Genomic DNA, 102924 nt, shown 5'->3' with positions numbered 1-102924 from the left:
AAGAGATTGATTGGTTTTTGTCATTAAAAACCTTAAATGAAAAAAACTTTCTCAGAATAGTTTTCAAAAGACACACCAAAAAAATCTAGCATAAGCGGTTTTTTTTCTTTTTCCTTTCAAAAGGAGGAGAGATGGGATCTGGGGAACTACTTTGGGTCCAGTAAAATATACAGGGCAAGCATTGGCTGAAACATTCTGGTCTCTAGGGTTTTGCTTGGTCTCTTTCTTGAAATTTTGGGAAAACTTTGACTGAGGTAAAAGATTTTGTTTGAGTTGGGTTAAAACCCCTTTTCACACACACCTCTTCCCTTCCCCGAGAGGAGGAGAAGCAGACTTGATAACTGCAGGTCAACTGGCACTGTTGAAGAGCTGTAGGCCTTGGGTCTGCTGCTGGTAGTTAGCCATTGCAGCCTAGGACACTGACTTGCTGCCCTGTAAGTGTTGCTGGATGCTCTTCTTTTTGCCCCACAGGGTAAGGAGCCATCAGGCACCGGATTCAGTCACTCTATGCTGGTGTTGGCATGCCAAGTCCTTCATCTCACAGTCTTGCCCCCCAGGAGGTTGCTTTTGGCCCCACTGAGACTGTTCACAGCCTTTTCAGGTGAGATGACAGACCAGTGTCTCAAGCCTGCCAAAAGAGAGTTACTTTCTTCTTGAAACTGGCCTCAGCATGCCTCAGCTTCAGCTAGTATCACAGCCCTGAGTGATCAGTTGCTCTTGCTGCTGAGGCATGGCATGGATAATGTACTAGAAGGGCTATAGTTCCCTCCATACTGTTGTTTTAACAAAAGCTATAATCTAGTCTTCCACAGAAAACGGCATTGCTAAGGGTTCTTCACATGGAGATGTGGGGAGGGCATGCTTGTGGCTTTGTTGTGGGAGGAGGAGTATCGTTGTGCAAGGAGTGCACGTGACGTGGAACATGGGGCACTGTCACCTTTCCTGCCCTGATGCCTCAATGTTAACTAGAAGAGCTGCTCCAAAGCAGGGTACTGCACATGCTGGGACTTGTAAGGAGGTGTCAGGCCAAAGAGAGTCGGCAAAGAGTGTTACAGACCAGGAGCCAGGATGCTGGTTGACTCTGTCAGTATCTGTATCGGTCCATGGTGGGGAGAGAGTGGAAAGGAGTCTTTGTCTCCTGTGGTAGGCCCTGGACTCAACCAGTGCCACCTACCTGGAGACACAGTTGATCCTGACAGCAAGAGTAGAGGTTCACATGGTGGGAGGCAATTCAAGGAGCAACGCATTGAATAACAGGTAGAGCAGGATTTCAGGGACTGATGGAAGTCCAAAAGAAAGGATGCTGCTGAGTAAGTAGTACAAAGCTTGAGTCCTTTAGCTGATACTTATTAGGTCTCCTCCAGCTGGGTAATGTGAGCTGGCCTCCTGGAAAATATCTTTGATGATGGGTTTTCTTTAGAAAGTGTGGGAAAGAGGAGAACTTCAGACTTCTGGCCAGGATGCAAATGCTGCAAAGACAAAACCTTTCTGTTGTGGGTGAGCCCAAATTAGCCTTGGTTTGAATTTGGAAGAGCAGAAATGTATGGAAAATCAAGCAACACTGGGGAATGAGGGGAGGAGAAGAGACTGAGATTTGGCCAAAGCTTTCCAAAACTCCAAGGAAAGTTAGGTTCAAGACAGGCAGGGGTGAAAGCTAGCAAGTTCCTGTGCTTACTGGACCTGCTGGCTGAGCTCTGCTTCAACCCATAGCCTGGCCCTCCCCCGTGCTAGGAAGAGCAGGAAGAGCTGCATTTGTGAGGCAGCTGTGACCATCTCTTCTCCCCCACCCCTCCTCCTACTGTGTTAGCCAAGGGGGGATCTCAGGGCCTCGCTGTCTGTCTCCACCCTCAGGGACCTGGGGAAGCACTGTCGCGCTTAGGCTGCGGCCTGCCTTTCTCGGGGCTGCTTATTTCTTTTTGAAGAGCTTGCGGAAGGAGCTCCGGAAACCCCCCTTGGGCTCGTGCCGCGGGTTGTGGTCGCTGAAGGATGTTTGCTCATTGTCATCCTTCTGGCAGAACCTGGTGTTGTCTTCTGCATGGAGCTCCTAAAAGGGAAAAGACAATTTAACCAGCGTTTGCAACCTCACGTCCTTGTCCCTTTTTCTTTCTCTCTGTCTCTCTCTCTCTCTCTGTGCTAGGAGAGCCCTGGTGAATGAGGAGATGCTGGTGAGGCTGGACACAACACATCAGTCGGGTCTCAGCAGCACTGGCACCTCTGCAGAGAGCTTGCTGCTGGCTTTGTGAAGCCAGGCATTGGCAGAAGAATGGAGAGGCACTGTTAGAGGGAACTGAAGCCTTTCTCACTAACCTTTCTGTGTAGAGAGGCCTTGCTAGCCCCTTCTTTGGTCAATGAAGGAGCAAGCCAGCATGAGGAGTTGAAGGAGCAGCTCCTTCCCGCCCCCTCTTCACTTGTGAACTCCATTTACCTTAGAAGAGGGAGGCATCCCTAGCTGATAGGATGGGAGAGACTCTTCTGTTGGCTCTGCTGCTCCCTGGTTGTATATCTGTGGAGCAAGAGGCTTTCGTTAGCACACACACCTTGTGGTAAATGTGCCACTGAAAGATCTCCTCTCCCCCTTTCAGGAAATGGCCAAGTCCCTCTCAGTGTGGCTCTGTACAGACCCCCTTTTCTCCAGTTCAGCCTACCACTGCTGCAGTGGTCTCCTTTAGGGGAGCCTGTGCCCTACACAAGTTGTAGCCAACACACAGCAGCTGTTCTGGACTAACTTCCCATCTGCACTCTGCTCTGTGCAGGCAGGTGCCAAGCAGCTGGCACGTTCTTTTTTTCAGGGTGGGCTGTGTCCCAACAGCTCTTTTCCCTATGCTTTACCTCCCCTGCTCAGCTCTCCACCACCTCTTCCAGTTGCTATGCTTTTCTCTTTCTTTTCTTTGAGATTTTCCTGCTGCCTTTTCAGTCAGGCTGTCAGGAACACTTCTCCCATCATCATCTGCAACCTCCGTATACCTTGCCTCATTTGAACAGGCAGGTGTTTCTCCAGGTTGCAGAGTGGAACTAGCCTAGCACCTAGGCCTCTTCCTAAGGAAGTGTAAAGGGCACAGGGACGTTCATTCATGCCTTCTCCCCTGACTACTCCTGGTCAAAGCTAACTCTGAGTTAGGCACTGCAAACTGCAAAAACACTGTTCCTGCAAGGCCTGGTGTCCCTGCAGGGCTGGAGTGCCACCTACCATGCCAGTAGTTCTTTAGGGGACAGGGATGCAGTTGCTGGGCTCTGTCTGTTTTCCCACAGACTTCAGCATGGCTCCAAGGGCCATAGAGCAAATGCAGGTGAAACAAAACCCGTAGACCAGATCCTTATTGGTGCAAATGAGTTGACTTGGCAGAGTCATGCTGGTTTACACCAGCTGAGGATCTGATCTTTCATTTCTGATCCCAGCACTCCTTCTCACAGCAGGTGGAAGGACACTTTTTTAACTGAGTGTCAACCTATAGCACTCATTTCAAACAGCTTTGCTCATACCTCATGGCCCTGATTAGAAACAACATTTACTTGTAAGGGGAGCTCAGTGACAGCTAAAGAAACATGAGAGGCTAGCTTGTCTCCAGGGTGATAGAGCCCTGCACTCAGCCAGCTGCATGTCTCAAGCCCATGTTTGTTTCTGGGGGAGAGATGTGTGAAAAGGAGCTGTCCTGCATCTTGTCCCTCCCTTGGATATGTGTATGCAGATGAGGGTTTTGAATGTGCAGACTTGGAAGCTATTTTGGCATGTTCTCGCCTAACTGTATCTCAGATCTCTCTCCTGCTGCTGCTTCTGCACCACCATGTGCCTTTCTTTTCTCCTCCTACTTTAGCCTCCTTACTTCCAAAAAGCTCTGTTTTTCACCCGCTCCTCTCTGTGGGGGGAAGTAGCTCCTTTGGGAGCTTCGAGATGAAGCTGAAATCATGTGAGGCTGGACATTTCTCTCCTGCTTCTGCTGCAGCCGGCTCCCACTGCTGCTCCTCGTGCTGTAGAGTCTGGTGCTCACGCCCTCAGCGCTCCTCGGCAGCTCCTTCAGGGACCTGCTCAGCTGCTTGCCTTTACTGTGGAACATCTCACGCTTGTAAGTACTGCTGCTTACAGGAGTACAGCTCTTAGGCAATGGCTGTAAGGCATGATCTGTCCTCTCCGGTTCTGATGTGAAGTTAACAGGCCTAAGGAAGCAAATGTCTAAGCTGGATTCAGAAGAGGCTGGGGAGCAATTCTCAAAGAGAGCAAGGTTTTGGAAGGCATCATCTTCATAGGGGCCTGGCAGGGTGAAAACTTCCCCAGGGTAATCAAACTCTTCATAGCTTGGCGCAAAGTTCCTCGCATCCTGCAGCAGCTCCACAGAGGTCCTGATGGCTCTCTCAGTGTTTCCCACCGCATCAGCTGGCGGTGCTTCATACTCCATTTCGGGGATAGATTGTAAGGGGGCTGTCAGAGCCTTGAGTTCCTGCTCCGTGAGCTGAGAGGATGCAAGGATGTTCTCTGGCCTCTCATGTTTTCTACTTTCCATTTCCCAGTCAGGGGGCTTTACAGCCTGGATGTTCTCCATCACAGCTGGCTGGGATTTCTTCATCTGGGGCATCAAATGCCTTAAAAATCAGAAACAAAACAAAAACCCAGAAGGAAGTGGAGTACAAAAGGATGACAGAGAGACAGCCTGGCAAGCCCCTCCCTCTCCCCCATCCTCTTGCTTTTAATACCCAAAGGTATTTTAGTATCTTGGAGAACAGTAACAGAGCTGCCTTTTATTGAAATTGTCTAGATGGATTAGCAGGAGCAAACCTGCAGGGATAGGACTGCTTGTCCAGTAGTTTTGGGTCACTTTTGAGCTCTACAACATTTAACAGATAGAAATCAAGAAAGATGCTGGCTGTTCCTTCTCCTTCATGTTCATCCCCATTCTGGATTTTCACCATCCTTCCCCTTTGTAATGTAGGGGCCTGTCTTGGGAGGTAATTCTGTCTGGAAAAATGTCGAGGGTGCCTGGAGAGTTGCTACCCTCCGTGTGTGCCAGAGAAGTCAGTGGAGAGTCCTGCATCAGGGGAGGCACTAGGTACGCACGTCCCCACACTTAAAAAGCCCTAGTTAAGAACGTAATGCTGCTATCCACTGGAGACACAATGGAATGGGAGAAAGAATGATTTTATGCTCACCACTGGCAGTCTGGGTAACCCTTCCCTTCTGAGTGAAAAAGGAGGGGATCTGGGGCTAGGCAGTAACGCTTTTCATACTCCAGTATACATGCTGTGCTGTGATCCTGACTTAATTTCAGGCTGCCCATGCAGGCATGCTGGCAGCAGCTCCTGCAGCAGCTGTGTCTTGTGTTGCTTAGAAATGCCAGTGCAGCATTCGAGTATTTGAAGATGACGCTAAGCTAGGGAGGTGACTGACATGACAAACAGCAGCCCTTCAGTCCAGAGGGACCTTAGTCAACTTGAGATCTGGTGCAAGAAAAGCCTTGTGTTGTTGAAGGAGGAGACATGGAGAGTTCTACCTCGGAGCAGGATAACGGCATGCGTTAGGCCAGACTGGGAGATTTGGGCTGAGCAGCAGCTCTTCTGTGAACTTGGGGTTACAATGAATGCCAGGGTGCAAAAGAGCCAGCAGTGTGCTCTCATCACAGACAAGACAAACACTGTCCTGGTTTGTTTTAGAAGCCCCATCACCAGCAGAGCCAGGGAAATTATTGTTCACCCTCTGTTCAGCACTGATGAGGCCCCACCTGGATCGTGTCCAGTGTTGGGTCCTCGAGTTCATGGGGGGGATCTGGAGAAACTGGAGAGGGGCTAGTGGGGGCTACCAAGCCAGTCAGGGCTCTGGAGCACACCACCAGTGAGAGAAGGGAGCTGGGCTTGCCTACTCTGATGAAAAAAAGGCTGGGAACTGATTTAATAACATTCAACAACTACTTTGGAAGGTCATTAAGAAAAAACGGTGAGGCCAAAATTTCTGTAATATCATGCAATATAATGAACTACAACAGCCACAAGTTTTGACTTTGGAGTTTCAGGTTGGACAGTAGCAGAAAAAAATTCATTAGGGGGATCGTGAGAGACGTGGGAGTCTCCAGAGTCTCCATCCTGAGCGGCTTTTCAAAACAGAGGCTGGATAAAGCCACAGTTCATCTAATGTTAGCAATAGTCCTGCTATGAGCAGGAGGTTGGATGGAGGCTTCAGTGGCCCCTTTCAACGAATATTTCTGTAATTCTGTGTGTGCATTTCAACTTTCTTAGGTGACAGACAATTGCCAAGTCTCAATAAATATTTCTAGTTCCCAGCTGGGAAAAAAGGGGGCAACTTCTCTTAATGAGCAGTTGCTGTACGTATCCAGGAACTCATGGGACAGTGCTGTAGGATCAGTGAACCCACATGTCTCCCTAGCCAACACCTGGCCTAGACAGTATTAAAAGTAAGAGTCATTCTGTCTGCAGGAACAGTTTCCAAAAGAGCAGCCCACAGGTTCATTCAGCCTTGTAGGCTGAAGTAAGAAATAAGGCAAGCCTAGCATGTTCTTTCTCTGATCATCTTCTTAGCTGGCACCTATCAATAAGTTAGAGATGGCCAGACACTGCAGTGTTACCTGTCTTCCTTAAATTAGTCCTGTCACTTTTTGAATCTGTATCCTGTGACATTGAGTCCCATAGTTTAATGACATGCTGTGCGGAAAACTCCTTTTTTTTTTGCTAGTTTGAAACCTCCTATTCAGTCCTGTTCCCTAGCTCTTGTAACATGCCAGTCAGTGAATTATTCAGAGCACTGCTGTGCACCCTGCTGCCAGCCTTGCACAAATGCATCCCTCCCTGGCACACTCCGTTAGGACAGCTAGCAGCTAATGATACCATTGGCATCCAGCTCTGAAGTGCTGCCTGCTCGTAAGCTAGTGATAGTGGATGGCAGGAAGGAGCCAGCCCCTCATCTCACTGTGTGTACCTGGGGGAGTAGCCTTGGTGGTGACCGTCTGTTACTGCCTAGCGTCACTGGCATAGTATGGGAGAGGAGAGAATTTTCAGCCTACTTTGACAGTCTTGTGCTAGGACAAGAGGCTTACGGGGTTGTCGTGCCAGAGGAAGGTGCTGGTGGAAACGACTGTATGGTTTCTTCAGAGTGGATCCCGCTGTCCCGGATAGAGGTCGCACTTGGTGTTGGAGAAACCTCTTGGCTCGTGCACTGGGAGGTGAGACCTTTGTACAGCTTCACCAGGGACGACCTGAGGGAGGAGAAATCCATCGTCGTGCTAAGAAATAAGGCAGGGAATGAGCACGAGTGTGTAGAATCACAGAAAAAAGGCCTGGGAGGGACCTTAATATTCCCCTTCACTTCTTCCCACCCAAGGAAAGACCTGTCCCACCTAGTCTGTCATAGGCAGTAGTCTTTCTATTCTGTTCTTAAAACCTCTCATGATAGCAGTCCCTCCCCAGCAGTCTTTTCCAGCTCTATGTTGGGAAACTTCCCTGAAATCTGATCTAAAGCAGCATGGCTGCAATTTTTCTCCCTTTGTCCTACTCCCCCAGTGAATTATCACAAGCAGCAAAGATAACTGGGATTTGATTAAAAAAAAAACTGATTTCAGGGAAGACTCCTGAACTAGAACTGAGGAGTCTAGGTTCAGTGTCTATGACTCATCTCAAACAAGTTATAGGAGGCTTTTGTTCCCCCCACCCCACTCCCCCAGTAAAATAAGGTAAAACCGTTCTCTCTTGATCTCTTGTGTAGCCTATAAGGGCTTCAGGCCACAGGCTTGGACTTCCCCAGGACCCTGAGCTGTTGAAGCAGCTAAACCCCGCTGTATTCTGCCAGCGGTGAGTGATTTTGCTATCAGGTTAAGGAATGAAATGTTCCAATAAAACATATGGCAGCTATGTTTAGGATTAAACTAAATTTCTCTTCACTCCCAGAGTTACAGGTAAGGGCCCAACGCAAGTCTGACCTCAGATTGGAGGATAGATGCCAACAGCTGGCCTTCTCCAGCATTCATAAGCAAGGGGCTGTGTTTCACTTCAATTAAGCCATGTACCTTTTTACCTTGCCTGGACCTACACCCCACATTTCTAGGCTGCCCTCACCCCCCTTTCCCTGTGTTAGAGAGAACGAGGGTGTTGTGCTTACTTCTTCAGTTTTTTGCGCTTCTGTATGAGCAGGTCCTCGTTGCATTGGAAGAGGAGGCTGTAGTGTGAGATGAAAACCCGGAGGCGCTGCACACACACCAGCAGCAGATAATAATCAGGATGCTCTTGCTCCGTAAACTTCAGGACATTCTGGGGCACAGAGGAAAGCAGGCTGTTTGGAGGATGTCCTAACCCTTTCTGGGGAGAAGGTACTATTGGGACCATGGACTGGCCCTATGGAGTGCACACAGCACTGCATAGGCCCTGGGGGAACTCTCCTGGGCAGCACCAGTTTCTGGGGGACTTGGACAGAGCCTGTCTGCTGCTCTTCCAGTACAAACACACCAGTAACCAGCATAAATGTAAGCTGGGGGTGTGGGAAGTGCAGTGGTGGAGTCTAGCACTGAATAAATCCAAAATTGGATAAACAGTTTCTTCTTTGCTCCTGTGTTGGTATTTGCCTTGTCTGCAATGCTTTAGTACAATTCAAATAACCTTCCTGCAAACCAGAACTCTGTTTATCAGGCAGCTCTCTATAGGAAAGGTCCTTCGCCCCTAGGAGCAGCTCTCTCTCAGCTCCCAGGCATGTGGATTGCTCCGCAGGGGGGGGGGCAGCTTGTTGCAAGAGCTCAGCTCACTGGAGACATGCCCCATCTCTGGCCTGCTGTTCTCTGAGCAGCAGGCAGCGCAGCTTTTGGTTTCCTGAGGGACAGGGGCTGGTGCCATCAGGCCCAGTGGGGAAACTGGCAAACAGAAACAAGTTGCAGATAAAAAATGAAAATCAAGGCACTCTCAGCTGACTTTCCCTTTCAAAGGTTTGTTCACAAAGCCCATTAAGTTAGCCAAAGGCCCTGTAGCTGGCCCAAAAGCCAGCTCTGAGATAAAAGACATGTGTTGTCATAAGAATTCAACAAGACAGTTTCCATTCTAGGGCCCTACCTGTAGATGAATAAGGTATTCAGGGATTCGCTGGACTATATGGAAGAACAGAATGTAGAGATCAGATTTGATTTCTTCTTCTACCTGAAACAGAGAAAACAAATCAGAGTCACTCCTACCCATAAAATATGTCTGCATCCAAATAGTTCTGGTGTTTATCGAGCACTTTGCCTTAAGTAGTTACAGCAATTCACAGGAGCAGGATAGTCAAGCAACAATTGTGCATGGCAATGCAAGAGTCCCCATCTTGCTTCTGGAAGGGGTAGTTGCAACTCCTTTCACCAGCAATGCTAGTCCCAGAGATTAAATTCTTCAGGTCTAGGGGTTATCTATGGGTCACACTCAGCCTAATTAAGTACGCGTGTATGTTTAAAGTGCACTGGTTAAGTTTCATTGAAATCCTGAGCAGACATTGCTTTTCAGAATGAAGGCCTTAGTTTAGGCCCAAAGTGAATTGGACAAAATAGGATAGACCCTTGAATGTCTTGAAAGAAAGTTAGTGTTGTTTTAGTTATTGCATTTTAAAACTACCCTTGCATTTAACTTTCCTGATTAAAACCAAGAATCAAGGATGTGAGACCAAATACGTAAAGCTGAACAATAGAGAATGTTGTCTCTCTGAGGAAACACTTTAGCACTTAAAACCTTGCTGCTCTTCTCCCTGTTTGAATGAGTCCTCTGTTTTCCAGCAAGCAGTCTTATTTTCCTAGGAGAGGTCTGGATAGGATTTGCATAGGAGAACTTTCCAGAAGATTTGATCTGAGATACTGTTTCCTGTCACAGCAGGGATATAGTTTTGTTTATGTGTAGTGGTGAACATGTTTAAAGCTGCCTTTAGTAGGTCCTAACCACCATGAGCCATGGCAGTGTTCTGGAAACTGGTATTTGATAACAGAACAAATGGATTCTCAGAATTGGCAGGGGTGTGCAGCTGTGGGAAGACACAACGGGAGGAGAGCCAAGCACGCACGCTGCCCTTGGGTGTCTGTGAAGCAAGGATGCAGAAGGAAGTTTACCTCCTTCAGGATCACCACGTGGATCAGAGAGATACATTCTGGCAAGTCCCTCAGGTAAGCAACATAGTAGTCCAGAAAATTGTTCTCGAAAGAAAGAAAGAAGGAAATTTAGGAGAGATTTTTTAGCCACAGAGTCAGCCAGAACAAGAAACTCTCTTTATTCCCCCGCATCGCTCTTGAGCTCAGCAGAGCTCCTAGCTGTGTAAAGTTTTCAAGGCTTGGGACTTCACGAGGAAGTATGTTTACTGAAATGGGTTCAGCTGTTGAATACAGTGTATAAAACTTTGTAGCAGATGGTTTGGAGGAGCTTGGAAAGGAGAAAACTTTACCGTTATGACACTCTTAAAATTCAAAAATGTGTGAAATCAGATATGAGGTGACATCCTTCCAGGAAAGGTCCCACACCTTACCAGGTGTTGGTCAGACCTTCAGCCTGGGAGGGAGGTGCTGGCACATTGGCAGATAAAAAAAGATGATAGGACTGTGAAGGTGCTGTTTTACTTGGGGGCTACAGAATTTGGTCCGACCACACCACTGCACATCACTTACTCTAGGCACAGCTTCACAGCACAGCCCCTCTGTTGCAAGCTGTTTCGGCCCTCCTGTGGGACATCCTGTTTTGCCTGACCCCAGCGCAATGTCATGCATCATAGCAGAACTGCCCAGAGAGGTCCATAACATACCTCATCATTTGTTAACTTCAAGAAGATATCTCCTAGAATCCCTTGGCGTGGCCAGCTCAAGACTCTTTCCTGTAGAGCATGAAGTAAATCGACGTGCTGCTGGACCAAGTACCGCAAAGAGTTGGGGAAGAAACTGAAGGGAGAGAATATCAGACATAAAGCAGAAACACTGAATTAAATCTCAAGGCCCTAGGCATGTACTGCTGAAGTTCATGCTCACAGGCAGTCAGCATGGGCTTGCTTTATACAGAGTTATTAACCATTTTTACTGGAGTCCTGGCTGGACCAGGAGGCCCTGTGGACATGCAGGTATCCTCTCTAGCGAGTTACTTGTGTTTTGAGGGTTTCTTAGGCTGACTTCTCCAGTGCTTTGTGTAGCCAACCAGAATCTCCACAACAACCCAGGCTACTTTGACTAATGGAGAAGGATCACGGTCCTTAGCAATCCCATGGAGTGCTTGGAGGAGTGCTCCTCAGCTTTGTATATTGGATTATTTGTTGGGCCCTTTAATGAACTACTTTGCTGATGCAGAGCTGATCAAAATGTGCCATTGCCTCTCTGTCACTTCATGCTGATTTTATCCAGAATCAGGATGAAAATATCAAATATCAAAATATTTTGCCAGATGGAAATTTCCCAGGGAAAAAAAGCAAAAGTGAAAACTCACTTGGCACTATCAAAATGTTTCAGTATGAACTGTGTCCATCGTGAAACTGTTTAGCTGAGTCCATATCTACCCATGTGCCAAATGTCCCACAATGTCCTTCTGTCAAATGACTCTAAGAATGCCTCTGGCCTGGGCACAGTGCATTGTGTGAAATGCAATATGGTCAGAGATCCCAGCATCTGCAGGCTCAGGGGCTGAGAAACTTGAAATGAAATCTCTCTATTCAGTTTAACAAATACATCAAATCCAGTTGAAATGACCTAAAACAAAATAATTGGTGTGATTTTTTTTCCTTGAAGTCTTTGTAAAGTACCTGCCAACCACATCAATCTGTCAGGAGGAAACTTCAGTATCTGTCTTGAATCATACAAATTTACAGCTTTTCAGGGATTTGCTACTTCAACAAACAGACAGGAATGTCTTTAATCCCTACAAAAACTTTCCAGTGCTTCCAATTTTCAATTAGAAATAAGCTTTAAATGTTTAAATATCTCTGTGTGCATGAACTGGGTGAGGTAATGAAACAGAAAGAATATTGACTAAAGAAAGTGCATACTAAGTCAAATACCTTCTCTCTTTGGTGCTCCTTTTCACATCTGGTCCTTGCAATGTGGCCTTGATTTTCAGGATTAGGGAAAGGTTGATGACATATTTCCTTTCTGACTCCAGCAGCTCCAAAGCAATGTTCTGCCTTTTAGCTTCCACCAAAAAAATGGTTAAGTTAAAAAAAAAATAAAAAAAAAAGGACAGCATCATGTTAGACTGCATTTGGCCTGATGATCCAACACTAAATCATAAAAGGAGTGTCATTCTAGCCTGATGCTATATCAAGATGTGTTTCACCTCATGGATTCCAGCTTTTTTCAAAGATCCTAGGAAAAACAAAACAAGCAACCAAGGGCAAAACAGCTCATACCATAGGTTCACATCCAGTTCCCTGCAAAATGAGAAGTTGTATTTTACACCCACTTCCCCAGCTGCACTCTCACAGCCCCACTAGCACTCTGAACCTGCTGGGTTGTGGAGTGGAGGATGGGTGTCCTGGGTGCAGAGTGTATTTGGTGTGACTTCTCTGGTGGCCTCAACCAGCAAATACAAAAGCCAGGAGTCCTGGGGACTCTGAGGCCCTGAGGGATTCCCTCCAGGCAGAGGAAACTGGCTTGTTTGTCTACAAAGAGTCATTACTAGCTCCCACCAGGTGCAGCCCTGAGCCTCTCTGGCTGCAGGTTTCCCCTCTGCCCTTACCAGCCAAAGAGGGTTCACATATAATGTTGTCTGCTGAGCTGTATCTGCTCTGGCCCATATCTTTCCCTCTCTCTGGTTGCTCTTTGGATATATATTCATCTCCCCACTCCTTGGTGTCCTTGGGCTGCTTCCACACTGTCGATGGCAGATGCACCTTTGCCTGACCGTCTGTTGTCAAGGAAGGCTTGAGGCCGTCGTCTGCCTCTATGGCTGCTCCTGCAATAGCAAACAGTGGTGTGGACTGTGACGTCTCTGTCAATAGGTATTCATCCTTCAGCAAGCAGCTAACGTATTATTTTCCCTATAATGAAAAGGGAGCTTGAAGCACTCTTGGTGCTTGACAAGTGGTATAGCCTCATAGAATTAATACACAACTCCAAACAGAAGTGCAGTTGATGAGCACTTAAGCAAAACGAGGTTCTGCACTCTTCCAGCATTTTTTCGAACTTGATTATTTTCTGACCAAATAAGGTTCAAAATTAGATATACATGCTAGAAAGAAAAAATACATATTCCAGGCATGGATGTACTACAAGATTTTAGGACATTTCAGGACTCAATAATATGACATTTATTGACAAGTATTGTAGAAATGGGAATTATGATTAGAATTAGGATTTAAATGTCACTCTCAGTGGATATAAACTGTCATAGATCTTAAAGTTTTTGTTAGTGTAATGTGATTATGCAGCAGGAGCAGGACAGGTAGTCTGAGGCTATTAAATCACAAGGCAGGGGAAGACACATTAGTGCCGTAGGGCTAGAATTGCTTTAACACAGGTAATTTGAATTTGGTTTGCAGTGAACCATCTTCTGTAGTTTTTGTCCTCTTTTTTTCTTCCAGTGGATTGAGATGAAAGAGCCATACTACTGGTGAGTATTGTAAACTTCTGGTGGTGGTTCTCATCTACCTTGTTTGTTTTTGTTTGTTTGTTTGTTTTCCTGTTCATTTGTTTGGCCAGGATCCTTAATGTGCGCTCACCACATCTTTCTCTTATTTCTTACACATTTTTATTTTGTCACAGAAAACTAACTGTTCTCTCTCTAGCTCTTCAGGCATGTCTGTGGAGGAGTCTGTCTGGAAGCTGGTGGACGAATAAAGCAGCTGACCACTTCTACCGATGGGCAGTCTCTGTAAAAGCCATCTCTTGCCTCGTGGCAGAATGGCTCAGGGATTAGTCTTCACTATATCAGTGAGCCTCAATTCTTCTTTCTGCAAAAGCTCTTGGAACCTACAAACGCAGGAGCAAAAGTGCTGTGCCTGCTGAATAGCAATGCTTCATATTGCCCATTGGTTACTCGACACTTCAGGAACCCGGACTTGCCTTGTATAAACAAGGCCTCAACAGCCGTATAAAAAGAGAGATGCACAGTGAAAAGTCATTGCTGTGAAATGCGTCCCTTGAAAGTATCTCTTCAGTGCCATAAAGCAGACACTGTAACTGAATCATTGTCCTACTGTTTTTTAACAGTTGGATATTTTCCTACCTGGACCTGCTATGACTTTCACGCTCCCTTCTCCCATTGGCATGATCCTGGTGTCAGACACTGTTGAAGAACAAGGGAAGACATAATGAGAGAAAATGGCAGTAGAGCAGGTTTCCTCCTGCCAAACCCCATCAGTATGGTCGAATCTTTTAGCCTTTCACATTTTTGGTCTGGGAAAACCCCTGTTAAATCCTCTGCTGAGGAAAAGGCTGCTTTTTACCATTGTGCCTCTCGTCTTTGTTTCAGTAGCACCTGCAGACAAGTGAATGAGGGCTCCCGTTGTGCTTGGTGCTGTACCACCTCAGAGGAGTATGAGCAGTCCTGGCTTGTCTGCTCAGGACATGCAAGTCAGCAGACAGTGAGAGAGTGGAGGCCTGCTGTTATTTTGGGTGAGGAGGAACTTAAGAGTGGAGGGGTCAGCCAACTGGAAAGAAAGAGCAGTGGGAGAAGCAGGTAAGAGGCAGGTGTGGGATGAGGGACATGTGCGAGCGGGCTGACGGCACCACCTCAGAGCAGGGCAGAGGAGGGGCAAATTCTGAGCAGAGCAGAATAGAAAATGGCACATTATTTTCATTCAACTTTTGTACCTTTGCTGACATTTTAAATGTGTATGTTTTTAGTATCTTGCTATCTGGACAGTAAGAGGGTGATAAACAAATTTAAACCCCCAGAAGTTAAACATAGAAAGAAAGACTCTGGAGCCATCAGCTTTGATTCTGACCTTCACAAGGAAGGACATTCAGAAGGGTTCCTCTGGGTCAAGGTGTAACCCTAACCCCATGTGGTTGCCTTCAACAGCTAGTAAGGGGAATGACAACCATCACAGGGTGGGTATCTCCAGCACCAGCCTGATGCTGCCATACACTGGCTAATGTACCAATTCCCATGGCCCGTTGTCAAATCAATTACTGGTACATCCTTTCAATGATGCCACACATTCCCTCTCAGCCCGGTCCCCTGTGATTCTTTCTCTGCCCTGTTCCCTTACACAAGAACACATCCACAAGTTGTAGTATTTCCATCAGGAGTTCCTACTCGGTCATGTGTGTACCACTAGCATTACAAGGGAGAAGATGAAGCCTGCTTCCCTTTTGCTGAAGGAGTCAAGGAATGGCTCTCAGGGCAAATTCACAGTCATCTGCATCCAGGCTAGCGCCAAGGTCATGCTTGCCTTCCTGAGACACAGTGCTGAGGTGTGCTCAGAGACCCAGGAGCAGTGCTGCTGGGGGCAGCACTGCCCTGTTCGCTTTCTGTGCTGTTGGCACCTGGGCAAAACCTAGTGTCCTTTTACCCTAGGGATCTTTTCTGCTCTTTTTTTCCTGAGGAAATCACTGCACTTGCCTACTCTGGCTGTCTCCTACCTTTTTCATAGGTCACGTTGTGCAAAAGACTAGTAAAATCTTCATTGATCAGCACAGGGTCTGGGAGGTTAATGGATCGAAATGGGCTGCCTTGGAGAGGCGTAGGTACTGTCTGTGACCCATGGTCATCCTTCTGCGCTCTTCTGTACAAATAAAAAGAATGAGACAAAAAGTGTGAATGCTACAGGGGAAGCTTCTAGCTACACTACAGCTGTGGCAGGCACCAGCATAAGCGCAGAGACAGAAGTAGGACAAGACAGCAGGAATGGAGTTTGCTTTGATGCAGTTTATGAACAATATTGTGGAAGTAACTTTCACTGGCTATAGAAGAAAGTTATTTCAGATCTGCTCTTTTGCAGAACATAGCTAATTAAATGGCTTAATTAGCTCACGGGTTAGCCTAGATTTGCATCAAGGCAGTTGTAATCCATCATCCAAACTCCATTTTCAAAGTGAGGCTAATCAGGGCCAAGGTGGACAAGCAGTCTGCCTCCTCACAGTAACAGTGTGGCCCAGCAGTGTGAAAACATGCTCCCACATGTCCCTACTCAGAGTAGAAAAGGCTGGTGACGAAGAAACGGAGCATGACTGCACCTTCGCGTGCCCATCGAGTCATGCACACTTGGCAATGGGAGAAGGGAAGGGAAACCTCACTGCTGTTGTCAGATAGCAACAGCTTTTAATGGTCACAAATATTCCTGCCCCAACATGTCTCCAGTAGGTCTGTTTATTGCAGCAGGCCTTGGTTTCCCCAAGAGCCGCTGGGACTTTTTTGCTGCTAGAATCCCACTGAGTGTTGGTGTTTTTCTGCTGTGTTTGCTCAGTGAGTATATATCTGAAAGCCTGGGGTGCACTGAAGGCTGGAGCTGCCGTTAATAACCAGGGTTTCTGCATACGCATAGGCAGGAAAAGATTGAGAAATTAAGCCATAAGGAAATGAACCAAAACGGACGTCAGTATTAATAAGCCCATCCAGAGCCCTGGAGTTCAGCCCCTTACTTCGCTTTCACTTTCCGTGATTCTCGCCGCTTCTCTTGCTGCAGCTGCTCGATTTTCTGTTGCATTTCCTCCTGCTTGGCACTGATTTCTTCAATCATTGACTTTGCATCACTGAGCTCCTCCTGAGAAACAAGCAAAAGCACAATGTTCCTGGTGTGCCAGCATAGGTATTCACACATTGCGCTTGTTGGTCCAGATCCCAGTGTGATCACTCACGTGTATAAGTTTTTGTCAATCAGGCCTTGAAACTCTCTTTGTAGCCCTGTTTCCCAAAGGAAGGAGGCCCAATGTAATCTCCCTATGCATGTGGCTCACTGTCAGTATGTCTTCCCTCAGCAGTCCTGAGGCAGTTTCAAGGAGACCTGGCATGGACGTAGAGATCTCTGACACATGAAATCTCTGCAGGTTTCATCAACATGATCAGCAGAATGGAGAAGAGGAACTCAAGAGTTTCTTGTAAATTGCAAGGGGGGGGGGGGTTCTCCCTAGCAAGGAAAAGGTTTCACCAGGAGCTCAACCAAACTGTTAGATGATGGACATGAGAATGAGGCAGAGGGAAAGTAGCCTTCACCCCACGTGCTGCTAGCATAACTCCTTCCATCTGGATTTTGAAACCTCTTTTCCCCCCATAATGACGTCTGAGATAACCCTGCCTCTGGCTGCTTTGTGAGCAGCACCATGTACCCTTATGCTTCTTGCCATCTTCCTTGTTCAGCTAGGACCATAGGACCACCTTCTGCCTAGTGCCAGCTGTCTCTTCCCTGCCACAGGGGCAATAACAGGCTTTTCCAGAAAGTAACCCTCTTTATCTTCACAAGGCATTATTGATTCAGCAAAACCTCTTGGGAAAAATTTACCGTAAAAACAATAAAGTAGTTCCTCTGCCAGCCTCTTTGCAGGCAATCATCCAGTTTCTGCAGGGAGCTGCTGGCTGGTTTGAAGTGCACATGAAGCCTACTTGCTAGGCTCTTTCTGCAGCCCTTTGTCTTTAGCCTCTTGGGCCACATCAAGCCAGGCAGTGCTTCCTCCCTGCCGCGTGGGAATGCAACTTCAAAAGGCTTTAGGATTTTGTATTTGTTCCCTGCCCACTAGCGGCTTTGGTTCCTGCAGGAAATGCCCCTACCTGACCCAGGGAGACATACAGCGCAGGGGCATAGCAGTCCTCAAGCATGCCGTCTGTCCGTAGCATGTCATGTGTGTAGCCCTCAACATGGACCCTTTGCACTTGAGGTGGCAGGTGGCACTGCCTTGTAGCCCCTCAAGAAGCCCGAACAGGCTAAGGCATGGGTTACATTTGAGTGAGAGTCTCAGGTCTCTTTCGTAGGGGGAACCTAAGGCCAAAGGAACTGCGCCGACTATATCTGCAAATAATTGCCAATTCATTTCCTTCTCAAGTAGGAGGGATTAATGGGGGAGAGCTGCCCCATGCCACCAGAGCAAATGTGGCAGGTAGGCATTCCTCCCACCAGTCGTGCTCCTACCTTGAACGTGTTGAGGGAGTTCTTCATCTCAGCCACTTTCTCCTCCATGGCACAGCGGCAGCTCTTGACCTTCTCCTCCAGGGCATACTCGCCATGCTGGATTCGTGACAGCTCCTGCATCGCTTCTGTGAAACCCGCCTTCAACTCAGAGGCTAATGCCTGCAACTAGAGGAACCACAAACACGGTGGGTTCAGTCCCTCCTCCCAGACACAGGTAGCTGTGTCCCCGAGGGTCACTCTTGGTGCAAAGACTGAGTGTAACCCGTCCTGTAAGGTGCTGTCCTCTTTCTCCTCTTCCTGTTGGGAGACTTCAGGGGGAGGTTCAGCTAGGTAGGTAGGTGTTGTTTGTCTCGGATAAATAATGTGCCCCTTTCCAGACCCAGAGTTTTTCCGTGCTCCCCGGCAGGTTGCAGCCTGTCCATCTCCAGCAGGAGAGGGCAGCCTGAAACACAGTGAGCAGGTTTGCAGTCACAGCAGCCAGATTATCGATCCCCAGAGCAGCTGAGCAACCCAGAACATGACCCCTCCAGAGCAAGGCCTCCTCCCCCGTGTGCTCACAGGGCTGGTGCTCTCCCTGCACAGGTCTAATGCCTCCTGGCTCTCAGAGGGCTACGGAGAAGTTGTGTCCTTTCTCAGTGGGCCCTTTCTAGGGAGGGAAGCAGCTCTTTCGCTTGTAGCAGGGAGGGAGAGGGGGCTTTCTTCTGGTGTACAAGACAGCATGCCCACCGTTGCTGTTTTCTGTCCTTAGAAGCCCTAGCCCTGCTGAAGAGCTCACAACCTAAGCTGGAGGCAGCTGGTTGATAGCTGGGTGAAGCAGGAGGCAGACTGGGCTGAGCCAGGCTGGCAGAGCAAACGGACAAGGCAGGTTTGGAGATAGGCACTAGGGAAGGAGGCAGCCTGCAGAGGGCTAAGCAGGGACACCCTCTTCGGGGGTAGCTCGGGCCGGCGACCCCAAATTCAGCGCCCACTGCCGTCAGCGAGGCTCTCGTTCCACCTGCACAAAGCCCACAGCTAGGTCGCGGCCCAAGGCGCTTCGGTACCAGTGGTTTTTACCTTTACAACAGAAATTCGGCCTAACATCTGGTTATAAACTGAGTCCAAAACTGGAGCACTGATGGTAAGAGGACAGCCACCCCGGGGAACTCAGGCGCTTGAGTCCTGTAAATGGAGCAGAGATGGCTTCCGATACCTCAGGGCAATGGCATATACCATCTTCCTCTGGTCAAGACAGCCTCGGTCACCGCTGCTGTGGAGCAGACCGGCAGTGTCTTTACAGAGGACGTCTGCCTGACATCCCCACTCCTGCCCCAGCACTTGCCCCATGGTCCCCCAGTCTGGTCTGGCTGGACACATGTTTCCAGAGCTGCGAAGGGCTCCATCACCTGACCTCCTCCCTCTCCCGTAGTGGCAGGCATCCAGCGAGAAGGGACGGGGAGCACATTAGGATGGAAAAACCTCAGCCTTGCCCAGCTATGGGAGCACCCAGGGATCGCATAGGACCAGAACACATCCAGCATTGAGGGTAGCTGAAAGGGGTAGAAGGGCTGTTCAGGCACTGTGCTAAGAGCAACTGCTGGAGCTGTGCTACTACAGAGGGCAATGACACACCATGTCTGATATCTTTACCTATTTATCAAAGCCCAGGGTGGTGAACTAGGTGGTCCTGGCATCATCAGACATCCTGATGGACAAGCTTGGAGAAATGGGAGGACAAAAAGTGCTGCAACTGTGTGAAATGTTAATATTCCCATGCTTCATCACTGGTACTTGCCAGTGCCTTACACAGTGTGGCTAGTTTCCCTAGCATCAGCATTGGGCATCCTGTACTTTCCTGTAAGTGAGAAGTTGTGATGCTTCAGGCCTGTTATAGAGATCTGCTTCGGGATGGAGGCATCACAGCCTTCAAGTCCTGCTAGCAGGGGAGTCAACCTGGAAGCTGGCCTTGGAAATGTTTACGTCTGAGGAGAATAAGCCCAAACTGAAAAGCCCCCACCAACAAGCCTGGCCGTATTCTCCTTGGATTCTTCCAGCATGGGGATAAACTAGACAGATCCTTTGTAAAAGTTACAGGCAACGCTGACCTTGAGGTTTTAGAGTCCAAAACTGCTGGGCATCATCAAAGTCAGAAAAAAAGCATTGATGTAGAGAAGTCACTGTCCATGTGTACTGAAACTCTCTTTGAAAACAGAATTTGAGCAGCTGAAGGAAAGATTTGGACTAGAGACTGGACTAAAGTACCTCTGTATCTCAGCAATGCATCTAAAGGCACACAGTCACTTGTTATTTTAGGGTTCACTGTTGGCGAGTCTCAGCTTTGCCAGTCACTGCTAGTTTGGTTTATCTGTCTACTCCTCAGGACAATGCTCCGGATCCCAGCCTGGGCTTGTTGTGCCCGGTATGCAGCTGGAGGTGGCAGTGGATATTTCAGACAACAAAATGCATCTTCTATTCTCATTTCCCTTTGTTGTTGTTCGATGGATGAAAGCAGCAGTGACCCCAGTCAGCCGCATCTGCCAGGATTTGTACAGCTGGACACAAAATGCTGAAACCCTGAGAGCTGGGCCCTGCCAGAACTCCCTCCTCTACTACCCTCAGTGTTACAAGCACAGAAAGGAAGCATAAACAGCCTTGTGGCATTGGATGTAGGTCTGACCCCAAATCAAATTGAATGGTTTAAAAGCAACAGATTATCTTTGAACTCCTGCCAAATGTGGTGTAGTGCTTGAGCACTGGATTTTAGTTTGAGCTCGTTTCTAATAACAAGCTGCAGAAAACAATCTTTTAAACCCCTTGAGTTTTTACAATGAATGGAAGCCTTCAAAGAGTCAGCTCATGCTTATGTCTTACAGGCCCATAGTGCTTATGCCTATGGGCCTGAAGAGACAACTCACTGGTTTGTGAGCTTCTGGAAAGTCATGGAAATTCAGTGTTTCTAAAACTGCTAAAGAGCAACATGTACCAAAAAAAAAAAAAAAAAAAAAAAAAAGATTTCATATTGCTGTGGAAACTTGGCAAGAGTTTAGCTGTAATGTGTTGTCCTGACTCACCTATTCATAGGAAGAAAGGAAGAAATACAGTTGAAGAGGAAGACACCTTAGTAAATTAATTTGATCTATCTAATGCCTTGGAGGTAAATGCATCTGTGTGGTCAGAAGGAATCCTTAGAACCTGTCCAAGAACTTGGAAAGACCTGTTCCAAAAGATCTTCTAGGAATCTAAATAATCTAGTATGAGATATACATTTCAGCACCCAACTGCCTTTGCAAGTGTGGCCCTCAAACCTGACAGCACTGCAGTGTAGGAACCAGCAGCATGCATCTGTAACAGGTCATATCTTTTTTGAGGGGGGCTAACTCTTACTTGCTACCCTGGTGTTTTTCAGCTCTGCGTGGAAAAGCCCTGCATATAAGACCTCTAGCAAAAGCAAGTTACTGCCCATTGGAAAATGAAGGATTCTCCTCCCCTCTATGCATGGCTGATCAAGAGGACAATGAGAAGCAATCACTTGTGACTCTCACTTGACCTCCATCCTACAGGAATATGAAGTCTGTGTAGACCTGGAGAGGGGAGCAAGCATTTCCCAACATGGAAGGGGGAACCATGACTGTATGAAGGAAGTAAGGGCTAGAGGGGATTAACCATGCACAGCCTGGGAGGGTGAGATCACAAGACATGCAAGAAGCTCACCTCAGCATGGTTTTGACTTTGCTTTGTAAGAGTGGAATGATAACAGCTATGAAATCTCCTGTACTGAGCTTCTACTCCTGTCTCATCTGCCATACTGTCCCTGGAGGGTGGGCAGGAGGCAGCAAAACTGCAGAGCCTCCTCCTCCAAGACAGATGATCTCAGCATGGAGGTGCAGCCCATAGACCCAAAGCTAGGATGGACGGCCAGACTTTGTTGCTTGGTGGCTTCTATGTGCAAAACATCATGACTGTCCCTGATGTTGAAAGCTTTGCTCTGAGACTTTGAGGCAGCCCAAGGAAGAGGATCGTAGCCAGGAGATGGGGATAGCCTGCGGAAGGATGGTCCTGAGATGGAAAGCAGAGGGGAGAGCCTTCATGAGCTGGGGATTACTGCCTCTGCTGTTGCTGAGAAGGTGAGGAGGAACCCTTATTGCCACAAGTAGCTGTGTTGCCACACATCTCCCCCAGCACCAGTCAACCAGGCTGTCCAGGGCTCTGCACCTCCAAATGGTACCTGTTCTGCACCTGCTGCCTATGATCCTTACGCTAGCATTGGGCCTGCTCTGTGATCTCAGATAGTCAGAATTTCCAGTTATGGAAATGTTCACTCAGAGTACAGCTCCAGATCAAACTGGACCAAGGTTTAAATGCTCAAACTCTTTCGAGTTTCCTGCAGACTGGAAATTCCCAGGAAACATCATTGTGGAGATGCTGAAACTCTACATCTCACAGGAAGGAGGCTCCCTGGGCCGTGACGTAGACAGTTTTTCACACTGATGGTGGCTAATTGCAGCACGAATGTCACATCAAAGAATGGCTGCAGAGCTCTGGAAGCCTTGAGCACCTTGAGCCACATGACGGATCAAGCTCAGGGTTTCCAAGCTCTTGGCTGGGGAGCCAGGCAGAGACATGCAGCAAGACGCAAAGCTCTGGCCTGCCCAGCTGCACCAGAGTATCAGGCAATAGCACCCCTCAGTCAAAGGAGCTGCAAAGCTGCCAGGATGATTCCAGAGCGCCTCAAGAGACTTGCTCCCTACTGGAGAAGACCCCCCAGGTCAATCAAGGCATCCTTGCTCCTGGGGCAGTTCATCCAGTTTGGTTGAAAGCTCATCAGAGCTCAGCCATGTAATCTCCCTCCGGCCCAATAAATTGACATTCTCTAATTGGTGCTAATGATGCCAGATAATTACTTAGCTGAATGCACAAATCACCTGTCTAACCAGTTGTGAGCAGAGAAATTTTACTGGAATGTCTTTTAAGATGAAGCCCAAGAGATGATATGTATGACATTTATTCATGCAGTGCGCACATTTTGGTTGGCATGTTCCTTGTGAGTGCCTACATTTTTTTCCCCACTGGATTAGCTTTGTAACCACTAGTTATCTATTAGTAACTCTTGAAACTCGTGGAGTTATTCAGGGCATTTTGCTCATTTTTACCTGGGATATCTGTGTTGCAGGGTTACTCACAGGCACACTTTCAGTCTCTCCTGTGGGAATAAAGAACTTCAGTCAATTAAAATGACTTATTATGGTTGCTATAAATAACTGGAACAGAGGTTTGAAATCCCTCTCGTGGTACAAATTATTTTTAAAGGACTCGAGTCTCACTTTAGGAGATGTGGACACCTTATCGGTTGTACAATAACTGCAGTTATAAAATGGGAATGGCTCAACTAAATCTGATCTTATATTCACCTCATTTGCTGCCTTTTTCCTGTCCAGAGCTGAACTACATGAGGAGATGAGAAATCCTATATGCACAATTATGAACAGATTGCCCCCTGAGAAATTCATTTCCATGTACCAGCTTTAGTAACAAGTTTTTACTCTGAAGCATTACAGTTCAGTCTCTCTTCTAAAATTGTGATTTTTTTAATCCTCTATTGTACATATTTTGACTATCTCTATAAATGGCTGATCCAGTCAGTGTATTTTAAGTTATATTTTGTCATAACAGGTCCCAAGCAGTAATCACGTTTTGTAACACCAAAAAATACACCCTTTTATGAGTTTAAATTCCTCTTTTTTTGTGGCATAGTGATCCCACCTGATCTTGTGTAATGAAGATGGGGTTAACATTTCCAAAACAGACTTGGCTCACAGAGGAGTTTAGATCTGTTTTGCAAAAGGGATATGAACACTGCAGAGACATTTTCTCTAGGCATTATTAGGGGCTTGATGGGAGAAAAAAATCTGTTTGCTTATTTCCTCTTCTAACATAGTCTCATTTGTGCAGAAACCTTCAATTACCCACCAGAAATTGTCACTGGGTGTGCTCCCCTGGCACGTGGAGGGAACTGCAGTCTGGTTGCCATTGATTTCCATGTTCTTCTCTACACCAGGCTCCCTACCTGGCCTTCACCTCTCTGAAAGCACTATGCCACCCAGTTCCTGGTCTGGGTCACCTCCCCTCAACAATGTCCCTTCACGATGTGGGTTTTCTGCTGCCTCCGGGAATTTGCATTACCTTTCTACACTGTCAGTCACCGGTCTGGCTAGTGGCCCGTTTTGGGGGCGGCTGAGCTCCTTCTGTCCGTGCTGGCTCCAGAGGCTCAGTGCCTTACCTTTAAGAGCACAGAAATTCAGGCCTGCAGAGGCCTGAGAAGGGTTTAAGGCCGACTTTGCCCCAGTTAACAAGTGGAAAGTTGAAGCCTGGAAGTCAGGGCTTTGCAAAACACAGCTCTGTGCTGATTACTCTGCCCCTGAGGCGAATATGGGTTACTGCCAAGGGCACCTACGAATTGGCCCTGTTCTGGTCTCTAGGATTTGTCCTGATTCAGAGGAATGTGAGCATATTCCCTAGTGACTCCTGGAAGTGAGAGGCAGAGGAGGGGAGGCTGGGTGCTCCATGTGCAGCCTTTGCAGCCGTGGGGATCGGCAGCAGGGTCAGGCGCTGACTCCCTGGGAAATATCCTCTGGGGTTTTTGCCAGGGGAAGCAAGGGACCACAGGCTGATTTGGAGAAGTAACCAAGATCAGCACTGCCAGCCATTAGTGCTTGAAACCCATCAGCCAGCCCTCACTAAAAGCCAAGGTGTGTTTTTTAAATCACAGATTGTTTTTATTTTCAGGTTTGGCCCTTCTGGGTTCATCTTCAGTTTTTCTGTGCAACTCCACAAACTGAAAATTGGGTTTTTTTGACCTGACTGATGAAACTTGCTCATGATTCCTGGAGCTGAGACTTGAGAAAACAGCCAGTGCACGAGATCCTCTGAAATCAAGACAGAATCCTTGAGGTATGTGTTTGTTCAGATGTAAATGACTTTTACTGTGGGATGGTAATGACTGACCCAAAAAGAGCAAGGGGGCATGTTCCTTGGTTAATAGCACAATACAAAATAGATTCTGGGAAGACAGGGAGATGGCGTTTTTGCAAAGTGCTAAAGGTATTGGATGCTGAGCTATGTGAAGTGCTAGAGATGTCAGACAGAAGCAAGACAGAGTGAGGAAGGGCCATGGCCTCTCTCTTCTCAGATTTCCTTTGGGTGGTTTTTCAAACTGATCTATAATGCAGAGGGCTGGAGCCAAGCCCTGCTGAAGTCTGCAGGGATCTTTCATTTGGGTTTGGATCCAGATCCGTCTGTAACATCCTCAGACACACTTAAAGGTAGGAACTGCCTCCAAGAAAGGGCAGAAGAGAGAGGCTCCCTGCTACTTTGATTTTACCCCACATTCCTGCACATGTGAGCAGATGTGCGCTCTGAACCCTGCGTGTACCCGGCCAAAACCCCAATCATCTCTGCAAAGTCACTGCTGAGCTGCGCTGTGGGAAGCAAGGGGCTTTGTGGTTACTTCCCAATTTCTGCAGTGAACATCTGCAGCCCGTGGGGGCATACCAATTAATTGGAAAAAAATCCTTAAGCTAATTTCCTTTTCAACCTGCTATTGTGCAGGGGCCTAGGTACACAGACCTAATTTAGTCAAATTAGAATAATAATAATATAGAAATTAACTCCTCCAGTTCTTGTGCCGTGACTGAACATTGGCATCACCAAGCATCTTCTAAGGGGGAAGGTAACAGTCCAAACAGGGAGGGTCTGTATTAAGCTGGTAGTCATGGGCAGTGGTAAAGGCTGCTCCCCCTACTCTTCATAGATTCAGGAGCTCCTCAGCATTCAAACGCAGACACCTCTGAGGTGGCAAGGCTGAGCACAATGATGTTGCGAGTGGTTTGGATGGAAAGCAAGTACCACCAGCCCCACATCCTTCTGCAAGAAGAACATCTAAAGCCGGTAACTGCTAAAGCCCTGGACCTGAAACTACTGAGCTTTGTAGACTTGGTAGAAGTCCTGCTGACTGTAGCAGGAGTCTGGATTGGGGCACTGACATGAGCCATAACCTCTTGTGAGAGTGCACGTAGGAGAGAGAAGCAGATCCTCACCGAGCCTTTCTGTAAGAATTACAGAACTGACAGCATGAATTCCCTGTAGATCCCAAGGAAGAGGGGGGGTCCAAAGCAAGAGAAGGAGAATGATTACATGTGCTACAGGATTATTTTCCAGAGGGGAAAAGAGAGGTCTTTCTTTTTTAAAAATAAAAAGTAAAAACTCTCAAACCCCAATACTTCTGCCAAACTAAAGGAAGGGAATGTTTGCACAGCCCTGCTGGCTTTGCCACAGCTCAGAGGTGCTCTCAGGGAGCTGACAGGTCATATGAGGGTGGCTTTCTTCCTCGCTCTATTTTGTACCATCAGCAAGTGAAATAAGAGGTTTTACCTTCTTGTTTGTTTGAGTCCATGGCTGCTATAGGATGTGCGTCCTTGCAGGGACTCCTGTCCTCACTCTGGAGGGCTCTGGCTGGTCACTGGGAACATCCCATGGTTTAGAGCTGCCCACATGTGAGCCCTGCGATGGGTCAGATGGCCTGAACCCTGAGTGCAGAAAGACGCAGAAAGGATTTACTGAACTGAAGGGCTCCAAGTGCAGAAAACAGATGGAGGAGGGATTTAAGAGGGAAGGAGGCATCCTAAAGATTCTTTTGGGTCCACAGTGCCCCCACAAGCAGAGCAGCCTGCAAGTACAAACACTTTCCTCCCAGTCCAGAGCCATTTGTCTTTATGAGGGCAGGTGAGTAAGAGGTAATACGTAGTCCCACAGAGACTCTTTCCTCATCAAGACACCTCTTGTTCGAACGCAGAAACAAAACAAGATGTATTTCGAACAGTCAGAAGTGTATAAGCGCCTTGCATGTCTGCTCTGGATCAAAGGCCTTTTGGTATGCAAATGGTCACCCAGACTGTCCTGCAAACTTTTGTATGGGTCAAAGACATCCTACCTCCTCAGTGCTGCTGTGCGATCCCGCTGGCACTTTCAGGGGCACTTGTACTGTCACGTCTGCTTTCTCTGTCCATTGTCTAATTTTTAGAGGCACAGGAGTGTTGTGAGGCACCCGGACGGGTAGAGACACTGGCCTCTCTGGAAACCAGGGCTGACAAAGTGTAATGCTGTGCCTAAGTCAGTCCCTTGGTAAAGTGTTTCATAAGTCTGGTAATGAAGTAGGACCTTGAGAACAATCTTAAGATAATGCCTCATTAATGATGCAGGAAGAGCCCCAGAAAAACAAGTTTGCACCAACTCACTTCTCTTACAAGCATGGGCACTGCCCCGCATCCACTCTTCCGCTCCCTAGGTTTTAATTCAAGTCTGCTTTTGTTCAGCCTTCCTAGGAAACCCGATGTGATTTAGGATTCTAAAATAGTCCCCTGCCTCCATTCCTATTTGATAGATATGCCCAAGGCTATGCTGATCGATGTAAGTTTTCAGTAGCTTTGCTAATGGGATCAGAGGGGCCAGTGTAATTATGCTGCAGAGCTCTGCTGACACAGCTCAGCCAAGAGGGCTGTGGTGGTTCAGAGAAGCCCAGGGCCATATCTGGGGGGAAGCAGGAACAGAGGAGGTCACCTAGTATTAAAGAGCTGCTTGCTGGAGAGATGCAAAAAAAAGCCCAGTGTAGGTTTAGGAAATGCTGCAAAAGTGGTTGTGTCAGGCACAGTCAGCGCTGCAGCTTGGGAACCAGCCACTTTCGGCCCAGCAGCTGACCTCCTCTTTCTGGTGTTTGCCATGAGCGAGGTACCCAGGGAGGCAGGCGGTGACACCATCAGCATCCCTGAGGTCGGGGCCTAGCTGAATGTTAGTGAGCAGCACGGAGGGGTGCCGCCGTTACAGTGTCAGCATATTCAGCTGATCGCTGTCTGGGGTATGACTTGGACTGATGGAGCCTTGCAGCATGGTGCTGGGGGGATTTAGAGTTTAGCAGAAAATGACTTTTGGCCAGAAATCTATTGAATTTTTTTCTTTTTAACAAAAATATATATTTTTTTTAACCAATTCTGCCTTTATCTAGACCAGTTATAGTAATTAGACCATTATATAATTAACTAATAATGTCAGCAGTCATCAGTTAGTATGAATTATATTCATGTACCATTAAATATACCAGCTGGGTAGCCTATCTTAAAGGCTGTTATAATTTTACTATCCAGATGATGAGTTGTTCTGGGGATCCCAAAATCTCCAGTGACAATGTGACATTCTCACCTCTGGCCTTCACAAGGCGGCATGCCCATATCCTGCAAGGGCGTCTGGTGTGGCAGTGAGCTGCAAGGAGGAGGACAACCACCCAGCAGCTCTGGAGCGAAGGCCACAATTTGTTGACTAGAATAGATAAACCTATTTTCAGCACATACGTTTCATGAAAGTTTAGACTCTGCAGAAAAATTAGGGCCAGGTCATGGAGTCCCCAAACTCATTTCTGCTTCTGAGGTTGAACTAGTGTGTTTGCGGATTCGACTGGTAAGAGGTCCAAGTAGATCATTTCAGATGCACCTTTAGACACCAGCCCCAGCAAGAGCCCCTGTTCCTGCCAGCATGCAGAGGCAGACTGGGCTGTGCTGGGAGGGCAGGGTTGTCTGAACTGGGAACAGCAGCTTCAACCCTCTATAGATGTATTTGGCCCCTTTGAAAACCAAGGTTGAATTCTTGCCAATATTTGACATAAGCTTTACATGCATAAATGTTTTTGAGCTGGATGAAGACCCCTTTCCAGAATCCGCAGGATACAGCTTCCCTCCTTCTGTTTGGGATTTCCTCTATTTCTTCTGCTATACCAGTGCTTAGTACTATGACACTTTTGGTTTCCAGCTGTGCCCTGCTGAGAACGCTAGCTGGGCACATCATCGCCAGGGCTATCATAGAGTCATAGAATCATAGAATCAGTAAGGTTGGAAGGGACCTCTGGAGATCACCTAGTCCAACCTCCCCGCTCAGCAGGGTCACCTAGAGCATGTTAGACAGGGTTGCATCCAGGTGGGCCTTGAAGATCTCCAGAGAAGGAGACTCCACAACCTCTCCGGGCCACCTGTTCCAGTGCTCCATCACTCTCACAGTGAAGAAATTCTCCCAATGCAGTTGGAAATTCCTCCCAATTCCCAACTGCTATAGTGACAGCAGTTTGTTTAGCGAGCGTCATCTGCATGTTCACACTCAATTGTCGGTGCTTTCATGGAAGGGAAGGGAAACTTTTTGGGGGGGGCTGAAGAGGGATGGAAAAGACTGGAACTGAGTGGAAGTATCTCCACTCAGAGGATTTTTTTTTCTTTTGCTCAGAAGACATTCAAAATCTTACAAACACACGAAAACAAGCAACTCCAACCCATACTGGTGTATGGCTTTAAATGAGGTAGTCAAGGGACTCTAACCCATAAAAAAACTATGTGGAAATAGGTTGCAATGTCAGGCACCCAAGGTGAAGAAAAGCCAGAATTAACATAACTCAGTTCTGCCAAGTGCTATCTACTTCCTCCCTTAGATCAGCTCTTCCCCGGTACCTGAGATCTCAAAATGCTCATGTCTTTGGCTAGGTCCCATTTGTGCAGGCACCCCGACCTGACACATCTCCCTGAGCTCTGCCATCAGCTTCACTGCAGGCAATTCAGAGTGCAGGTGACAACAGAGAGAGCATCAGCCGTGACCCTCCGGCCCCCCACGGAAACATGCAGTCCTCACGAGGGGCAGCGCAGCTAAGGAAGAGAAGCTTGCAGGTGGGCATCCTGCCCTCCGCTGTGCTACAGCTGATGCCGTGCGACCTCTCGGATCCAGCACGAAGGAAAGGGTTTGCTGCTTGCCTCCTAGAACACGGATGAATTTGTCCGATGAGGAGAAAAGTGACCTATGTGGGGTTTTAATGAGAGAGAAGTGATACTCATAGAAGGAGAGCCCTTACTTGTTCACGTCCTTGGTCTGTTTTCACGCACTGTTAACATAAGGCCACGGAGGACTGAAAGGGAACCCCTCGGCATTGCATGTTGCCTCCTGGGTTATGAAAACACCGGGTTCCTGATACCAGCAGTAACTTTCCCCCTTAGAGAGGGAACTCTAAGCAATACTCACAGGGCACACAGAGCCAAGCAAGGAGCTTCCATGTCCCACTTGTGCGGACACAGGTGACACAAGTGTGGTCTCTGTCCTCTGCAGAGCCTAGGAGCAAGGCTTTGGAACTGGGACACCGGGGATGCCCTGATCCCCTCCTGCTCCAGCACCATCAAGAGCTCTGCTATGTGTCCGTACCGCAAAGTAGGTTGACCTTGATTAAGTGGGTCCAGAAAATCTTCTTGTCATACCAGAGCAGCTGTCTTTCCTGTGTCCTTTAGCTGCAGCCTGCAATTTCCTGAGTCACCCTTCAGTTCTTCATTACATTAAATAATTGCATTATGCTGGCTTCTTGCCAGTGTTTAGGAATCCCAGCTGGACTGAGTGAATATGTGACAGTGTACCTGTCCCTGGTTCTTCTGAATTATCAAATATATGGAGCAGAATTAGTTGGTCCTTGCACAGCACTAAAACAAAACATGCAGCTCGCTGTGGTGTGGGACAGCTCAGAAGAGCTGCCACCAAGTGCTTGTCCTCTGTCCCCCTCACACACACCCCCCCCCCCGACTGCCAGTGGGGAAGCTGTTTGTTAACACTGTCCTCACCAAGGGCGAGTGTTTCAGTCAATTTGAGTTGGCTGACAAGTGTCTGGCTTGTTTCCAAAGGTTACAAAAATGGCTTGGAGAATAAGACTGGCATTTGGCCCTGAGGCCCCATACATGGGCTGCTGGTTCCAATGAGGTCTCTGATGGGAGCGAACAAAAGTCATAGGCTCACAGCAGCTCTAGGTGAGCAGGGATCCCTAGAGGTCTCTAGTCCGATTCCATGCTCAAAGCAGGGCTAAGCCAAAGCTAGTTCAAGGTTGCTCAGGGCTATAATCCAGGCAAGGTTTGAATATCTCCCGTGCAGGAGACATGATAGCCTCTCTGGGCCCTCCAGTGCTCTGAGGGTTGTTTATTTTCTCACTACTGAGCAAGCATCGTTCCCTAAACCCCTTCCCTTATGCACATACATAAATGCATGTGCACACTAGACCGCAGGAGCAAGCCCTGAGTGCCCTCTGTAAGGCTGCTTTCCTAAACCACCCACAGCAAATCCAGGTTTGCCTCACCTGCCAGCCTACCATGGGGTGGTTTCTTCAACAAGTAGCTCCAGAGATGTTATTGCTGTTCCTCTGCAAGCTCCCACAGTACAGGCTCAGCATGCAGTCGTCAGCAGACTGCCTGGACCTGCCACCGAAGCCCGCAGCCCCTCTGCTTTAGGGACAATGAGAAATGGAAGAGACATACTTGTTTCTTCCGAGCTGAGAATTAAAGCTTGGATTTGCCCTCCTGCAGCTGTCATCAAGCCAGCATGTTATCTCTGGAGCAAAGACCAGAGGATACCTTCAGCACATTAAAGCTACCAGGTTTCCTTCCTTGTGGCAAAAAGAAACATTTTCCCCCTTTGTCCCCATTCTTCCTTCTGTACCCAAATCTGACAAGCCCAAGAACCAGAGCAGAGTGACACTTCTTCATGACACTGGCCACCAGCATCCAGTGAAAAAATACTGCCTTGGCACCGTCCATGGGCAGCTGGCCCTGGAGTGTGGCCAAGAGGACCAGGAGAGGAGGCAGATCCCAAAGCCTGCGCAGTGCTTATGTGATGGTGTTCACCCTTCCAATGCTGCCCTCCGGACATGAAATGGCCCAACTTGCAGAAATAAACAACTTCTTACAGGATCACTTGTTAAAAAGACGAAATAACCCAAGCATCAGCATGGAAACAGGTAAAGTATTTACAGCCTAGCCTGGACGGACAACAGTTAATCTTTGTTGGTTTTCCATCCCCTTCTGTTTCTGAAATCATGAAATGGATATCAGTGCAGGGGAATCTGAATGCACTTTTGCTGCTTCAGTTGTTAAACATTGATAATTTTCCTAAATACATGCTCACAATCTTCCCGGAGATTGTCTCCCAACCCTGACGGCTGAGATATTGCTGTCTGTTATCCCACCTTGAGAACACCCCCAGTCCACAGACAGCAAAAAAATTGGGGATTTAGTCTTTATCAGTCTCATGCTTTGTCTCCAACTAATTCTAATGCATTATCATTCAAATACTTCAAGCAAGCATGAGACCTCAATTTATCTCTTAAATGGTAAGAGCAAAGAGGTCTTTTTAACCTGATATTTTAGAGACCTTACTATAAATGCAGCCTCACAAAATTCTTCAGCACATTGAGAAGATAGATCTCCATGCACAATCTTAGAAGAAATTAGCCAGAAATAACTATGGGCACTGAAGAAAGTAAATACTTTAAATACCATCTTATATGCTGTACATGCAACATTTAATAGCTACAGCTCTAGCTTCTCCTAATAATGTGAAAAATGGTATTATTAATCCCACTTTTCATGCTGAGAACATGTTAAACTTACCCCAGGCTAGTTGAAGATCCGTCAGCACTGGCAGTTGGCAGAGTTGGGAATTAGCACTGTGCAAGAGAGGAGAGAAAGGAGAGCAATAGTGGCTTGACGTTTCCCAGGATGGGACTGTCACATGCTAATCACTGATTTGAAATGCAGGCATAACAAATGCCTTCTAATTATGTAATCTTCGGGTCACATCCTTGCATCCCCATCCAAAAATCAGAACTGTGCACTCGGAAGAAGACGACACCGACTACTTTTCCTTTTTAATTAGACTTGCCCGTTGCTGCAAAGGGAAGCCTCGCAAAGCGATGGGCAGAGAGTGCCGTACGGCGCGAGCCGGCTCCTGGCGAGGGCTGCGCTCCTTTGCCGAGCTCAGTAGCTGTTAAGTACCTCCCGCGGCACCCATGCGAGGCAGCCTGCAGTTGGGGACAGGGACATGGGACCAGCTCTTCCCCGCCTTCTGCGGCACCCTTGGTCTCCTAGCTCTGCGGGGGCCAGGACGGCACCTTACCTATGATGTGCCTTCTCTCATTCAAGGGCCATGAGCAAGGTTGCCAAAGAAGCCAGGGAAGGGGAGCAACAACCACCAGCACTTGTCTATTTTCTGTTTCTGGTTGGATCATGAAGAATTGCCCTTGAGGGAAAAAAAGAGAGTTGAGGGAGGTGGGGGAGTGGGAGGCAGTATCCTTGAGCACCCGTTCGGGTTCTTTGCTAAGGTTCTGCAGGGCTTTTGCTCCAAAAAGTGTCAAAAAGATGTGGGGAGAAAGCAGGTAACCCAAGGCCAAGAGCATCAGAAAAAGGTTTGTGGCAGAGCAAGGAGCCATAGAGGAATAGGAAAAATAGCAGAAGGAAGAAGAATTTCTCACTGAAAGACAAAGACTTGCTTCAAAGACACCCGTCAGGCAGAAAACCTGAAATGTAAAACTGCGTAGCCTAATTCAGTATAACTACTGTGCAGCACAGATAAAAGGTGGGGATGCAGAGTTCTAGCTAAGGCACTGAAAGGACAGACTCCTGGATTAACAAAGCTCTGTGGAAGATGCTGCTGCCTCTGAAGTCAAGGACTAGAGACAGAGAATGCTGCTTCTTTGCCAGAGCTGGCTATTTCAGGATCAAAACAGAACTGAGCAAATTAAAATGATAATTCTGAAGAAGCAATTTGCTGGAAAATATTTTTTGGTAGATCAAAAATACCTGTGAATTCAACAAACTGTTCTGGCTAGAAAAGTATATATATATATTAGTTTCACCAGCTCAGGAAGAAAACATTTCAAATAGAGATTTTCCTACAGGCGGCTTTAATAAAAAGGGCTGAAAGGAATTATATTGCCAAATAATCAATGAGGTGCTTTGTTTCAGATGGCCCAGTACATTTCAGTGAGCTGATAGTGTGCTGTTTTCTCTTTTTGCTAAGAAACCTCCAGACCCTCTCAACTTTCAAAATAGTTTCTGATATCAGCAGAAGAGGATGCTTTCGTATGTCCAAGAAGCTTTTCTCTAAACAAAATATAAAGCCTCCTTTTTCTAAGGCTACAAGGAAACATGGATGAGAAGCCATAGCCTTAGACAAGCTTTCGGGTCGCAGAGGTATTGCTGGTGCGTGCCATTTTGCTCCGATGGCTTTCTCCGCACCCAGGCTACTGCCACAGCTAAGGACAGCAGCGGGCCAAGCCAGCAATGTCTGTTAGCAATGGGTGGCATCTGCCAGCTAAGCCTATTTAACGCTTTTCTTTCCTCAGTCTTCTGTGGTGGATTTAAGAGCCTGCTAATGTCACCTCCCACTGGCTGAGGATGGGCATGGAGGTGATTTTCTGACACTTTTGCCCCCATATCTTAGCAAAATAATAGGAATATTTGAAGGCATATGTGAAGGAATAGCATTTGTACATTGGATCTGCAAATGGAAGCAAGGACAGTTATTTCCTGAAACTGTTAAACATCTGCAAGCAAAGACTCAAGACCCACATTTTTTCCTGACAGCATTGTTGGTTTTTTTCTTTTCTTTTTACTTTTCTTTTTTCTTTTTTTTTCTTTTTTTTTTGTTACTAGAAGGCAATTTTCCTGTTTTGTTTGCAAAGCAAAGTATTTAGATATATAGAGCAGAGATTTTTGATGACCAAACCCAAACAAAAATAGAAACAGATTTGTCACTGTATTAGACCTTCTGATGGGGCAGTAGCAGTGATGAGCTGCCCATGTGTGCTCTGCCATCTGTTTCCCTCCCACAGAAAAGTAGCTTTGGTGCATGACAAAGGTAAATCTTTGAGTAGTCTGTTGCTGCAAACAGGGGTTTATGGGCTTGCCCAGGGAAGAGTAATTACAGTGCTACAGCTGCGCCTGCTCTCTGTGCTGACCCCACTAGGCCAAGCCTACCTTGCTGTAAATATGATCATGAGCACTGTGTTTGCAAAGGCTTCTGTGGGCAGAGAGGTTTGTTTTTCTGGGAAAGTTATACAAGTTGACCAGGGAGAAAGAAATTCCTTGGACAAATTAAAAAAAAAAAAAAAAAAGAATTCTAGTCATTAACTTCTCCCTCCACTTACAAATTCATGCCCATTTCTTAGAGGTTTTCACTTAGAAAACTTCAGCTGATGAAACTGAAAAGAAATATAACTGTTTATTCTAGTGCAAGTTTATTTTTAATAATATTATATATAATATAGTTTATTTTTAATAAATAAATGAAGAAATGAATGCCTGTTGAAATCTGGTCACAGCTGTTTGAGCCCAGAGTGCAATCAAAGAGCTGCCTTAAATCAATGCTACTGGCAGTGCCAAATAGCTACATTTTCAGCTTCTGCTTCAGTCCCACTGCTGCTGTGTGATGAAATGTGCCACTCCACTCCACTCCTTTTTCGTCTATAAATTCTCCTTCACCTTCCAGCCTGTAACAGCATAAATCCAGTCTCCAGTTAATGAAGAATGCAGTCTGTTTGTGCTAGCATGGTGATGTGTGCACAAGCTCGATACAAAAATTACCAGGAACCGGAAACTTCCCCATCTAGACTAAAGTACCTGCCTTACCTTTCTTCCCACATGGCAGCCTATAAAAGTTTTGATTTACAAAGCACACAGGTTAGACAGCCAAGTTACACATTCCTTCCTTTGCAGAAGTGTATTTATACCAACATTCTCCCAGCAGGTAGCCTGTGCAGGAATAGTGTTGTACTCCTGGTCACGATTTGAGCTCACTGAGGATCGTGTTGTGAAGGTTATCCTGACTTTCATTAGGAGCAGCCTAACAGCGTATACTTGTATGCAGCCATTTACCGTGTGATATTATTGCTGAAAAAAAATCACCTGCCCCATCACTAAGTGTTGTTATGACAAAGTGCAGGGATTTACAGCCTCCGGTGGGAAAAAAATGTAACTGCTATGTGATTTCACTTCTCATAAGGCATGTATCTCTGCTGATCTGTGAAAGCTGTGATCAAGCTCATAATAATACCTGAAAACTGCTACAAAGAAGAAATGTCTATATACCAATATCCCTTGCAAATGAGGAAAAAGTAACCTTTAAAAACAATCACTGGAGATTTGCTTCCCTTAAAAAATAAAGCCACCTAGCAGTCACAGCTAGTTGCCATGGTGCTGCCTCTATCATTCTCCCATAAAAACTGTAGTGATCTGGTGAACTGACACCTATCTTGGGCGAGTAGGTGGCAACTAGCAGACCTGAAACTTGGCTAAACAGCCTGCATTAGGATGTCAGAGTGCAGCATGTATTAACAATTACAAATCAATGTCAAACAAGAAAAAGTTTTAATTCCCTGGGGAAAATGGCATTGTAGGTAAAGATGGGTCTCTGATGCACAGCAGGGTGTGCCTACATCAGCATTTTAATTTAGATCACAAATCTGAATCAGTACCAGCTGTTTTGCTCTATGGATCAGATACTAGGACAAGCACTGTGTTGGCACTCCTGTGTTGGGCTGTTTTTCTCCCCATGAGAACAGAAACATCACCCTAACATTCTTGAGAGAAAATGCCTGTAATGCCAGATATGTGATCTCTTGATGAATACCCTCAGCAAAGTGACAGTTATTTGTAGTTCTAGTCCTCACGCAGAAGTCAGATGGCATTCATTCAATATGACAACAAAGACAGAAGCTCTTTAGCAGATTTTAACATGCCACTGTAATAGTGGCATAATTAAATTGAACTAGATCTGTTCTGAAGCATTGAAATAAATGTCTTTTTCCTCAAACAGTAGTTTGAGATTATACAGGTTTCTATTTTGTCTCCAACTACATTCTACTAACATGTATTGAATTTGGTGCCTGGTCATTTAAAAATAGCATTGGTCATGCTGCTAGTACTGCTAAGGGCTATTCAGCAGGGCAAGACAGGGCTGCTTTCTGATGAAAGACTAGCTACCACCAACACATACACCTTTTAGATTTATTTCAGATGTGGGACAAGGGAGGTACTTAAAAAAGAAAAATTAAACCTAAATTATACCTAGCAGGTTTGACAAGTCGTTTAATGAGAATAAAGATGAACACCTTGATGTCATTTTTTACAGTAAATTTTCTCATTAGATCTGCCTTGTGGATTATAATGTGGGTATCAGCTTTTTGTTTTAGGAGGAGGAGATATCTTAGCAATTCAAAACACACACACACACACACACTTATTCAACAGAAATTAACTTATTCAGCAGAAATGAACACACTTATTTAACACAAATGAACTGCTTTACATGAGCAGCCCTAAAACTTTTCTATTCTGTGTAATAAAAATAAACCTCCAAATTTTCCCATCTCTCTGGAATTTGTACTTTATCTCAAAAGTAAGTAAACAAAATACTTCACAAGCAGCTGTCAGCGCAAATCAGCACTCTATTTCGTTATGAATCTGTAGGCAGACAGCTTGAAACAGTAACTCTGAAATGGATCTGAACTGTTCTGTTCCTCTGAACTGTGTGCAAGCCCAGAGACTTGGTAACAAAATAAAAGGTGGGTGGATGAGGTAACTATCTTGAAAAGTTCCAGCTGGGAAAAAATCCTGGACTTTTGACTGATCTCATGAAAAACATACAACTGGGATCACTGTATTCAGAGACCAGTACAAATTTCCTGGTACCAAAAGAAATCTACTCCCATGCTGGGTCAATTTTAACTGGACTTTAAACCTTACAATTTGAAACTAATGGAAGAAACTATGTGACTTTTCAACTTTAAACCTACTTGTTTTCATTGAATGGTCCAATGTACTTTGCTCCATTTGGAAATGTGTAAGTTCCTACTCCATGAAACATGTTGTCTTTGAACTCGCCTTCATAAACTGCCCCAGAAGGATGTTCAAGCCTTCCTGTACCATTCATCTGCATTTAATGAGAGATGGAGGATAAAGAAAAGGGTTATTATTTATGTTTGCAGCATTACTTCCTTTCATTACAATATTCTTTCAGATAACTGAAACCTGAGGCTGCTAGCATACTCAGATAAATGGAGAGGACAGTGACTATTCTTTCAAGCTTAGTTCTTGCTTCTACAATGACTTCAGATGGAGCTTAGAAGTTTTTGGCCAACCTCAGTGTCCAGTAAACCCTTCCTCTGAAGGGAATTTCGCAGGCTCTTCAAAATCTATGCAGCCAGGGAACTGCTCTCTCCAGCCCTGCAAAGAACTCATCTGACAGCCTGAGGGATTAATTAAATTTTCCAGACTTTCCTTCTGTGGATCAAGGGAGAGTAAGTCTTTCATTTCTTCACCCTAGGCCACTAAGCCATCCCTCAGGATTTAGATCCTTTACAAATCATTTGTATCATTTGTACCATAATATCTTAACTCGTATTACTACACAAACATTTTTGTAAGTGACTGGGGGAAAAAAAAAATAAATAAATAAAAAGACAGACTACATCTGTCTAGCCATTGGAAACTGTTTCCTAATTTCAAACCTTTATTTGTCTCGTTTCAGGGCTATGTCTTCTGCAACATCAACAAAGTTTCCTGTACCTGCTAATTCCTGGAGAACCTAATAACCATGGGCTACCAAACAACGGCGTATCTCTTAATGACCAGAGCTCCCCTGCTGCTTTCTGAGAGGCGCGTGTGCGGTGTGTACACGTATGCAGTGAGGCCCTGCCAAACGCACTGCGCACGCTGCAGCCCACCCCAGCAGCGCTGGTGTGCCATGCTGGGCGCCACCGCCTCCGCGCTGCCTGGGGGCTTCGCTGGGGTCTGCCCGCCTGCAGGCACTGCCATATCTCCCGGGAGCCTTTGGAGGCTGCGGGACATCCCAAGACCCCAAACGCCTGCAGCCTTCGGGCTCGCTGCGACACCCCGTCCAGGCGGAAGACGTGCCCGTAGCGTTGATCTGTGCCTTCTCTCCTCTGGTAAGGGCTCGCCCTTCCTCCCATGCAGTGCTCCAGGCACGTACAGCACAGCGGGCTCTGCTCCCGGAGCCGAGGGCGTTTGCAGCGGGATAAAATCACCTTGTCGTTTTCCCAGTTGCCAGCATAGGTAACCCCGCCGGGGCTGGTGTGCACCCCGAAGCCGTTCCTCTTGAGGACGCCCTCGGCGGTCCTGGTGCACTCCCCCTCTAAGAAAGGGCAAGAAACAGCAGAGACCGAGGGGCGGAGGCGGTCAGCGCCGCTTCGCCTCCAAGTCGCTTCTGGGCGGGCTGCGCAGGGGCAGGCAGCAGGCGAGCGGCCTTTCGCCCTCCTTACCGTACGTGTCCTTGTTGGGGAAGACAAAAGACACTTTGAAAACCGCCGCGTCTGTGGGGAAAGACAAACGCGGGCGTCGCTTTCTTATGGCGCTTGCACTGCGCTGCTGGCGCCGAGGCCCTGGCGCCCGAGCGCGGCCGGGGGAGCCCGGGGGAGCCCTGCCGGGCCGGGCCCCGCCTCAGCCGCTGGTTTCCCCCGTTAATTCCCGCCCGGGCGGGCCGAGGTCGAGGGTGGGGGGGGGGGGGGGGGGGGGTGTTGTTACCGGCCATGGTTGCTAGGCGGAAGTGTGTGCCGTTGCTAGGGAGCCCGGCGGCCCGGAAGGGGAGCGCGGGCACTTCCGGGTCAGCCGGGCCGGTGCGAGCCGGCCTGAGAGGTAGGGGAGGGAGAGCGGGGTGTCGGCCGGGCCGGGCCGGGCCGGGCCGGGGCAGGCGCTGACCCCCGGCGGTGAGCGCAGGCTGCTGCGGGAAGAGGGGCGGCTTCTTTCCAAGGCCGGAGGCCCTGTCGGAGCTGCTGTTCGTGCTGGCTCGGGAGGTGCCGGGGGAGGTGCGGGTGCTGAGGCGTCCTGCTGTGGCCCGGCACTGACGGCCGCACACGAAGGGGCTCGTTGTGTCAGCGCAGGGGAAGGTCCCGCTGCGGGAAGGAGGGGAGGTGTCCAGTGTCCCGCATGAGGTCCCTAATTGCCGCCTCTGCCCCAGGCTGCACAGAGTGCTCGGCCCTCTGGGCAGCCTCCTGCAGAAGGGGAATGAGCCAGGAGCAGGCTGATGTGGAAACAGATCGGATTTTGGGCTTCAACTTCCCTTTGATGTTTCACTCTCAGCCCTGCAAATTCCAGAGTGGAAAACTCTCAGGACACAGACTGCTCTTCCCCTGTGAAGGTTCCCCCAGAGTTTTGTCCTTTGCTCACCTGTGTCCAAGGAAATCCCTTCAGTGAGACAGAACTGGAGTCCCAGGGCTGAACAGCATTGCTGCTAGGCTCCGTCTTTTTTCGGAGGCCCTGCACTTCTTGCTTAGGAAAGCTGTGAGGAAAAAATAGGATCCCTTTTGTTTTTTAAAGCTACTAAACTTGTTTAACGGTGTTCTGGAAGAATATACTTTACTTCAGGTGTGTACAAATATGAGAGCATATAGGTAGTTAACTGCAGTTTGAGAGGGGATGCCTTCTTACATATGGAAAAACAAGTATAGTAGTGTGTACCAACACCATTGTGGCATGCTAAATCATCCTCCTGACTGGGGGGTGTTTTTTTCTTCCTCAGCAAGAGAACATGAGTTCAGCAGGGAAGAAAAGAGGAAAGCCCAACAGAGGAGGAGGAAGAGGAAGAGGAGGAGGAGGGAGAGGAGGAGGGAGAGGAAGAAGCAGCAGCCGTTCAAACAAGTCTCAACTTGGTGGAAATAGGAAATGTTCAACAAAAATTTGGGATGACGGGGATGATTTTTGTCTCTTCGAGGAACCAAGGCTGGAATCCAGGTCCTTCTGTTAATTTGGGGATATTTGCTGCAAAGGTGTTTGGGATATTTTAGAGCTGCTTTGGGGGCATCTTCAAAAGTGCAGAAGTGCAAAGGGATGCTTAAATTTTCAAGCTAAAGCTGTTGCAGTATAATGCTACTTTTACATGTCTGTTCTAATTAGTGTTGTTAACTTCTTTTTTTTTAGCTATGAAAGGATTTTGATTTTTTTTTTTTTTTTTTTTTAAGATTTAGACCTCTCTGTTAATTTTCTTCCTGAAAGCTACTAAAAAGTAGCTTCAGAACATATTTGATCAGAAGACACTAATAAACACAGGATAATAATTTTTGTGTCTTACAAAGCAGAAGTTGGACCACAGAAAATAAGCAGTTTTGAATAGATTTGTTAATTTGAATGTCCTGTAGCCAGTCAGGCCCAGAAATACTTGGTTGTACTGTAGTCTGACCATACTTTTACCAAGTAAAGTATTTTGTAACTGAATTTGAGCTTGACTTGGGAAAAAAAGCATATGTGCCTGTGCACAGACATGCAAGCATCCTGATCATGTAAATATGAACCAAACTAAATGTTCTTTAGATGAAAGAAGAGTCTTACTTTGGTTTTCTTTTTTTGAAATACAGAACTGGTTTCTAAAGCTCAGCTTTGCATATCCAGTCAACATTATGTCAGCCAGGCAAATGAAAGTCATGGTTTTGTTTTATTTTTATTTTAATTTGTAGATCGACTGCCCCTACCAGAAGAGGAGGGCAAACAAGACAGAGAACTGAAGCCAGAATGCCTCTGCAGACCATTCACATGACATCAGAGAACCAGAGAAGAGTGAAAGAACTTCTTCGAGAGCTTCAAGGGCAGGAGCTGGCACCTGAGTCGGAGTTAGTTTAAATAGAGGCACTACTTCCAGCTCTTTTAGATGAGCATACTGTTAGAAATAAAACTAGTATTCTTTTTACCCTTAGCTTTTAATTTGATCTCAAATCCTCTGTTTTTTGAGTCTGCTTTTGTTTCCTGTACAGAATTAACTCAGGGAAAGAGACAGTAGAATTCTCTGTTTACATGAATAGCACTTTTTGTTGGGTCTAATCACCAATATATTTCTGTTTTATTTTAAAATTTAATAACTTTTTTTTTAATCAGAGTAGCTGGTTCTGGTGAAGATGATGATGAACCTGATTACCTTGATGATGAGCCATGCTGGTCGACAGATCAAGAAGTTTCTGACTTAACGCCAAGGTCTTCTGCTGAACCAGCTGAACGCAACATTGTGGAAAGTGAGGTGTCTCCGTTTGCTGTGCATAAACTGTCCAGGTGATACTTTTCACAGTGCATTGTTTGTATACAGAAGAGGTAAATCGCTTTAGGTTCGATGCTGTGAGCCCTTGGTGCCTGGAATTCCTCCTGACTCCAGGGAAGTTGTGTATGTAGAACTACTGGGATTGTATCTCCTATGAGTTTAATCTCAACTAGATGAATTTAAAATAATGGTTTTATGAAAAAAAGTCGTTCTAGCTGTTTTCAGTGAAGATTTCAATTCTTTCTCCAAGAAAATGAAACAGATATTATGAAAGCTCAGGCAGCATTGCTCGGTGATTTATGTTTCTTGCAGGTAGATACAATTTCGAAAATGTGAAAGCTTTCTTCATCTTATTTTCTCAAATACGAGTATTGATTAACTTTTTTTTTTTGTTAGAGGGCACTTTCTTTGTGAGAGGACTCAGCTTTTTTTGAAGAGTTGAGTTTATGGGTGCAACTGGAAAATCTAATTCTGTAGCTCTTAGGCGTTACATTCGGTGGTGTGAAACAGATGCCATGTAACCTCATTTGTCGTCTTCTAAACAACAGACTGGCGCTTTAGAAAGCAAAATTTGCTGCTGCCATACTCATTTAAAATAGCATAAACATTGGGGTTCTTGTGATAGACAGAATCTCATGATATATATGATTATTTTGCTTCCTACAAGTCTGTGTCTCTCACGTGTTGTCATGTTTGCTCTGTTTTGTTGCAGGTATGGTTTCGACAAGGAGCACTGTAGGACAGTGCTGAGATCCTGCAACGGTAATATTGGGGCATCACTGGAGTATTTGCTGTTGCAGTGCTTTGCAGAAAGATACGGAGAGAAGATGCAGGTTCCTGCAGCAGCTGCTCAGGCCAGTCGAGAAGAATGTTTAGAACAGAGACAAGAAGAGGCTTTTGTCCTCCGGTCAATCTACGGAGAAAAATTTGTAGAAAGAATTCAAAACCGAGTTTGGACTTTTGGTTTGGAACTGGAATACCTGACAGACAGACTCAGCAAATCTAAACGAAAGGGTAGCTCTACTAGAGACGCAACAAAGCATACTACACAAGAAATATGTAAATTCTATCTCCAAGGAGGCTGCAGGTTTGGTTCAAAATGCAAATTCAGACATGAAATTCCTCCAGATCACCCCCTAAGACTAGCCAAGAGCTGTGTAGATGATGCACATCTCAGACCTAACAGTGATGACTCTCCCATGTATGAACTTGAAATAAGATTTCCCGAAGAAAACAAATATCCACTCCAGGCACCTCTTGTGGCATTTTATTCCACTAATGAGAATCTGCCTCTTGCTTGTCGTTTACACATTGCTGAATTCCTCTTTGGAAAAGCCTTGATAGCTGCCGAGTCTAGCGAACCAGTGGTGTATGCATTAGTGACTTGCTTAGAAGATGAATCTGAAATAAGCGAGTTGCTTAAAAATACTCACCACAAGTATAGTGTTCCTCCTGTGTCCCTGCTGGCAAGGCCTTCAGTAAGACTGCACACAGACAGTTCATCTGGTTCAAATCAGATGTCGGAAGGTACACCAAATTTCCCTCTAGCACTTCTGGGCAGAGAGCAGTCAAGACATTAAAAAAACAGAGAAGGCAGAGAGCACAGTTCAGGCATCTGTTCCAAATCTGATTCCGTCAATTATGGTCATGCAGCGAGCCAGATCATTAATCTGTGCCTCAGGAAGTCCCTTCCTTAATAGAGGTACAGCAGAGAGGTTTTCCGTTTGCAAGAACTGAGTTAAAGGAGTGCAGTGTTAATGAGTTTTGGTTTATGGAGTGAACGAGGCCTGTTTCCACACAATTGCTAGAAATTGAGAGAGTGGATGCAAGTTCGCCAAAATACTACAGACCTGCTTTTGGAAGGGATTGGGGAAGATTCTCTGCAAGCTTTGGTACTTCTACTATTTGCCAATCTGAAACATCTAGAAACTTAAAAAAAATTACTAGCCTCTACCCTAAATTAGTTTTGTAAACGTGGAGTAAATGTTTCAAGGAGGCCTAGAATGTTTCCCTGTCTGCCATGGCGTCGTCATCTCTTTTTCACATGTGCTGCAACTAGGTTGATTTCACAAGGGGAGAGTTTGGACCCCTTGTCATTTATGGCAAAGTGTCAGCAACTGCATGGCATAGATGACCTCCTAGCTCTCAATTCCAAAGCTGTCTTATTGAAGGCCAGCTATATTGAAGAGAGTTTGCAAGAATAACTGCATCACGTTTTGGAGCACCTAAAGGGTGACAATCTAATTATTTTCTTTATAGTTCATTATAGTAAAACAATGGATATCTTTTTAAACATTCCACAGAAAGATAGCTTTGTTCCAGAAGTTGAAATTGAGTAGAGGTTTAAATAATCTTTTGTTATAAAATATCTTCTTGTTTTGATAAATACAGTCTCAAAACTTTTGAGGGCTGACTTGTGTGAGCAAATCCCACTTAAACTGATAGGAAATAGGCACTGAAGTACCTGGTCCACTTTCAGCCTTGGTTTAAAAGTATTTCACAGTGGCCTAAAAACGTTATGATGTAGTTTTACTTCATTTAAGCTGGCACAGCCATCAGTCTTGCGCTGCATTCAAGTAGTAATGTGGTAGTTTGGTCAGGGAAGTTAAGGCAGATAAAAAGTCTTCAGAAAGGGGAAGGGTTTTCCTGTTTAATGTTTTGTTTTGTCTCTGTTTCTGTCTTCTGGCCAAACCAGTTACTTAGTCTGGTTCACCAAATGGCCACCCAAACCATGGTACTGCAGAGCATAGAGCAGGTGCAGGGGTAGGAACGAGTGGGTTGGAGTTGGAGAAGTGGTGGCTTGATTGACATGGTCAGGAGAGGTCTCCTGGTAGTACTGAGCAAAACACAATTCAAAAACAGTCCTGCACATCCCCGGCTCTAATCGAACAAGAATCTCTATTGAGAATGCTGCTGGACCATGTGCCTCTTCAATTTTTCTACAGTGCTGAAATCAGTCCTCCTCTTTCGTGATACAAATAACTAACTGCATTCTCTGTCTTAAGTCTCTATAGTGTCAGAGGCTCAGGAGGAAGAGGAGGAGGTAGCAGAGGAGGAGGAGGAGGATGAGCCTGAACAAGTTGTTGTGGAGAAAGAGAGTTATGTAAACCTCAAAAAAAAGCTTTCCAAAAAGTATGATACGCAGGCAAAGTCACTGTATAATGAAAATGTTAAAATCTGCAAGCAATTTCGGCTGAAAAAGGTATGATATACAGAAAAGAGTATCTGTTTTCATGTTTGCTTTAGAAAAAAAAAATATATTTAAACAACAGACTGGCTGTCAAAACAGCTCTGTTCCACTCCAGTGATGTTCTTACTACCAAGCTGCTTGTCTTCCAGTAGTTCAGCAAACAATGCTTCTAACATCTGCCAACTGTTACACATTTCCTCTTGGTGAAGAATGAAATAGGCAGCGCAAGATGCTGTTTTGGAAGATTATAGGCTAATTCAAATTTTTTTAAATTAGTTTGTTGCAAGCAAAATGCATCTTGTTCTAGATGCAGAAGCCCCTAGCTCATGGGACAGGTGACTCCACTGTTTTTGAGCAACCTGCAGAGAACATTGGTCTTGCAAAGCTGAGTTTTGTTGCTGTTGGAGAGTTAGAAGAGCAAAATTAACTGCAATTTTTATCTGAGAGCTTTCATCTGAGTGTCACATTAGATATTTTAGCAGGAGATTGCTCAGACTACTTTTTGCTAAGATATATCAGAATAACAGCTGTAGTTCTGCAGCAAGATGAATCAGGGATGTATTAGGCATCTTAAAGAGATCTTGCAACTCTTGGATGAGTTCAGACTAAAAATAAATGCCAGGTTTTACCAGAATAATTGAATACAGGAACAACTTGCTAGGGGAATGTGACAAGTCATTGAAATTCACTTGAAGTTCAGTTGGCTTTCTAGAAAATACCCTTTTTGCTGTACTTTAGATAAGTTTGATGCAAGAAAACCGTTCTATAGCTTATTTTATGCAGGAAGTCAGGCCTGAGGCCAAAAGGACCATTTGCAACATCTAAAATTGATGAACTTAAGGCAGGACTAACCACAGATACCAATTTTTCTTAATTATTTTTGTTTATCAGTCTTCTAGGCACTTCCAGTCCATGTTGCAAGAAAGACAGAAGCTCCCTGCATGGCAGGAAAGAGAAACCATTCTTGATATGCTGAATAGCCACCAAGTTCTTGTTGTGAGCGGCATGACAGGGTAAGAGTAATTTGCCATGTAGAATTTATGTATCAAGATATACACAAAAGAATGTGCAACATAACAGTGTCTTGAAAAGATTAGAATTATGGTCTGTTTATGACCAGTGGCAACAATCCTGGATAAAGTTTGTGTGCAGTGTGGCAATAATGAAACAAGGAAATTTCAAGTGGGATCAGGTCATCTTAATTTACATGGATAGAAGTTTGGGGTTTTTTTTGTTTTTATTGATCCCTGTTTTTGTCATGCAGATGTGGGAAAACCACTCAAATTCCTCAGTTTATTTTGGATGCTTCGTTGCAAGGTTCTCCAAACAAAGTTGCAAACATCATTTGTACTCAGCCTCGCAGGATCTCTGCCATTTCTGTGGCTGAACGTGTAGCCAAAGAAAGAACAGAAAGGATCGGGGTCACTGTTGGATATCAGATTCGACTAGAAAGTGTAAAGGTGTGTGTGGTTTCCTTGTTGGGTTTCATTTAGTTCTATTAAAATGTGTTTAGTGCTTGTCCAGCACACGCAATCTCTGTCTTGTATCAATCATATAATGAGATCAGCAAGTCCATATTCTCCCTCTATTTTATCTCCTCCCAACTTGCACAGTCCACTTTACAGCATGAGAGCACAATACTGTACTGTGCTGTGCTGCTATTTCACTCTGCTGAGACAGTGGTTAAGGGTCTGAGAGTATTTGTAACAACTTCTGTCTTCTGGAAGGTTGCGCAAGTCGTTTCCATACATCTCCAGAGAGAGACAGCTTCAGTCAGCCGGAAGCAGAAGTTGAATTTAAACTGCTGTCCTGGAAGTTTTGTCTGCATTCCAGCTAATTGCTTTTTCCAAGGAATGTGTTTAAAAAAGAGATTCACTGAATCATTCCAGAGGCAGAGAATTGAGTTAACACACAGCCATTTCCATAGCAAAAAAAACTTAGGTCAGATTTTTTTGTTTACCCCTTACAATGATGCCCCTTGGTAAGGAACAGATGCTCTGAGTTTTAATCAAGACTAGTATGAAGAAAAAAAAAATCTTCAGCATTGTCTCCAGCAAGAATTGTTTGTTCCCTTTCTGTCAAACATAGCACTCAGATACTCAGCTGGAACTGAATGTTTTATAGCAACACATACTCTCTTTGTACTATGTTATATTGCGCAAAGTCCAACTGAATACTTTGTGCTTTTGTCTTGTTAATTTTATGTATCAAAACATATCATATGGTGATATGATTGTATTAATAACTATTATTAATACTTGAAACATTCAAGTCCTCAGCTACCAGACTGTTGTACTGCACTACTGGTGTGCTGCTGAGAAGGCTGGAAGGAGATCTGACTTTGCAGGGAGTCACACACGTTATTGTGGATGAAGTTCATGAAAGAACAGAAGAAAGGTAAATAATCCGTTATCTCATAAGCAAAATGAAGAGACGCAGTCAGCAGCACTGCAGATTCAGATTCAGATAACTGAAGTCAGACTTGGTGATCCTATGGCAGTAATCTGTATGTGAGAAGATGGAAGGAGTCAGGTTTTAGGTTCGTGTCTTTGGACAGTAGGGAGTTGTGTTGCAGCAGTTTGCAAAGAAAGCATTTCCTTCAAATATTCTGTGCTCATCTCATTGCAGTTGCATTGAAAAGAGATTTAAGGTGGGCTGTATGGGTTAAGAAGTAACTTTTTAACCACAATTATTATTCGTCCTTATTCCTCTCCTATTTCAGCTCTCACCAAATACCCTATTTCTTCACATATCCTTTGGGGAACTGTTTATCCTGACACAGATTTCAGTAGAGCACCTATAAAGGACAAGTGCTCACTTTATTTTCCAGTCTAGATTTTACCAGTTCTACATATTCCTCACCCTGTCCTGCTCCAGCCTCCTGCAGTTATACTCCACTTACCTGCTGATGCCAGGCAAACAACAATGTCTGCTGCTATCTCTGTAAAATGAGTAATACAAGAAGCCTTTTTCTTGGATGTTTTGCTTGTGGAGCACTGAAATGCAGTGGATTTTGAGGAGGCTTTATCTGTGACCTGTTATTCTACAGCTCAGATAATATTTTGGCCTTATAAAAGGACTTGTATCTCTTGAGGATTCTTCTTCCTCCTGGTCTAAAATTTTCTAGCCAATCTTCTAGGCATGACACAAAAACTATTAATATGTGGGGAAGATACAGTGAATTAGGAAGAGTGGGTAAGTTTGAATAACTCCTTCCAGAGGGGAAGTAGCAAAAAGAATTCATTTGCTGCTTTGAGTTGATTTGTTATCTACTGCTATTGTGTTGTCATTAGTATTAGTTAGGTAGCTGGTGCTTTTTGTTGTTTGAATAAAGTTGCCAAGTAATCCTGACACCCTAGGAGGGGACAGCCAAAGTAAGTGGATTGCTGTCCATTAGTTTACTGCATTATTAGCCGCCAACCATTCTCCAAAGCTAATGCTATTGATGTAAGAATGCTATTGTGGTATACCAGTGCTATCGGGAAAAGCACAAAAGTGGACAGGATGGGGAGAAAGAAGAGGCTCTGAAAGTTAACATTGAAGAAATTCAAATGTCTTTTGCTTGTTTTCTTCAGTGACTTCTTGCTGCTGGTTTTGAAGGATATAATGTTTCAGAGACCAGACCTGCGCATTATACTAATGAGTGCCACCTTGAATGCAGAGCTTTTTTCTCAGTACTTTCACTCCTGTCCAATTATTAACATACCAGGTGAAAAAAAAAAGTCATTTTCATTATCTGTCGCATTCATTGTTTTAGAGATTTGGTTTCAGTTTTACTGCTTGTGACGTTTTTCTCTATTCCTGTGTAAGTTACAGTGGTGAAAGAGGAAGAGATCTCTAACACAAGCTACAAATAAGAGCTAATTTGCAAAGGGGCAAGAGGAGGATTTACACAAGAGCTCTGATTCCAAGGACTTAGAAAGAAAGACTAATGAGCTTCATTGGAAAGGAGATGTGGGAATGGAGCCTTTTTGGTATCTCCCTTTACCAGCAGAATTTTCTTCCCCAAAAGCTGAAATGGCAAGAAACATATGACATAATTCTCTGAGCTAGTTTCGCCACAACTGAAAACTCTCCTCTATCCTAGTGAACAAGGAGCAGTGAGAGGATCTAGTTGAATGTGTACATATTTAGCCAAATGTACCTTTTAAATTGCTCCATCATTGCATGGAGCATCACAGAAGCACTTAGTCTGATGGATGTGTTCGCAAAAGCGTATCAGCCCTTCTCTTACAGGGCAAGTGCACATTGCCAAACCATGCTAGGAAAACATCCAGTGCTTTTCTAGACAGAAGTTGTGTGGAAGACTGCAGTATATATCCATCTCAGAGTTCCAGTTCCCTTTCAGGTTGCAGAGGTGGGTTAGGATTAAGGTTGTGAAACCAGGGAATGAAATAATAACGCCTCTTGTTTTATACCTCTTCCTGCATGTTGTGGGCATGTCAATTTATTATTCCCATGTTCCTCTTTAGGCCGAACGTTTCCTGTGGATCAGTTTTTTCTGGAAGATGTGATTGCAATGACAAGGTATGAAAGTGCCAAGCATGCTCAGATGTATTTGGTGTTTGAAATTGCACAGCTGACTTTGAGAATGTGCTAGTTCTGTGTGTGAATTTAAAAGTGAAATCCTCTCAAATCCCGTTTCCCTCCACCACCTGCAGTCTTGGGGGTCTGTTAAAACGCTGAATCTAAAGCATACTTCTCATACTGCAGTGGAGTCTAGGGCCTCAGTCCCAAACAAGCCTTTCTGCGTTAGATCCTGCATAATTACTCAAGAAGAGGTGACCTTTGCCTTGAAGAGTTTGGTGTTTGTGCTTTGACAAACTTTTCTCCCCAACACTTGTTTCGGTGATGCTTAGGTATTGGGAAGCAAAAGAAATGTGAAGATAGATTTCAGCGCAGAAGGTGAAAAATGCAGGATACCAAACAAATGCTTTTACATAAGCCCTACCTCCCAGCAGAAAGTGGGACAAAGATCCCTGTTGTCAGTTAAGTTACTGGAGAGTCAGAGCAGCTCAGGTATTTCAGATAGTGATCTGGTCAGCCGCTATAAATTACTTGTAGACAGTTGTTCTCAGTTGTCCATTGAACAGCTAGGATCAAGTTGGTAGTCTTAGTCTTTCTCACTACGGCTTTTAAAAGACTAGCATCCCAGAAAGGCAGGACGTCTCTCCCTCCACCAGCCAACCAGCAGATCTGGCTGTGAATTTCAGCACTAGTGACCTTTTTTTAGTGAAAGAGAGAGAGACTTTGACTGTGGGTGATGAGACTTCCTTGAGCATCAGTCTATTCCAGAAGTACCTTACCCCAAAGTTAGAGCTGCCCCTGGGGTGAAGAACCTGCTTTGTCATGGCTTTCCCCCAGTAAAACTGAATTAATTTCAGAAGTACTGCTTTGGCTGTCCTTGGGGTGGAGGGTAGAGCAGCAACATGAAGTGAAATAAGACTAACGTAAAATTCCCAGTCTCTTTACTGTCTGTGATTTTGCAAACCCCTTGATATAAGTCTGAGAAGAACTTAGTATAAATACTTTTGATATGCTATCTTCATAGCTCATTTTTAGGAGGAGACCATTAGGCTTCTTTCCACACCACTGAATGCTCTCCTGCCCTTCAGATACGTTCTAGAGGATAGCAGTCCCTACAGGCGCAAGACAAAGCAAGAGAACAAACTGAATGGAAGACACAAAAGAACTGCATTTGAAGAAGTAGAGGAGGACTTGAGACGTGCTGGCATCCTGGGAGAGACTGACACAGCTATCAGGGATTCAGACCCAGACCAAAAATTAACTCTAAAACAGCTCTTGGCACGATATAAAGGTGAGCACTCTCTTAAATGTAGTAAACTGGCATATTATTATCAGCCAGCCAGCATGATGCGCTAGCATATAATAGCATGCATTTAATGCATGTACGTCATTCAGAGTTTTGTGGTTGTGAAGCTAAGCAGGTCAGTACTTTCTAGATGAGATCAGAAACCTCCTGCCAACTTAAAAAAAAAAAAAAAAAAAAAAAAGGGGGTGGGGGGGCGGAAAAGAAAGAGAAGAAACTCATCATTCTCTTAAATTGGAACAAACATCTTGTATGCGGACAGTTTTTAGCATCTGAAGAGGGACAATTCCCAGCTTTTATCTATTTCCATCCTGTTTCAGATGCCTTGTTGACTTCTACATTCTTCTCTGTACTTGTTCTTGCTGGGGGCAGCTTTACATAAAGCACAGTGTCCATCTGCCCACATCAGGGAGGTTACTTCAGCATCAGAAGGCTTTCATAAGAAATTTAGTCATTCTGTGAAAAGCTTAGTAAGGCAGGCAGAGCTTTCTGTTAACTACCGACTCTGTCAACATTGAAGCCCTCCCTGTGCTTAGCCTGGATGAGTTCCTTCCTGCACCCCCTCATGGTAAACTCGCCAGTGACAATGAGCAAGAGACTTCGCTTAAAAGCCTCAGATGTAGGCTAGAAGGTGAACATCTCAGGTTCTGAAGGTGACTTTTGAGAGTGGTAACACCACTGCAAGATCAGCCCTGTCTTTTCATTGTGATTCTTTCATAGTAGTGCTGAAGTAGCCAAAGGAAAATGTATTTCCTAGAAGGGTGAGGAGATCTGTGTCTGTTCTTGATACGGTGTAAGAAACATTGGAAGGGAGAAAAAAGCTTGAGAAGGGAGTCCTGGAGGTATCTGTCAACGGCCACGTGAAGGCTTTCAGCTCCTCCTACTGCTAGTGTGTGTGTATGCCATTCTGCTGGGAGACAAACCCTGGTGTAGGTTCTGTACTGGCTAGGTGTGAGTCGTCGTGAGGCACGACAAAGGAAGGGAAGAGCTGGAGTGGGAGAAAGAATGGAATAGGGAAAAAGGCGCACTGGGTTACTTATGGGACTGTTTGGATCAAGGTGTGGCTGAGCAGCCAAACTGTGGCTCAGTATACCCAGAACATGCTTTTTTTTACAGGAGATGGACTTACTGTGTGTGTGTTTGATTTATTTTGTCCTCAGGAGTTAACAAGACAGTGTTGAAAACAATGTCTGTCATGGACTTGGACAAAGTTAATCTGGAATTAATTGAAGCCTTGCTGGAGTGGATAGTTACCGGCAGACATTCATACCCCCCAGGTAACTTCACTATCTTTGAAAGATAAACAAAAGTAGATTCATGAAGGCTGTGGCTTGAGCAGACAGCACCAAGCTAAAGTTTTGAATGCTGTGTCCATAGTTACTGACTACTACTAAAAAAAAAAAAAAAAAAAAAAAAAGAAAGAAAAAGAAAAGAAAGGGGTTCTATCTGAGTGACAAAGCCTCTGGTTTGCATGGGATGGGGAAGATGAGAGAATTGTCCACTTCTCTGGAAAGTCTTTGATGAGGGACTGTTACAGCCTGAGTGCTTTTCGTTAAAAAATTGCAAAATAGAACTGCAGTTTTGACAAGGGCCTTCTGCATATTAATAAAATATTTTCTGTCTTTTCAACTCAGTGAATTTTTTTTTATCTGTTGATCTAGGTGCTGTGTTGATATTTTTGCCTGGTCTAGCAGAAATCAAGATGCTTTATGAGCAGCTCCAGTCTAACGCTCTTTTCAATAATAGGCATAGCAAGAGGTAAGGCAGAAAAGCTCCAAAACTGTCAGTCTTTACCCATAAATTAAAAGTTGCTTTCTGCACATTACCTACTTTTATTTATGGATAAATTAAGGTTATTGAATGTGTGAGACAGTATGTGATAGAAAGATCCTGACTCCATTCAGGGTAATTCTTGTTCTCTTGCTACCTTATCGGATTGCTCTGTATTTTTTTTCTCAGCCCAGGAAGGTGAAAAGTGTCAAATTTTGTGACCAATTTAGTTGTCGTTCTCACAAACGCTAATGTTCTCCACTCAGTGCCCTGCATAATTCAGTGGATTGTAGAAAACTTGAACTCAGCCCTTGTTCTGTTTCAGAAGCTCTGCAGAGACGTGTGGCGGTTGTTGTTGTAGCTTTTGCATTCTGCCCCAAGATTGTTACATGGAGATGTAAATGGATCTCCTTGCCTAAACACTGCTTACACAGATGCCCTTGGCAAGGTTGCCTGGGGTGATTCTTTCTAGTTTGGCATTAAAAGTGCGATTCTCCAGACTCTTCAACAGAGACAGGATTCTATGCTCATTTTGATTCTGAGACATTTCCCTTCTGTAGACTTCTCCACCTTCCCCTAGAACATGCCTTGCACCTAACAGGGCAGAGGTTGGTTAATTTTACGTTCCTTTGAATGTCTGTATGCAGTGTCTAGTACTTCTTAGGGAAACATGCATGCAGACAGACTGTTACCAGGAGGAAAAAGGCTCACGATGCTCAGCACACTGTCTTGTTTTTCCCTCCAGGTGTGTTGTTTATCCACTTCATTCTTCACTGTCCAGTGAAGAACAGCAGTCTGTGTTCCTCAAGCCTCCTGTAGGAGTCATCAAAATCATCATCTCTACAAACATTGCAGAAACATCTGTCACCATTGATGATGTGGTCTATGTGATTGATTCTGGGAAAATGAAAGAGAAAAGGTACTGGTACTATTTGGGGCTTTTTAATCTTGGAAGCCACTCTGTCTTGAGCTGCAAACTTCTGTTTTCCAAAGAGCTGGGAAAAAGGTGGAGGAGCTTGACAGGCGAAAGCTACTGTGACGAGAGGGAAGCTGATCCGGACCAGTTCCCAAATCTCGTGGCAGGGTGGGAGTTGTGTCCATACGGAAGGTGGCAGCATCTGTCTACTTGAGCTGCAGTGTGTTCATTTGCACTTGTGAACATAAGCTTTTTGTTGCTCTCCTGTAGATACGACCCAAGCAAAGGAATGGAAAGTCTGGAAGACACATTTGTATCCAGGGCCAATGCTTTACAAAGGAAAGGGCGAGCAGGCCGTGTAGCCTCAGGAGTCTGCTTTCATCTTTTCAGTAGCCATCACTATAACCATCAGCTTATAAATCAGCAGTTACCAGAAATACAAAGAGTGCCCCTGGAGCAGCTTTGTCTGAGGTGAGCTGTTGTTCCTGTGTTGCCTTAAAGAGTCCTTTCTCCACTGCGGGGTGTAATCTGCTCTGCTGTTACCAAGGCTCTGGCTTTCCTCAGGAGTTTTCTGACCTCATGAAACCAACAAACTCCCTCTGGAGTTTTAAGGTTCTGTTGACTGATTGCTTTGATCTTGCTATTAACTTGACACTGTGTCCAGAGCCCCTTCTAAAGGCACAGGTCTCCAGTTCCCTCTGGCCTCCTTCCTGTTACTTAGTTCTCAGGCACTACGAAATACACTTGAGTATTTTGATTCTGCTTTTTAGCCTAGATTGTTTGTGTGTTTTACACTGTAAACTCTCCCTTGGTATTTGTGTGCAGTGTAGTGCAGTAAAGCCACAAACTGGATCAAGCACCATCTATCATGTCAATACTAAATAAAAAAACCCTTCTATTTCTGTCTCACTCTGTGCACCCCTTCATACAAAAAGGAGGGAGAAAGATCAACACAATTTATTATGGTAAAGACAACGGTAAAAACACAGTGTGTTGAATGGAAATCTGTTTTTACTGACTTTGTGAAGTTGGATGGGGTGAAAACTCCTTCCAATTCAAATTATGCCTTATAGGCCCTCTTCTAGAGAGCATGTTTTTAGGAACCTATTTCCTGGCTTTTTTTAAAAAAAAAAAAAAAAAAGCTTACTTTTTTGACCAATGTATTGAACTCTTTTTTTTTTTTTTCCTCCCCTTAAGAATTAAGATTCTAGAGATGTTTTCCACACAGAGTCTTCACTCTGTCTTATCACGATTAATTGAGCCCCCGAGAACTGAGTCTTTGCGGGCATCAAAGCTGCGACTACAAGACTTGGGAGCGTTAACTTCAGATGAAAAGCTCACCCCCTTGGGATACCACTTGGCTTCTCTGCCTGTTGATGTCAGGATTGGCAAGCTAATGTTGTTTGGCACCATATTCCGCTGCCTGGATCCTGCACTAACTATAGCAGCCAGTCTGGCCTTTAAGTCACCTTTTGTAAGTATTCTGAACTGTAGCTCAGTATTGCACTTTGAAAGTGGGGTGTTTCCATTCAGTTGTAGCTGTTGTAGTTTGCAGCGTACTACACTTGAGTATTTTGATTCTCCTTTTTAGCCTAGATTGTTTATGTGTTAATGCAGCCCTTGGGGAAGAAAGTCCAGTTATAAGCAGGTGCCCAAAAACGTATCAACACTGACAACAGTGTTAGTTATATTATGAGTAAAAAGTAGAGATAATGGGCATATTTTTAGGTCTGACTTAGTTAAGAAGCACAGCCAGTACATTTTGTCCAAGTTTGGTGTAAAAATTGCAAATCAATGTCTTTTGTTCTTTTATCCATTATTTGATGCTGTTCCACACGCAGTTAGGAATAGACTGTCATAATTATGAAGATGACATGTCTGAGCTGTGAATGCACAGTTCAGTTTTGATCTCAGTTTGTGTGTTCACTTTCACCTTGGCTTTTTGAATCAGCTGCAGTGCTTACTGATGCTCCTACTTTTGTGCAACTTCTATGACAATGTGCAGATTTGTATGAAAAATTAGACTTTCTTGCCAGTGAAGTTTTGATTGCTATAGTTTGTTTATATTGGGGATGGTTGTGAAAGAGATGAAAGTAAATTGTTCTGGTTATTAAATTGCATTTTTCCCCCATATACTTGTTGGGTGTTGTCTTCAGCCAACTCTGTGTGATGATACACAATATCTTGATTTATGTCCAGCTTCTTGAACATCCTGAGTTGCTGTCATCTTCTCTCTCAGGCCCAAGTGGATTTTAGACTTACCCTGCTCTTCCATATTAGGTGCCTTTTCATTTGAGCTCCATTAGCTTGTTAAGTCTTCTTACTGGTATTTTTCACAGATCTTGGACTTTGGCAGCTGTAGAGAGGTGTGCCATAAAGGAGATATTTTCTGTGAGCTGGTCACTCACAGATTTACTTTTGGATCTCTTGCTGTTAGGAGATAGGGCAATGGGCTTAGGTGCTCTGCTGTTGACTGGGTATTTCTGAATGCCTTCCTACTCGTTACCCATGGCGAGAGTTTGCAGACTAACCTGTGAGCTGCTGACTATATACCAGAGGTTGTGTGCAGATCTCGGGATGTGTTGCCTGAGATGGGAGGAAAAAGAACCTTAATCTCTTGCTGCCTGTCTAGGTGTCACCGTGGGATAAAAGAGAAGAAGCAAACAAAAAGAAGTTGGAGTTTGCAGTAGGAAACAGTGACTATCTGGCTCTTCTTCAGGCCTATAAGGTGAGCTAAAAATCAGGAGCCTCTGTCAGAGGTTTATGATGTGCTGAAATCCAAGCTGTTATACTTTATGAAAGTTTTTTTGTTTGATTGTTTGTTTGCTTGTTTTCTTTCCTCCTCTTTAATTAGGGATGGCGTTTAAGTACCAAAGAGGGCTCCCAGGCAAGCTACCACTATTGCAGGGAGAACTTTTTATCAGGAAGAGTTCTTCAAGTAAGTCTGTTTGTGGCCTTGCACAGAGACAGGTTGAAATACCAAGGCAGAGTCCTTGTACCTAAAATGAGCAACCCAGTAAGACTCTTTTCCTTCGGTGTGGCACCTTTGGCAGCTCTTTGTCTGTTTGTAGGAAATTGCCAGTCTGAAAAGGCAATTCACAGAACTGCTTTCTGATATTGGGTTTGTGAAGGAAGGATTAAGAGCACGGGACATTGAGAAGAAGTGTTGCCAAGGAGGAGATGGTGTGTTGGAATCCACAGGAGAAGAGGTAATTTGCTACATTTTGGTGCTCTGAACAGATGCTGCAGTTTTTAACTTGGCCCGAGTGCTGGCTGTTTTCTCTAGCCTGGGGGCTTCCAGCCACAGCCCGCCCTTGTTGTCTCACATTAGCACCTCCTGCCTGTTTTGTTCTTCTGCCCTGTATATGGTAATGCAGGTTGAGAGACTTGAGGCTGGGGCTTTTGTGCCCTGGGTTCTACACAGCAGGATGTGCAGTTTCTACTTTACGTATTCACTGTAGCTGTGAACTCATGACCAGTGCTGAATCTTGGCATTAGTGCAAACCTTATTTTGGGAACAGAGCTGCATTACAGAGCAATGAAATATTTCAGCATTGGCTGAAGATCCTCAGAAAACAGTACCTGCTGAGCCAGCCGGAAAGCGGGGGGCACACAGCAATGCAGCTAAAACAGGAAACTGTATTCAGCAGTTAAATCATTTCAGAAACAAGACTTTGCTTTTTGATTGACCTGTAGAATACCTAATATATGCATTAATTTCACAGGCAAATTCAAATGCAGAGAACATCAAGCTGATTTCAGCTATGTTGTGTGCTGCGCTGTATCCCAATGTTGTCCAGGTAAAAGAATGCTTTTTCATTTTTCCCTTCTTTTGCGTAGCATGTCCACACTACCAGCTTTGCATCTCGTCTAATTGTGGCAGATTTTTTTTTCCAGTATGATCCTGAGGCCAGGTGATCTTCTTTGAGTTGACAAAGCTTTGTGCTTATAGTGCTAGGGCTGTGCAGCTGAACTCCAGTTTGCTTTGTTTGATACTGCTGCTGTTCCTACAGATTTGCTTTTTGTGCCATACAGATGCCAGCAGTAAATAAAATAAAAACTTAACTAAAAAAGAAAGGTGAATTCAATTCTGTAGTGTAATGGATTTATAACTGTATTTATCTTATCATATAGGTGAAAACACCAGAGGGCAAGTACCAGAAGACTAGTACAGGAGCAGTCAAAATGCAACCAAAAGCAGAAGAGCTGAAGTTTGTTACCAAAAATGATGGTTATGTTCACATTCACCCTTCCTCTGTGAATTATCAGGTCAGATCCTTTTTTTCTGCAAAGCACACTGTTTTTTATAACAGGAATCACCTTTGCCTAAGTAGTTGAGATTACAATGAGGATCCCTATTGATGTTAAAAATAAGTAAGTAAATAAAGCAACCCCTTGATTGAACAGTCCTGCTGTCAGGATTGTAGATAATGGTCTGTGTGTGTCAGAGGTAAGTGTGTCCTCTCAGACACAGAGTTCAACTCCAGCTTATGGAGCAGAATTAGTATAGGCAGTAGCCTCCCATTTGGTGTTTTCTTACAGCTGCATCTACAATGTTACACACACAAATATTGCAGTTAAAATCCTCCCCAACCTTTCCCTCACGCTGACTGAGATTGCATGCATGGAAGTAGCCTTTTTGTACCCCCTTCATGTAGGTGTAGCAGATGTCTTGACCCCCTCAAAATTTTGATCTGTTCAGCTGAAATATTATTTACTGGTAAATAATTCATGGTTATTTATAGCTTTGTTTCTTCATGTAGCCTCAATGTAGTTAATTTCCTTTTTAGCCTAACAGCTATTTTTTAGATGATAGATCTTCTCTTTCTACCCTGATACATGGTAACACTTACCTAATGAAGTCTGTCTCCATATGCCTTACTTTTCCAGGATGTCAATTACTTGCTTAAAAAGAAGCAGTCTCACATCATTAAAACTCTAGGGTTATAAAGGCTTTGATCTGTTCATCACTGTTACTCTAAAAGAGCATAACAAACCACCAGCACAGGGCAGATTTCTTTAGCATGAAATGGAGAACTGGGGGCCGGGAGGCAACTTTGTTAAATTAGCTGATTTCTCACTTGTTCACTGTGAAGGGGGAGGAGCAAGGGGTAACTGCCAGAGATGACTTTGCTGGCGGCTCCTGCAGGGTGAAGGGAGCCTGTTAGTCAGGCAGGCACGTGTCAGGAATAGAAATGCTCCCTCAGAGGAGGGGCCGGGGGCAAGTGCAGGCAAGCAGGCCCGTATGTGCCTGAGCAAGTAGATTGGCTTTGCTCCTTGATGGCGGTGGCCGTGCAGCGAGGGTGCCGGGCACGTGTTCTTCATACTAACCGCAGCTGCCGTTCCAGACTAGGCACTTCGACAGTCCCTACCTGGTGTATCACGAGAAGATCAAGACCAGTCGCGTGTTCATCCGAGACTGCAGCATGGTGTCGGTGTACCCGCTGGTCCTGCTCGGAGGCGGGCAGGTTCACATGCAGCTGCAGAAGGGGGAATTTGTCATTTCCCTTGACGATGGATGGATACGGTTTGTGGCTGCCTCGCATCAGGTAATGAAGAGTGATAATCCTGGGAGCGGTTCAGATCCGAGCGTACGTTTGGAGGGCCGGAGATGAGCCTTACGCTCTGGTCTCTGTCTTACTGTGTGCGTTAGGTGGCTGAGCTGGTGAAGGAGCTACGCTGTGAACTCGACCAGCTGCTGCAGGATAAAATCAAGAATCCCAGCATGGACTTATGCATGTGCCCCCGTGGATCTCGGATCATTGGCATGATTGTAAAGCTTGTGACCACGCAGTAATGTGAGAACACCTTTCTGTGAAGGTGCTGTTGGCTACTGCCCAAGAACAGACCAAGTAACATCAGTCTCTGTAAAAGTCAAAACATGGCACTGATCTCTGGAAGACCAAGTTGGGAACTGTACTATTCACTTTTTTTTTTTTTTTTCCTTCTTCTTCTTCTTAACCTTTGACTATTTGCAGAGAGCTTACTGGTTGAAAAGACGGTATCTTACAGTACAAACTGGGAAACAGGAAAATGGAAAATCTCACCGGAGGAATAGAAACCTCCAAGCAAGAAAATGAAGTGTTTGTTGATGAAGTTATATGCTGACAATATGTTTTCTGATTACAAAAAAATACCTGTAGCATGTTATTGGTAAGCTGTTCCCAGATTGGTATAAACTTGCTCCTGCTTTTTTGGCCCAGCCTTCACAGAGATGGTCTTGTGTTTGCTGAGCAGGAATTGACTTGCCTAAGGATCCAAAACTCTTAAAAAGGTGGGAGCCTTTTTGTTCATGTCAAGGGGTTCTGGATTGGATTTACAGAACCTCCTCTAACAGGGAGAGACTATGACAGTTTGGTTCAGTTAGCTGGCGTAATTTGTTGGATCAGTGCAGACTGCTGCCTGAGAGGGTGGCTGCTTCCTCTGAAAGATCTGCTTTTCAGGCCTCCCGAACTGTGCAAAGAGCAAAACAGCTGAGCTGGACTGCTGTAGCCTAGTAAAAATGGCTCCTCGGGTGGACAGTTACTGCTTATTGCTAAACTCTTCTGGTGGGAGGTAGTCTTCCTGCCATCCCACACAGCTGAAAGGAAGTCAAAGTTTTTAAACTTTTGAAGATGTTCTTTTTAAAGCCAAACTCCTGCTCTGGGGAGCAGACAGATAGAGACGCGTGTGGCAAATGCTGCAGTAATGATGAGATTAATACCTCTTTCCTTCTACATTGCGTAATTATAGCTGATCTGCTTGGAATAAAAGCAATTGCTTCAGCAATTGCAAATAATAGTAAGTAAGTGCCTTAAGTAAGTGAAATAACTTTTGACTACTGTCATCTGAAATAGTGAAATTGCGGTAAGCAGCAGTGTCTATACCACAACCCTGCCTAAGCGCAGAGGGAGGCAGATCTCTTTGGGACTAGTTTGCTTTTTGAAGAACATGCTCAAGTGTTTATAGAAACTATTTCACAGGGGACACTCCCCGCATAAGGAACAGGAAGGAAAACGAGTACTAAGCCTGAAGTGCTGGCACGCTAGGACGTTCTCTGCAGGTATGTTGAACCACAGAAGGTTAAACTTCCCTGGTGTCTGTTTAAAATTGCAGGAAGAACAGGTTAGCAGTAGCCCTGTATTCCTGAATTACATATTATTTGCAGTAAATGTTTTGTAGTGGAGGCTGACTCCTGTTTTTCTGGGGGCTAGTGAAGAGCTGCGAGGCCTAGTAATACTGTGCGACCAGCAGCCACTTCAGTAGGGATAAGCAAACGCTCGGGCTTTGCTTTCAGGTAGGCTGTGCAGACAAACAGGAGCAGGTTCCACTGTTTGCTGCCAAGTTCCATGTGCCTTCAACACTGCCGGCCTCTCGCCTGAGAGGCCTCCAGCATGGGGGAGCGCTGGGCCTTGGCTCGAGCAGGCCCCGCACAACGCGTGCTAAATGCTCAGCTGTAATTTTTTTTCTTCTGTTTGAGCGACCCTGAAGAAGGGAAGGTGAGGGCAAGGACAGCAGATTATGTAACAGGTTATAATTAGAAGCATCTAAGGAGCTGGAGGAAGGACTTGTTCCAGCACCTTGCTCTGGTGGCAGCATATATGAAGTTTGAGAAGGGAAATGAAGTCCATTCATGGACTGAGCAGATGACAACCGCCACAGACCCACGTACAGGGCCCTCTGCTATAGAGGGGGCCACCCCTGTCCCATCCACATGTCATGGACTGCTTGTTACTGCCAAACCAACCTTCAGCAGGGCTTGGTGTGTTTCATCCTGGGTGCTACAGGGAAGTAGTGACTGCTACTGCTCCTGTATTAAGTTACGATCTCAGTTTGTGCTCTTTTACGATTCACACAGACCTAAGGTATGGACAGATGAAACGCGTAAGTTATGTTTATCCCTGAGGTATGTTTTTACACGGGTAACTATGCAAACCCTTAAATCACTGCCAGTCCATGGGTAGGGCAGCAACATCCAGCTTCCCTGCCACTTCTTGCTACCCTTACAGTAAAGGCTTAGAACTGGGGGAAAAAAGGGAGGCGGGGGGGGAGAGGGGGGGAGTGCTAGGTAATCCTGAATGACTGGCAAGTACCTATGCTGAACTGTGAAAGGTTTCATGATGCAGGTCCAAGTGCTGACAGTGCACAGGAAGCCTGCCTTTGTCAAGTCATGTCTGAGCACTAATTATTATTCTTGTAATAGCTGGACTACTTTTGAAATAATAATGAGCAAAAAGTCCACCTGAAAACTATTGGCTGAACCCCTAGACACAGCCCCGCTCATTATGCTTTCTTCTATTTTGAGCACTCTTAATTAAATCAGTATTTCAGAGGCATCATTTGCCAGTTTCTTACAAGCCTACAGATTAGTGTCAAGCTAAGAAAATTATTCCAGTGGTATGGACAGCACCATGTAAGCTGCAGCTACACAGCCCAGAACCTACTAAAAAAGGCACTTTTAATAAATAAATAAATAGACCAAAGTTTCTGGCACTCTGATCTCTTCCCTAAACTGATAAGTTCTCATGAACAGCTTCTGTCGCTTTCTGTGCACTTGCAGAACAAACTAACATTTTATTCGTTCATCAAACTTGTACTGAATCCTCAGTAGCCTGTTCATGGTAAGAAAGACAGACTGTACAGGCTTTTATCTGTAAAGAAGTCCAGCTACTCAGAATAACTGCTCAGGACTGCAAAAAGTCACTTAGTTACAGTCTAAGGAGAAAACCTGACTAAGAGGTAAGTCAGGGTAAGTGTAATGTGAGAGGCTCTTTGGTTTCCCAAGCTGTACTGTTGTTTAAAGGTGACCTGCAAGTTGTGCTTGTGACTTTACCCTTCACTATGCAAGAAGAGCCCCAGTTTCTCCAAAAGCAGGGCTAACTGTATTATCCTTTTTATCAAAGCTGCCAAGCTATCATTATCATAAAAAGAAAGCAGGACTTTAACTATTTGGACAGTCAGGACAGAAAACAGAAGTTCTAGAAGTATTCACTTCAACAGTTTCATTCCAGAAGTATTCCAAACACTCAGTTGAGGCTCACCAGTCTTTTAATCAATGGGGAAGTAAGAGCAGAGTTCACACATACCTAACTTCTTGCCATTTGCAATTGTTAATGCCTTCCAAAGACAGTTTTAGAAGTCAAAGCATCAATTGTACAGGCACCAAAAAGAAAAAAAATAAAAATGCACAGGGCATTTTAGCTTCACTGAGCTGTGAGGAAGTACAAATAAAAATACAAGGTACAGATCACTAACATTCAAGAACAAACGATAAGAATGACAGCTGGTATTGATTATGCTGCACCGTAATCAGTGGTATGGAGGAACAAATGCAAGTCCTACAGTGGGGACAGCTGCAGGGTACCTACGAGCAGCTGCTGTGCTATGCTCCAATTTGCAAGCATCTGTTATATTTGGATTCCTGCTTCTCAACTTAGTGGCATATGACCTGCTTTAGTTACTAAAGTATTAACAGAAAGAGTAGGGTTATCACAAAATAGTTCTTCGTTAGAAATACACAGTTTATTTCAATGCGCCAATAAAAAAGCCCAACATTTTCAGATCACAGAACGTTAACACAACGGTTTTGCATTAGTCTACTAATAAGACTTTTGAAAGATCCAGAGTCATGCCAATTGTTAGTTGATAGAAATAGCCTTCTAGGACTAAGCCCTTACATTTATAAAGACACCACAAAATCCCTTATAATAATGTAAACAAAATAAATTTTCTTTTTAAACTTTAACTTTTTAATTTGAATCCATTCTCTCAGGACATGCACTCCTTCAAGGGCTTCCTGATGGTGAATGACTGAAAGGGAAAGAAGAGAGTAAGAAAAAGCAACTTCCACAGCAAAAATCAGCTAGCCCAAGTTTCCTTAACCCAGCCCAGGTGGTTCCTCCTTTTTGAGCAACCACTGCACAGAAGTGGTGCCAACACTGTGCCTGGTGTGAAAGCTAACCCATGCACCACCCTCTTCCCCACTCCCATAATGCCTCTTTCCACACTTGCACATGATTTTCTTTTGAAGTTCAAGAATACTGAAAAAAAAGTGTTACATCTTACAGCATACAAGCAGCAACTGCTCTAAATGTGAAAAGTCCATTCAGAAGAAGAGTCATCTAGTAGGACAGCCAGCATGCTCAAAAGACCAACTTTGGAGTCTGCTCTGCAGCTGTTCAGAGGGTGGCTTACACTGCCAAGATGTTGAAGGTAAGCTATAACCTAAACATTTTCAGTTTGGAACTAGGCCATGGTTAATCATCATCTTCATGTCAAACTACATGAATTCCAGCATCTACCTCTCTGGTTACGTAGAGAAAGTTACTTTTTACTTTAGGCTGCATAACAGGGCTTGGCAGCTGTGCAACTGAGTAAGAGCCAGTTGTAAGAATTACACCAGCAGGAATTTATTTCTGCCACATGATTCACATTTTGCTTCATCCTTCATCACTCCCTTTCCAGTTGTACTCAGAGCCATTTCCTTTCCTCCATTACCCTCCAGATGTCTCCTCCAGACTGTTAAATTCCTTTGAGGAACTTCTGGAATGTAGATTCTCATTTGCCCTCATTCTCTACTGTCCTCCGAGAGGTTCGTTACAGCAGGTTACCTTACAGGACTCTTGTAGCACAAGAGTGAGTGGACATAGGAATGCCACACTAGAGCCCTTTTCTGGGAACAGACTTAGTATTAGTCATGAAGTGCTGACTCCCAGCACTCAAACATCCATGGGAATTCATCTTTTCATAACTTACACTAAAATTAGAACAAGGAAAATACTTCTGGCTTTCATCCTTAAAAAAGTTAGTTTCAGTAGCAACCACTGCAGCTGCTAATGCTAATGTAGCGAAACAGCATGATCTAGTTTTAAAAGCTACTCCTACCTTCTCTTTGGAGATGGTGATCTGGACTTTGAGCGACTGAAAATAAGAAATAAAGTTCCAGTCAATGTAACATTTTAAGTAATAACTTGTATATACATGTATATAATATGCATAAAAATACAACAATTCTGTGCAGTCACCACTCTTGACCCTTTCAAAACAAATGATGTTGCTAAAAACATTAAAAGTATCATCCTTAATGCTGCTGAAAGCAAGTATTCCCAATTTAATGAGACTTACTTTAAGCAAGGAGCTGCAGTTGAAAAAGAATACTGCTGAAAACTGGAGCCCTCAGGAGAGGGCAATGCACAGCTTCAAAGCAGCTAAGAAGTGGTAACAACAATCCTCCAAAGCAGGAGCAGTGTATGATATGAGGAAAAGAGTCAGAAAGATTAGGAACTATAGTGAAGAGCATGGGTAGGGAAGAGATGTGTCCAAAATCCTGCAAAAATACTTGTGGTCAGTCATGGGTGAAGCAAAACATAATAGATATCCAGGAACAGTCCACCATGCCACACAAAAAAAAAAAAAAAAGTTCTACATTAAAAAAAAGGAGAAAAACAAAAAACCCACCATTCTTCCAAGTGTTTGCATCATGCGAGGGAAGAAGGGAAAAAAAAAGGACAAAAGACAAACAAAAAGCCCCCACAACATTACCAAAAAGATGAGTGCTAGCTGTATTTACGCTCACCTTTTAGCAGGTAAGCCAGATTTAGATCTACCATGGGACCCAGACCTATAACAGGAGAAAAATAAAGCTCAGCAAAGCAGCCAAGTGGCATGCACACACAATGAAAGTTAGCTGAATCAGCAACAGCAACTTCACACTACATAGCCTCACACAAAGAAGGCGACTCCAGGGCTGCAGGCTTTTCTCAGGATGTTTCAGGAGATTCCTTTAGCTCTAGTCCAGAGACCCCACTTACCAGGAGATGCAAAAGGCTCAACCAGCTCCCCAGCAAAGCTTTGGCTACCACTTTCACCAAACAAAAAGCCTCATTCTAGGCTCCCGGGTGTTTTTTCTTCAAGTATCTCATAAAGGTGGAACTACTGTTCCATGTGTTATCTGGAAAACCTCTCAGTAACACCATCTTAAGACACTGGTATGGGCTAGAGGCAAGTGCTGAAGAGCTGATTTGTTACTCAGTTGAAAGTTCTCAATGCCAGTTTTGTTCAATATTGAGGTTCAAACATTTCAATGAAAACATCAAAAACTGAAATAGTATGAATCTAGGACACTAGATCCTAGACCCTGTGAATTCTAGAAAGACTGTAATTTGTAAACTATTGCCACAGTTACTATAGCTTCTAAGTCATAAAATTAAGACTTTCTCTCATATTCACTATGTTACTGCTGACTCATATTTTCAAGACTGAGTCACTCAGAATTTGTCCCTTCCCAGAGCCTCAGAATTCAGCCATGCAGTAATATTTAAAGTCAGCAAGCCTTGCATGCAAGTTACAGTCAGTTGTTTAACAGAACTGGCCAGAGAGCATAAAGATTACCCCGTTAAAACTAGTTCTGAGCAGAAATAAAATAAAAAAGCAAGATTGACCTTTATCTTGCCCATTAGTTTATAAAAACGCTATACGGATACTGCTGGAGTAAGTTGAACAATGAGTAATGTTCTACTGCTGAAGCTTCTCAGTCACCATGCTGGCTCATCACCTGTTCCTAACAGTCAGCCTGAAATACTTTTTACCATAACCAGAAATCTTGTTACTGTATCAAAATTATACAGAATCAAGTTGTTCAAATCTATCTTGAACTCCGTAATTTTGTAGCATGACTTCCTTTGCTCAGAAGTACTGTAAGGTAGCACACAAGAGCATCATCTTACTAGGAGAACTGTTAGTCAGCACTCATTCCCAAAAGCAAGCAACAAAGCAAGGACTGCGAAACAACAGTTCTAGAAGCAGCATCAGAGTTGTGCACTAACATTTTGCCAGTGTTGATTCTGTCATAATACAGCTAACTCAGAAGCAACAAGTTTTTCCACAGTGCTTTCATAATTGCAGTCCTTCACTACTGTTTCTGACCATTGCAACTGCAGACCTACAAAGCCAGTACTCCTCTGAAATTTCAAAGTCTTCCACACAGGAACATGACTGTCCCAAAGCTAGAAGTCACCAAGGAATGTTAGCTGTATTCAGATTTTTCCACACTAGCGGCAGTCAATTTGAGTATGACTGCTTGACTTATCTACGTTACAGCACTGTAGTCAATCATGACAGCACTAATAATAAAAAAAAAAATCATCTCCTTAGAGCCTCAACACACAGTCCAAAGTAATAGGCAGACCACCAAGACTATGCCTCTTCTCTATCGTATTGGCACGAGAGAAGACAATTTTTTCCCACTTGTCAGCTCTCGTATCTATAGTATTTTTATCCTACTCTTTTCACCCTTCTTCCAAGCTAAGACTCATCACAAAGGAGAGGAAAATACAGGAGAATTTACTCTTAATTCCTCATCTTCCATTTCAGCCAGCCTGCCACAGACAGCAGGAAACCAGGACTGCATGTCAGAGCAGTCCCTCAAAACACTGGAACTTGCTTTCCTCTTCATTCTGGTGTCTAAAGCTCTTGATCTAGGTGCCTTACCCCATGCAGGTAGTTCTCAGCATTACAGTAACATAAGCATTCTTCCAGTTCTGGGAACTGGATAGAGTTAACACCTGTAAACAGGAATTCAGGCACTACTGGGAATCTTCTCATCACTTCTCAGCAAGCAGATTTCAAAAAAAAGAAAAAAAAAAGAAAAAAAAATAACACCAAGAAAATACGAAGCAGCACTATGGGATTCTGCTAACTTCCTGCAGGACCTGAGCTCAAGCATTCTCTAAACATTTCATCAGTTTCCAGAACCTCTCTCCACAGTACTTCTATTTGTCTTACCCTTTAGTAAACAGCATGTTTTGTTTCTGGCTACACATACATATAGAGACCTGGCCACAGACTACACCACCTGTTTATTATAGAAAAACTACAAAAGCAGACTGTGAAAAAGCAGAAGTTACTGTAGTAAATATTACTATGCTGCAAAACCCTGTAACTACTCTGAGCCCCAAGTTTCCTGGTAGGCAGGAAAAGGGGGGGGAAGACTATTATGGGTCTGAATCAAAGCAAGTATCTTACCTGCTTCGGGGCCATACAACAGACCGGGATCTCGAGCGTGATCTGGACCTAGACCTAGAAAGAGCAGCAAAAACTCAACTACCATGCAATTCACAGCTGACATCCTACAACCCAATTCTCTGAAGTCAATACCAACAGAGACTGCTATCAGTTTTGCAGGCGTAACTTTTATAGTATTAGAACACTGTAACACACTTGCCCAGTAAGACTATCCACATAAGAAATCCCTTTACCCTAGTCAGGTAAATATAATAATCTTTGCATGCTTAAAACTTAAGATTTTTTTTTAAACCATAGATAAAATTAACATTATAATAACAATACAGTGCCAAAAAGCTCAAGAAGAGCGAATGTAGAACTCTTAAGCACACGTTTTAACTTCAGAAGAGAGGTCCAGATAAGCTTTCACAGATAAAACTCCGTGAAGCTCCATGGGGACTCAGAGCATGACATACAGACTTAACGTTAACAGCTGTATTCCCTTCCAATACTGTTCTGGACCTAACAGGTAATACCTACCTTGATCTCCTTAAAGATCCAGACCGTGATCTGCGGGGTGAAAATGATCTATACCTACGAGGAGAGATTGACCTGGACCTGCGGTAAGAAGCTGATCTTGACCTACAAAACAAAAAGAAAACCCCCAAAATAACTACAAGGTACTTTCAGTATGGAATGCTGTGAGAGGGAACAAAAAAAATGCAAAATAATCCCAAACAAGCAAAACAAACAAAAAACGCCAAAACGTAGAGCGTACCTCCTACCACGACTGCGACTGCGCGACCGAGAATACCTCCTTCCTCGGGACCTCGAACGGGATCGAGACCGGGACCTAGTTTTAGGTTAGAGAAAACAGGTATCGGCAGACAGCCCCAGCAATCACCGCACGTGAGCCTCTGCTGAAGTCAAAACTTTCAAACTAAAAAAAATAAATAAATAAAAATAAAAACAAACACTAGCATCTGTCAGTTGGAAAAAATGCCTGGGCCTACTTGTCTTGAGCATTTTTACTACCTAGAAAAATGTTAAAAGCTGAATTACATTGCAGAATTACATTAGAATAGAAAACACTGTAATGTGTATTTAAAATAAACCTTGCAAGTTTGCAGGTCGACCCTCTTTGGCCCAAGGTCTAGCAGATCTAGACGATCTAGAAGTATCTATAGCCGATCGCTGCATCTAGGTGTTCTCTTCAATCTAACGACGATCAAACTGACAGCCCAATGAGCCAGGGTGAGGCTTGATTGACGCAAGAAGATTTTTCTAGGTGGGAATGTGGTCAATCTGGTGTTCCTCTTTCTAAACCGGAGGGGGGGCCCCAATTGAAAGCCAAATTTACTGTTATGGCGATCACCGTCTCAAATTTTCTGCCCTTAAAGAATGAGGTGAAGCTACGTGTAGATGGCTCGAGGGGATCTGGCCTCTTATGCTGATCACCTCAAGGTCTAGGAGGATCTTAAGTGTCGGATTTGCAAGGCGCCTCAGCATGAAATCTTAAGGCTCGTGACATTCTGAATCAAGGCGACTGACTCAAACGAAGAAACCTGAAAGGTTTTGACCAGGTTGATTATTAAGATAGTAACATTTGATATGTATTAGCAAAAAACTGTGATATACACCTGTTGAGTTACAACATTAAGAGTTAAAACTGGTGTAACATTCTCTTCTTTGCTAACAAGAGCTACACAAGAGTTAACTGGTGAAACAACCCAGCCGCTCCGGTCCCACACATACCTGCTCCTCCTTCGGCGACTATAGCGATGACAATCATAAGCATAGTGGCCTTTCTCGCCACACTCATAGCATCTGTCATTAGGGTCAAAGGGGCGCCGTGCCGGAGGCCTGTCATAGCGGGAGCGACGAGGCATCCCTGTTGACACTTCCACTCTAACCCTGGAGCCACATATTATCCTACAAGAACAGTATATATTAGTTAGAGAAATACTTTTATTCCTTGTACTTGTTACACAGGGTGAGAAGGCCAGAGTGCTCTGCTGGAGCAGCCCAGGGGGTTTTAAGCGTGCACATACTTGCCATCGAGTCCAAGCACCGCATCTTCCGCATCCCTCGGGTCTTCAAACTCCACGAAGGCAAACCCTGGCGGGTTCCTCGCGATCCACACGGTTCGCAGCGGCCCATAGTAGCTGAAGGCTCTCTCCAGCTCGCCTTTGCCCGCGCCCGTGCCCAGGTTCCCCACGTAGACCTTGGTCTCTGCGGGAGCCAGGCCCGTGTCAGTGCCGCGGCCGCCGCGCACGCGCGGGCCCGGGCACGAGGCGCTGCCGCCGCGCGCGCCCGCCGTCGCCGCCACCCCTCCCCCGCCGCCGCCATCTTTGACACCGCCTCCATTTTAGTGCGCTCCCGCCACCGTCGTCGCGCTTCCTCCCCCGCCGCCCCTCGCCCTCCCTCGGACCCATCCTTCGCCGGATCCGCGGCTACGGGCTCTCCCGGCCCCCGCTTCCCCCTTCTTCCCGTCGCCATCTCCTCCCGGAGCCGTCTGCCCGCAACAACGGCTGCCGCCTCGCCTCGCTCCCCGCCTCAGCCCAGCGCCACCGATCCCGCGAGCCCGCCCCCACCGCGCCCGGCGGCGCCATCCCCGCAGCGCCGCGCCCGGCCGCCTAGCGCCCGCCGCGCCGTACCGTAACGCCCGTAGCGCGACATCCTCCCGGCTGCAGGCTGGGCCGCGCGCGCCGCCCCTTATATAGCGAGGGAGCCGCCGCCGCAGCTGCGCGCCGCGCCCCAACCGCCGCACGCCGGGGCGGGGCTCGCGTCGCCTGGCAACGCGAGCGCCGCGCGGGAGGGGACCCCGCTCCTCGAGCGCGCGCGGGCGGCGGCCGCTCTCGCGAGAGCGGCGGCGCTGCTGAGGGGGGCGCGGCGGGTGCCGGGCGCCACGGCGGGCCCCGCGGCGGAGCGGGCCGGTAGCCGGGCTGTGGCGCCTCCCCGTCCGGCCGGGACCGGGGACGGCGGGCGCCTGCTCTCTCGAGGAGGGGAACGTGTCCTGGCGCTAGCTCTCGGGTCGGGTTCGTCCCAGCTGGCCTTCGGCAGCGCAGTCAGGGCACCTCTGGATCCGCTCATGGAGAAAAGCAGTTTAACCACTCACGAACCAACAGCAGGGGAACGGGCGCAGAAGGATACAAACAGATGAGGGTTTTTGTTTTAAGCAAAATTAACCTGCACCTGACTGAGCTGAAGTAATTTTAAATGAACCAGAGCACAAATGGGGGCCTTTAATGTATCTGTGCACAAAATAATGCAGCCTTTGGTGCTGTGTAGCAATGGTACATAACAAATTACTCTGTCTGCAACAAATTGCAGACACCTGCAAAATGAAGGGCATAAAAACTTCCTGTCTGGATGGATAATCTCTAGAATAATCACTTAATGATTTTTGCATTATGTGTTGCAGCAATGGCATAACCTAGCAGCACCAAAACATTAAGAAAAAAAAAAAGCTTACTGAATTTCAAGAAAAAATCTCTTTGTAAGGAACAAAAGTCTTCCAACCACCATTATTCTAAAATAGCAAATGTAAATAGGAAATGTTTTCTTTTTTTAATCCTGCTTACCTTGCCTAATAACGTTACAAAATCTGGTCCTGTGTTACAGATCATGTTTTAAAACAGGAGAACTGCTGTGGGGAAAAAAAATCAGAACAAATTTTGCATCTGGTTTGGGAAGTTCCAAGTATCACAAAGAAACTTAAATAGCTTATTCATCTTTTTTGTCCCAGATACCCTCTTTCTGAAAAAAAAATGGCAAGCAGTTCATTTAAATATGCCTACACCATTAGAAAATGGGATAAAATTAATTTTAAAGGCAAAGGAAAACAGCTTAAATTTCTCATTTGATCTTTCATGATACTGTCACAAAATCTCATAAGTATATTGCAATTTAATTATCCAGTGCTTGCTTTTAATAAAAGTACATGCAAAAATGCTTCCTGCTTTTAGTTTACACTGCTTGTTTCATCCTTTTCTTAGTATACAACACTCAACAAAAACACCTAAACCCAGCAGTTTTGCATACAGTAAATATAGATATCCAAGACAGTTCTTAAAACGGGACATGTAGACCCATGCCTGAATATAAACGCGTTAAACAGCAGACATCACTGTTGTTTTTCAAGATAGCCCTGTATCAGGCTTTGAACTCGAGACAGAATAATCTCATTGGAGCTGCTGCACTCCTCTGGGCCATATGGTGGGTCAACAGTTAATACACCTGCGACGCACAGCGTTCCTCCTGATTCACCTTGCTCTGTTACAGGGATGTGATTTGTTTCTAGCCAAGTCTTCAAGTTTTTCTTCTTCTTTTCCAGCTCTTCTGGGCTGTAAGCTTTGCTCTCTTCAGGCATGAATAAGCGAGAAAGTCGTTCCTTCATGTCATCGTCCGCTTCTTTAAGTATTTGGACCTCCTGGATAGCATGGCCCAAGACAACTGAGATTACCACCTTTTCATTCTCTGGAAACTTTGCAAGGACAATACTGCCAAGAAAAGGACATATTATTGAGTATAATTAACTGAAGATTGAGAAACACAGGCCAAGAATCTCAGAGGTAAGTGCTCAGTGTTGCCCAGATTTGTAGGCAATATTGAGTATCCAGAAATTTTCTTGAAAAGCATTATCATACCCATTAAATACTGAAAGTGTGAGGTTTTTGAGGTAACTTCCAGCCCTGATTATAGAACTGCTCTAGGTACTATCCAAGCAGAACATTATAATAAAAATTAAAGTATGTGTCAAAATCATGGCTGGGAATCCAAGTATTTTGGGGCAGCATTCCCACCTTTTCAAAAGCACCTTAAGTCTTCCGGCTTTCAAAAAACAATAGTACTTTCATACATTGGACGCTTGAGTGCTGAAGGCAATGGTGGTGGCTAACAACATAGCATCAGAACCTTTTAATCATTAATTATTAATATTTAGTTGTTGATCATTACTAAAATAATTACTTTTAAAAAAAGGAATATTGCCAGCTTCTTAATTGAAAACTATAGCTTGAGTATTATGATGGGAACACACCACAGCAGGTTCAGGCTTGAGCTGAGAGGCAGTGAAGGCTCTTGCTTGGTCTTTTCCCGAGGGCACTTACATCTAGCATCTCTTCCACATAAATCAAGGAAGAGGACAGAAAACGCTTTCTTTCTCTTGTGGGACAAAAAATTCCTGAATTTGATGCTAGCTCTTTGCTAGTCTACTGTTGCCACTGTTGACTGAGTAAACAAATTTTCTGGAAATATCTCATGAAACATGCCTTGATTTAGCCTGGACCATCCCCAGAATTACTCATAGATGCATAGAGTGTTCCTACCAAAATGCATAAGCAACCCCAAAAGATTAGAGTATCAGAGCTACTCTGATCATTCAGGGTTGAAGCAGCAACCAATTCTTCTGAAACAGAATCAAGGGACATGATATTTTACAGTTTCTAGTGTTGATCTTACACTCATGTTAGACATGTTTGCAACCAAAAAGGCAAGAAGATGCTCTGACTGCAAAGAGCCAAATTTTTGCTAAATTTCAACCCATTCCCTGGTGCACCCTTTCTTTCAAACCTTGTTTTCATGCTACTCACTTGAGATAGAGGGACCTGTGGGTACCACTTTCTGTACCTGTCCAATGCCCCAAAACAGGCACTACATCCCCAGTAGTACCTGGGCAGAGGGGAAAGCAGGGCATTGATGTGAGCTCAACAGAGAACAAGGATTTCAGTAACACCTAACACATTAAAAGCATTTAAGGTCTCTTTATGAGGCAGGGCTTGGTATATTATTAAAAGCAGCCCTAAATGTGGGAGCAGCATTTAAAGTACTAACCCCAGATCCACAGTAGTCAGCATGAGTCCAGAGCAAAGAAGCTTATAGGTATTGCCTGCTCCCCTAAATTATCAGTTCTAAGAACAAGATCAATTTGGCTTTAGGTGAACTGGCATTATCACCTGCAATATCCCTTTCTCTTAAGCCATGCCAATTAAAAAAAAAAGATGGCACAGAGCCTCAGTGTGCAGTTTTTGCTCCAACCAAGTTTGCCTCAGGCTTGGGATCCTCTTTTCTCTTCATGAAAAACTTGTTATTGCTTTGTTTTATGGAAATAAAAGCTTTGGTACTTACTTAGCAGAAACTGGGTCAACTGTTAAGACCCATCCTTCATATTCGTTTTTCTCAGCTGCTGCAACTTTCACTTGTTTGTTCACATATGTTTGCCAGTCTAGAGGGCTTTTCCTTTGCCAGTCATTCATATTTTCTACGTTTAGAACCTAAGAAACAGACAGAGCAATTAGCAGAAGTCATTACTTTCCCTGCTTTGACCCTTCACATTAGAACTAAGTTTGTCTCCAGGTAACCATCTTCCACTCGCCTCATTTTCTTTTTTACAAACATTCACTGAAGTATTCTGCATATTGCTGCAATTCTCTGGAGTTTCGTCTCAGTTCATTTGTTCTTAAAGGCACACAGGGAGGCCTCAAAAATCACTGTTCTGCTAACTGAATACTTTAAACACTCTAGTTAGTTAGCATTAAACACTCCCATTAGTGCCATTGTGTTGAGTTATGAAACCTTCAGGATCGCAGCCCCGGAGGGTAGAAAATTACTGCCTTTGCTCTGTGCGCTGGGACATCGCTTGCCTCCAAGCCCTTCTACGGCTTGTGGAAGGGTGTTATCTGTGATCCACCCCCACTCACACTCTGCCTTCATCCCCTGCAAAGCGGCTCCTGTTTCAATTTGGGGCCATTCAGACAGGTGCCCCTGCCCCATACGCCTCCGTGAAAGGGGCTGGAGGGAGAGGTGGTGCTAGCGCAGCGCAGGAGGACAAAGGGCTGGGGCAGCTCCTGCCTTTGCTCCCTCCAGGCTCCCTGATGCTGCCCTGGGCAGAGGGAGGCTGGAGCCACCATCCCGCTGTTCCTGCCTGCTCCCAGCCAAAACAGCAAGCGAGGGAGGAGCAGGGAGCTGGGCATGGCCGGGGGCGGCAGTCCCGCTCCCCCCGCTGCAGCAGCCCAGCTTCTGTGCAGCTGGGCTCCCGGGGACCCCCAGGCCCCGCACCCACATCCCCGCTCACCGACGCGGGGCTCCTGGCTGCTCGCTTCCCAGCCCGTGAAGGGTACGTGGGAGCTCATCCAGGACCCGCGCTCCCTAGCGCGGCCCGCCACTTCCTGCCGCTCGGAAACACCCTCCCCTTCTTCCTTATTTTGTTCAGCACAAAATAGGAGGCTTCTGAGGCAGAGAAATGCTCGGTGCTGGGGCAGTTTATAAATGTATGTGTGTATATAAATATATATATATATATATATTTTACACACACACACACACATGAGATGAGTCAAATTGCAAAACCAGGTGTGTGGTGTAGCATTTAATGCACCTGGTTTCCTGCTTTCCGCCCCACTTAAAATCATCTCGGCTTGCTGATTTTCCTGTTAGTACTGTGGGATTGCTAACTCAGAGCACACAAAATCGTGGCTGAAGCTCTTCCAAGCAATCTATGTGCATAAATATGTGCAGATGCATGCTGTATCTACTATTTAAAATATATTCTCGTATTTCCTCTGGTTTTGAGTTTTTGGGTTGTCTGTGAATTGTCTTTACAAGCTTTCCTGTGCAGCTCTGAAGATGAGAAACTTTTTTTCCAGAAAGTTGCTTTATTTGAAGGCTACTAATGAAAAACTTTCCATAAATGAAGCAAACAAGCTTGCATAATTTCAGTAATTTAAATGAAAACAAATATGTGATGATTTTGTGATCCAGGGAGAATATATACATATATATATATATAATGTGAGGTATAAAACCTTTTTTTGCAGATTTAAGGAGGCGATATCCCTTTTTTTCTTTTTGTGAAGATCCAAGTCTATGTGGACAGTGCAGTGGGGATTATTCATGAATGATGCATGCTACAGTATTCAGTTATTATTTTCTTTCAAAGTTTTAGTTTATTAGAAGCCATGCATTAGCAAATCTGATTGTGTTCACTCTAAGAGCAAAGCAGCACTGTGAGAAATCTTTGATATAAAAGCAATGGAAAGTAGGAGCATAATTGTGTGGGGGAGTATATACATATATATGTGTGTATATGTATATATATGTATATACCCCCCACACACAATTGTATACATATACACACATATAAATATGTGCATAACACATTTCAGTTTCAGTTAGTTAAACAGCTTCCTAACTAGTCCCTTTATGGAGGACAGACTGAGATGGTTTTGCTTATGGTCCCTTTTGGGCAAAATACTCAGGAATGCAAACATCTTTGGCTCTAATTTTGTCTCAGTCTCAGTCCTTAATGATTTTTTTTTTCACTGTTGGTATTTCATTGCTCAGTTCCTGTAAGCCGCCAAGCCAGGCGGTAGATTTTCGCGGCCCTCCGTGACAGACGGCAGCCAGGGCAGAGGCCCGCTGCTCCAGCGCTCCCCTCGCGAGCCCCAGCCGGGTCGGGGTGCCAAGCCGCACCACTCCCAGCTCTGGACCGTTAATGGAAGCTCTCGGTGGGTCTGAGGACCTAAGTAAGCAATGCAGGGCAGCTCTGGCGACTTCCCAGGCCGCGATGGGCTCCGCCGCCCCGGGACAGCCCTCCCGGCGGCCGCCACCGCCCCTGAGCCCGTTCCTTCCCGCGCCTGAGGCACAACGGCCGCGACGCACCCCCACCTTCACCGCCGGCTCCCGCCGTCGCCGTGGCAACTGCTGCCCGCCCTGCCCCAGAGGGCGCGCGCCACGCCAACGCCGACGCCTCGCGCGCATGCGCGTCGCCCTGCGCCGCGTGGGGAAGGGGGGAGCGGAGAGCTCAGAGGGAGGAGGCGCGAGCGGCGGCGCGTGCGCGCGGGGAGAGGCGGTTGGCGTAGCCGTTAGGATGTCGCGTTACGGCCGATATGGAGGCGGTGAGCGGCCGGGGCTTCGCGAGAGGCGGGCGGCTGCGAGGCGGGGAGAGAGGGGCGCCGGGGAGCTTTGCGGAAAGGGGGGTTTACCGAGGGAAGCGGAGCCGCTGGCGGTCGGTGAGGCGGGGAGGGAGGCGAGACGGCCGTGTCGGCCGTTGTCGCCGCCGCCATTTTGCGACAGTGGCAGTGGGGGGAGGGGGTGCGCGTGTGTCGCTGCTAGTTCAGTAGGCGGGAGCGGGACGCGGAGCAAGATGGCGGCGCCCGGAGCGGGGGGAGGCTGCTTCCCCGCGCCGTGGGAGCACCGGCGTGCTGTGGAGCGCGTTGTGGGGGCCGGAGCTGCTCATACGGCCTTCGCTTCTGGCAGAGACCAAGGTCTACGTGGGGAACCTGGGCACGGGCGCGGGCAAAGGCGAGCTGGAGAGAGCCTTTAGCTACTATGGGCCGCTGCGAACCGTGTGGATCGCGAGGAACCCGCCAGGGTTTGCCTTCGTGGAGTTTGAAGACCCGAGGGATGCGGAAGATGCTGTCCGTGGACTCGATGGCAAGTATGTGTGTATTTTGGATGTCTGTGAAGCTGCAGCTATTTAAAACCAGAGAAAAAAAGAATTTATCTTTTGCATAGTTCTGCCGTAAATAGGCAAAAAATACGTTAACTTCTAGCTATCGTGCGTTTGTTCCAGGGTGATCTGTGGCTCCAGGGTTAGAGTGGAAGTGTCAACAGGGATGCCTCGTCGCTCCCGCTATGACAGGCCTCCAGCACGGCGCCCCTTTGACCCTAATGACAGATGCTATGAGTGTGGCGAGAAAGGCCACTATGCTTATGATTGTCATCGCTATAGTCGCCGAAGGAGGAGCAGGTATGTGTGGGACCGGAGCGGCTGGGTTGTTTCACCAGTTAACTCTTGTGTAGCTCTTGTTAGCAAAGAAGAGAATGTTACACCAGTTTTCTTTTAACTTTAAAGCTAGAATAAATGTATAGGCATATATTACAATTTGTTGCTATTTCTATCGAATGTTACTATCTTAATAATCAACCTGGTCAAAACCTTTCAGGTTTCTTCGTTTGAGTCAGTCGCCTTGATTCAGAATGTCACGAGCCTTAAGATTTCATGCTGAGGCGCCTTGCAAATCCGACACTTAAGATCCTCCTAGACCTTGAGGTGATCAGCATAAGAGGCCAGATCCCCTCGAGCCATCTACACGTAGCTTCACCTCATTCTTTAAGGGCAGAAAATTTGAGACGGTGATCGCCATAACAGTAAATTTGGCTTTCAATTGGGGCCCCCCCTCCGGTTTAGAAAGAGGAACACCAGATTGACCACATTCCCACCTAGAAAAATCTTCTTGCGTCAATCAAGCCTCACCCTGGCTCATTGGGCTGTCAGTTTGATCGTCGTTAGATTGAAGAGAACACCTAGATGCAGCGATCGGCTATAGATACTTCTAGATCGTCTAGATCTGCTAGACCTTGGGCCAAAGAGGGTCGACCTGCAAACTTGCAAGGTTTATTTTAAATACACATTACAGTGTTTTCTATTCTAATGTAATTCTGCAATGTAATTCAGCTTTTAACATTTTTCTAGGTAGTAAAAATGCTCAAGACAAGTAGGCCCAGGCATTTTTTCCAACTGACAGATGCTAGTTCTTTAGTTGTCTGAAAGTTTTGACTTCAGCAGAGGCTCACGTGCGGTGATTGCTGGGGCTGTCTGCTGATACCTGTTTTCTCTAACCTAAAACTAGGTCCCGGTCTCGATCCCGTTCGAGGTCCCGAGGAAGGAGGTATTCTCGGTCGCGCAGTCGCAGTCGTGGTAGGAGGTGTGCTTAAGTTTGTCTTTTATTAGTGTTTTTTTTCCTCAGAAAAGAACTACAGTTTTATAATTTATTTTTAATTAACTTTTTGCAGGTCAAGATCAGCTTCTTACCGCAGGTCCAGGTCAGTTTCTCCTCGCAGGTCTCGATCTGTCTCTCCTCGCCGGTCCCGATCAGGTTCCTTGAAGAGATCGAGGTAATTAGTCAGAATGAGAATGCTTTAAAAAGTTATTAATAATTTTTAATTCAACACAGCTGTGAGTCCCATGATTAGTTCTGATGTCTAAAATATCTAGTAATCATGCAGGTATCACATTCAATATATAGATACCAATCTAAGTAGTGTTGTCACAGTTGTCATTTCTAGTTGAGTTGCATTCTTTGATGTTATGTTTTTAATTTTTAATTCAGGTCTAGATCCAGATCCAGGTCTAGATCCAGATCTGTTACATGGCCACGAAGCAGGTAAGATCTCTGTAGTGTTGGAGGATACTTAGAAGCAGTTGTTTAAAGGTCTGCTAGCATAGTCGATCTTAAATATGCATAGAAAGTTGAGTGTTCTCACCGCAAATATGTGGGTTGAAAGCTGTAAAAAGCAGTACAGAAGATTGTTCTTTCTCTTTTTGTGTTTATTTTATGTATAAATATCAGAGTCATGATAGTAAACAGTAGTACAGTTTTGATTGGTTTACATTATCACTTAACTGATGTGGCAAACAAATTAGTATTAATCTGAAAAGTGCTTTGTTTAGAGATTGTGGATGCTTTCTGTAATTTGTCAAAAATTAAAATGCCCTTTTGGTAGTGTTTTTAAAGCATTACTATATGTAAACAGTCAAGTCTTGAAGGGCTTGCTTGTGCCTTGAGTGATATGGCTGTTTCCAGCTGTCTTAAATACATGACTGTTCACAGTGTGTCAATTTGTGGTAGTTGAATTAAATTTGAGATATATAACAGTTTGGATAATTATTTTGTACCATCAAATGAACCATCAGTACAACCATCATTTTTTAAAGAAATAAATAATAATAATTTGTCTTCTTCAAGACTGTGATTTAATCTTTCGACAGTAAAGGAATGTAGGGTATGCTTGCAAACTTGTCAAGAACAGCATGGCTGATGTGTTGACTGGATGTCTTCTGGGAGATGTCATAGGAGAATAAGAGTAAATTGAAGTTCTGTTGTGAAGGATAGTTTTTTGTTTGTTTGTTTGTTTTTTCCCCAGGCCATACCTGGGCCTGCTGTTCTGCTCTAATAACTGCTTTTTGAAATAGTTAACATAGTAGTCAACAGTGAAAAAATAAGAATAAATAAATACAGGAATGCTGTAGCTAAAGGGATGATAAGTGGAAAAGCGTACAGTTGAAACCAGGAGTGTTGAGTGATGAAAGGCGGAGGGGGGAAAATGATGGAGGATCAGGCAATGAGAGGATTTTTTTTAGGCAATGGACAGATGAAGACCAGGAGATGGATTCGTTAAGAGCAGAAACACTGGCATGAACAAACACCAGCAAAAAAAGAAGGGAAACTACCTGAGTCAGTTAAGCAGTGCCCTTTGGTCAGCTGCAGTTTCCTTACCTGTTGCTGAACTATGTTGAATCTTGACACGAGTTGTTTTAAAGTGTCAGGATGATTTTCTGAAGCATATAGGATACTGTTAGTGTAGTTTTTGAACTCCGTATTGTGAAACTTCTTTCATTTTAAATGCATCTTCACTGATCATGGTAGAGGAAATTTCAGAACTGGAATTACTAAAAATTGGCAAAACATTGGTGTTTAATTTCTAATGAAGTCACTATTACATTTCCATATCAGGCAATTGAAAGATGGGTTCAAAGGAATGCATGGCGCTAAATGTTAAACTTTGAAGTATTACATCATGTTTGCTGGGTTGACAGCATTAAAGCATAAATCTGGAAGAAGTTGCTGTGGAAAGCCTTGGATGTGAAAAGCAGAACACTTCCTTTGATGACTCTAAAAATTTCAGTTGTTTTTGTAGGCAATATTAGTAATGTTCTGCTGCAGCAATCTCACTGTAAAAAAGATAGTTATTTTTGACAGTCTTTTCAGAATGGATAAGACTTAAAAGAAGATTTTTAGCAAGTGTATATAACAGATTAAATGCATTGAATTGAAGGCATTACTAGGAACATGCTGCCTGCAGCCATTTTTAGCTGTAGTGGCAGATGTAACTCAAGCCTAAAAAAATGGCAAGTTCACAACATAGCTTTTTGTGAGTTTTGAGAGCATACTGGTCTGATCTTGGGCACTTTATGCATTTCTGTCATTGGCATCAGCAAACATCAGGCATCAGCTGGTGCCACAATACTGAGGACAGGTGCCACATCAATTGAGAAGGCTTTCTTCTAAAACTTAGCAGGATCAGGCTTGCAAACTTGTAGGAGTTTGCCTGTTCAATTACAGTTTTTACACAGTTAGCGTGAATCTTGCTGTCTCAGACATAGGCATGTGCATGCCATAGCGTCCTTGCTGAACTGTATTTTTGTCTCTTGTTGTAGGTCTAGGTCTCATGGCAGATCTAAATCTGGCTCCCCAGCTAAGAGGTGAGCATAAAAAGATAAAACCTGCAGTGGCGTCTGGAACTCAGTATTGTTTTTTTCATGATTAACAAAGCCTGATCCTTGGATCAGTGCTTCTGTTACATTTTAGAAGTTTGTTAATTCTATGGCTTGTATGTGGGGGCTTTTGGGGGGGGGGGGAGCACCTAGCTGATCTGTTAGAGATACGACTGCGATTATAGAAATACCTTGCTGGTATTTGGAATATGTTCCTTACCTCTTTGTTTTCATTAGCTCTTTGTGGTTTCTATCACAGTACTGATTCTGTTGTGCTGAATTCTATTCAATTTCATTATCCATCGGATAAAAGGCCTTAGCTTTGTTAATGCTGCTGGAAAAATACTAGAAAGGATCTATGATGATAATTCTTGTCTCAAAGCCTCACCTCAGTTCTTCCCCTTACTTTCCAGTGTTCTCTCTGGAGAAGATGGTTCCTTAAAATTTGACTAAATCAATTGCAAATTCCTACTGTTGTGAAAGCTGTTTTGATAACTTTGCCATTCGTCAGGCTCGATTGCCCACGATAAATACATTTCTAAGATACTTACTTTTTTGAATGTGTAAGTTCCATTTTTAACTGTAAGTTGCATTGACTGTATTCTGTTTTGACAGTCGATCGAAGTCCCGATCACCATCTCCAAAGAGAAGGTATGTTGATTTTTCTCCTTACAGCCTAGAATATGTCAATTTGGCATTTTAGTATCTGCAGTGATCTGTGTTGAGGAGTTTTACTGCTACTTGTAGTAAAATGCTAGAAAGGTATTTTGTTGAAATATTTTGTTCTGATAAAAATAATGTGATTGTGGTTACTGCTGCTATTACTGTAAAGCAGTCCCCTAAGATATTGGTTACATAGCCATATTATGTCTTGCATTTGACTGCTGCTATGTTATTTCAGTTCTCTACCACTTTTACTGAACAGAGACTGTAAGAGTGAACCCAAGGCTCAGAATAAATGTCAGCATCAGATTTGGGTCTCATTAAAGGCTAAGTGAAATTAGGAAGACACAGTGGAGTAACCTAGCATGGCAGTCAGTTACAGAAGCTCGATCTGATTATTCTTACTACTCTTAATCACACTTTTCTTTTTTTCCTCAGTAAGCTGGTAAATAGTTCTGCATCTGCATGTAATGACAGAGTCAGCAGCACTTTTTTCCTAATTTTAAGTCATTAATAGCTCATTTTTACAACTTAGGAACTTCAGGATTTGTAGGGAGGAGATATGTGATATTTAGAATAGCTATAGTTCTGCCAAAGTGTGTCCTGCACATTGGTCACCTTTCTGCCCTGCAAGCTGCTGCTTTTATTTTTACATTCTTCTAGAACTTCTACACCTTTTTTCCTCCTACCATTTAAAAATGCTGCTGTATGTACTCTAACCTCACAAAAAATCACATGGGAGTTGGACAAATGCTCATTATAGATCAAAGTGATCACCATATTAGGTGAGAGGAGATTTTTACAACCTCTTGTATCAGAACAGTAAAGAAATACCCTGCTTACATTGAAAATCAGCGTCAGTAGTACTCTGTTACTTTACATATGATCATGTTTAAATGGTATTACAGAAGGCACAGTAGAAAAATGCAAAAATTTGGAAGTCTACATTAGGAGTTTAGAGGCAGACTTTGTTTAATGTGGCTAATTATGAAGAAGTTGCTTCTTACTGGGATTGTTACAAATAGATATTTTCATTATTTTTTTCTGTAGTAAATCATTAACATGGAAATAATCAGCCCATTAATTTTGTAAGTAGTGATTGGTTTTTTTTAATTGATGATCAGTGCTTGAAGGGTGCTGGAGTAGCCAAGGTATTTTTCTCTTGCCTTTTTCCTGGATTTGTGAATTATATATCATTATTGCAGTTTTAACTGTGATTTTTTTTTCCTTTCAGTCGTTCACCATCAGGAAGCCCTCAAAGAAGTGCAAGTCCTGAAAGAATGGATTAAAGTTATGAACTTAATCTTTTGGGAAGAAAGTTATTTTGCTTACATTATAATAAGGGATTTTGTGGTGTCTTTGTAAATGTAAGAATGTAGATAGAAGAGTATATCAACGAAAATTTGGCATGATCTGGGTCTTCTGAGTTAGTCACACCGATAGACCAGCACAGGCCTGTTTTTATTGTATGAATTAACTTCCTGTGATATGAAAATGTGGGACTTTTTTATTGGCACATTGAAATAAAATGTGTATTTTTAACTAAAACTTCTCTGTAGTAACCCTGCTGCTTCTGTTAACATTCGGGTAGCTTTCACTGTGTGCCATGTAACGTGGATGAAATATGTCTAAAATAGCAATGACTAGCGTCTCTCAGGCTAGTCACTTTTCACATTTATTGTCGAATGGTCTTTTGTGATAGGATCGGTTTCTGCTTTCTTTGAAATTGAATTTGAAATTCGTTTTCTTTGTTTGCGGATGGTTAAAAATTTGCATATGCCCTTTTTATTCCTCTGTGATCTTTAAAGGGCATTCATTTTTTTTCTCCCTGATGGTTTTATTTTTTATTCTGCAATGCTTGCTTTTGGTGGTTGGACTAGTGTGATAACAAATGTCCAAAAATGTAAGAATGAGCTTTTTTTTCAGAACACTGGCATATTTAAAACAAATAACATCCGCAGAAATATCTAAACAGAATACAAATCATTAACAACTCAATGATTGCTACTTTCTTTTCTTGCATTTTTTTTTTAGTTATTCAGTCTGAGGTTAAAAAAAAAATCCTAAAATGTCTCAAGATATGTTTTCCTTTTTTTTGAGGGAAGACCAAACAAAACAAGACTTTCTGAAGGAACTTCTGAACATGTGTTATTGGTCTTCCTGCAGTGCACTCTACCTTTCCTTTTAAAAGTGAAAGATTTTTGCTTGCCAGCCTCAGCAATTCTAACCTGGTGCACTGAAAATGGTACAATTTTATAGCAGCCCAGATCCTGGAGTCAAATTCGTTGATGAAGCCAGTTTCGTACAACAAATCCATAGCTGAAGGCTTAATGATTTGTATACACGTGTGTCAAACTCTGCTTATTCCATCGTCAAAAATTGCATGATAAGGCACTTTGTTGACACTGATCACACCAAAAGACTGGAAACAAGGTTAGACTGTCAGCAAAGAAATTGGTAGTTGGAGGGAAAAACAACCTTTTTCTTAAACTATGATGAGCTCTCTAACAGAAACAGACGTGAGTTTCAGTGTTAAAAGCAAGCTTACGAGCCTGTCTATACAAGCACTGACCGGGAAAGTGAGGGCTATTTGGTCTTCCAGTGAAACAGGTAATGGTAGATTGCTTCAAATGCATAAACTGTAACAGAGTTTGCTTAACAAGCAAAAAGCAAAAATCACAAAATTAACTTCAGTCACACCTTGGGTACCCCGTGACTTTCAGAAAACGGGCCTTCTGTCCAAAGATGACTTTATGGAGCTTTCTCGATGTACAAGCCAGTAGTCCAGGTTCTGAAAGTGTCTCATAGCGCAGCACTGTTTTAAGTGAAGCAGCCAAAGCTTTTGGCCTTTGTGACTATCCTAACTGTTGCCGTGCTCGGTGTCCGTCGGACGCTCCGTTGGTGCATAGCGATGGGCACTAGTGTTTCGTTTGCTAGGTGTGATGATCAATATTCTGGCGATATCCATGAAATTCCAGCGTAACTGCAAAGGGAGAGCAGGAGGTGACATGCGCCACTCTGGAATGATTTATCAGACATACCGAAAGCTTGTTGTTTGTTCGGACTATTTATTGGTTGTGTATTGACTGCCTGTTTTATAGCATACCCAGTGAGGAGTCACTCGCACCAGCGCTCTGGAATTTGATCAGCTTTTTTTCTCTTCTGTACTCTTGAGGCAAACCTACTCCACAATAAACCTGCCAACTAACACTGCGGTTGTACTGGTACGTGTTTTCAGTACCCAGAGATGCTATGGAAAATGGAGTGGTGGAGCCCGGGTTTCCATGGTGGACGGGGCTTCTGCTAAACGCAGGCTTAACGAGCAGAGGCTGCGCATCTGCCGCCTGCTACGAAGGATGGCCCGCAGCTAAGGCTCGGAGAAGGGGCGGTGGCAAATGCTTCCTGGGACCTGGGCTCTCACAGGACTGTGACCGGTGACCAAAAACGAGCATCTCGCTGGCTGGTCATGCTGCCTCCCCCAGCCTGTGCCGCTCGCCCGGCAGCACAGCCTCAGCGCTCGCCCAGGTTCGGCAGGGTTTGACCACAGGCTCCCCGAGGTGCTTGCGGAGCTCTTCCTGGGCACTTGGAAAGGGGGGACCTGGGCCCTTTGACAGCAGGTCACGTCGGCGCGAGCGCTGTCGGGGTAACCTTGAGCCCGGCGATGCATCTCTGCGCGCCCGGAGAGCAGCAGAGGATCTGACCACGCCGAGTCTCTGCGGTGTTTGTGAAACCAGGGGCCGGGTGCTTCCACCTGGAGGAGGTTCAGTCCCGTAAGCAGCGCTCGCCCCGACCTGCTGGTGAGGATGGGGAAGCGGGGCCTTGCGCAGCCCCATCGCAGCAGCATTGCGACAGGAGGCAGCTGGGCTGCAGCTGGTCACTCGTGCGTCCCCAGGGCAGAGGGGCAGCAGGGAGTCTGAGCGCTACTGTTCCAAACGCGGTGACAGTGCCCATTCTTCATGCTTATGAACTTCATAAATTTGGGGGGGTTTATCAGCCCTCTCCTTGTTTTTAGGGTTTGGAGGCTGACAGGCATTATGTTGCTTGGAAACACAACCTAAGGCCTGCTGTTCTCTTCAGCAGCTGTATACCCAGAGCAGTCCTGCTTCACCGCAGCAGAGAGGTGCAGTGTAAAATAGGCCCTTGTGCAGTTACTGCTGCTGCCTTTGAAATGGGAGAAAAGTCAGAGGCGGCCAGGTGGGATAATCGCAGCACACCGGCCTCCGCAAAGCTCTTCTGCACCAGTAGTCGGTGCCGCCTTCTACGCAGGACCAGGGACGGGGCTGCAGCTGTCTCGCAGGCTCTGGCTGGGCTTTCCTTGGGTTTAGCCCTGCTCGTGCCCCTGTAAATGCTGCGTTCGGACCCGGGGCTCCAGCTTTGTGGTCTTGGTAACTCGAGAGGGGACCTTGGCACTTACCTGAGCCCTAGCTGCTGGGGCAAAGCAGAGGGGTGGGCACAGCTCGGAGCACTTCGCTGATGGGGATCTTCCATCAGTCCTCGCACGTGCTCTGCCCATGTATCCCCTGCTGTGTGTATTCGGCGTACGCACACCCACCAAGGCCTGCTCGGTGCCTAATGGAGCGTTTTCTGCGCCTTTCCCGAGGGAGCAAAACCTTTTACCCCGGAGCGAAGCTGAGCAATACCCAAAAGCTTTGCGCAGAGCGGACAGTAGCAGACACGGTGACAAGGGTTAAACTCACAGTGAGCAGGATCCAAAAGTAAAAATTGCAGGAGCAATAAGAAGTCCCTGGATCTGTCGCATCATCCAGGAGAGTTTGAAAGCAGCTTTGTGCCTCTTACAGGGTTTCTGGCTAACCTGCTGGGTGCACTTACTCCTTGCGGCGGCGGGAGCCGCCAGGCCTCAGGCAGCGGAGAAGACGAGCCAGGTGGTGTGGTTGTACTCCTCTCCCGGGCGCAGCAGGGTGTCGGGGAAGTGGGGCTGCGGGGAGGAAACGGCACGTTGCCCGCCGTGAGCTCCCGTCAGCGCAGAAGCCCGCGTTGGGGAGCGGCCACGCCGCAGCGCGGATCTAAAATCCCGGCTCCCCTCCGGTGGCGGTGGGCAAGGCTCTTCTGCCGCCGCCACCCCCGTTAGCTAGGCAGGGGGGCTGCCAGGGGGCCTGGGGAGGCGGAAGGCTTTCGGGAGAGCCCTCCGGGCGCAGCGGGGACGGCTCACCTTGTTGACGGCGTCGGGCCAGCCCTGGGTTTCCAGGCAGAAGGCCGAGTGCTTGGGGTACGCGGCGGAGCCTTTGCCCCTCAGGGAGCCGTCCAGGTTGTTGCCGGTGTAAAACTGGAGGCCGGGCTGGGTGGTGTGCACCTCCAGGGTCCTGCCGGTGGGAGGGTGCCGAGCCCTGCGGGCGCCGCCGCAAGAGGCCAGGTGAGCCGGCGGCTGAGCGGTGCCGGTGGCCGACGAGCCTGGACGGGGTAGGGGAGCCCGTGCTAACCTGGCCGCGAGGCGCCGAGCCGAGCCGGGCCTCAGGCAGAAGTTGTGGTCGAAGCCGTCGAGGTGAAAGCGCTGCAGGTGCTCCCCCAGCTCCGCAGGCGCCCGCAGGTCGAAGCCGGTGCCCCGCACGGCCGCCACCTCCCCTGGGCAGGGAGAGCGGGCCGGTGAGCGCCGCGCGGCCGCCTCGGGGCAGGGCGGTGAGCGCCGCGCGGCCGCCTCGGGGCAGGGCTGAGCTCGGCAGCGGCCCGGGCTCGTTTCGCGGCGGGAGCTGCTCTTCCCGCCGCGCGCTGCGGTCGCTTGCACAGAACCCCGAAGCCGGCGCTCAGGGGGAGCTGCTGGAGGGCTAAGCCCAAGCCACCCGAAACGAAGGGTTGGGGGAGGAAAGTAAGGAAAAAAACCATCCTCTTCCACCCTTTTTACCCCCAACGCCCGGCTGCGTGCAAGAGGCTGACGGGCGCCTTCTACCCTGGAGCAGCGGTACTGGCACCTTTCTTTAATTAACCCTCTTAGCATGCAAAACACACGGGTTTTTGTTAACGCTCCTCTTCTAGGCACGCAGGACGTCGAAGCTAGCTTAAAGCAGGCGAAAAATGGGAGGCCGATGCCGGGCTCCCGAATGCTGAAAATCCCAACAGCTTTGGAGGGCCCGCAGCCAAAACCCACCCAAGAGGGGGCCGCGCACACGCGAAGGGCGCTGTCGACTGGCAACAAGGGCCAGCATCAAACCAGGGGACAAACCCACTTCACTGCAGGTAGGGTGTCTCCTGGATGAGCCCCTTGGACTCATGTCACAGCCTTTTTTTTTCCAGACCTGTTCTCCCTGGGACCCCTGAATGCTCATCTGTGAAACCTTCTTCCCCCGTGTGCAGTGAGTCTCACATCACTCACCAGTAGGGATCTTGGTGTCATCCACAGGCAGGTAAGAATCAGCTTCAATGGAAATCTCGTGGTCGTAGATGTCCTGTGAGCCCTGTAGGAGGATGGGAAATACTTGCTGTGGCTGCTCAACCATCTGAGGACTGTCTATGTGCTGCAGCCCTAAACGCAGCTGGGAGGTGATGCTCCATGGTGCCACTGGAGTGGGTCTGGTACTGCCTGGAATAGTGTCTCCTCTTCTCCTACCTTTTCCCCCTCAGAGGGCACAGGCACCAGCAGCAGCAAAAGTCTGCATGGGGCCTAGAGGCTTTAAATCCTGCAGGGATGGGATGATCTGTTTGAACCTTCTGCCTTGCCAAGTGCTACCATGCTGCAGATAGATTAGCCAAAGCAGGCTGGACCCTGAGCACCTGGGGAAGGCAAAAGTAGGGAGAAAGTAACAGTGGGGGAGACACAATACATCATCCCAGGTCATCTTGCATGATGCAGAGGGTTTGCACTCCTGTTCTTCCCCTGTGGCCTTAGGATGCTGACAAGAAACTTGCTGGGCTGGATGGGGGGCAGGACCAAAGCTGAGTGTGCATAGCACTGCCTAATCTGAGCCACAGTTTCATGCCCAATGGTTTCCTGTTCCTCTGGAAACACATTTGAGTTGCATGATGTACGTGTTAATATAACTGTATTGCTGGGAAGATAAACTGAGACTAAACTAATTGCAAAGCCATCATTAGAGCAATTGCATAAGCAGACACCCTGCGTGGAGGGCTTGGGATGTTTCTCACTATCTATGACCTTTTTAAAGGCCTTTGATTCAGATCTGAGGGTAATTGCACCATCCTGTACTCCCTGCCCAGCAATGGTGTTTCCCCTCTTTCCTCTAAGCGCAGTTAGAAACAGGGTTGAGATACAGTGCAGGCAAGCTGATGGGACTCCAGACTGGTGTGCAGGATCCCTGCACGCCTTCCTGGTCCTGCCACTGCCCCATAGTGCAACCTTGGATCCATTGCATCCCCCTTTTATAGGGGCATTTCTCTTGATCAGGCCATCTACATGCTGAGCTGATCTCAGCTCTGCCATCCAGACAGAGGTCTTCAGCATGTTGTCTCAGAAAGGCTCACAGCAGACAGCTAAGAAAAGCTAGCCCACTGCTAGGGGATGCCAATTCTGCAGCTCCTGTTATCCTTCTGAGGAGCCACGACCAGGAGAGATTGACACTTCCTGGTTGCCCACAAAAAAGGGTGGATAACAGGTGGATTGAACTGGCTGAACAGCGGGGCTCAGAGGCTCGAGACCAGTGGCACAGTCTGGTTGGAGGCCTGTAGCTAGCAGTGTCCCCTAGGGGTCAATATTGGATCCAGTCTTGTTCAGACTCTTCATCAATGACCTGGATGAGGGGACCAATTGCCTCAGCAAGTTTGCTGATGATACCAGGCTGGGAGGAGTGGCTGATACACCTGAGGGCTGTGCTGCCATTCAGAGAGACCTGGACAGGCTGGAGAGCTGGGCAGAGAGGAACCTCATGAGGTTCAACAAGGGCAAGTGCAGAGTCCTGCACCTAGGGAGGAGTAACCCTGGGCACCAGTACAGGCTGGGGGCTGACCTTCTGGAGAGCAGCTCTGCAGAGAAGGATCTGGGAGTGTTTGAGGATGACAGGTTGACCATGAACCAGCAATGTGCCCTTGTGGCCAGGAAGGCCAATGGTCTCCTGGGGTGCATTAGGAAGACTGTTGCCAGCAGGACGAGGGAGGTGATTCTGCCCCTCTGCTCAGCCCTGGTGAGGCCTCGTCTCGAGTACTGTGTCCAGTTCTGGGCTCCTCAGTACAAGAGAGACATGGAGCTACTGGACTGAGTCCAGTGTAGGGCTATGAAGATGATGAAGGAACTGCAGCATCTGCTATGAGGAATGGCTGCAAGAGCTGGGCCTGTTGAGCCTGGAGAAGAGAAAGCTGAGGGGAGATGATTTCAATGTGTTAAAAATATCTGAAGGGAGGGTGCAGAGAGGATGGGGCCAGACTCTTCTTTCTTAGTGATGCCCAGCAACAGGATGAAAGGCAGTGGGCACAAACTGAAATACAGGATGCTCTGTCTGAACATCAGGAAAAACCTTCTTTAGTATGAGTGACAGAGCACCTGTTCTACAGCACAGGTTGCCCAGAGAAGTTGTGGAGTCTTATTCTCTGGAGATATTCAAAAGCTGTCAGGACACAACCATGGGCAATGTGCAGTAGGTGACCCTGCTTAAGCAGGGAGGTTGGACTAGATGATCTCCAGAGGTCCCTTCCAGCCTCAACCATTTTGGTTCTGTAAAGTTCATGATCTGTTTCCAAGGCACTGGGATGATACATGCTTGCATGAGCCAGTCCTGTCTCAGCTTGTAGGCTGCATCCGACTCACTACCCACAGGACAATGCCCACCCTTTGTCTCCAGAAGCCATGTCCTTACTGAACTCTCTTCTACATGGGCATATGCCTTTCCCATGTGTGATGATGGAAACAGACTGAAACAGTCTTAATTTTGTCTGCCAGCCTCCTTTTCTAGGCACCTACCAGTAGGCCTGAACTACTGGAAAGCAGCATGTTGGTCCCAATAATCCCATGGTAAGTCTTTTCTCCAAGGCCTCGTGTCCTTCCCCTGCAGCTACTCTATGGTGTTGGGGCCACCCCCATGCTTACCTGCCCAGCTAGGTTGAAGTATGCATGATTTGTTAAGTTGATGGGTGTTGTCTTGCTGGTCTGGGCTCGATAGTTGATGGCCAGCTCCCCACCACAGAGCGTATAGGTGACCCAGACTTTCAGGTCGCCAGGGTAGCCTTCTTCACCATCTGGGCTGAGTCGGAAGAAACGGACACCATTTGGCACAACTTCAGGGCTCCAGAGAACCTGCAAGGATTAGGCCATCTGTTGGAGAGCAATGGGAAATACAGTGCTCCTATTGCCTGCCCTAGGCAGGGCTGATCTTGGGCAGAAAAAGCTCCAAAGGAATGGTGAACCCAAACACAAAGGTTTTTCTTGGCAATCTTCCCTGCTCTTTCTCCTAGGAAAACCATCTACCTACTTCTACCACGAAAGACTGAAGAATTACATTTCCTTCTTGAAAAAGAGGGAAGCAGGAGAAAAAATCACATGCAAATGCCAACTTGCTCTTAGTCAGCTGGGGCCAGCATCAGGGAGCAAGTTTTTCCATGCAGAGCAGAACAAATGAGGCAGCTTGCTGTGATGGGGCAGGGGGATCTGTCCTGGGTGTCCATGTATTACCCTGACTAAAAGGGTGCAGGCTGTGGTCAATGTTTCTATGGGACAGTTGAGCTCTAATCAGATAGGATTGAGGCAGAGACGTGACAATGCTCTTGAGATCACCCCCTCCATGCTATGTGCAGATTTTACAAAATGAGATTTGCCAAAAGGCAATGTTTTAACCAAAAGCAGGAATTCAAAGTGCTAAATGCAATAATTGGGCTCCAAAGCAGGTCCTTTTCCCATGCAGAGCATAGTTCAGATGGAGATCCACTGCCATGGGATGCTGTGCTTCCACATTTGCGGAAGAGTAGCTACCTAAATCTGCAGAATAAAAAAGCTATTAGAGGCTAATAAGCATGTTCTGCAAGCTGCTGCCTGCAGACTGTGGGATGAAGAGACCATATTTAAACTCTTCCTCAGGTGCCTGCTGACAACCAGCCCCCAGGGCACCGCAGTGCCAGGGCCACGTGTGACATGGCCAGAGCAGGCTCCTGTACCACCACCCAGCTCCAAAAAGTCATTGATCAATGATCCTTCCACCGAAGGGTCATCAGATATTCAGCAGGCAAAGGCAGATACAACAATTTATCTCAGCCCAAAGGCCAGATATTTTCTGTACCAGCCACAGTCAGCCATCCGCATCGCAAAAGCCCCAAAACCCCTGCATCATCAGCCCAGGCACTGACCACAATGTTGAGGTTTTCAAGATAAGTAAAATCAGCCAACATGACCAAGATAACATGCGCTGGCTTCTTGCTCTGGCTGTTTTTGTCAGCACTAACTGCAGGTCCCTGGACTGTCACCGTTATCTGGCTTAAGTGGGTCAAGCTTGCGCTTGCAGTGTGTTTCTGCTGAGCACTGGGGAAGAAGCTTTCTTTCGTGCAAGCTGCGGAGATACGAGCTGTGTGCTCATCTCCAGGCCCCAGCTATAGGACTTTACAATTTCTGCGCCAGGCATGCTTACAGCAGCCCGCAGGGGGCTGGGCAGGTGGCAGGGCCTTTTGCAGACACCTGAGCTTGCCCTGTGGGCCAGGAGTGAGGAAGATTTGAAATCTGGTTTGATGCCAGTAGCTGGTGCTACTCATTAAGCGATTTCCTCACCACCACCAAATGCTCTGACTTTTGCCCCGTCAGCCTGGATGTTCTTTCACAAAGCAAAACATTAACCCAGCTGCACCAGCACATTTGCACAAGTTCCTCTGGGGAAACTCTGGATCAGCTCTTTGCTGGCTACCAATGTGCTCGATCCGACAAACCCCAGGCTTCAGGAAAGTGGAAACTTCTGTCTGTTTTGGAAAGAACAGGCTTATCAGCAAGGCTCTCCAGAGAGGAAACCGAGGGAGGAGATATTTGGCTGCTATAGCCCCTTGCAGAGCACAGGTGACATCCGGCTCCAGGAGCTGCAGCAGTCCAGCACGGAGCTAGGGGAAAGAGAGGGGCTGGGAAGGGCAGGCAGCAATGCTGGGGCATTTGCTGGTTCAACACATTAACCCACCAGAAGTCCCTAAAGAGTCAAGATTGAAGACCAAGGCTCCCCTTGCTGTCACCTGGAGGCTGAAGGTCACTGGACCCACCAGGCTGGGCTTTACCTTGTCAAACCCCCTGGCTCCTCCATGCAGGCTGTTGGGTCCGTTGTTGAGGGCCAGTTGATACTCCTGCCCGTCCAGGGTGAACCTCCCCTTTGCAATCCTGTTGGCAACTCGGCCCACGACGGCCCCAAAGTAGGGGTGCTTCTTGGTGTAACCTGGTCAGAAAAGCAGCGTGCCGTTAAAGGGTAGGAGCAGCGGACCGCTGCCCGCCGGGACTGCAACCGGACGGACCTGGAGGCTGCGCTGCCGGCGTTTCGCAGGACGCGACCAGCGAGGCGCTGGCTAGCCCCGCACGCTTTCGATTAAAACAGCTGTCGGGGGCATTGCCTTCTGTGCAAAATTGCAGAAAAGGCCCTCGGCGCTGCCAGCCGAGCAGGGACGTGGAGCCACCCCAGCAGGTGGAGGTGACCGTGCACCAGAGCCAGCGGGGTCCCCTTTTCCTGCCCGCTGCTGGGCCCAGCTGGTTAAAAACTCCCTCATTTTTATTATTGTTGCTATTATTTTTAGAAACGGATGCGGACCCACCTTCCAAGCTGTCGAAGCCCAGGACGATGTCTGCAGACGCCCCGTCCCTGCCTTTCGTCTGCAACGCAGTGACGATGCACCCCAAGGACAGGACCTCCGCTTTCACGCTGTCGGACTTTAACACAAACTTCTCCACCGTTCCTCCTCCTCCCTCCTGGGGCAGGTGCCCGAACGCTTCCCTCGTCACCTCCGTCATCGCTCCCCGGCGCTCGGCCCCCTCGGCGGGAGCCGCGGCCCCTCCGGCTCGGCAGGAAGCAATGGTGGCCGGGAGCGGGGCGGCCGCGGTTCAGGGAGCAGCCGGAGCCAGCGCAGCCTCACGCCGCGCGGCGGGGAGGAGTTACGCCAAGCGCCGGCTTCCCACCCGCATCCCGGCCGGGCCGCCGGCGTGCATCGCCACCGCCGCCTTTTCTTGCCCTGCTTTCATTGCAGGCCCTCTTCTTCCGAGGCGGGGGGGGGGGACTCTGCAAGGTGCAACAGGACGAAATGCTGCTTGTTTTTTAAGTCAGGAATTTGCTAGCCAAGTGTTATCCCTTCACGTGACCTTCAGTCGTCAGAAATTACCGTCTTTTGAAATACCGACTTTTCCTGGCCGTCTCGGGCCTTGGCAAGCAAGCTCAGTCTGTGAGAAAACACTAGAAATAATTTGTACGTACATTTTTGGCACCTATTGCTAAGTCTCGAATGCATGACAATACAGCCTTTTATTTTTTTTTTTTGGATACTGTTTTATTTTAAGGGGCCCATTTTTCAGAATTTTTCTCAGGAAGCAATAACTCTAAGAACTCCAGACAACAACAAAAGCTAGCACTGGTTGCTAAATACTTATTTCCAGAATAGCAATCCCCTTTAGAGGAGAGAAAACACACATTCAAGTCGACCCTGAATCAAAACCTCCAGCCTGGCTCAGAGTTAAGGTGGTTTTGCAATCTGCATTTCTTTAGCTCCTAGTGATGGCTGTGTGTTCACACCACAACATAACTGCTGTGTTTTAAGTGTTTTCTGCCTCACAGCTGCAATTAATGCTCTCTGTTTGAAAGCAGCACTGTGGGAAAATATGCTTTTTACTGGGGAGGAGGCAGGAGCCGAGCTGTGCTGGGCATCTAGCCCCGCTGGCTTTTCTTCTTGGTCACTTCTGTTTCATAAGAAGAGTTTGTGTCAGGCCTGAGTCACTGTTGCCCTGAGTTTTGCTGATAGGGAGGGTCAAATGCAAACGCTTCTCGCTTTTATTTTTTCTTCCGAAAAGAAACGCATAGCAGCAAGGCCCCAACATGCCAGACATCTTCGGCAGGCCTCTTCCACGACCAGCGAGCGGTCAGAAAAGGTTGCTCCACGTCTCCAAGACTTCGGTTTCATCTCCCTTTGCCTTTCAGCTCCGCACAGACAACTGGGCAGTGCGTCAGCCTCCCGCTCTGCCTCCCCCCTTGCACTCGCCAGCCTTTTGCAGGGCAACAAAGCTGAAGGTGCTGGTGAGGAACGTGGCTTTATGAGCTCTATCGCAGCACCTCGCCCTGCAGGTATCGCAGAGGCACGGGACGAAGGCTTCTTGCCCGGGCTGTAAAGGCAAACTGGGAAGTCGGCCCGTAAGTGAATGGTCCTGCCTTTAAAGTCTCACCCAAAAACTAACAAAAAGGCTTACCACGAAGAGGCACGAGTTTTTGGAGAGGCAAGCATTTATTGCACTGCCAAGTAATCTCAGAAGATAAATTTATGAGAAAAGTTAGAGGAGAATTAATTTATTTCCTTGGATTCAGCTGCTTGGAAATTCTAGATGTCTGCAGGGCTAGTGCCATTTTGCAAGGTAGAAAGAAGGCATCAGGTTTTACGCACACCGGTGCTATTTTCTTATGGTTACTTTATTTTTATGATTTGAGATGTTTTTCTTTAATCCAAAATAAAGTGACTGTGTTTGAAAGGCTAAGGTTAACCCCCAAAAAAGGATTTTCAAGCTCAAACCATAAGCTTGCTCCTTAGCTGTGGCGTAAAGATGTAGCTTGCCAAAAGATTTGATGTTTCTGACCCAAGTTTTTGTACCAGTTTTGCATCTTAGAGGCATGAATCAAGGCTAGATTTGAACCAGTGTAGTTTTCTGTATGACTTTCCAACAAAACGTCTCTTGGAGATCTTGTACAGAGAGAAGTGGTGGTGCTACAGCTAGAGGGAAGTTAAAATAGAGGAAGACGGTCAAGCTGAGCTTACCAGGATGGGTAATGTCGTTACTAACAGCATTCACGCTCTTTTCGTGTTTATTTAGGCAGCACTGTTACCCACCGTTATCAAAATCTACCTTGTGTACAGCAAACCCATCACCTTTCTGCCAGGCACGGGCTTGCTGAGGCGAATTACCCGTCCTTCTGTATATTTATGGCCTTGAAGGCCTGTCTTAAAGCTGTCAGTGCACTGACTTCTGCAAGATCTCAGCTTAAACCCACCTCCGTCTGAAGGCGGACATGCCTGTGGGGGGATATGCCGGCCTGCGCTGCAGTAACGTGATGGTTTTACTGGGCTTTTTCACATGTTCAGAACTCAGCCTTCACTTAAGTGCTTTGCTGAATGCACCAAGTCTGCTGCATCTGACCGACATATGACTTTATTTTAGATCGCACTGATGCGTGTCTCTCTGAGACACCATTTTTCATCCGATTAGAGGTTCCCCTTGTCTGCTTAGTCTAAGATTGGAAGCTTTGGGGGGCAAAAGCTGTTTCTTATTCTGCATTGCACAGTACCTGCTACCACAAGATCCTTTTATGGTCGGTCTCCAGGCACTTCTGTAAAAAATTACATCAATACACTTCCTTCCTTCCTTCTGTCTTTGATTTCGACCCAGTTGGGATTTTCAACTTGTTCTGGACCCAGAGCAAAACTTGCGGTTTTGGTTGACAGAAAAAAAAAGTCTTAAGCAGCTCAGGTCTGTAGAGGAACGTGTTGTGTTCACTTCTTACGGGATCAGACACTGTTCTGAGTTATCAGACCCCAAACCGTCATTTTCAGCGGAGCTGCATCACGTAGCTGAACAGGAGCGTGCAGTCAACACCAGTCACCATCCCTGAGAAGGGAAATATTTATTCCTGCCCTGTGGGGACATCTCGGGACAATCTTCCCAGGCCAGGTTGCTGCCATCATGACAAAATTCTCTTTAGGGCACCTGAGCTGTTTGTCTCAGCATCGTGAAGAGGTGCTGCTTGGCGTGGAGAACCCAGCAATGAGCAAGATGTGTCAGTGGTATTTTGATATAAAGCCTGACAGAAACACTCCAAATGCTCGTGTTAAGCAATGGCCAGTGAGTACAGTCTGCTGTTGCCCAAGAGGCTTATTTATTTGGCGATTCAGTGACTCAACAGTAATGTGCTCAGACGCTGTGGTTGGAGGTGGAGTCCGTTGGGGCTGGTTGCTGCACAGACACAGAAGAGGAGACAAATTTATTTTTTTAGACCGTCACTTGTTATGCCCTGCAGCGTTACAAGGCTGTAATTAAATCCCTTTTCGCTGAAAAACTCTGTGTAAGCCTGAGGGGCTGAGCCAGCACTGAAGCTGCTCAAGCCTGCGGAGAGTCTGCATCCGCAGGCGGAACAGAAGGGGAGACGCGTCGTGTGTCCCCCCAATTTTTTTGTCTGCTTATCGAACGCGTCTTCGGCTCTGCTGGGTGCTCCCGAGCACGGCAGCCTAAAATGGAGCCGGCGCTGGTTTGTGCTTCGTCTCTTCAGGGGCAGATGATACTGTGCCATTGATTAGGTTATTTTAAGACCTGGCACGGAGCAGTTGCTTGCTGTTACGCTGGCGGTCGTTTATCAGGAGCCGGTTACACGTGTTTTCTAAAGCTCTTCAAAAAACACAGCTACCCGAGAACGCTCTTAGCGCAGCACGTTTCAGATGTGCCTCTGTGTGCAAGTTGTTTGTATCTCGGTAACAGCCAAACAGCCATTTGGATGTGCTGGTTGCTATAGTAATTGCTTTCCTCGGGAGCTAAAATAATAGCTTTCAGCTCCTGCAGCTTGCTGCTGTGTCGGCTGCCTTGAACCGGAGACACCTCCATTTTGACTGAGAAGGGGCTGGGGAGTCTGAGTGCACACGCTGAGACAGATTTCCCTTTGTACAGCTCGTTTTGAATTTAACCTTTACAGAGGATGTGTTGCAGGTCTAAATGTGTTGCAGGTTCAAAAATAAAAGCAGCAGACAGAGCGGTAGGGCGGCCTTGCGGCTGAGGTTTCGGATGGGGGTGAAGATTGGGATTCATTTTCCGCTCCCGCTATTAATGTCTGGTAGAAAATGGGACCGGTCACGCTGAGGCCAGTTTTCGGCACTGAGGGCCCTGCAAAGGAAGGGGGAGGGGAGCGGGGAGGTCTCGCAGGAGCTTCGAAAGCAGCTAAGCAGGTGAAGCAGGTATGTGACAAGGAAAAGAGCCCTGTATCACTCAACGTTTCTTTCCCCGGCAAAGGCCCCGGCGAAGTGAATGCTCCGTAGACAAACAGTGTTGGAGAGGCTGGAGGAGGGTCTCGCTGGAGACAAAACAGCCTTTCAGAGCGTCCCAACAGCTGGCACATGTTAACTCCGCTGCCACCTGCGATCAGTTCTCAAGGCACAGACCATCCCTGGGTGCCATTTTAAACAGCAGCGCTGCTGGCTGCAGGCCTGCCTGTAAGAGGTAGGGTGCAGGTGCGTTTCCCAGGAGAGGGGTAAGCCCCACGGTAATGTCGCTGTGTCGCCACGAAGGAGCCCCTGACGGGGAAGGTCGCTCTCCTGCCTCGAGAAGCAGCAGCAGCGGCACTGAATAGCTGCAGCTCTGTGACTTACTGGGGGTGGCCTAAGTAGGGACCAGCAGCAGCAATGAGTAGCTGTTTGGTTTTGCAGGGAGAAAGCATAAAAAGGGGATGAGGACATAGCAAAGGGCTCAGAGAAGAGGCTGGAGATGTTAGGATGAAAAGTGGGAGCAAGCAAGTAGGGAAAAATTTTTGCAGCTCAGTGTAAACCCTGCACTGTCCTAGAAAACTTGCTGTCGGACGTGTACGTGGCTGCATTGGCAGCTGGCAGGGAGATGCCAAAGGGAGATAAAAGAACTGCATAATATGCTAACAGGCTGCAAACACAAGCAGTTCCTGTTTGAGTAACAGCAACATACAAAGATGCAGGGAGGGAGGATGTTTGATGAAACCACAGGACAAAACTGGGCCTTCGAATGTGAAAAGTATGTGCTGAGAATTTATTGCCAGGCTTGTAGGTAGCAGAGGATAAGACCGTATTTCACACATGTGTACATTCAGATATATGTGTGCACACAGATTGAGGCATAGCATATGCGCAAGCTTTGTGCCTGTGCACTTTTGCTGCTGAGGTGTGCTGCTTTCCTGAAAACAGCTGGAGCAGTGCAAGCCCAGCGGGGTCCTATGTGTGTCTGTGTGAGGCTTGTATCTAGTGATACTGGTACCCCTAAAGCCAGGTGACTTTTACATGCAGCAGTGTCCTGGAAAGCCCAGGGTGATGCTGATTTGGCAGTGAAACAGGAGCCCAGGAGTGCTCTGATGACCGGATTCACGTGCTGTCTCACGCCATGAGCCCTCTCATGGGAGGCCTGGGGAGGCAGGGGGAGCCCCCGCGTGCCTGGCGCATGGGGTCATTTGAGCTGAGCTGGGACTGGGCAGGGCACAGACGCAGGACAGAAAACCCCTGGAAAAAAAAATGATACTGGCAATATGCCATGGCAGAGACTCTATTTTTATTTATTTACTTTTTACAATTCGCCAGACTTTTAATTTGCAACAATCCAATTGTGCACGGTTCAGTTCTTAAGCATTTGTTCTGTATTAAACTTGTGATTCTTCAGTTTCTCTATCTGATAATCTCCTGTTGCCTTTACATAAAGCTCTTGCGATAAGGTTTCTGCAGTCGTATCAGAGAATTTGCTGCATTTTTAACCCTAATGGATTGTGGCATATCAAGGTCTTAAAACTGTCATGAGGAAGAAATCCCAAGCACTCCCATTGAAACAATATTTAAGATACAAAATCCTAAAAGAAAAGGCAAAAAAAAATGAAGTATTTTTCTGTCAAGAAGCTCTAAAGAACAAAAAGTAAAACCGAAAGGCATATGAAGACAAGATTTCGCAATCAAACCAATATGTTGCCTGATTCTATATATGATCACCTATCCTTGAAACATACCACCTGGATAGCAGTTCTGTATTTGCTATGGCCAACTCCTACAATTACAGCAGAATAAAAAACGTTTCTTTAGCCTAAAAACATGTCAGGTGATTGTGGAAGAATCTTGGCTTTCCTTAAACAGGAAGTCTGTAGCCCTCATGGGAAGTTAAAACACAATTAAAAACACGATCCAAGTATAATATACAGTATCAAGTTATCTCAACACAAACAAAATAATTCAGACTGTCCTATTTAACCGCAAACGATGACTTTTTAAAGCCATGTTCTGGAGGTAGCAGGAGAGAGCTAATTCATGACATTTGATGCATAGGATGGGCAGTACTGGTTTAAAGACTCACTTATGAGGTTATTTCTGGAAAACTGGATTTCTCTGTATGATAATTTTGGAGTAATTTTTAAGTGAATTATTTTTGACATTTCTAATAAGATGTTCAGAACACACGTACTTTAGGAAGCCTGATTACATTCAAAGCTTGGAGAAGAAGCACATATGACAGATGCGGGTGTTAGCAAAAAGCTCAAGGAAGGCCACAAAGACTTCCTCTAATGGAGAACTAGTTTGTTCTAGATAAGTACTGTTGCTCGCATAATTACGAAATTCTTCTCAGCAGCAACTCCTCTTTAGCACAGGCACCATGGTAAGAGGAAAGATCCTTGAAAGTTTGCTCATAAATACCTGAAAAATGAGTTATCTTACAGCACCGTATGGTAGATAGTCCGTCTAAATGTGTGGCTTATCTGGACAATGCATGAATGGTTCTGTGAAGCTGAGTGTGAAAGGATGAAGCGTGTCACCCAAGCAAGTGTATCAAGAACATGCTAAGGACATGCTTCATCAAGTGCAACTTCCTAGCCAAGTCGCTGGAGCGCTTACAGTCAGCAAGGAGGCACCACAGACTTTGTCTGTACAGAGAGCATTTCCCCAGGCAGGGAGAGCGTGCCAGCCCAAGGAGCAGCTGTGTAGCCGCTCATGCGGTAAACAGCATTGCAGATTGTGTAATAGGAGGCTGACTGCATTTAGGTATGTGCCATGCATTCACTGAGTGCTTCATTCCTCCACCCCCACTACAATGTTGTCATCTTTGGCTTTAAGCAGCAGCACCCATTTAATTGACAAAGATTTAGACATTGTCAATTGAGGCAAAGTGAAAGTGGGTAAATGTTTTTATTTTCTTTCTTTTTTTTCTTTTTTGTCTTTGAGAAATCAAAGCAATAGAAGCAGTATTTGGGAACTTGCCCCTTTGGCTGCATTCAAAATCTTTGTGTTAGTGCCTTGCTTGGAGAGCCTGGGAAAGTGAGAATTGTTACACTATGAGGAAATCACAAAGGATTTACAGCAAGGCTATTGCAGCTAACAAGCTGAAATAGCCCAAAATGTCTTGTGTGGCTCTAGGTAGCAGAAAACTTTTTGTGATGGGTAAAAATGGGTGGGGATGACATTTAAATCATAGTCAATACCAGTGATCCTCATGTACCATACACAGCATAGTAATACTGGTAAGCAGAATGGCTTTGAACTTAACAACACACAGAGGATGTACTTATGCTGTACAGTGTCCATTAAACTGCTTTGGGAGTCCAGGCAAGCATGTCTGCAAGATGTTTGTTGGTGCTCTGAGGATGCAATGTCTCAGCCCAGTGCCTGGGTGGAGAATTCTCTGCAGTGCACCCTGTCTTACCCTATAGACAGGTCCTCTATAGACAGGCAATGGATTTAGTAGAAAATCCATTGCCAATTTGCATTCCCACCACAGCACGCAAAATAGTTCTGTGGTGCTGTTCCAACCTGGACGGAAAGAGATAAAGGAGACCAAGATTAAAAATAAAGTAATTTGTGGGAAAGCACCTGGCTCTCAGACATGCTCTCACTTAGACACTGAGTCTCATGCCCCAAGTGTTCACTGTCAAAGGGCAAGATACAAACCACAGAACAGCAATTCAATGTCTATTTTAGAAATGTGTATCCTTTCTGGTAAGTCTGCTTCACAGGAGCTTATCAAATGCTGATTCTTGGGAACAACCCCTGTTCCACAAACTGATCACTGCTCATTTTTGAGAACTGTTGCCAAATTTAAATCTAGAATTATGACTCATTCCTTCTTGGGGGATGCAACACTCATCACCAGAAATGCTTCCAAAATCTTTTGTCTTTAGAATGGAACAGCTATTTTAATAAAGAGAGAAAGGACAGTCCTGGTGTCCAGATAATTTTGCTCACAGATGACAGTTCAACTTGTAAGCAAGTGTCAGAGCTGACTAAAGGCACTATCTGTGCCTACACATGGCAGGAATGCTGTCTGCTTTGTCAGTGGGAGAAGCAGGATTGTTTTTGTGCAAGCAGACCCTAAGTGCGTTATAATAACAGGTAGCCAAAACCTCTTGCTCGGAGTGGCTGTGTTAGTCTGTGTCTGCATTTCCTGGGCCAGGCAGGATGGGGGGGGGTGTCTGCCTGTGTTTCTTTCGGAAGACCTCATTATATTTGGGGTACAGCCAACGTGCATGCAAGCAAACCGCAGGTGCACTTCAAAACCCTTGATTTAATAGGACCAGGTTTGTGTATAGCAGCTGCAAAACTGAGTCTAGGCATGAGAAAGACAGTTTTCTAGGACAGCAGGCAGCTGTGCCTCTGCTGCTCATTTTACCTGCTGTAGAGCCTCAGAGAACTAAGTTAGCCCTTACTGCCAAGAGAGGGTACAGGATGGCTCCTTTGTGGCACGAATGAGGTACCTCTGTCTGGCACATCTATATAACACTGGAGTCATCTGTCTACTCTGGGCTTGCAAACAGGTCAGTAACCTGCAAGCAAAGAGAATAAATTTCAGAACTGCAGTTATTTTATGAAACAGCACAGAAGAAGCAAAAGCAGCCACAGATGGGGATGTGAAAGTGACCTCACAGTGTCTTGGAGAACTAATGGGTGTCTAATATTTATGCAGAGAAAGGACATGTTAATCAGAGACAGACTAGACAGATATGTTACAGCATTCATGCAAGAAAGAATTTCTGGTAACAAAACAAACAATAAAGCCAAAAACCATCCTTGAGTGAGAGCTGTGACATTGGGACTTTTGTCCTGCTGAGACTCCACTAGCGCAAGGATCGGAGACCTGTCAGGCAAGTATCGTGGTTTATTTTGCTGGTGTACATGTCTGAACAAGACCACAGAGTACCCATCAGTTTGCCTTTTTACCATTTTAACCCGGGAAAAACACAGGCATGTCTACATTACAAAGAAAAAATCACATGTAGAAAGCCAAAAACATGCAAAATAGAAAATGTCAGGATGAAAGCTGCAAATGTAGGCTCACTTTGCCCCCTTCTGCATAACTTGTAGTGATAAGGACTTTAATTTTACAATCACTTATTAATTTTATCATGTGACTTCAGCATCATTTGGTGCATTAGCTAGGCTGTGCCTAGTGAGCAAGCAAGTGCTCACTCTTTGTTTTCCTCCCACTCACAAAGCGAACCTAGGCCGTGTTCAGTGCGCAATCTTCAACTCTTCTGCTGGTAAAAGAATGATTTGTTTTCTTCTGAGTATTTTTCACTACCGTAGGGAAGTGCGTCACTGTCATGTGAGATGAGCAGGTGTGGTAGTCTTCTTC

At 45.9% G+C, this 102924-nt stretch overlaps 7 protein-coding genes and 1 non-coding gene across 17 annotated transcripts; 2 read left to right on the top strand and 6 right to left on the bottom strand.

Moving 5' to 3' along the window:
- Positions 1 to 1906: 1906 nt before the first annotated feature.
- Positions 1907 to 26444, bottom strand: ARHGEF33 (Rho guanine nucleotide exchange factor 33). The gene is made up of 15 exons (XM_062571286.1): positions 26375 to 26444; positions 23098 to 23147; positions 17972 to 18136; positions 16491 to 16612; positions 15492 to 15634; positions 14131 to 14190; positions 12643 to 12858; positions 11966 to 12095; positions 10730 to 10862; positions 10047 to 10130; positions 9031 to 9114; positions 8093 to 8241; positions 7035 to 7193; positions 3814 to 4575; positions 1907 to 2045 (listed from the first exon to the last, which is right to left on the bottom strand). The coding sequence occupies exons 1-15, from the start codon at positions 26394 to 26396 to the stop codon at positions 1907 to 1909; spliced, it is 2418 nt and encodes an 805-aa protein (XP_062427270.1). The 5' UTR covers positions 26397 to 26444.
- Positions 26445 to 33000: 6556 nt separating this feature from the next.
- On the bottom strand, positions 33001 to 39419 carry MORN2 (MORN repeat containing 2). Of its 2 annotated transcripts, none has more exons than XM_062573529.1 (5): positions 39376 to 39419; positions 39114 to 39164; positions 38880 to 38986; positions 37629 to 37765; positions 33001 to 33073 (listed from the first exon to the last, which is right to left on the bottom strand). In XM_062573529.1, exons 1-5 carry the CDS (start codon positions 39380 to 39382, stop codon positions 33037 to 33039), a joined length of 339 nt encoding a protein of 112 aa, XP_062429513.1. In that variant the 5' UTR covers positions 39383 to 39419; the 3' UTR covers positions 33001 to 33036. The 2 variants fall into 2 exon arrangements, with proteins under 2 accessions (XP_062429513.1, XP_062429512.1); XM_062573528.1 differs by lacking the exon at positions 33001 to 33073 and adding an exon at positions 35067 to 35324.
- A 39-nt stretch (positions 39420 to 39458) lies between these two features.
- On the top strand, positions 39459 to 61565 carry DHX57 (DExH-box helicase 57). Its single transcript, XM_062571626.1, has 24 exons — positions 39459 to 39486; positions 40370 to 40581; positions 41301 to 41453; positions 41716 to 41886; positions 42585 to 43399; positions 44878 to 45074; positions 45954 to 46075; positions 46327 to 46522; positions 47335 to 47459; positions 48638 to 48771; positions 49535 to 49589; positions 50678 to 50880; positions 52053 to 52169; positions 52554 to 52650; positions 53408 to 53581; positions 53849 to 54049; positions 54776 to 55052; positions 56211 to 56306; positions 56433 to 56516; positions 56650 to 56787; positions 57304 to 57378; positions 57713 to 57847; positions 58927 to 59127; positions 59232 to 61565. Exons 2-24 carry the CDS (start codon positions 40379 to 40381, stop codon positions 59373 to 59375), a joined length of 4113 nt encoding a protein of 1370 aa, XP_062427610.1. The 5' UTR covers positions 39459 to 39486; positions 40370 to 40378; the 3' UTR covers positions 59376 to 61565.
- A 1022-nt stretch (positions 61566 to 62587) lies between these two features.
- On the bottom strand, positions 62588 to 70311 carry LOC134138245 (serine/arginine-rich splicing factor 7-like). Of its 2 annotated transcripts, XM_062571624.1 has the most exons (9): positions 70216 to 70311; positions 69610 to 69790; positions 69314 to 69490; positions 68337 to 68411; positions 68099 to 68200; positions 67580 to 67633; positions 65133 to 65177; positions 64442 to 64477; positions 62588 to 63367 (listed from the first exon to the last, which is right to left on the bottom strand). In XM_062571624.1, the coding sequence occupies exons 1-9, from the start codon at positions 70235 to 70237 to the stop codon at positions 63343 to 63345; spliced, it is 717 nt and encodes a 238-aa protein (XP_062427608.1). In that variant the 5' UTR covers positions 70238 to 70311; the 3' UTR covers positions 62588 to 63342. The 2 variants fall into 2 exon arrangements, with proteins under 2 accessions (XP_062427608.1, XP_062427609.1); XM_062571625.1 differs by lacking the exon at positions 65133 to 65177.
- Positions 70312 to 71466: 1155 nt separating this feature from the next.
- On the bottom strand, positions 71467 to 76631 carry GEMIN6 (gem nuclear organelle associated protein 6). Of its 4 annotated transcripts, none has more exons than XM_062571622.1 (3): positions 76543 to 76631; positions 73688 to 73833; positions 71467 to 72060 (listed from the first exon to the last, which is right to left on the bottom strand). In XM_062571622.1, the coding sequence occupies exons 1-3, from the start codon at positions 76621 to 76623 to the stop codon at positions 71685 to 71687; spliced, it is 603 nt and encodes a 200-aa protein (XP_062427606.1). In that variant the 5' UTR covers positions 76624 to 76631; the 3' UTR covers positions 71467 to 71684. The 4 variants fall into 4 exon arrangements, with proteins under 4 accessions (XP_062427606.1, XP_062427605.1, XP_062427604.1 ...); XM_062571621.1 differs by lacking the exon at positions 76543 to 76631 and adding an exon at positions 76226 to 76323; XM_062571620.1 differs by lacking the exon at positions 76543 to 76631 and adding an exon at positions 76220 to 76276.
- LOC134138242 (serine/arginine-rich splicing factor 7) lies at positions 76354 to 84710 on the top strand. Its single transcript, XM_062571619.1, has 9 exons — positions 76354 to 76455; positions 76817 to 76997; positions 77133 to 77309; positions 78193 to 78267; positions 78356 to 78457; positions 78673 to 78726; positions 80781 to 80825; positions 81453 to 81488; positions 82735 to 84710. The coding sequence occupies exons 1-9, from the start codon at positions 76428 to 76430 to the stop codon at positions 82787 to 82789; spliced, it is 753 nt and encodes a 250-aa protein (XP_062427603.1). The 5' UTR covers positions 76354 to 76427; the 3' UTR covers positions 82790 to 84710.
- Positions 82372 to 93641, bottom strand: GALM (galactose mutarotase). 5 transcript variants are annotated; one of them, XR_009957844.1, is made up of 9 exons: positions 93165 to 93640; positions 92640 to 92794; positions 90487 to 90693; positions 87826 to 87907; positions 86939 to 87080; positions 86671 to 86845; positions 86331 to 86436; positions 84201 to 84483; positions 82372 to 82772 (listed from the first exon to the last, which is right to left on the bottom strand). XR_009957844.1 is itself a non-coding variant. In XM_062571616.1 (8 exons), exons 1-7 carry the CDS (start codon positions 93358 to 93360, stop codon positions 86359 to 86361), a joined length of 1035 nt encoding a protein of 344 aa, XP_062427600.1. In that variant the 5' UTR covers positions 93361 to 93641; the 3' UTR covers positions 82372 to 82772; positions 86331 to 86358. The 5 variants fall into 5 exon arrangements, 4 of the variants coding, with proteins under 4 accessions (XP_062427600.1, XP_062427599.1, XP_062427602.1 ...); XM_062571616.1 differs by lacking the exon at positions 84201 to 84483 and having other exon boundaries at positions 93165 to 93641; XM_062571615.1 differs by having other exon boundaries at positions 82372 to 84483.
- LOC134139347 (U2 spliceosomal RNA) lies at positions 91476 to 91660 on the bottom strand. The gene has a single exon (XR_009958126.1). It is a non-coding gene; the product is annotated as a U2 spliceosomal RNA (small nuclear RNA).
- Positions 93642 to 102924: the final 9283 nt, after the last annotated feature.

This window comes from Rhea pennata, chromosome 3, assembly GCF_028389875.1.
Source record: "Rhea pennata isolate bPtePen1 chromosome 3, bPtePen1.pri, whole genome shotgun sequence".
NCBI classification, from domain to species: Eukaryota; Metazoa; Chordata; class Aves; order Rheiformes; family Rheidae; genus Rhea; species Rhea pennata.
The sequence above is the reverse complement of the archived record's forward strand: the minus strand, read 5'-3'. Positions and strand labels throughout refer to the sequence as shown.

What these genes read in the sequence shown, in the direction of transcription:
- ARHGEF33 (XM_062571286.1), bottom strand. Translation starts at nt 26,396, where the DNA reads ATGGACTCAAACAAACAAGAAG. An exon ending in ACTCCCTCAACACGTTCAAG is followed by an intron (nt 16,613 to 17,971) that starts GTAGGAGCACGA and finishes CTTGTTTCTCAG; the next exon opens with GAGGAGCTCAGTGATGCAAA. An exon ending in TCCTCTGGCACGACAACCCC is followed by an intron (nt 4,576 to 7,034) that starts GTAAGCCTCTTG and finishes CTGATTTTTAAG; the next exon opens with GCATTTGATGCCCCAGATGA.
- MORN2 (XM_062573528.1), bottom strand. An exon ending in CCCCAACAAGGACACGTACG is followed by an intron (nt 38,987 to 39,113) that starts GTAAGGAGGGCG and finishes GCCCTTTCTTAG; the next exon opens with AGGGGGAGTGCACCAGGACC. An exon ending in GGACCATTCAATGAAAACAA is followed by an intron (nt 35,325 to 37,628) that starts GTAGGTTTAAAG and finishes ATGCTGTTACAG; the next exon opens with GCTGGAAGGTGAAGGAGAAT.
- DHX57 (XM_062571626.1), top strand. Translation starts at nt 40,379, where the DNA reads ATGAGTTCAGCAGGGAAGAAAAGAGGAAAGCCCAACAGAGGAGGAGGA. An exon ending in GGGAAAATGAAAGAGAAAAG is followed by an intron (nt 53,582 to 53,848) that starts GTACTGGTACTA and finishes GCTCTCCTGTAG; the next exon opens with ATACGACCCAAGCAAAGGAA. An exon ending in TGGAATCCACAGGAGAAGAG is followed by an intron (nt 56,788 to 57,303) that starts GTAATTTGCTAC and finishes TTAATTTCACAG; the next exon opens with GCAAATTCAAATGCAGAGAA.
- LOC134138245 (XM_062571624.1), bottom strand. Translation starts at nt 70,237, where the DNA reads ATGTCGCGCTACGGGCGTTACG. An exon ending in GTGCTTGGACTCGATGGCAA is followed by an intron (nt 69,491 to 69,609) that starts GTATGTGCACGC and finishes CTGTTCTTGTAG; the next exon opens with GATAATATGTGGCTCCAGGG. An exon ending in AGTCGCAGTCGTGGTAGGAG is followed by an intron (nt 68,201 to 68,336) that starts GTACGCTCTACG and finishes TTTGTTTTGTAG; the next exon opens with GTCAAGATCAGCTTCTTACC.
- GEMIN6 (XM_062571621.1), bottom strand. Translation starts at nt 76,318, where the DNA reads ATGCGCGCGAGGCGTCGGCGTTGGCGTGGCGCGCGCCCTCTGGGGCAG. An exon ending in GGCGGGAGCCGGCGGTGAAG is followed by an intron (nt 73,834 to 76,225) that starts GTGGGGGTGCGT and finishes TCTGTTTCTTAG; the next exon opens with GTTCTAAACGTAGAAAATAT. An exon ending in GTTGACCCAGTTTCTGCTAA is followed by an intron (nt 72,061 to 73,687) that starts GTAAGTACCAAA and finishes TTTTCTTGGCAG; the next exon opens with TATTGTCCTTGCAAAGTTTC.
- LOC134138242 (XM_062571619.1), top strand. Translation starts at nt 76,428, where the DNA reads ATGTCGCGTTACGGCCGATATGGAGGCG. An exon ending in AGTCGCCGAAGGAGGAGCAG is followed by an intron (nt 77,310 to 78,192) that starts GTATGTGTGGGA and finishes ACCTAAAACTAG; the next exon opens with GTCCCGGTCTCGATCCCGTT. An exon ending in AGTCGCAGTCGTGGTAGGAG is followed by an intron (nt 78,268 to 78,355) that starts GTGTGCTTAAGT and finishes AACTTTTTGCAG; the next exon opens with GTCAAGATCAGCTTCTTACC.
- GALM (XM_062571616.1), bottom strand. Translation starts at nt 93,360, where the DNA reads ATGACGGAGGTGACGAGGGAAGCGTTCGGGCACCTGCCCCAGGAGGGA. An exon ending in ACTTCAACCTAGCTGGGCAG is followed by an intron (nt 87,908 to 90,486) that starts GTAAGCATGGGG and finishes ATCCTCCTACAG; the next exon opens with GGCTCACAGGACATCTACGA. An exon ending in GGCCCGACGCCGTCAACAAG is followed by an intron (nt 86,437 to 86,670) that starts GTGAGCCGTCCC and finishes TCCTCCCCGCAG; the next exon opens with CCCCACTTCCCCGACACCCT.